This window comes from Panthera leo, chromosome D1, assembly GCF_018350215.1.
Source record: "Panthera leo isolate Ple1 chromosome D1, P.leo_Ple1_pat1.1, whole genome shotgun sequence".
NCBI classification, from domain to species: Eukaryota; Metazoa; Chordata; class Mammalia; order Carnivora; family Felidae; genus Panthera; species Panthera leo.
The window spans coordinates 96,716,038-96,857,618 of NC_056688.1; the positions used below are offsets into that span (position 1 = coordinate 96,716,038).

General features: G+C 54.3%; 1 protein-coding gene across 3 annotated transcripts; it reads left to right on the top strand.

Moving 5' to 3' along the window:
- Positions 1–54,778: 54,778 nt before the first annotated feature.
- On the top strand, positions 54,779–105,656 carry CD82 (CD82 molecule). Of its 3 annotated transcripts, none has more exons than XM_042904263.1 (10): positions 54,779–54,918; positions 75,714–75,786; positions 81,072–81,154; positions 86,794–86,866; positions 91,620–91,744; positions 91,833–91,907; positions 101,205–101,306; positions 103,358–103,561; positions 104,322–104,405; positions 104,712–105,656. In XM_042904263.1, exons 3-10 carry the CDS (start codon positions 81,092–81,094, stop codon positions 104,787–104,789), a joined length of 804 nt encoding a protein of 267 aa, XP_042760197.1. In that variant the 5' UTR covers positions 54,779–54,918; positions 75,714–75,786; positions 81,072–81,091; the 3' UTR covers positions 104,790–105,656. The 3 variants fall into 3 exon arrangements, with proteins under 3 accessions (XP_042760197.1, XP_042760196.1, XP_042760198.1); XM_042904264.1 differs by lacking the exon at positions 54,779–54,918 and adding an exon at positions 70,747–70,991; XM_042904262.1 differs by lacking the exons at positions 54,779–54,918; positions 81,072–81,154 and adding an exon at positions 70,055–70,227.
- Positions 105,657–141,581: the final 35,925 nt, after the last annotated feature.

The window sequence follows — 141,581 nt, forward strand, 5'->3', positions numbered from 1 at the left end:
AGGCAGGCAGAGGTGTGCGGGACCTGCGAGAGGAGGAAGTCACCGTACTCTGAAGGAAATAGCCGGCCAGAGTTGGTTAAGAGAAAATGGCATCGCTAGGGTTGGATAGGCCACCACCACGGTATTTCTTAATCTATACAATTAAATTAAGGAATAAATAATCAGGAGTCTGAGAAAAGCCACCTAAATAAAAAGCCATGATCCCTTGACCAATTTCTGATCCCGAGTCAGTTTTCACATCTAGAACCCATTGGCTGAAGAAGAGGCTGGGTCTCCAGAAGGAAGGAGCCTGTAATCCCAGGGCAGGTGGATACAGAAAGGATTTCCCCAGCCCTTCCACCAAAGGGACCTACAACCACGCGCTTGGGTAATTGAACATTGGAGGAAAGATTTGAAGACTAAACATTTTGAGGACAATGAAACACAAGAGCATGGCATTGACATTGATACTCAAGGACTCAGCATCATCACGGGCTTTATGTTAGAGTGGTGGGAGGCGTATGAGAGCCAGGCCCAGCTTATGGTGGGTCCGTGGGTCCATCGTGTTACTCAGACCGTTTTCCTGGTCCCCACATTTCTCACAAGAATGTCTATACTTGGAAGTTGGCAGAACACTTTGGGTCCTTGGTATATGGAGTAAGACCCAAGTGTAGACTTTGGAAACTGACCTCCTCACCCTGATTAAGATGGTCAATAATAAACAATATTGACTCCCAGGGTTGAGAGGGATGGATGAGGGATGACAGCAATGAGTGCTGCTTTTGAAGTCCTGGTCCCCTACAAAATCCAGGGAGATCCTGAAGGATGACAATGTGCTACTGCACATCGCACTGGGTGACAAGCCCCTGTCACAGCCGTGTCAGATGTGGCTTCTTTGCTAGAACCGACCAGAGGGGGCTCTAGGAAATGGTATATGACCCTTGACATGGTGAACGTATTATTTTCTATCAAATAGGAGGGTCAGGGACAGTTTGCATTCACTCAGTAGAAGCCACGGTCCACATTCACCGGGACGGCATCAATGTTAACCAGACAAGATCCAACAGTAAGTGGCAAATACCCTGGAAACCTTGGTACAACATGTGCTCCAGAGAGTGGGAGGTGGTTTTCGAAGGTTCACGAGCCACATTAGTGAAGCTTGGGGGTCCAGTCTGGCCTTGGTCTAGAGCATCCCAGGACGTTTCCTCTGAAGTAAAGGTCAGATTATTGCATCGCACGCCTGTCACCACTCAAACAGAAGTGCAGCGTCCCGTAGGCCTCTTCAGGTTCTAGAGACAGCGTATTTCACACAGATGATATGGATGGTGATCCGGATGATACGGAAAGCGGCCGGCTTTGAGCAGAGACCAGAGCAGGATGGGTCTGTAACAGATCCAGACTCTAGAGCAAGCAGCCCAGCTGCATGGGCCATACGACACATCAGACTATGTGGTGTTGGAGCTCTCCATGGTGGGGAAAAAGTGCTGTGTAGATTTTACGGCCAGCTCTGATAGGAGAATCTCAGTGTAGACTTTTGAGGGTTCTGGGGCAAGGTCATGCTACCTGCAGCGGAGAATTACACAGTTTTCAAAAACAGCCCCAGAAACGATGCTGTGTACTGATAGAGCACCTGACCATGGGACGTCAGGTCTGTCTGCAGCCACAGCTGCCCATCACTAGCAGAGTTCGGACGATATTGCAAAGCCGTGAGCTGGCGTAGGCCCCACAGGGCCAGACGATGCAAGTAAGCCGTCCAAGCTGATAAACCAGCATCATCTGCCATTGTTCCACCGGCACCTGCAGCTCTCACCCTGTGTCCATATGCAGGATCCCTTACAAACACCTGACAGAGGAGGAAAAAAAAATCACAGCTGGGGTAGCTTGATGTTGGGTGCAAGTGACAGATAGATCCCCACTGCATTCGGCCTCACTCAGGGTTAGCACTGAAAAACAGTGTGGAGGGAAATTCTCCCCTGGGCAGTTCTGGGCAGTGACCTGGCAATCCACTTAGTGCAGAAAGAGAAGTGGCCCAAGGTTGGAATAGACACGGACCCCCGGGCCGTGGCGGATGGCTTGACTGCCTATCCAGAAGCCTGGAAGGAGCACATTTGGAAGACTGGGAACAAGGAAGTCTGTGGAAGAAACATGTAGATGGATTTAAGGGCATAAAGTGTGACGATCTTTCCATCACATGCTAATACCCGCCAGAGAGCATCCGCCTCAGAAGAGGCACTAAATGATCAAGCAGAGAGAATGACTCAGCCAGACGATGTCGGCCAACGTGGTATTGGCTGCAGCCGGCACTCAAACAGAGGAATCACGGTGGCAGGGGTGGGGGCTGTGCTTGGGAGGGACCCGCTTCTCAAGGATGGCCTAGCTATTGCCACTGCTGAATAGCCAACGTGCCAGCGACGGGACTGATGTTGAGCCCCTAATGTGGCACCTTCCCTCGAGGAGACCAAACAGCCACTCGGGGCGCTGGATCCCTCTATCCAGGAATGAGCAGATCTATCTTGACTGAGATGGGCACAAACTCAGAGAACGAGCTTGTCTCTTCTGCCTGCAGGGCTTTAGCCAATACCTACTAGTTATGCAGGTTCTAGCTGTGTGTTCATGCACCCAACGGGATCCCACGGAACAGTGCATAGGACCAAGGGACCCCCTTTAGAGCAAAGGAAGTACAGCCGCCTTCCGCCATCTTCCAAGCACATCATTCCAAGCTGTTTTCATCATCACATTTTTCTGACTCTGGTCCTCCTGTCTTTCTCTTATAAGGACTCTTATGATCAAATTGAGCCCACCTCAGTCATCCGGGATTCTCTCCCCGTCTCAGAATCCTTAGGTTAACCACACCTTCAAATTCCCCTTTGCCATGTAAGGCAACATATTCATGACAGCCAAGCATGAAAGCCTACCTATAGTTCTTTGACACACTACGGTTTGAAATCTAGTGATCTGAAATCTAGTGTCTGATCTTGGCCGGGACCAAGAACAGAGCAAGGCCATGTTGATTTTGACCAGTCCAAAGGCTAATGGTTTGGTGAGAGCTGAAGGGTGGCGATGGTAGGGACCCTGGGCAGAGAGATTAGCCCGGGGTCTCTGCACAGGGTGGCGATAGAGAATGTGATACGCAGAAACTGATGGGATGACACTGTTGCCTTGGTAAGACAGCCTTCGAGCCAGAGTCCGTGAATAGACCCCCGCCTCCTTGCCATCGCAATTAGAACACAGGAGAAACTATTGCTTCTGAGAGCCAGAGCTGCATCAAGGGGTCATCCTCAGGGCCTTGTTCCACAGGTGGAAGGTGGGGTGATAAAAAGGATCCTCCCTCATGGTGCTGTCACAAGCATCCGTGAAGGGTAGATGTAAAGGGCATCAATCACGTGGTGCCAGGCACGTCGTGGGGCTCAGGGAGTATTAGCCGTTGAGACGGAGGCAGCCCTGTGTCCACCAAGATCCATGCTGCCCTTCCAGAGTGCAGGGTCATTGCTGGCAAACAGCCGTCCAGCCAGGGACCACATTTGCCAGCCCTCTGGCGTCTGCCCGCACTTGTTCTGGTCAGTGGGATCTGAGTCGAAGGGAGGAATCTCTCCCAGGCTCAACCCATGCCATCCCTCCTCCATACCAGCCCTTGCGTCCGGTGGCCGAATGTTGATGTCCAGCATGACATCTGAACCCGGAGAGTGAAGACGGCAGAACCTCCATCCACCTGAGTCCCTGAATACACAGGGCTAGCATCTTGCTGGCATCTCGCTGCCATTTAGACTTCATGTGAATGAGAAATACACTTCCGTATGTCGAGCCACTGAGATCGTGGGATTTACTCTTTGTGTATCATCAACTAACCGTACCTTAACTGGTGACAGTTGTCAGTGCTTAGTTGGCCAGCTGATCATCCTGAAAAATCCAACCCAAGAAATAAACTCGGAATGAGACTGAGAGAGAAACCTCAATAAATCTGAAAGTTGAGGGATGGGGCAATACATCAATTACGACCCTCAGGTACCAGGACTGCCCCTGCCGGACCGTTTGGGGCATACAGGCTACATGTCGGACCTGCTCATCCGACGGGGGTGATGGGCCTGCTCATCACGACGGATCCGAATCATTAAGCCCTCCCAACGTGTTGCTTCTCAGATGTTCTGTGGTTTTCTTGAGGTTGCACCATTGGAGAGCAGGGGAGCTGGGATTCAAGTCCAGGTACGTGCTCCCCGTGCCAGACCCCCTCCCTGGTCGGCTGCTGGGAGCTGGTTGCCAGACCCACAAGGAGATTGTTAGTTTCAACGATATCCAAGACATGGCTACAGCCATCGTATTAAGATGCTTAGAATCAGATCCACATAATCAACAGAAAAGTCCTCTGGAGAGGTCTTTAGTTTATGATTCCGGGGCCAAGAAGTCTAAAAAATTTGGGTTAGAAGATCTAGAAAGAGAGGATGACCTGGCCTGTTTTCTCCTCTCACTTCCTCTGTCTGGCCGACATCATTAATGTTTCTGGCATTTTTATTCTTGGCTCTTTACCTCAAACGAAACAAAACAAAACAATGAAGCTTATTTATTATATTTTAGATTTTGAGATTTATGGGTTCACAGTTAAATAATCTTATGGGGATTAGGAGCAGGGTGAACTCTCATTACAAATGTCAATATCTTTGGGCCCCAGATCCCCGAAGAGCCATCTAAAAGAGTCTGTATTTCATAAGCACGCATTAGTAATATGGCATGTTAATATTATTCATTATCTGTTGCCACAATAATGCTGAGTTATGGCCACAGAGACTCAGAGGCATACACCAATAAACGTGTATTTGGCTCAAGCGTCTGTAGGGTTCTGCTGATTGGGGGCAGGCTTGGCTGGGCTTGGCTGGTGTCGGCGGCATTCACCCGTGCCCCCGCGGCCAGCTGTGGGTTGTCTGGGCAGCTCTGCTGATCTTGGCTGGGTTTGCACACATATCTGGAGTTGGCTGGCTCTCAGCTGATCTGGGATGGCATTTTCTGAGATGCTGGACTGACTCAGCTCTGCTACACCAGTCCCATCCTCCAGCGGGATAGCCCGGACCTATTCTCAAGGGCAGGTGCAGAGGAACAAGAGGAGGAAGTGGAAACACACAGATGCTTCTCAAAGTGTATGCCTGTGTCACATTTGCTAACATCCGGTTGGTCAAAGCAAGTCACATGCCCAAGCCACAGTCAGAGAGGAAGGACACCAAACAGGTATAGAGCAGAGGGTATAGGGAGGGGTAAAGAACTTGGCAGTAGGGGGAGGGGAGGAGGCCTTAATGCCTTCCATCTACCACAAAACTGATCACTCACTGTGTATTTACTGTGAGTCAGCTCCTGAGTCACGTCCTTTGTACATAGGACCTTCAGTGCTCAGGAGTTTGATCATTCTGCCCCTGATTTAGAGCCTCAGAGAGGTGGAGTGACTCGCCCAGGGTCACACAGCTGGCAAAGAGCAGGGCCGAGACTGGAATTTCAAGCCTGATGACTACAGGGGGTGACTGTCCATATCAGCACGTGTCGTGGATAGAAGTATTTTTATTATTAATTTTGAGGATGTGTCGCACCGTAACTGTTCAGACTCTTAACTTAAGCAGAAGATCGATGTCGAGGGTTTGGGCCTTTGTTGGTTTGTTAGTGTGAACAGTTTGGATGTAAAATTTTCATATGAAATGATTACTCCCAAATAACAAGAACTTAATGAGAACTTACCATGGGACGAGCACTAGGAACCTCACATACATTACGCTTCGTTAAGGGCTTGCAATGACCTTGGAGCGTGGCATCATCTCTCCTTCACTTGACGGATGCTGGTAAGGGGCACATCTGGGCTGTAACACAGGCAGGACGACACCAGAGCGCAGGCTGCTGAGCGTCTTGCTAAATGGCTCCCTTCCTTTGTTCAGTAGAGCGTGCTGTGTTTGGGGCCGCCTTGGGGACAGTCAGCCGGGTCCCCATGAACCCCTCTGCCTTCACAGCACTCCTCTTTATCTCAGGTGATCGATTCTCGGGCAGGGATGAGCCAAACCCGGGGTGGCGGTGGGTGGAGGGGAAGGTTCCCGAGCTGCAGCCAGGAAACTGTGCCGAGGGTGGGGGACCTCTGTGCAGAGTGAACAGGCGCTGGCCATGGGGACCCGGCTTCCTGGCAGTGCAGCCTCCAAGATGGATGGCCATGGCCTTTGGGGCTGGACAACCTCTTCTCAAGCCTTTGATGCCGAAAGCAGAACGAATGTGAGCCGGCCGCCCGGCCGCAGCTGCCTCTCATTAGGGCCTGCTTCCTCCGGCCCAGGACAAGGTGGACCCGCGTGGTAAGCCGGGGCAAACACCAGATGTGTCGGCCACAGCTGGCTGCAGAACCTTGCTCTTGACTTCTCGCCCCCCGCCCCTCACCCGACGTCCCCCGGTTCTCCCAGCCAGAATCTGAAATCGGAATGGGCCCCCCCTCCCTGCTCCCACCACTTTCCCCGACACGTCCGACCCGTCAGCACATCCCGCCCGCTCTGCTTTCAAAATATGTCCCTGTCTAACCTCTCTCTCCACCCCCACCTCCACCTCCGCTGACGTGGCCCGAGCCAGGCCACGTTCTGTCCCTCCTGACGGTTGCGGTAGCCTCCCGCTACGGGTTGAAAATTCAAACGTGTTCAATTCCTATGTCCAAGTCCTAGCTCCCCCGTACCTGGGAATGTGGCCTTATTTGGGAAGAGGGTCATGGCAGAGGTAATTAGTTACGATGAGGTCACCCTGGAGGAGGAGGGCTCCTAATCCAATATGCCTGGTGTCCTTATAAAAAGGGGCAAATCTGGACACGGACAAGGACACAGGGAGAGCACCACATGAAGAAGAGGCAGAGATCAGGGTGGCCAAAGGTTGCCTGCAAACCACCGGAAGTTGGGGGGACAGGCATGGAACACATTCTCCCTCCCATTTTCCGAAGGAACCAGCCTTGGGGACACCTTGATCTCAGACTTCCAGCCTCGGGAAGAGTGAGACAATCATTTCTGCTGTCCGGGCCGCCCGGTCTGTGTTTCCTTGTTGCCACAAGCGAACCAATGCACCCCTGAACCGGATTCCCTGCTTTCTCTCCTGCGCTGCTCCCCTCCCCCACAGGCATATTACACTCCACGGAAAATGGAAATTTCAGAATTCCGATCTGGGCCACGTAACCCCTGCTTAGAATTTTGCCACAGTCTACCGTGGCCTGCGAGGCCCCAGAAGATATGGATGCCACTCACACTGGGCTCCGTGTGCTACCTGAGCATGCCAAGTCCTTCCAGCTAAGGGTCTTTGCACATGCTGAGCCCTCACCCCTGTTCCAAGTCTTTGCGTGGTCACCTTGGCTGAAGAACCAGGGAGGCATGGACATCAGATGCCATCATCATGACAAGGAGGAGGACGGCGTTAGAAAGGGAAGGGGCGCGGGGCGCCTGGGTGGCTCAGTCGGTTGAGCGTCTGACTTTGGCTCAGGTCATGATCTCACAGCTCACGAGTTCAAGCCCCGCGTCGGGCTCTGTGCTGACAGCTCAGAGCCTGGAGCCTGCTTCGGTTTCTGTGTCTCCCTCTCTCTCTCTGCCCCTCCCCTGCTCGTGCTCTGTCCCTCTCTGTCTCTTAAAAAATAAAATAAAAAGTTAAAAAAAAAAAAAAGAAAGAAAGGGAAGGGGCAAGGAAGGGCCCTGATGGAAGGCTGAGGGGAGGCTCTGCCCAGCTCACAGCCTCCAAAAGGAGAGTTTTATTTGCCAGAGATTTTCAAGTTTTGATATGATATGAAGTTCCAGACTCTTACCTCCATTCTTCTCCAGGGACTTGTGTGACCTTAGATGAGTCTCTGGTCTAGTGATAGAGCCTCACTTTACCCATCTGCAAAATGGATCTGTGCATAACCTCATTTAATCCTCCCTCAAACAGTGTAAGGTAGGGGGTGCCTCCCTCAACAATAGATGATATTGCTATATTCATTTCTTTGAGAAAAACTGAGGCGGGTATTGATAAAGTCACTTGCCCAGCACGAAGAAAGGCACAACTGGGATTTAAACCCGGATGTCCCTAGCTCCAGAGTCCGCATTCTTGGCCACCTTGCATAGTGCCTTCAAGAAGTTGGACCTGTGACTGTCCACGTCCGTAAAATGGGCCGGCGTCCGTGGAGGTGGGGTTACGAGGCATTGGGGTGCATCTCCAGTGTAATTCTACAGAGACGCTCTGAAAGGCGAAGTCCACGCAGGTAGAGCGTAACGTGAAAAAGCACCCCACAAGTACACGCACATGAGATGACATGCACACGAACCCCCTGGGTGCTGTCTGCTCTGTGGCTTAAATAGGAGAGGAATCCCAAAGACACAGGTCGCGCTCTGTGGGCTCTCCCCAAAGGCAACAGTCACTGCTCTTAGAAAGAGGGGGCAACTGCTGGGGTAACCCCTGAGATTCTTGTCAAGATGGGGATGTTCCCACTGGGACATGGGCCCCGTGTCTTTGACCTTACGCCAGCTCTGAGTTAGAAAAAAAAAAAAAAAAGAGTATAAGCAATGTCACAAAAGCTCTACGACTGGAGCAAAGTTTGAATCTACGTGAACAGACTTCTTTTGAACATCCCTAATACTGATCGCATATTATTAATGGGAAGTCCCCATATACAGCTTACCTGTCACCTGAGTAGCAGCCACTGACCAGCACCCAGCCTATGTAGGGGGCCAGGCCGTGGGCTGAGACCCTTACACACAGGCCCCCCCTTCGGCGCTCACACAAGCTTCTGAGGTAGGTGGCAAGGAAAAGGAAACTGACCTTCAGCGATGGTGGACAGGGGAGCCCACGCTCTCATCATGCTGGGATCGTGGCAGGTGAAGAAGCGACATCTTAATAAGTTTCTCTGTAACTTTCTTAACCCTTTGACACTCTCCACCTCTCACCCCAGGATATTGCGCCTTTAGCTTTAAGTAGCCCTTAGCTATTGTCCCTCCCCAGGAGGGTGTCGCAGGCAAATGAAAAAGAGCAAAGATTCCCAAATTCAACTATGATTTGATGTCATTCAGGTGAAAAGCTGGGCAATTTGGAAAGAGGGTTTTTTCGGGAACAGCAGAACTTGGGGACGTCACAGGACGCTTTGTCTCAGAACGGGGGCGCTGCCAGCCCTGGGGCAGAGTCCCCAGAAGGTGGGAATACCGTCCCCTTGACACTGGGAGCTGGGCAAGCAGAAGGAAGGGGTGCCTCGGTGCCCAGGGTAAGCCCACAGGCCTGGAGCACAGCCCTTTGTCCCAGCAAGTGTGACAATGGCCACAGGAGGGGGCCCATGTCAACATCAACCCCCCCCCCCCCCGCTTCCCCCGCCCCCAGCAATCAGGGTCTGGAGCGGGGGCACAGAGCTAGGTGTGTGGGATCTCTCCAAGCCCAGAGTATGATGTGAGGGCCTCCGGTTCGGTGTCCAGGACACCTCCCCCCTGCCTCCATGGGACTCATGTTGGCTAAGCCACAGAAAGTAGGGGGAGGTTGGGAGAGCCCCGAGCTAGGAGGAGCTGGCAGGGGGAGGCCAGAAGGAGGCGCAGCTGCCTCCAGGGTACCAGTGAGAGAGGAGCTGAAAGCTGAGAGCTGTCACAGGATGGAAGTTGGGGGAGGGGGCACAGATCCCCACCTCAGGCTCCTCCCGCCAGTAAAAGCCTGAGGGACTCATGGCTGTCAATGGGTGCGTGAGACTAAACTTTACCGCATCTGTAGAATAAGGGCTCCTGATAAATTAAAGTTTATCACAGGAAAAGATGGTTTCATGTATTTGCACACTGTGGTGTATGGCCTGTAAAACTTACACCTGCCTGATTGGGCCATCTCACGCTGTGAGGTGGTCCCTGATAGAATGTCCAGCTCTCTGCACACCGACCCACCCTACACACACACACACACACACACACACACACACACACACTCAGGAGGGTCTCTCTCTGACCCTGTGATGGCAGAAAACGGCCACCCCCACATATGTCCACGTCCCAATTCCCAGAACCTGTGCCGTGCTATGTTCCATGATGGGAGAATTGAGGCCTGTCTTAGTTCAGGCTGTAACAAAAGTACCCTAGACTGGGGAGCTTAGACAACGAGGACTTCCTTCTCACGGTTCTGGGGGCTGGGACTTGCGAGATCAGAGCCCTGGGCAGATCGGGTACGGAAGGGTCAGGTCTCTGTTGGATTGTTAGTGTGGACACTTTGAAATAAAATTTTAGCATAAAATGATTGCTCCCAAATAAAACTGGTACCAGTAATAATAACAACGACTTACCAGAACTTCCCATGTGCCTGGCACTGTGCTGAGAGCTTCCCACTTCTGGCTTAGAGACAGTTACCTTCTGGCTGTATCTCACCTGGGGGTGAGGGACAGGGCTAGCTCTCTCCCCCTTCTTATAGGAACACTACTCTCCATCCTCTTGACCTAGTGGTGTCCCAAAGACCCCACCTCCAGATGCCATCACATTAGGCTTTCAACATATGAGTTCTGGGGGACACAGACATTCAGTCGATAGCAAGGTTGCAGAAGGAATTCTCGTGTTTGTGAGTCCATAACCTTGAAGGGGAGATTACCCTGGATTACCCGGGTAGACCAACAGGAATCACCGGGAGCCTGGTAAGTGAAAGAGGGAGGGGGAGAGTCATGGTCAGAGTCACAGAGAGGTCGGCAGCCTTTGAAGATGGAGGGGGGCCCTGGGGCCAAGGACTGTGGGGCCTCCAGGGGCTGGAGAGGGCAAGGGAATGCAGCCCTGTCCAACACCTTGACCTCCGGAATCGCAAAATAATAAATCTGTGTTGTTTCAGTAACTAAGTTTGCAACAGCAGCAAAAGCCAACTAACACACGCGCTTCCTCGGGACAGCTCTTTCCCTCTGCTCCCCTCCTCCCTGCTGCCGTTCCCTCACCCCATCCGACCACCTCCCTTGATTTCCTGGCCCCCAAGACAGCTGCCCTCCATTCCTGGATGTCTAACCCAGCCCGGAGCGGGACATGTTCCTGGCCCCAGACAGCTCCCAGATTCCAGCTCCCACAGGGCAAGATGAGAGTAAGACATCTGGTGCGGGGGTCTGGACCTTCCTGGACCGGCTCAGTCTCTTCTGAGGCAGGACCAGTCGCGCCCAGCCGGGACAAGGGTGCCTGGAGTGGCTCGTGTGGGCCAGGAGCAGGAAAGGGGGCCGTAGGAGCCGCTGGAGGTGAGTGGAGGCGGGGGGACAGGAGGGGAGAAGGAGGGCTCTCGAAGGTTCCAGAGTGTACGACACCTCGTAAAACAGCGCAAACTGGAGCGTGGAAAGGTACTGGCCTCGGACTTTCATCTCCTGTCAATAAAGCCTTATCAGCACTGAGCCGGGTTTTCGGCTCTTAATTCCAGATGTGGCCCAAGGCCCATCCGCCGAAGGGCGCCTTTCCCCTCCTCTTCCCAGGAAGACCGGGCAGGGCAGTGCTGGGCCGGATGGAGAGGGACAAAGGCCTTTCGGGACTGTGCTCTGGGGTCACAGGAGGCAGGCTGGCGGAAGGTCACGGATGCCCCTGGAGGCGGCGAGGCAGCCAGGGAGCCGGTGGTGTCTCCCCCAAGGTGTGTCTGTCCCTGCTGCAATGTGGGGGCACAGTCTCAACCGGGTTCTTGGAGGATCAGGTCCTTCGCCTGAATGTGGCCTTGGGCAAGTCAATTTCCTCCTCTGGCCTCAACGGTCTTGGTATAATTAGGAACGAGCCCTAGTTCCTTGTGTTAGTCAATAATCGTATACTAAGCCTGTAGTGCATGCTGGTTTCTCTCTAGTCTCGGGAGACGCGGGAGAACCACGAGGTCTCTCTGATCTTATAAAGCACCTACTCTAGCACAACTGAGTCTCAAATAAATGTACAAAGAAGCCAATTACCCAGACCAAGAGACATGCAGGGAAGAAAGGAAATGAGATGGTGTGACAGAGGAAACTTCGCCGGAAAGACCCTCACTAGGAAGGCGGTCAGGGGCACCCTCTCTGAAGAGGGGACGTTTGATTCTCCACTGAAAGTTTTATGTGAGGGGCGCCTGGGTGGCTCAGTCAGTTGAGTGTCCGACTTTGGCTCAGGTCGTGATCTCACAGTTCATCGGTTCGAGCCCCGCGTCGGGCTCTGTGCCCACGGCTCGGGGCCTGGAGCCTGCTTCCGGAGTCTGTGTCTCCCTCGCTCTCTGCCCCTCCCCTGCTCGTGCTCTCTGTCTCTCAAAAATAAATAAATGTTAAAAAGTCGTAATAATAAAACTTTTTTTTTTTTAAAAAGGGAAGTTTTGGGGCGCCTTGGTGGCTCAGTCGGTTAAACGTCCGACTTCGGCTCAGGTCATGATCTCACGGTCTGTGGGTTCGAGCCCCGCATCGGGCTCTGTGCTGACAGCTCAGAGCCTGGAGCCTGCTTCCAATTCTGTGTCTCCCTCTCCCTCTGCCCCTCCCCTGCTCATGCTCTGTCTCTCTCTGTCGCAAAAATAAATAAAAACATTTAAAAAAAAATTTTTAAAGGGAAGTTTTATTTGATCAGAGTGGGCACGAGGGGCTGCAGAGGAGGAGACCCCAGCTTCGGACTCACCCACGCACCATGCTTTTGCAACACCGAGCGCGTGGCTTCTACTCTCCGGGCCTGCCTCAGTTTCTCCGTCCGTGGAGAGAGGGGGTGGCTGCCCTTGAAGGTCCTGAGAGGCTTTGCAATTAGCTCTCCGTTGATAAAAGTGGGAGCTCTTGAGTATCTGTGAAAAATGTGGGAGACTTATTTAAACGTGACTCTGTGAGTCAGGAGAGGCTCCGCTATGCTGGTGGCTGATAAACCCTGACATCTCGGCGGCTTAGCACATTAACAATGTATTTCTCACTCACATGGTGTCTGCTGTGTGTTAGCTGCATCACGTGGAACATGTGGCCGCCAAGGTCCAGAGCAGGGAAGAGAAAGACCCGGAGGGCACGCTGGCTCTCAGTGCCTTTGCCTGGAAGGCACAGCACAGCACGTCTTCCATTCGCGGTCCCCTGGCCGAAGGAGTCCCGTGGCCCCATCCCAGCGGCAAGGGAGTCTGGGCGAGGGGAGGAGCCCCTGGAATATTTGGCGGGTTCCAACTGTCTCCGACACACTCCTTGATGGGATGTCGGGGCACCACGCGAGCAGCGAGCCGCGAGCACCTTCCCGGCGCCCGCCCCCAAACACTGCCCGTGGCTTAATCTGCGTCTCAGTTGACATTCAGAGACCCCACCTCTCCTCTGTGCCCACCCCTCCCCCTCCGCGGAGCATCCAGCTCCTCAGAAACATCTGGGAGCCCTGTTTCCCAGTGGGAGACACAGAGCTGGCCACAGATGGTGTCTCGCCGATCCTGGGGCATCCTCGGTATGACTAAGGGGACATCTGTTCTCCCTTTGTCTGGAGCATGGTCAAAGTGAATGAAAAAGGAGAGTGGTCGTTCAACCGAAGAGAACCCATTTGACATATTTAACTTGCTCCTTCTGCCGTCCGCTCTCCTGCCGCGGCATCCACGCGCCCTTCCATTCAGTTATTCAATTTTTTTAATGTTTATTTATTTCCTTTTTGACAGAGAGAGAGAGAGAGAGCACAAGCAGGGGAGGGGCAGAGAGAGAGAGGGAGACACAGAATCGGAAGTAAGCTCCAGGCTCCGAGCCGTCCGCACAGAGCCCGACGCGGGGCTCGAGCTCACGACCCGTGAGATCGTGACCTGAGCGGAACTCGGACGCTCAATCCACTGAGCCACTCAGGAGTCACTTCATACCAGCCACCGGAAGGTCGGTCTAAGGGACGTGCCCTCAGGAGCAAGTCAAACTGGCTCGCGAGGCGAGTCATCCGAAAGTAACCACGACGATGACCACGGTGACAGCTGCCATTTCCCGAGTGCTGGTGTGCCAGGCCCCGGGGTACTGTGCTGAGTGCCTTACAGAGAGGGTTGCCTTCGAGCCTCAAAGCAGTCCCAGCAGCGCAAGAACTATGATCCCCACTTTCTCAGTAACTTGGGGTCCAAAGGCCGCCATGGCATCTTGTGACGGTGAAGTTTGCCACGCAAGATCTTCTCAGGGACCGTGGCGGTGTCTCCGTGGACCGGGTTGCACAGCATCATTGAGGGCATGGCTTCTCGTGGCATGGCCTCCGAGACTGGTTCCCCAGCCCTCCTCCGTGTAAAGTAGCCACATCTAGCTTCTGTCGCTTGCCCCCAGGAGCTCTGTGTGGTTGGCATCAGCCCGTGGGGAAAGCCCCCAGCGAATACGGGGAGAAATCCACTGGTCCCTCAGCGGTGCCACCTTTTCCTTCCCCTCTGCCGCTGCCAGGGGCCCAAGGCCACGTCAACCGTCTCTGGGTTATTAAGACCGCCGCCTACAGGGGGGCCTCCTTGGTTGCTCCTCTAGCCATCCTGCACGTTGCCAGCAGAGGGCGCTTTCTAACCTGGAACCCCCATCCTCCCACCCTGGCTTCCAAGGGCGGCGACCCATAGGACAAAGTCGCCCTCCACCGCCAGGCCTCCTGGGCCCTTCACGTCTGCCACTGCCTGCCTGTGGCCTCAGCTCCAGGCCCACCCTTCTCTTGACACCTCTGGACTGTTTTCCAGATGTGCCGCTGGCCCTCAGATCTCTGAGCCGTTATTCGCCCTGCCCTACCCTATTTACCTACTATTTACCCAGTAAATCGTTGTTGAATGTTGAGCCCCGTGTCAGTCCTGTCGGCCCCCACAGCGTCTGCACAGTACCTGCCTCGTACGAACTTCCTGCTAAACAGTCGCTGGATTGATTGAACTAAAATGAGATGGGGCCCCGGGTGGTCATCCCATCGCGAGGTTTCAGACAGGCGGTGCGCGGGCTGGGTTCAGCCAGCATCGTTTAAAGCTCAATTTTAAGGGGCACCCGGGTGGCTCAGTCGGTTAAGTGTCTGACTTTGGCTCAGTTCATGATCTCATGGGTTGTGGGTTCGAGCCCCACGTCAAGCTCTGTGCTGACAGCTCGGAGCCTGGAGCCTGCTTTGGATTCTGTGTCTCCCTCTCTCTCTGCCCCCACCCCGTGCTCTCTCTCTCTCTCTCTCAAAAACAAACATTAAAAAGTTTTTTTAGTTCAATTTTAAGGTGCGCCTGGGTGATTCAGTCGGTTAAGCATCCGACTCGGGATTTTGGCTCAGGTCACGGTCTCACAGTTTGTGAGTTTGAGCCCCAGAGCCTGCTTGGGATTCTCTCTGTCTTCCCCCTCTCTGCCCCTCCCCCTTGCTCCTGCTCTCTCTCTCTCAAAATAAATAAATAGGCTTTAAAAAATAATTAAAAATTTTCAGTTTTAAGCAGTGTCAGTATTTTAAAAGGGGAAGACTCCACGGAGGAACGAATCCCACTCCCTGACTTCCCCTCAATGAGGAGAAGAACCGCCCCCACCCTCTTCCCCTTCCCAGGACCGACTCCGACAATGGTCCCATTGGTCAAAGCTGAGCGGTGGCTGTTTCTCACAAACAGGGCAAGTGTTCTCCGTTTTTCTACAGCTCCCACCCACCTCACTTCTGTCATTTAGGCAGAACGCGTCCTGGACTTCTGCAGGCACTGACATTTTCAGTCCTTGCCCTGTTCGAAGCCTTGTTTTACACGTGGACATTGGTGCCTGCTGGGGCTAAGACCACGGTCCCCGCCTCTCGTTCTCCATGCACCGCTCCCCCCGCGGCGGCATTGGCCCTGCACACACCCACACGTGCTTGGAATCTCCGTTCTGGATTTGCCTTAAGCTCCTTTTGCTACAAGTTCGGGATGTTTTAGAGCCCTCCTAAGTCTACACCAGCTCCTCCCATTACCACCCCCAGCGAGATCCTCGGTGCCCCCGAGCCGGGCGTCCAGAGCCACATCCATCACTGACCCCGGGCTGTCAGCACGGCCACGTGCCCTTCTCAAAGGCCTGAATCCAGAATGGATTTATCCCGAGGGGTGGGGGGGAGCCCCGTATGCTTTTATGTCTTCAATTCATTAGATTTTTCTGTCAGCAGCATAAATCAGGGCTGGACCCTCTTCTCACACACTCAGGAATGGAGAAGACACGCAGGGAGCAGATAGGAAATGCCCGGAGGGCTGGACGTGGCAGATGGTGATTTTACAACCCTGATATTTATCCTTTTGTGCGTGCGTGTGCGTGTGCGTGTGCGTGTGCGTGTGTGTGTGTGTGTGTGTTTAAACCAAAAAGAGATCTTAGAGAGATCCTCGGGGGGACAAAGATGGGAGGATGGGTGAGGAGACTGACATTGGAATTGTTGCTTTCCCACAATCCTACCGGAGTGCCTCCAATTTCTTCCAATTCCATGGTCAGAAAATCTCCCCTTTTATTCTGCCCAAGCCCGCCTAAGAGGGGGTGGTCTCCAGAATACAAACAAATAAACAAAAGCCCAAATCATGCTAAGTTCTTGAGTAGCTGTTTCCCGCCATTGGTACAAAATCCAAACTCCCTGCCAGGGTCACCCAGGACCTCCGCGGTCTGGGCCTCCCCCTCGTCCCATCTCATCGTCGTGTATAACCCTGCCCTTTGCTTGATGAGTTGAGAAAATCCATTCATTCATTCATTCATTCATTCAACAAGTGTTTCATGAGTACCTGCTAGGTGTCAGATACTTTTATAAGCTCTTGGAGTACAGTAGGGAGCAGAGAAAACCTCCTGCCCTTACAGAGCTTACATTTTTAGTGGAAGAGAGATGATATTACAAATAAGCACATATAATATGTTGGATGGTGGTAAGTGCTATTAAAAAGACAGCGGAATAAGGGATAAAGCATGAAAGGGGAGCTATTTCAGACGGGGCGATCCAAGGAGATCTCTTTGAGGCAGTGCCATTTGGGCAGAGATCAGAGGGAAGTGAGGATGTGAGCCCCCAGGACAGAAGGAAGGATGACGTGGCAGCAAGTGCAAAGGCCCTGCGGTAGGAACATGCAAGTTGTTCTAGTAAGTACAAGAAGGCCCTTGTGGCAGGAGTGAAGTCAGGAGAGGTGGCCAGAAGCTAATTCATGCAGGGGCCGTCAACCACAGTAGGGACTTTGGGTGTATTCTGAGTGTCCTAGGACCTCTGGAGGTTTCATCTGGGGAGTGACTCTCATGTTTACATTTTAAAAGGACTACTCTGTGTGCTATCTTCTGATGGGATAAACAACGGGAGGGCTGAGGGGATGCAGGGAACAGCCCAGGTGGGGCCTGAACTAGGGAGGGGAGGAAGAGGAGGAGTGGGGGGGGGAGGCAGTCTTGGCATCAGAAGAATGGAGAATGGAGCCTTACGCCTTGGGTGTTTGCCTGGGGCACACCCTGGGCCAGTCTGCCTACACAACATCTTTGTGTTATTCGTGCCTGCACTCAGCCACCCTGCTGTCCTGGAACCAAGGCCTGGACTCTCAGACCATCCACACTCGGACTCAACGTCCCATATTCTCTCGCCTCTGAAAAGGTATTAGACTCGCCCCAGCATGAAGTTGGACTAGATGGGAGAAATGCCCTTCAAAGGATGGAGAAGGGAAAGGTAGGAATTTTGTTCCTCATATCCCCCAGGCTCCTTCCCGTGGCGGGGCCACCGCTTCTAGAATGAGCACCCTCACCCACAGCTTCCCCCTTCCATCTTGTAGAGCAGGGGTGTGTCCATTTCCCAGATTCATACCGTGAAGCCCTAACTGCCAACGTGATTGCGTTCAGAGTCAGGGCTTTTAGGAGGTAATTGGGGTTAAATGAGGTCATGGGGATGGGGTCCTAATCCAATAAGATGGGTGGCCTTGTAAGAAGGGGAAGAGAGAGAAACTCTCTCCTCCCTGCTCCCCTGCCCACCACGTGCACACCAGGCCACGTGAGGACGTGGGGAGGAGGCCCTGCAAGCCAGGAAGAGCTCTCACCAGGAACCGCATGGTCCGGCACCTGGATCTTGGGCTCCCCAGCCTCCAGAACCGGAAGAAATGTCTGCTGTTGAAGCCCCCGGTCTACGGCGTTTTGTTACGGCAGCCAGCGCAGACTGAGACAAGGGCTCTCCCTCATTCTTGATCACCCACCTCCCCCCACTGAGCATACCTCCACCCCCGTATGTATAGCTATTTATAAACGTCGTACATAGACCACATCTTGTACCATCAGACTATATATCAAGCAGACGGAAAAAGTCGGTTTCTCGTGTTGAAGACGGAGGAATAAAAGCAAAAAGTTTTGCTCTCTCCTTTATGTGCCCCCTCGGGTCCTCTCGTCCACTTCCCTCTGGAGATGTTAGTTTAGAGCCCAACCCTTGTTCTTTAGGAAAGCCTTTTCTGATCTACAACTCATTCATTCATTCATTCGTTCATTTGCTCGCTCACTGAACAAATATTCATGGAGGACCTACTAGGAGCGAAGTGAGTACGTGGGCGCTTCAAACGCAGAGGGTTCTGCTCTTGAAGGCGATGTGTTGGTAGGCCTTCCTCCAAGGCAGTCTTCTCTGCAATTGGCTCTAATTAATTAAGTGTTGAATTACCTGTTTCCAAGACAGCTACCTTTCCTACCGGAGGACAGAGGCCATGACCGTCCTCAGTCATGCGCTGGTGCCTTTTCCGTGCTTGGCGTATAGAGAACAGTCAATAAACAGCGGATGGATGAACGAAGGAACAAAAAGCGAATGACTGAGGTCACTCACTCTCCCTTTTTTCTCCCTTTCCTCCGGTCAGTCTTGCCATGGAAACATGTTGGAGTAGCTCAGGGGCAGGCGGGCTGGCCAGCAGAGTAGGGGTGGGGTGGGGAGAGAGATTTGCGAGCAGGGGCCAGGTTAGCAGTGGTTTTATTACATCCCATTAAGCATATGGTCATGATTATAATAAGCACATGAGTTATGGCGAGTGACATATGTTTCTTAAAAAGAAAAAAAAAAAAAAAGGAGCCAGGGGGAAGAGAAAAAGAAACACAGCAAGCCTCAGAAGCAGCCCGGCTGGCTGGGCAGGGGAGTGGCCGGGAGGGGGCCTGTTCTGCACTGAGGTTTTTAACCCCTTCCCATCCTGGGCGTGGTGTGCAGGGAAAGAAGGACTCTTGGGGGGGCCAGTCCCGCTCTAGGGGCTCCAAAGGGGATCTTACCCACTTGTCTGAGAGCCACCAGAGGACGGGGATCTGGTCAGCTTCGTGGCCCCAGTATCTGAGACAGGGCCAGGTCCAGGGCAGACGTTGGGTATGTGTATGTGTGGAGGGAGGGAAGGAAGGACAGACAAAGGAGAGGAGGAAGGAAAGGATGAAGGAAGGAAGGAGGGAGGGGAGGAGGGGGATGGAGTTTCTCGGCTTTCATTCATTCATTCAGCAGCCGGGCTCCGTATTGCACACGGCGAGGTTTAGCACAGGAGCCCTCCGAAGGGGTCGGGACACCTGGGTTCTCCCTGGGATTCACCATGCACGTCCCCTATGGCCTTGGGCGAGTCCCTTTCCTTCTCTTTGTCTCATTTGTCTAAGGAGGTGGTCACTCAAGTCTCTCCTGGCTCCGACCTCATGAGTGGGAGGGGCAGAATCGCCTGCCACCTGCCCCAGCCTCAGGAGGGAGCACCCCCAGCCCTTAGCTGGGCAGAGACCCGATCACCTGATCACCTGCCTTCTCACCCATTTTACAGGATCAGAGGCCTGGGTGTCCGTGCTGCCTGACAACGAATTTGTCAGTTTTCTCCCCACCCCCCACTCCCCTCTCCTACCTTCCCCGCGCCTCGAGGTCAAAGGGGATTATAACCAGAGAATCAAAGACCCAAGCATCTTTAGTCTTCTAAAGACTGTGACCGAGGAGAACACCACATCTGGGCCGCAGCAGAGGACAAAGCCTCCTGTTCTGGAAAGCTCCACCTCACCCTGTTATCCAGGCTCTGGGAGCGGACGTCGTCGGAGGCTGTTGACAGGGTGGGCAGGGGACTGGGGACCTTGACTAGGAAGTGCCAGGCCCCATCTCTGGAAATGTGCCCAAGAGCCACAGATCACCTACACAGCCGCTCCGTAACTCCAACGGTTTCGCACCCTTGTACCAGATGAGGAGATGCGGTTTGCTCAAACGGTCACAGCAGCAGGCGTGGGATCCAGGCTGGGATCCAGGCCCGCACTGACCTCCTCCTCCCCGAGGCCTCTACCTCTGCAGAGTAGAGAGTGGCTGCTCCTCGGCCAGCGTGACCATGAGCACATCAGGCTACCTCCACGATGCGCTGTCCTCACCTGCAGAATGGGCCCACTCTCAGAGGACAACCGGAGGGGTAATCAGGACAGCGTCAGGCACAGAGCCGGGGCGGTGGCATGGGGCTTGGGGCTGGACCAAATTAGAGCTTCCTGGCTTTTCCCCCAAGGAAGGCTGCTCTTACTATCCTGTGTTTTGAAAGATCTTATCTCTTGAACAAACTCGGTTTTAAAGTAATGATTAATTTATTTCCCCCTTCTTATCCCTCAAACGTGCCTGCGGTCGCCCTCTGAGATGACCGCCAAGTCCATACTGGGCCGTCAGAATTCCAGCCACCCCCAAGACGGGACTTTGTCTGTCCAGCCAGGCATCCCCAAGCGGGGCCTGCAAGGGCCTCGGAACTGTCGGGACCCAGTACTACCTCCGGGGACCCCAGGCTGAAAGCCCCTGAGAGGTGACGGTGATGCTAAATGAGTCTCGGGTCACCATGGAGCTCAGCTTCTGTGCCCCACGTGGTTCCAGGAGGTTACCCCAAGGGTTCTATACCTATCTTCATACTACACGGGAGGAACCAAGGTTCAAGAGATATCGGTAGCCCTCCAAGGCCATGAGCTGGGATGTGGAGAGGCGGGGCTCGAGCCTGATTCCAGAACCACCCCTCTGACCGCCTTCCCATGCCTGAAGCTAGGATTCCGTGATTGGGGTGAGGGTGGGGGTCCCGTGGCACCCTGAGCCTTGCCCGGAGGACCACCCTGTCTAACGAGGGTCACCAGACACTCGTTGATTTGCCCCAACCCACAGGGCAGCGATATGAAGGCCCCACAAGTCCTTGCATGATTTGGCCAAAGGCTGGCCCCTGGTACCTGCAGCAAAGCCAGGGGAGCCCTGAGCCTAGCGCCTTCCTGCTCTGTGCCTCAGTTTCCCCCATGGTGCAGCACAGACACTCATGCTTCAAAGGGCCCTCGTGAGGCTGTCAAGAGAGAGACGCCAAAATGCGGGGCCAGCGGGGCCTGCGGGGGGGGGGGGGGGGGGGGGGGGAGACCAGAAGCAGGCCCTCTCTGTGCTTCGCCAGGTGGGGGCAGGAAAGGAAGCCGGGGGAGGAGCGCCTTCTGGGGGCCTGTCCTGAGAACCGGGGCCGCCCCGCAGAGTGATGGCCGCAAGGGGACGGACCCGAAGATAAATAAGAACAGTCCGCGTGAGCCGGGGCTCATCTTAACACTAAGCAGAGGGCCCGAGGCTGGACTTGAAAGCCGCCGGGGGAGATGGATGGGCTGCGGCCGGGGCGGGGGCGGATGAGTGATGGGGTGTCGGCGCGCTCAGTCCCCGCCAGCCCGAGATGCCGGCCTCTGTCCGGCCGCCCGGGACTTGGGGGTGGGGGGGGGAGGACGGGGAGGGGGGCGCCCTCCCGCCGCCCCGCCCGCCGCCGGCCGGGATTTATGGCTTCGTTAAGGCCGGGAGAGGGGCCGAGGCCAGGCCTGCGGTGGGAGGGTTTGATGTCAGCCTGACTGCCCCTGCTGGATTTCCGCCCCGCGCAACAGAGGGGAAAGCAGGCCGGGCCCCGCGGGGGCCACGGTGACTCGGGTCACGGGTCACGTAGGGAGGGGCGTGAGGCCTGGCCCCCTTCCTTCTGTCCGCGGGCCCCTGAGGCCTTCAGCCTCCAGGTGACTCCCTGCATGGCCCCGGTCCCCAGCTAGTCTGCCTCTGTGCTTCCCCAGTACCCCTTGCGGTTCCAGCCTCCAGGCGTCCACTCGGGCCTCTGCCCGGAGGGCGGGTGCTCTGGACGAGCCCTGTCCAGCCTTGGCAGCCTTCCTGGGACGCCCCTGCTGCCTGCAGGCGGCGTGGGGCTTCCTCCTCAGGGTTCTGCCCCTCGTGGTCCTCGCCAACCCCTGAATTTACCCCTGAATGGCCATGAGCTTGAGGGCAGGGAGTCCATCTGTCTTCGTCTTGAGGCCTCCAGCATTTACTCAGGGACATGAACGAAACCACCATGCACTGAGGTCTCACTACGTGCCAGTGGCTGTGCTGAGGGGAGTGCTATTTCGCCGTTTACTGCGCTCATCTGCTTCATAGGCATGGAAACCGAGGCTCAGAGAATCTTTAGCCGTGATCCCAACTGAGTCTGTCCGAATCCAAAAACACAAGTGCTTGAGACGACTCAGCTAAGCACCAGCCCTGGGCGGGCGGCGGGGGGTGGGTGGGAATATCAGCCAACACGGACGGAAGTTTCTCTTCTCTGACTGCATCACCCCACGCCCACTGTTTGCATTTGCGAGACAATCTGACTTCCCGTGTAGTCTCCTCCCGTTGGTCCTCAGAGCAGTCCTGTGAGGTCAGCATTATTATGATCACCCATTTCACAGACTGAAAAATCCGACTCAGGGAAGGGGCACGTGTTGCCAGGGTCACAGCCAGCAGGTGGCTGAGCCAGGGCTGTTGGATGTTTCTCTTTCTCCCCAAGCTCAGGAAGGCCAACCTGGGGCGGGGGGGACAGGGGAGAGGTAGTGCAGGGACTCTGCGGGTGGGCTCTTGGTCCTTCCACTGGGGGAACAGAGAGGAACCTTCCAAAGCCCAGGCCCTTACTAAAACACCCCCACTCTGGAAGGGATGGTTCCCTTTAGTGGGATAAAACCCCTGGCTGGCAGCCAGCCCTGTTCTCTCCTGAGCCCGGGAGGATCCCAAGTGGCCCCGACTTCCTGCCCGCCGTCAGCCCCTCCGTGCTGGGGTGGAGGTGCTGCTGTACCCCCCTTCCGGTCCAGGCCCGCAGCTCCACAGTCAGCACAGTGGTGAGGAAGCAGCCTTCCCCCACCACCCCAGCCTCCCCGGTGGGGGTGTGGATGATGCCCCAGCGAGGCCGCCTGGGAGGGGTGAAGCCATGCAGGCTGGTTGCGTCTCCAGTCTTCTTCCCTCCTCGCCCTCCACGGCCCCACGGCCTCGCCTCTCGCTGGCTCTCGTGTATAACTCCTCTCAGCACCTGTCCCAAAGGATTTGTCAAGATCCTGTCCGCTCACTGTTTAGGAGGGAGAGGAAGGAGGCTCTGAGGAGGAAATTGACTGGTCTGCGACCTCTTTGGGACAGGAGCGTGGTTAGAATTGGGTCTCCCTCCATTCGCCCGTTCACCCATTCCCCTGCTGTGTGCAAGGCACTGTTTGCTGAGCACCTACTGGGTGTGAGGCACTGTTCTAAGCATCGGGATACCGTCATGAGCAAGACGATTTTCACAGAGCAACAGTCCGGCAGGAAAGACAGACATTAGACAGACCATGACAGAATAATTGACTCCTGCTGTGATAAATCACTTCCCTCACAGCTCTGCTCAAATGTCACCTCCTCAGAGAGACTCTCCCTGACCCCCATGGCTTAAAATCCCACCCTGTCCATCACCATCCCGTTTCTTGATTACTTAATAGCAGTGTGTGTATGTGGTGATACGTATTTCTTCCTTTCCTACCTTTCCCACCATGCGAGTGGAGATAAGGCCGTTTTGTGCTGTTTTCTTCACCACCTGGCAGGTAGAGGATGAGGGAACAATGAATGGATGAATGAATGGAGGCAGAGGAGTGGCAGCCTGTGTAGAGCCCAGGATGCCCAAGAGAACTGATAAGGCCTCTTTTGAGGTTCCCCTATGGGGGAGTCGCCACAAGCTGCCAGAAGGGCCCTTGAGGGCGGGTAGCGTTTTCCAGCCAGCCTGGGTGCCACAAGGCGCTGTAGATCTTTGGATCAAATCCTAGCTCTGCCGCCTGCTGTAGGAGTGATCTTGAGCCAGTGTTTATCCTCTCTTATTCTCAGTTTCTTCATCTGCAAAATGGGGACGAACCCAGCCTCCACCTTGTGGGGTTATGGTGAGGACACCTGGCGTGACAGCTGCGGACCGTTTAGACTAGAGCTGACCCATGGTGAGCGTTTAGCACACGCTGGCGGTTGTAGCCCAGGGCTGCCTCTCCTGTCCCGCGGAAAATTAGACCAAGGTGTTCAGGATTTGAAAGAAGTGGGTCCTGGTTGGCTTCAGTGTAGGACTGATGGGGTGAAAAGTCTAAAGTACTGAGTGCTAGGCCCTTCCCAGTCTCTCCCCAGAGCATATCATCTGCCCCTCAGCCTCAGTGTCCCCATCTGCTTGAGGAGGCGTGGAGGTGTCAGCCCGCTTCTCTCCAAGCCTGAGGCTCCTCCCCCCAGCCCATTCCCAGCCAAGCTCTCTGTTCCCTGAGGCCTTAACTTCCCGTCAGAGACCTCAGGGCCATGCACAGCCAGGCCTTCACCTCCTGCATGAATATTTTGCACCTTCCCCCAGCCCAGATGTCCTGGAGTCTTGCCTCCTTGGCTCTCTCTGGGCCTGCTCTCTGTCCCTGCTGGCTCTTAGCCAGAAAGCCCCTGACTCCTCCCCTTCCCCCTCCCCCCAGTGCCTGTTGCAGGGGCTGCTCTGCCCCAGGGCCCCCAGGACGCCCTGCACCCCACATTCCCTAACTCCCACCCACCTCCTGCAGAGGACGTCATTTCTATACTTGCAGTCATTAATTTTAGGGACTTGACTCACAGTGTGGGCTGGGGGTTCCTTAATCTCAGAAAGGGCCCTATTTGCCCTCTACTTCTTCCCCTGGGGAGACATGGCCCAGGAAAGTGCGCGCGCGCACACACACACACACACACACACACACACAGAGCCTCAGGAGGGCTACAAAAGTTTTCCCCTGAGATAGAGAGCTTACTTCTGAAGCTCGGGACAGTGGGAAGGGGTGGCAGAGGGGCAGGCTCTGGCCTTGGGCCCAGAACGGTGGTTTCTGATGCTGCCTCTGCCTGGGGCTTGCAGGGGAGCTGGGGAAGGGGGAGGAGGGGCAGAGAGGAAGCGCTGAGTCTGCAGTTGAGCAGTGATGTGGAACATTTCACAGGGTGGACGCCGGGGCCAGGTGACCTGACTTCTCCTAGCTTGGAGACCCCAGGGGATGTCACTGTCCTTCCCTGGGCCTATTCTGGCCTCTGCAGAATGTCAGTTCCAGACGTCAGGCAGCGTGTGGCCAGGCAAAGAGCAGGCAGACTCAGATCCCAGTCCTGGCCCAGGTCCCTGAGGGCTATGCTGCTGGCAGTGAAAGGCTGTCCCTTACCTTGCAGAACTGCGGCAAGGACAGGAACTCGTATGTGGGAAGCATCTAGTGGGTGCCTAGAAAACACACCCTTTCCTCGGGGTTGCCTGCCTGACCCCAGGGTGAGCTCAAGCCCCTCTATTGAGAATTTCTTCACACACTCTGTCCTTCATGGCAGTGACTGCTGTCTGTAATTATAGATGTATTTGTGGGATGATCGGTTGAACGCCCTCCTTCCTCGCTAGATTATAAGCTCCTTGAAGGCAGAGACCTGAGCGTGGCATATAGTAGGAGGTGCTATTAGATGCAGTCAGGAAACCAGAACAGGTATTTCAACAGAGGGAATCTAACACAGGGAACTCGTTCTGAAGATGTGGAGGAGCTGTAAGGCCTGAGCCCGGGGGTCAGGTACCCCAGAGACAAGCAGTGGCAGGAAGCTGCCACATCCTGGGGCCCCAGAGGACCAGGGGAGAAGTGATGACAACAGAGCCCGGGAGCCAGGATCGGCGGGGGACACTAGAAACACAGTTGTGCGGGGGCCTGCCCACGGGAGCCGGGACTTGGAGGAAGGGCCTGTCCCCAGGACCTGGGACCATGGAAGTGACCCAATTAACTGCCCAAGATGCAGTGAAAGTAGGGGGTTGGGGGTGGAAGTACCCTGGCTCCGGCCCCCGGGTCCCCAACCTGTTCTGCCCACTGGCCAAGGCTAACAGGAAGCCAATGGCAAGGGAGCCTGGGAGATGCAGTTGGGCAGGGTCAGCCCTGAGACAGTAGGATGAGGAACAGGGGACAGGTCTGGGCAGAAACAGACAAACGGCAGGCTCAAGCCTCACTTCTTGATCTACTCACAAATGCATTATGCAGTGTTTAGTAGGCACTGGGCACTGCTCTAAGCTTTCTCCAGACACGAGCTCACTTAACGAGCACTTGTGTTAAAAAGAAACAGTGGGCGCTCGGTAAACGCTGACTATCCTTGTTGGTACTGCTGCTGTTGTCAGGCTGGCTCTGAAGGGCTCAGTCGTACTGTGATTCTGGGATTTTCCTGACCCCAAGACCTCCACCCCTGCCCTAGCCTTCGCCGCCACCCAAGCCCCAGGCTCCCCCCACGGAGAGCAGGGGAGGGAGGGCAGAGGACGCAAGCCCTGGGGCCCCAGCCCCCACGGAGCCCCTCCATCTCTGCCCTGGGCTCCACGGGGAGTCAGCGCTCCCTTTCTGCGCCTGTCAGTCAAACCCAGCCTCTTGGAAGTTCAAGCGTGGCCAAAAGGAAGCAGATTTCAAAACACACCTCTGCTTCTCCCCCGCTTCCCCCTGCCCCTCATGGCTGCTGATCCCGGCTCCCCGGGGGCTCCGTTGCCCCTGGCCTGTCCCAGGCAGAGCCCAAACCATACGGATCTGGGGCAGAGGCCCAGGGTGGGCTGTGGGAAGGGAGTGAGGGGGGACCGGCCTTGGTCCCACGCCTGGCTGCGGGCCGTTCGTGGTGGGTGGGGAAGAAACCTGGGGCAGATCAAGGCTACAGCGGCCCCTTCTTTAGTGAGGAGGGACACCAGGGGTGGCAGGAGAGAGGGGCCTGACCCCTGAACATCTACAAGGATGAGGGCCGTGGTGTTTTCATTGCTCTGTCCCTGCACCAGCATAAGACTTGGCTTCTAGAAGATTCTCCATACATTTCTGTTGCATAAATGAATGAATGAGTATATTCTCCAAGGAATTTACTTCTTCTGACAAAGGAGAAGTTAGCCTAACATTAACACTGAAGGTAAACGGGGGTACCAGGCTGGAGGGCCCCCCCTCGACTACCCACCAAGAACCAGAGCCTTCGTCTCGGCAGGGAGTTTTGGGTCAGAGCACGTGGGACACCATCTTGACTCTGTTGCCTTCTAGCTTTGTGACATTGGACAAGCCAATTGCTTCTGAAAGCCTCAGCTTTCCTCACCTGTAAAATGGGGAGAGACCTTCCTCTCCCAGAGCATCCTGTGAGGCCCGAATTGAATGAGGTCCCACAAATAAGTCCTAACACAGCCCCCCTGTGTGCAATAGAAGGTTTACAGATATTGGTGACCTTCGGACGTTAGAGAATGAGCCAGAATGTCTTCCTGTGGGGTTGTAAACGGTGTTAAATCATGGCCAAGGGCTCTAGCAAACAGCCATGGCTTCTTATAGTGTCTTTGCAGAAGCAGATGCAAATAAAGCAATGCCCAGTCACAGAGGAGTTCTCAAATGAGTGCCTCGATGGTGGGGGTTCACCCTTCCAGGCTGCTTGGATCGGTTCTTAGTCGTCTTCTCCCCAGCACTCCCTCCCTGCTCAGAGCCCAACCATAAAAGCAGTGACAGCCGGAAGCACACTGTTCACTTTATTGCAGTGTTGTTTTCCATTTGGAAAGTCTCTCTCCAGAATGTGCTCGAAAATTTTAAGAAGTGAGTGAATAAATTGATGATGTCTTTATTGTCAGGACACTTCCTGAATTAGAAATAAAAGACTCTGCTGAATTCAATAAAATGACATGGGAAAAAAAATGCTTTCCCCTCCGCGCACCCCCCCCCCCCCCAATAAAAGCCCTCTTCTTGTGGCTAGCCTGAGGGGCTGGGCGGTGAAACTTTCTGAAGTTCAGAGCTTTGCCTGAAGGTTCCTCTGATAACTCAGGAACAGGTTGGACGTTTGGTGCCCAGCTTCCCCCAAAGGCCACCGAGAGATCCCTGCCCTCCTAGGAGCAAAGAGCAATGTCAATGGGTGCCCAAGATGTGGGCTCACCTCTGGCCCTTTCCTGGCCTATGCAGCCGCCCACCGGTCCCAGGTGAGCCTCCCCTAGACTCCCCCAGCCTATGAGTCACCCGAGAACATGGTGTAGACCCTCCCTTCGGCAAAACTGTGAAGAGACAAAGCCTGCCCTCAGCGTCCCCGCCCTGCCGAGTCCCCCTTCCTTCTTCAGGCCCCACCCACCTGTGCCCTCATGTCCGTGGCCCCAGTGCCCATGCCCCCACCTTATTGACCTTTTCAGTCTGAAGTCTGTCTATGATTCACTAGAAGAGGCAAACAGCAAGGTGGGCTTAAAGGACAAAGCCTTGGGCTCGCACAGATCTGGACCTGAGTCTCCTTGGCCTCTTTGTTGACGTGTGGCCTTGAGCAAGTATCGTCACCTCTCTCTGTTTCAGTTTCTGCGGCAGTGACGCAGACAGCCAGCACGGGATCTGATAGCTACGGACGCTACTTAGTCACGTCCCTAAAGTCCTGTTGTCACTAGGGAAGAAGCAAGTTGGGGGAGAAGGAGCCTATGGGATATTGGTAATGCAAAGAGCCAGGCAGCAGCAATTTCCTCTCAAGGAGAAAGAAAGGAAGGGATTGCCATTTTAATGAACACCTACTATGCGTCAGGCATACAGCAACCTTATTCTACAGACTCAGAGCGGTTAAGTTACTTGCCTAAGGTCACACACCTAAAAGAGACTCAGATTCAGACCCTCAGCTCGTGCTAAATGTAGTCCACCCTTGAGAATGTCTCCCCAGAAGCCATGCATGGGAAGGAGTCTTGAAAGGCCGACTGTGGGGGTCCATGAGCGGAGAGCAGAGGAAGCCACTTGGGTCAGAATCCTGCCGTGAGGGAGGATGGGGAGGGAGAGCAGGGTCAGGGCTGAGCCCCCCAGCAGTCGCCTTTCCTCGGCAGCCCTTGCTGTACATGATGACAGATTCTGCTCCTGCCTGTACCAGGCAGGTTCTGAGCACCGCCATTTTTCCCTGAGGGAAGACCCAAGCGTTCCGGGAATAGCTTGTGGACTCAGACGCCTGAGTGGGGTCTGTTTCCCAGGGCCTCGGGATCTCCAGTTCCAATTCTCACATCGTAGTGATGGATCCGCGGGGACGTCCTGACCTCAATCACTCTGAGTCTCTATAGTCTGGCTCCCCTGCCACCACCTTGGTCCCCATTAGGCCAAGCACATGGGGGTCTCGGACCCAGAAACAGGGAGCTGGGGAGAGCCACGTTCCATGGCCCATCTCCTTCTGCACGGGGTGGGGCTCCCACGGCTGGGGACTCCTGGCAAGAAGGAGGCGGGTTGGCTGGATAGGGTGATCCCCAGTCACCCCTGATCTGCACCATCCCCAGGGAGCCACAGGGTCAGGCTGAGAGGGGACACTTTGGCCAAAGTCGTAGCTTAGCAAAGGACGAGGGAGCCTTCAAGTCTCAGCACTCAGACCCACTTTCCTTCCCCCGAGGCACCCGGGAAGGAACCACCCAGCTGCTGTATTCCTTGAGTGAAATGCCCGCCATGCTCTGTGCCTTGCGTCCCCCAGGTGAAAAAAATAGGAGGGATGACTGCTTCCTCACACAGTCCCCACTTTGGGACTATAGGACCTTGTCTACCTTCATCACCCTAACCCTTCCCTTGAAATAAGATGACGTCCTGATTTCTCTTCCCTCTGGCAATGCAGCTTTGTTTTCCATGAAATTCCTAACCAGTCTGAGGAAGGCATCCTGCATCCCTGTGCTCACCCGTCCTCCCTGAGGCCTCCTGCCCCCGTTCTGTGGAGAAGGTCGCGCCGGTCTCATGGCGACGGCCAGCCCCGTGGTCACAGCCCGACTCTACAGTACCCGAGCCGGCGCCCTCAGGCAGGGTGTCTCACGGTCCCTGTGTGTGTGTGTGTGTGTGTGTGTGTGTGTGTGTGACAATGACCACCCCTTGCTCGCTGGGTCGTTTGGAGTATGAGCTCCCACGGTCTGAATCACCCTCTTGACCCACCTGACCAAGAGCCCGGAGAGCAGCCTTTGGTTTCGGATCTGGTCACTGAGTTGCTGTGACTGACGTGGGGCACGTAACTCCGCATTATCGTGCCTCGATTTCCCCCCATCTGAGCAGCGAAAGTGTCTGTCCCTCTTCCATCCGTCCCACCCACCTCTCCCATTGTGCCAGACTCAGAGGCACCCGAGGCCACTGCCCCAGGGAAAGACTCCGCGGCCTGGCCCGGAGGCCCAGGGGAGGCCGAAGAGGTGGGAAGGAGGCCCGGGGCTGCGGCCCCTCCCAGCGCTCAGCACAGGCACACGTGCAGGCCCTTCCGGAGCAGCGGGGCCCCACCCGCACACAGAGTCCGGCGGCTGGGTCTCCAGCACGCCCCCCACCCCGCCTGGCTGCCTTCCCTGCCACCCCCGGATTTGTCCCCGTAATCTGCATATTTAGCAGTTCACCACACTGCGGGCCAAACCATAAATCCTTTTTCAGGCGTGGCCCTGGGAAAGGGCGCCCCGAGCTTCCGCAGGGCCCTGAGGCCTGGCTTCTGAGACCCTGCTCCCCGAGTCTCCCGGGTGGGCGGAGATGTCAGCTGAGTCCTCGGGGTCCCTCCGCCTCCGGCTGCTGAGCCTGGGCAGCTAAGACACCAGATGATCCAAACAGTTGGACGAGGACTAGAAAGGAAACAGGAACAATTTCATTGTGCCTTCAGGCACCGAGTGAGACAGTCCGGGCCAAACCTTTCCGTCTTTCTGCAGACAGGGGTAAACTGAGGCGCAGGTTCACTTAAGTCACTCGGGGCCAGCTCAACTACAACGCCAGGATGACCTGTAATGTCTCAGAGGCCTGGCCAACGCAACTGAACTCCTAATTCTTGAGTCTGGAAGCAGCCAGGAACTGTGGCCCCATAGAGTAGGGGCCCCACACACTTGGTCTCCAATTCCAGCTCTACCCCCAGCCGGTCACGTAGCCACAGCAGATGGGTCTGACCCCTCTGAGACTGTTTCCACCACCCTTTTACTTCTGGGCTCTCTCCAGACTCCTTATTTAGCCTCCCAGCCTCCCGCCTCCCCAGCCCCAAACCCAGACCCAAAGGGACGGGACCTTTTAGTGTCACCGATTCTCAAAAAAATGGAAACAGCACCCTTAGAAAGTCGTTTCCAAAAAATGTGCGCACCCGACATTCTAGTGCCCTCAACCTAGCCTTGAACCTGACCCCTGTCCTAAAGGGCCAGCTATGAGCAATTTCTGAGCTCTGTCTGTGGCCCAGAGGGTAAACACACATTCTCTGGAGACTTTCGCACGTAGTCCTGACAACAGCCCCTCGGACAGGGAGGAAGATGATGGAGAACATGGTGTCGGTGATCAGCAGAGGCACCGAGAAGAGCTGTCAGTTAAGGGGTCTGAGGCTTTACTCCCTGGTGGTGGAACCAGCGGCCATGGGCGTCCCAGGGAAGAACGAACTTCCGCCTTCTGCCCTTTGTTGTTCCCTGCAGCCCCACGGGCCCCGACCTCTCCGGATCCCCAAGGGCACGCCGACCTCCCTATTTTCAGCACCGCCACCTGCACCCACCTTCCATCTCCGCCGTCCCTCTGGCCTGGGACATCCACTCACAGGGATTTACGCCAACAGGTGACCCACAGCCTGGCCCCGCTGCCGGGGGCCTGGCCCCTCTCCCCAGGAGCACTGGGGGCTTGTCAGGGCAGGACTTGGGGTTCCAGGTCTTCTGTTGTCTGTTCCATTCACGCTTCTAACAAGGGTTTGTTGAGCTCCTCCTTCGTGCCTGGCACCGTTCCGGTGATGGAAATAAAACCCTTGAAGGAAATGTCCTCTCTCTTGTTACCTTCAGCTCAGGCTGTCCCTGGGCCTCCCGTAAGCGTCCACTCATGGATGAAACAGAGAACTTACAAGAGAAATAGAACAGCCGTGCCTGAAATCCAAAGACCAGGGTGTACGCCCTCCCTTTGCCGTGAACTTACTATGTGTGTGTGCCCTTGAACAAGTCTCTTGGCCTCTGGGGCCTCAGCTTCCCTATCTGTCAAATGGGAGACCGGGACTCCAGCAGCCCCTTGAATGAGTTGTTCCCTGTTCCACTTCCTCCATTTTTGCCATGCCCACCTACCACCTGTAACTCTATCAACAGAATATCATGCTTTAAATAAGTGTACTTTTTCCAATTAAATGAACTTATTTTAAAAGGAAATTTTAAATCACTTCCGCACATGAAACACCTCCGTGTCGTTTGCCATAGGAAATAACAGCTAACCAGAAAAATAAATACAATGAGGACAAAATAATGTTATTAGCGTCGTTGGAAATTGTTCCTCACCAAAGGCTGCGGTCCCAAGGCTCTCCTCTCTGTTTTACTCATTCACTTAACAAATGTGCCTTGAGCTCCTTCCACGTGCCAGGTACTGTTCCGATGCTGGAGATACAGCGATTACAAGGAATAGACAAGGTCCCTGCTCGCTTGGAGCTTCAGTGCTGGGGGTGGTAGCAAACACATGCCATGGAAGAAAAGCAAACGGAGGAGCAGTGGCCACCCTACCCGGGAGGGTCAGGGAAGGTCTTGATGTGAATCTGAGCAATGCTCTGAAGGAAGCAAGGGCTTGAGCCGTGCAGGTCTCTAAGAAAAGAGCATTCAGGTGAGAGAAAACAGCAAGTGCAAAGGCCCTGTGGCAGGAATGTGCTGGTGTGTCTGGATAATCACGAGAAACCCAGTGTGGAGTGAGTTGTGGGAAAGAGGAGGAGCTGAGATCAGGGAAGTAACAGGGAGGCTGCTATCAGCAGGGAAGGAGGGGAGTATCCAAGGGGGGCTGAGGGTGGCGGGGACAGCAGAGTGAGACCTTCTCACTGGCTTAATGAGAAGGTGAGAAAGGAATAAAGGAACCACTCTCTGGGTTTGTGACTCCATGCTGTTGAGTGCTGGGTCTTTCCAGCCCTCTAATGTCATCCTGTGAAACTCCAGGGATGGCCCACCATGGAGCCCATCCCAACTTTCCATTGAGCTCACCTCTGGACAATATGGGTTCTTTCCCGCTCTCGAGGTTCATGATTCCTCGTGTTTCTAGGCTGGACACAAGGCCGCTCAGGGAATGATTTGACGTCTACAAATGCCCAGGAGTCTTCCCCTCCCGTTTCTGTCTGGACGTTGTATCTCCCACCTTCCCGTACGGCCAGCTTCCAGACTGTCCAGTTCCAAGCACATCACCTGAGACCCTCTCTGTTCCAGAGACCCTGTGAGCACAGGTAAGGTTGACAGCTCTTGACCAGCAAGTCCCGTCTGTGCTCTTCCTCAGTTCAGCCCCGCAGTAGCACCAGAAGGGCAGACCGTTACTCCCCCATTTTACAGAAGAGGAAACTGAAGCTTACGGGTGTTAAGGCGAGACCACTGCCAGCAAATCATGAGAAAGTTGGCCACCCAAGCTGGACTGGTGGGACCCCCAAATCTTGTCCCTTTCCTCCATCCTGCAGGCCTTGCCCTGGCGAGACTCCGCAGAGGCTTGTGGGGTGAGGGGTTTCTGAGGCCAGGTGGTAACTTCCCATATGGCTGGGCACTGGACCCTTGCTCAGAGGGGCTCCAGGGCTGGAGACGGCAAAGAAGTGAAAGTTCTGAGCTCCCCCCTCGGCTGGCCATCAGAGTAGGGAGATGACCCCCAAAGCCCTCTTTCCAGAAGGATCTGTACTGGGGGTGGGGAGGCGAGGGGTCCAGGGCTGGGAGCAGGGTGAGGCGAGGCAGGGCACAGAGTCGAAGGAGGTACTCCTTGCAAGGTGGGTCCCCATGCATGCGGCAACGAGCATCTCCTTACGTTTCGCTCCCTGTGTCTGGCTTGCTCCAGCCCAGTCCTGCCCTTGAACTAGGGCCCTGTCCCCCAGCTTCAGGCAGGGCAGAGAAACTACCGCCCCCCACCTTTCCCACGGCTCAATGCTTTAGAGCCGTAGGCACGGGGAGGTGACACCTGCTCCTGAATCCAGTTCTGCCTCTTATTCTGTACGATTTAGGTCAGCCCCTCCCCCCTCTCTGGGCCTCAGTTTCCCCAGCAGTAAGAGGGGGAAATTGAACTAGATTAAGCCACCTGAGCATCAGGACCACTTACAACCCATACAAAGGTGGGGGGGGGGGCTACAGATTTCAGGGCCCCACTCATAACCTACTAGACCAGAATCTCAGTGAGGAGGGGCCCAGAAATTAGTATTTTTAAGTCTGATGAAGCATCCGGTCCCTGAGCTACTTAGAACTTCCCAGCTCTAGAAAAAATGCCAGCTGTGTATGCAAGCATGCGTTCATCCAATAAAGCAACACATACTTCTTGAGTAGCTAGACCTGTTCTGGGTTCACAGCCAGCAGAAGGAGGCGGCCGCAGTCCTGCTCTCACAGAGTGCACACCTGATCATGAGGGGAGAGACAAGAAACAGGGTGAGATGGTTTTAGATGATAAGAGCTGTGAGGGAGAGACCCTGTGGTGTGAGGCTAGGAGGGGCGGGGCCCTGTTAACATCCTTAAAGATGCCTCTTGGAGAAGGAGACATTTGAGCTGACACCCGGATGATATGACACTCTGGAGGAGGGTTGCTGCAGGCTGTGAGGACGGTCAGTGCAAGAGTCCTGGGGCAAATACCAACCTGGTGCATGAGAGCCATGGGGAGCCAGTGCTGAGGGAACATGGTGAGGGTGTGGGAGGCATAGGTCACAGTGGGTGAGGAGAGCTGGGCCCAGGGCGAGCAGAGCGAGCCTGGGTGAGGCGTTCGGCAAGTTGTAGATGGGATCTCCTTCGACAGGTGGCTCCGGCTGCTGGCTGAGAATGGCCTGGAAGGTACACCAGGGGAAGCTGGAAGGCAGTCTCCAGGGCGAGATGGTCTGGTGGCTGGGCTGGAGGTGGGACAGATGGGCTGGAGGTGATCAGGCATCCGTTTGGAGGGAGGGTTGATAGAAGTTTTGAATGGACCTACCTGTGCTCCTGTAGATGGGTGTTCCGGGGCGGGGGGGGCGTTCTGAGTGACTCAAGGGCGGGGCTGGGTCTTGCTGGGCCTTGTGCCCCCTTCGGAGGCCAGGCCTGCTGGGTGAGTAAGAAGGTAAGGAAATAGACGACGAGCTAACCCTAATCCTAACCCTAACCCCCACACAGCACAGGAATTCCTAATGTGTCCACAAGATGGCAGAATTCCAGCCAACAAGGTGGGGGAGGCGGGGGAAGGGGACATCCGCCCCTTCAGGGCAGGGCCACTCTAAGGCTGGACCGACGGCAGTTACAATACCAAGGTGCACCCCTCATGCTGCATTCTGTGTGAATGGTGCCCCCTGGGGTGGTCCAATGGGCAACCTGTCTTGGAGTCCAGGTTCTGGTTCCCCTGGTGATACTAACCACTCAGTGGGGGCTGGGCCGGGCCTAACGTGGATCCCGGCCCCCTGGGGCTGTGGCCTGACTCTGCCGTCTACCAAACGTGCGACCCTGGCGGAGCCGCTGAGTCTCTCCATGCCTCAGTTTCCTCATCTGTAGAATGGGGCAGATGATAGCATCCACCTCAAGGGGTGCTGGGCAGATTAAATGAGCTGGCCCACAAAAAGCCCCTGAGAGAGGGCCTGGATCGTGTCAGTCCTCGATACACGTGAGCCTTTGCGATAAATAGTGTTGCCATTGATATTCCTTTCTTCGGCAATTGAATAGGGAGGGAGTTTGGTTCAGACGGGACAAGGTGCGATGAGGAAAGGCATGACTGTCCTCAGGGAGGGCAGGGGCGGGGATGGGCCACATAGGCACCGCCTTTGTGCCTGGCCCTGATATGGAGGGTACAGACAGGCCCTACTTGAAAAGCTTCATGGCTGAAATGAGCTGGGGACAGGGGGGATCACTCAGCCAGAGAGAATGTTCCGACCCAGCAGGATGAGTGCTGGCGGAGAGGGCAGCCAATGGGGAATCGGGGAGGCCCCAGAATGACCTTGGAGGGCCCTCAGAGCAGACTGGCATGGGCGAGGAGGGACCAGACAAGCTGACAGGAAGGGGGGAGGAAAGGAGGGGGTTCTTGATGTGCAGGAGACAGTGGGGGCAGGCAAAACAGCAGAGGCAGCGTAGGTATTTTCTGGAAGAGCAAAGGGGCCAGGGCCTGAGAGGGAGGCGGGGGTGGGGTGGGGTCGGTGACGGTGGTAAGAAAGGAGGGAAGTTTAGACAGCCGGCCTGGGCCAGGCCAAAGAGCATGAAATGCTGAGAAGCGAAATTTCGATTTCTCTCCCTAGGAGACCCTGGAAAAAATAGTAAAGCAATCTACGAATAGCATATAACGTGTCAGGTGCTTAGACACCGTATCATTTCGCATTCTGAACAACCCTCGTGTCATCAACAACCGTTATTATCTCTGTTAGGGATACAGACACTGAGGATCAGAGAAGGCAAGTGATTTTCTCAAGGTCACACAGCTGGGCCGTGGTAGAAGCAGGAACAGAGCCTTGACTCGCCCTCTGGGCTGCCCTTCCGAAGGTAGGAAGGGTGGCGTTCCGGGCTGAGAACTGGGGGCAGGGATCCGGTGGCCTCTGCCTTGCTGTGTGACCCTGACTCAGAGCGTCCTGCTCTTTCTGCCGCAAATGAAGGGGATGCTGAAGGCGAGGCGGTCTGGAGTGTTGAGAGATGGCCTGGAGGAGAAGCAGGTGCTGGTGGCGCTGGGCCGTGACCCGGGCAGGCGCCAGAGGCTGGGCTCCCCCCTGCTCTGGGGAGCGATGGTCCCGTCGGGGCGAGGTCCCACCTCGGGAGCGTCCAGGGAGCTGCGGCCTGGAGTTAATTAGCCCCTGGAAGGGGCGTGTGCAGTCCGTGACCTTCAGAGGCAGGCTGGCGTCCTGCTGGCCCGACACCGGGCCAGCACCCACGGCATCCGGCCCACTCTTAAGCAGGCTCAAGAGAGGCTCCAGGGTGAGGGGCAGAGGTGGGGTGCAGGTTGGTGGAGAGGGCCCAGCTCAAGCCTGGGAGTCAGGGGGCCTGGCTTCCATCCCTGGCTCTGCCCTCAGGCCCCGGAGACCTTGGAATAATCCCGGCTCACCTCTTGGCCAGTTTCCCACGTGGCTATGAAAGACAATAGATGCAGCCACGGACTCCCTTCCACGGGCCCCCTTCCAAGCCCGTGAGCGTGGGGACAAGCCAGGGAGATAGGAAGTCCCTTGGGGGTGGGGGCCGTCTGGGCTGTGGGAGGACTTGCAGAGTCATCAGACTTGCATTTGGAAGGGACTTTGAGGAACTGGCCTGTGCTTTGGCTTAAAGCAGGCTTCTACTGCTAAAGGTCAGCCTGAGAATCCCTGAGCTAGGCCTCTCCCATTTCACAGAGACAGAGGCCCAGAGAGGGGAAGGGACTTGCTTGAGTCACACAGCCAAGGAGGGGACAGAGGTGGGAAGGAGCACCAATCCCACCTCCCTTATGCCTGTAACTCTAGCATGTTTTCCCCTCAAGTAAGTTTTTTAGTCTCGCCAGGTAGGCTCACGCAGGCACAGAAGTCACCCAGAGGTATGGCCCACGTGGGCCATTGGCTCTCCTGACGTCTTTGGGCCAGGAGACCGTCTCATTCATTCTTCATTCTTTGGCCTTCCTGCCTCAGAAATCTGGGCTGGTGACTTTTTCATTTCATTTCCACTCAGAGAGCCAGAATTGGTAAGGCGGGGGGTCTGCCCTGTCCCCAGCCTTCCCCAGCAGATACGGGGGAAAGATCAGCTGAAGAACAAGCAACGAGAAAGCAAATCAAAACGCTTGCCGACCATCAGGCAGGGCCTGGTAACCTACCTAGTCCTGTCGTAGTATTACCGCTCCCATGTGGCAGATGAGGAAACTGAGGCTTCAAGAGGTAAACAGCAGCCTGGTGTTCCCTGCTGGGAGCAGAGCCCAGGCCTTGAGACTCCACAGCGCATGCCATGGCGAGGCCTTTTCTGCCCTCCCGACTGCAGGAAAACTTCACCCTGGTCCTCCATCTGCTGGGCCAGCGTCATCCTCAGGGTCACCTGCCCCTTGGTGAGCCTGGACCACAGGCTCAGGGCCCCCAGGTGCCCCATTTCAGAGACAAGGGCGACACCTGGTGGGGACGTGTGAGCCTGACATGCCGCTACCAGTTCCCAGGATAAGCCGGGAAGATGCCCGCGCCCCTCCCTCCCACTTCCTTCCTCCCTCGGTGCATATTTATTGAAGACTTACTCTGCCAGGCTCAGCCTGAGGTGTTGGGAACATAGCATTAAGTGTCTAGATGTGATGTGTTCTCTCAAAAACGTTCCAAAGTTAGAAGTTTCCTTCAAGAAACTTCCAGCATGTAATACTGTTCTGTAACCACAATGACCACACGAAGTATGAAAACCAAGCATTCGCCTTTTCCTCGGAGCAAATGAAATCCTGCATGGAAATGCAACGTGCATAGTAGCCAACACTTAGGGAGCATTCGCTACACGCCAAGCATTGTCCTCAGTGCTTTGCTTGAATTCAACAACCAATTCTCCCGACAACCCTTAGGAGGCGGGCACTATCATCAGCTTCATTTTGCAAGAGTAAACGTGTTTCTAGCTGCCCATAATGTCACGTGCATGATAATATCATTAGCTCCATTTGCAGACGAGTGATCAGAGACAGTGGGTTACGTGGCCAGGGTCACGCAGCTCAAGAGACGCAGAGTCAGGGTTTGAACTCAGGCCGACTGGCTCTAGGATCCTTGCCCTTCATCTCAGTGTTAGACCGCCTCTGCGTGCAGCTGATAGAAATGAGGCTTTAGGGCGCCTGGGTGGCTCAGTCCGTTAAGTATCCGACTCTTGGTTTCGGCTCCGGTCATGATCTCACGGTTCGTGGGTTCAAGCCCCACATCGGGCTCTAGGCTGACAGTGCAGAGCCTGCTTGGGATTCTCTCTCTCTCCCTCTCTCTCTGCTCCTCCACTCTGCATCTCTCTCACTCTCAAAATAAATAGATAAAACTTAAAAAAAGAAGAAGAAGAAGAAGAAAGAAATGAGGCTTCTCTGGCTGAAAGGGAGGGGGATGATTTAGGAGCCATGCTTGTTCAGCTCATCCCCCACCTCCTCTGGGCACCCGAAGAGCCATCGACAGCTGTTAACCTCAGTGTGGAAAGCAGTACATACCTCATGCGGAGACATTGACAGGTTTTAAGAAGAGAGGAGGAACAATTCGATTTTTGTGTTGTAATTTCTGTGTCCCTCCAGAGTGGAGCACGGGGCTCGGGACCAGAAGCCGTGATCAGTTACTGGGCTGGACTGGGACAGTCGCCACAGGAGTAGAGGGCAGGAGGGCAGAGGCGGAAAGGTGATCTGTCTTCGCCATGGAATCATGTGGACACAAGCTTAGCTTTTCATCTAGTTGGGAGGAGGGAGAGTATGTTTGTAGTTTGCTTCCTGAGCCATCAATTCATTCATAACTATTTATAGAACACCCGCTATGTGTCAGCCATTGTTCTAGATGCTGGGGATATAGTGGGGACACAAGGATACAAGGTCTTGCTCTCCTGGAGCTTACACGATAGTGGGGGGAGTCCAACAGTAATCTAAAAAGTAAGTAAGATAAATGAAGATGGTGATAAATGTTATGGGTCAGATAAAGCACGGGGCTGTGCTCAGAGAGGCAATATTTGTAGTGATTCAAAGTAGACTTCAGATCCAGACCAGCTGAATTCTTATATTGCCACGTGACTATGCAGATCTGGGAATAGAATGTTTCTAGCAGAGGGCGCAGCAAGTGCAAAGGCCCCGAGGTGGGAAGGTGCTTGGAGTATTAGAGAAACAAAAGTGTGACTGAAGCAGGGGAGGGCAGGGGGCCCGAGATGCAAGGCAAGGGTCAGATCACACACATGGGAAGAAGCTTAGAGTTGTATCCAGGGCAAAAAGATACCATAGGAAAGTTTGGGGCAGGAGCAGGACAGGCTCTGATTTGCATTTGTTAACAAGCACGCCGGCTGCCCAGCAGAAAAAGATTACAGGGTAGTAAGAGCAGGAGCAGTTAAGAGCTGATTATTTTCATGGGGGTGGGGGAGACGAATGGTGACTTGGAGGAGAGTGGACGTGGCAGAGATCAAGAGAAATGGAAGGATTCAGATATATCTGGAGGTTGAATTGGCTGGGCTTCCTGATGGGTTATTAATGAGGGGCACACAGGAAAGGGAGGAATCAAGAGTGCGTTTCAGAGGTCGGACCGTGGACGATCGGTGCTGGGATTTGCGGAGACAAGGAAGCAGGAGGAACAGGTGTGCAGCAAGAGGCTGAGGAGAACAAGAGCTCCACGTGTGGTTGTGCAAGAAGAGAAGAGACATAAACACATGGATACGTGAATCGGGGAGTGATGGACCAGATCCGATCTGGAATTATAAACTTGGGTGTCATCTCATTGAGAACAGGCAAGCCATGGGCTGGGAGAAGATGCTCACAATTCTATGTCTGGATGCAAAACGAACTCTCATCAAGATCACTATCAATACCACCAATGTCAATGCCGGACCATTATCAGTGGTAATGTGAGTATCACAGCCATCAGGGTCATCAACAGTTACAATCTCCATTACCACCATCATCACCACCACAATCATCAACATCACCACCACCGTCACCATCATCGCATCACCCTCCTCGTCGCCATCACCATGATAATTATCACCGCCATGGCCGCTGTCATCAAAATCATCACCATGGCCGCCACCACTCTCGGTTCTCTATCAACACCACCAGCAACACCACCGTCCTAACCATCCCCACCAGCATTACTATAGCCATCACTGTAATCAGCTCTGTCACCTTTGCCCCCACCTGTGCCGTCAATCACCATCACTGTCTCTATCACACTCTTATCACCAGCAGTGACAGCAATGTATCACTGTTACCACCCTCACCAGCATCACCACCATGATCCCCATTACCTCATAGCTTACCACCACCCTCCTCGTCACTATAGCTCGTGCTATTGCTTTCATCACCATTACACCATCACCCCCCATCACCGCCAGTGTCACCATGAACACGACCAATGCCATTGCCATCCTCACTGAAACCCTACAGTCATCACCTCCATCCTTATCATCACCACCATCACCACCATCATCCCCCCATCACCACCGGTGTCACCATGAACACCACCAATGCCATTGCCAGACTCACTGAAGCCCTACAGTCATCACCTCCATCCTTATCATCACCATCACCCCCCATCACCGCCAGTGTCACCGTGAACACCACCAATGCCATTGCCATCCTCACTGAAACCCTACAGTCATCACCTCCGTCCTTATCATCACCACCATCACCACCATCATCCCCCCATCACCGCCAGTGTCACCATGAACACCACCAATGCCATTGCCATCCTCACTGAAACCCTACAGTCATCCTCATTGGTTGCCAGCCTCATTGGTTGCCAGTGTCACCATGAACACCACCAATGCCATTGCCAGCCTCATTGTAACCCTACAGTCATCACCTCCATCCTTATCATCACCACCATCATCCCCCCATCACCACCGGTGTCACCATGAACACCACCAATGCCATTGCCATCCTCACTGAAACCCTACAGTCATCACCATCACCCCCCATCACCGCCAGTGTCACCATGAACACCACCAATGCCATTGCCATCCTCGTTGTAACCCTACAGTCATCACCTCCATCCTAAACATCACCATCATCCCCCATCACCACCAGTGTCACCATGAACACCACCAATGCCATTGCCATCCTCGTTGTAACCCTACAGTCATCACCTCCATCCTAAACATCACCATCACCCCCCATCACCACCGGTGTCACCATGAACACCACCAATGCCATTGCCATCCTCACTGAAACCCTACAGTCATCACCTCTGTCCTTATCATCACCATCACCCCCCATCACCGCCAGTGTCACCATGAACACCACCAATGCCATTGCCAGCCTCATTGTAACCCTACAGTCATCACCTCCGTCCTTATCATCACCATCATACCACCATTATCCCCCCATCACCACCATTGTAGCCACTACCATGACTGTTGTCCTCATCATGATTAGCTCCTGAATTTCATCCTTCCAGCAAAGCCAAAAGCCTTTCGCCTGTGATCTCACTCATCTGTAGTATTCCTCGGTGATGTTGAGCTCACACTCTTTACTTTACAAATGGGGGTGACGAGAGACTCGAGCAGGGGAAGTACCTTGTTCAGGACGAGCCATGGAATAAGAGGTTTTGGGTCTGGCAATGGGGATTTGAGTGAGGGGTCCTGGAATTTACAGATGAGTTTGGAGAAAAGGTCACTCTCAGAATCCATAGACACTGAATGAATCTTTCTAAGACAAGCTTCAAAGATACAGATAATCTGCTGCTAGCAAGACTCCAAAATCCAATGGCATCAGTAAGATGGAAACTTATCTCTGTCTCGGGCCAGCCTGGCACGCCCAAGGTTGAGGGAGACCCAGACTTTCTGTCACATTCCTTCATCACCCTCAACATGCAGCTTCCCATTCACAGCCCAAGAAAGCTGTCCCAGTTCTCACAGCTGTGTCCCCCCTCCGGGCAGTGAAAGTAGGGGTGAGAAAGGCATGCTCATATCCTGTGGGGACATGACTCAGAAGTTGTGCACATCACTTCTCTGCACACCCGGTGGCCAGAGAGAGGGGCCTCTGTCCATCCAAAGTTTGGATTCTAATAATACGAATTATTATATTAACGCTGGTGGTCAGACGTCAGCAGCCTTGTCTATTCACTCACCCATGGAATCAGGTTTAAAAGGGTCCTGGAGTTAGAATGCCTGGATTCAAATGCTAATTTGATGACCATGGTGATGATGATAAAGTTGATGAGGGGCCCCTGGGTGGCTCAATCAGGTAAACATCTCAGCTCAGGTCTCAGTCTCAAGGTTCCTGAGTCTGAGCCCTGCATCAGGCACTGACAGTGTGGGCCCTGCTTGGGATTCTTTCTCTCTCCCTCTCTCTGCCCCTCCCCCCCCCCAAATAAATAAACACACTTAAAAAAAGAAATCTAAAAAAAAATAAAGGTGAATGGTGAGGCTAGTAGTGACACTGATGATGTCGGTGGTGACACTGATGACGGTGGCCGGTGACAGTGATGGTGGGTGTTCGTGATGGTCCTAGTCATCCTGTCGCTAAAGCTGATTTCTCTTTGGTGTGAATATTCAGGTAGGTGGGCCCAGCCGAGTGCACAGTTGAAACCCTGGTGCCTTCTGTTGTGTTGCTCAGCTCCCTCAACATTTGGCCGCTAGCTTGAGGTCTAAGATGGCTGCTGCAACTCCAGCCATCACATCTGTATTCTAGCCAGTGGGAACGCAGTGAGCAGGAGCAGGGGGCAGAGGAAAGGGCACTCTTCAGGCCTTTTAAGGGTACCACCTGGAAATTTTTGAAATAGAACTCGGACAACATTCTTTTAAATACAGCAATTGTGGATAAAGTTCATTATATGGCGATATTCCTATCCATAAAGACCTGTAGGCGAATTCCTCTCAGATCCAGAAAAAAGTATTTAAAGTTTGTTTGGGGGCACCTGGGTGGCTCAGTCAGTTAAGTGTCCCACTTTGGCTCAGGTCATTATCTCACGGTTTGTGAATTCGAGCCCCACATCGGCTCTCTGCTGTCAGCCCAGAGCCCACTTGGGATCCTCTGTCCCCCTCTGTCTCTGCCCCTCCCCGCTTGTGCTCTCCCTCTGTCTCTCTCAAAATAAATAAATCAACTTTAAAAAAATTGTTTTGTTTTGTTTTTAGATTCCAGTGTACAACAGAGATCATACAGTATTTGTCTTTCTCTGACTTATTTTATTCAGCATAATGCCCTCAAGGTCCATCTATATTTTCACAAATGAAATGGCAAATTCTAATTCATTTTTATGACTGAATACTATACCATCGTATATCTATACCACAGTTTCTTTATCCATTCTTCCATCGATGGACACTTAGGTTGTTTCCACAGCATGACTATTGTAAATCACGCTGCATTGGACGTGGGGTGCACGTATGTTTTTGCATTCGTGTTTTCATGTTCTTCTGATAAATACCCAGAAGTTGAATTACTGAATTAGAGGGTAGTTCTGTTTTTAATTTTTGCGGAACCCCCATACTGCTTTCGATGGTGGCCGCACCAGTTTGCATCCCCGCCAACTGTGCACAAGGGCTCCCTTTTCTCCACATCCTCATCAGCACTCTGTTACCTTGTGTGTTTTTTTTTATTGTCGACATGCTGACAGGTGTGGGGTGCTAGCTCATTGTGGTTTTGATTTGAGTTTCCCTGATGATTAATGATGTAAGCATCTTTTCATTTACCTATTGGCCATCTGTGTGTCTTTTTGGGGAAAATGTCTATTCAGATCTGCTCATTTTTAAATCAGATTGTTAATTTTTTTTTTTTTTTTTTTTTGCTATTAAATTGTGAGCTCTATATATTTCGGATACTAGCCCCTTATAAGTTATATGATTTGCACGTACATTCTCTCATTCGGTAGGTTGTCTTTTCATTTTGTTGACTGTTTCCTTCACTGTGCAGTTTTTGTTTTGGGGGGTTCTTTTTTTGTTTTTTGTTTTTTTGTTTTGTTTTTTTTAAATCTCATTCTTTTTTTTAATATTTATTTATTTTTGAGACAGAGAGAGACAGAGCATGAACGGGGGGAGGGTCAGAGAGAGAGGGAGACACAGAATCGGAAGCAGGCTCCAGGCTCTGAGCTGTCAGCACAGAGCCCGACACGGGGCTCGAACTCATGGACCGCAAGATCACGACCTGAGCCGAAGTCGGACGCTTAACCGACTGAGCCACCCAGGCGCCCCTTTTTTTTTTTTTTTTTTTTTTTTTTTTTTTTTAACTTGACATGGTCTTATTTATGTTTGCTTTTGTTGCTTTTACTTTTGGTATTAGATTAAAAAAATCATCGCTAAGACTGATGTCAAGGAGAACTCCACCTACGTTTTCTTCTAGGAGTTTTATGGTTTCAGGTCTTACATTCAAGTCTTCACTTGATCTTAGCCAAAAGGCCGAGAAGCGATTACCTTCAAGTCTTCAATCCATTTTGAGTTAATTTTTGTGTATAATGTAAGATGGTTTCTTCCTTTTGCATGTGGCTGTCCAATTTTCCCAGCACTGTTTGTTGAAGAGACTGTCCTTCCCCCCACTTTATATTCTTGGCTCCTTTGTTGTGAATTAATTGACCATATACACATGGGTTTAATTCTGGGCTCTCTATTCTCTTCCATAGGTCTATGTGTTCTGCAGTTTTCTTTTCTTGTAATGTCTTTGTCTGGTTTTGGTATTAGGGTAATGCTGGCTTCGTAGAATGAGTTAGGAAGAAGTCCCTCTGTTTCTATTTTCTTTTACTTGTATTTATGGCGAAATTTAGGACACGCACCAATGACCACGAAAATGGGTATGTTCATTATAAGGACAATGCTAAAAACAAGTCTCTGTTCTACCCAAGCCAGGAATTGTGACCCTGGGATAATGACTCAGCCTCTCTCTTCACTTTCCTCATGTGTAACCTACCATCAATCACAATAAACAGATCTCACCTATTCTCCTGTTCCAAGTGTCAAAGTACACGTTAAAGGCTTGGCATGGTGCCGAGGACATGAGAAGTGCTCATAATATTAGATATCACTATATCCAGGTCTATAATTTTATAGAGAGAGGTACGCTTCAGTGTAAAAATCTAATCCATGCCTGAAGTGGTAGGTCATCCATGTTGCGTAGCGAGCGACTACATTCTTTTTTCTCTAAGAAGGAAAAATAATGCATTCCTAACCCACCCAGAATTCCCTACCAACTCCCCAAATGTCACGTAAACATACAAAACAGTCTACGAAGGATTTCTGTATAACATAAAACAGCGAAAACACCAATGGCCTAATCATTCCACCCCTAATGGATTCATTAGTCTGTCTGCTTGTCCCACTGGGCATGCCCGGTGCCGACCTGACGCTCAGGGGCTCCTTGGTGGACGAAGGTCGTCTGTCCACCACCCAACCGTTTTTCTAGGTTTTTCAGAAACATCATGTCGTGCTCAGGAGATGTGGTAATGCATTCCAGAACCAGCTACACTCTTATAATCGTCCGTTACTTTCTCAGACATGAGAAAAAAGTACGTGCAGTAGGGTGGAGGCACGTGAGGGGCCACAGGAATGGTCCCACCCTTTTGTTTCCTTTATTACCAGACTCTTCTATCAGTAGATTCGATTTTCTAGGTCTCTTGGCTCACCTTCTCTCTTCACAGGCATCGCCTCTTTCAGAGAAAACATTTATACCTACCAACGCGGGGACGACGATCATGGTGGCTCATGGCCCATTGGGCTGTGTAGACACTGGATGTGGTTCTCCAGGAAGAACCGCAGAGATGCAATTGTGATTCACAGTGGTCTCACTGGATCCGCCCGCAGTAGAGACGCCCTGATGGCACTTTCCTGCAGACTCCTTAGAGCTGGCTGCTTGCCGGGGTAAACATTTGTTCAAGTAGTGTGTGTGTGTGTGTGTGTGTCCCTCCCTCTCTTCAGAAAAAAATCTCATTCTGACATCTACAAAACAGCTGAGAGCCGGGCTGCCAGAGGAAGGGGGTGGTGGGCCCGAAGCCCCTCCCCACTGGACCACCACAGTGGACTCCAGGCACATCCTCAAAGACTACAAGGTGAATGTCACCATAAAGCTTGCTTTGAAAAGCACTGAACCAAATTCTTTCTATATTTCTATCATGGCAGCGGCTGCCAGAAGACCTAGTCGTCAGGTTCGGGCTCACCTGTAGGAGCTGATGTGGAATTCTGCTGTGTGACTTACTTTAACCAATGGAATTGAGCAGAAGGGATGGATGGGATGTCTGAGCAGGAGTTATGGGAGCCGTCATGGGGCTTGGCCACTGCCAAGAGCGTATCCCAGATAGGGGCTGATTTTTCCTCCTGAACCTATGAACGACAAAGACACAAGGAGCAGGGGCCACCTGACCCACAGCAATCTTCAGCCGTCATTAACATACATGAGAAACAAACCTTTGTTGTTATAAGTCAGTGCGGCTTTCAGGGTTCTTCGTTACTGTAGCATAACCTCACAAAAGCTGACTAATACAGGGCGAAGGCGGGGAGGGCCCTGGAGAAGCAGTTCGGTTAAGTTGACCCCTGAAGTCCCTTGCAGGACCTCATTCTAGACGCCCTGGGTCATTCTCGGTACATGGGACATGGGTCCTGAAAAAGAAGGCACTGGAGGGAGGCAATAGAACCCATTTATTAAGTTTTGGACTCAGGCGGTCTCTGGCTTGTTCCCAGCGTTGCCATTGACCAGCTGCGAGCTCTTATTCCAATGATTTAAACTCACCGAGCTTTAGCTTCCTTCTCTACAGAATGGAGATGGGGATGTTCCCACCCCAGAGGGGCAGGGTGAAGGTGAGATGAGCTAGTTCCCGGTGCCCGGACCGCAGTCTACCTTCCGTCAGCAAGAGCTGTGGTGGACGCCTGTTACTTTCATAGCTGCCCTGTGTCTTTTGAATAGACTTTCTGTATGTGAAAAAACTCCCCCCTGCCAAGCTCCACCTCCCAAAGTGGGCATCGAACTCTCACCCCCAGCCTCCGTGCGTCCAGAGGCTCCCTTGCAGGGCTGGGCTTCAGAGGGAACAGGCTCTCACGAGGGGCTTCTGCACTTTGCTCTTGTGATGAGGGTAGCGACCTCCCGGGCAGGGGGGGGGGGGGGGCGGTCTCCCAGGAGGGGCCGCGAAGTTGGCTTCCTAGGGCAGGGAGGCATCAGGCAGAACGTGGTGACAGGGCCAGTGGTCTTATTCGGCCAGTTCTGCGGTGGAGTTTGAGCCTGACGCTCCACTCAACAACTTAGGGGGCTTTGCAAGTGCCTTTTACTAAAGTTTTCTACGGAAACAACTAGATTCCTAGCACGTCTTGTGCTTACAGGGCCTGCTGTCGTTAATGGGATTTAGTCACCATTGTTAAATCAGAGTCACCAGGTCCTCGAGGCCTCCGGACACCAGGGGAACTGCAGGCCAGCTGGCATGGGCTCTTAAATCCTACACCCCAAGTTTCCCTTTGTGGGATGGCTGGGGAGTCAGCTGGAGCCTCTAAGAAGATCTGATTTCATGTTTACCCGAGCCTGGCCCTCAGGCCAGGGCCCCACTCTGCTCCGGGGGAACTTGACCTAACAGAGGCCAGGAGCAGGTGGGGAGCCGGTGGGAACCCTTCCCCCGCCCCCTCCCTCCACCTTTTCTCTCTCCAGGCTTCTCCGGATTGGTTGCACTGAGCAGTGTGGACACCAGAGGGCAATACACGCTCATTTTGGAGGGAAGGGTGTGGCGAGCTTTTGTTTTTTTTTTTTTCTCTCTCCATTTCTGTTGGTGACAGCAATGACTTGGAGACCACTAACATGTCCATCTTCCAGCGCTAAGGTAGCAAGCGCTGTGTGTGCACCTTACGGTCCAGGTAACAGATGCAGAGAGGTGAAGAGACGTGCCTCAGGTCGTGAAGTCAGCAGGGCGGGGACAGCAGCCTAGCCCATCTGTCACAGGGGCCTGTGCTAACCCTGCAGCTTTCATGGGGAGGGTGGTGGAGAGAAGGAGGAAAAAAGAATGTGGGGTTCTGGTCTTCCTCAAAGGTCTGCGTGGTGACGCTGCCCCTCAGAAAGCTCTCAGTATGAACACCAGTTCAACCAGTATCTGTCGGACCCGGGATTGCAAACCCAGCTCGTCTTCGGGGGGCGAGCGGGCAGCTCACAGAAATAAGGGAAACAGGCTGGGTGGACAACAGGGAGTGGTGGGGACTGCGGTCAGCTCGAGGGCGTGTATTATAACCGAAGGGGGCAGCCACGCTGGGGCCCCTCCAGTTGTTGCCCTGTGGGAAGGCGTTCTCAGGGGGTTTGGATGTTCCTTTCAACAGAAGCCAGGCATCTAGATGTTACATGAAATTTCCCAACTTGGAAATGCTGGTGACAAACTCAAAGCCTTTTCAACTCATCCCTCTTAACCTCTTCTACCTCAGCCTGATCCAGAGAAGGATCTGGCACTGATTTTGTGCAGCTCTACCCATCGGCGGGTGTAAAATGGCAGGTCCCCGGGGAACCTGGGTGGCTCAGTCCGTTGAGCATCCAGCTCCAGATTTCGGCTCAGGTCATGATCTCAGGGTTCGCGGGTTCGAGCCCTACATTGGGTTCCACGCTCACAGTAGAGCCTGCTTAGGATTCTCTCTCTCGTCCCCTCCCCTGCACTCTCTCTCTCTCTCTCTCTCTCTCAAAATAAATAAATAAGCTTTAAAAAACTAAAAAAAGAAACAGCTCCCCTTCCTGTTCCCCTTTCTGCAGCACCGCCCTGTTCACCTTAGAGACTTTTAAGTATCTGCAGATACTGACAAAGGGTTGCCCAGAGGACTTGTCTCGTTGGTTTGCTCCCACAACTCCTACGTGTTAGCATGGAGGCCGTGGTAGATGGACTCCAATGTGATCTACGGGCATTCAAGGAAACAATAACAGGACTGATTTATAATTATTTTCATTTTTGCATACATTGAAACTTTTACACAATTTTTGCCTCCTATTTTTAAATTTTGTTTTTGTGCCTCGTTCAAACGATGCAGCTTGGCTAGCAAAATAGTACGTATGTCTCAATGATAAATAAATAGACTAACATATGTTGGGGTGTGGACCCAAGACTGTTTGGGGTGTCTGGCCCCTGCCACAGGGTTGAGCTGCTGCCTGAAAGGGGGAAAGAAACAGGTGTCCAGGGAACTGTGGATGGGGAGCTGTCACTGAATCATTTCAGACAAACAAACAAACAAAGAAGCTCTGTAATATGCGAAGTGCTTCGCAAATGCTAGTCATCAAGTTAGTTAAACATATTCAAGGTCATTCTTTAAATGTCTGGCCCAGGGGCTCCTGGGTGGCTCAGTCGGTTAAGTGTCCGACTTCGGCTCAGGTCATGATCTCACGGTCCGTGAGTTCGAGCCCAACGGGGCTCTGTGCTGACAGCTCAGAGCCTGGAGCCTGTTTCAGATTCTGTGTCTCCCTCTCTCTCTGACCCTCCCCCGTTCATGCTCTGTCTCTCTCTGTCTCAAAAATAAATAAACATTAAAAAAAAAACCAATAAAAAATAAATAAATACATACATACATACATGTCTGGCCCATGGTAATAGCTTACTTTTAAAGTGAAGGCTGTTGGGGCGCCTGGGTGGCTTGGTCGGTTAAGCGTCTGACTTCGGCTCAGGTCATGATCTCACGGTCTGTGAGTTCGAGCCCCGCGTCAGGCTCTGTGCTGACAGCACAGAGCCTGGAGCCTGTTTCGGATTCTGTGTCTCCCTCTCTCTCTGCCCCTCCCCTGTTCATGCTCTGTCTCTCTCTGTCTCAAAAATAAATAAACGTTAAAAAAAAAAAAATTTTAAAGTGAAGGCTGTTAAAAAATAAATGAAGGTTGCTATTAATGCTGTCCCCTTGCTATCGGTGTTGTGACACTACCACGCATCACCCCACTGGTTTCTCTGCCAGCTTCCCCTGGGCCAAAAGTCATCAGGGCTGGGTGGCATTAACCCTCACACCCTGAGGTGTAGTAGGGGTCTAAAGGATTTTGGTCAAATGACTGAGACAGGAAGGAATCCATGGGTCAGTTTCTCAGGCAGGAAGCAGGGGCCCTGCAAGGCCCTGGGGCGTGGGATGTGGGGGGTGGTGGTGCTTGTTAACCCACTGCGGGCTTTTAGGGATAAGACTGAGTGGCTCAGTGTTGGGTGCTCAGAATCTGGATTCCCTGGGCCTACCGTTTCTGCAACAGAAAACTGGGTTGGCTGCAAACTGGTATTTCTCTTTCTTCCATCACTGACTAGTTGTATGAGCTTGGGCAAATTACTTACCTTCTCAGGGCCTCCATTTGCACATCTTGGAAATGGGCATCACAATAGATAGTATGTAGCTCATAGGGGTCATTATTAAGAGGATCAAATGAGTAGTGTTTAAATGTACAGCTTCAAAGAAACAGTATAGGTGGTGAGGAGAGAGGTCTTTATTCTGAGGACTCTCTGAAGAAGGAAAATCCTAAATAACCCAAGGGCACCAGACTCATTGTCCACCGGACTTCCTATTCGTATTCTTGTGCACAGATTGCACGGAGGGCTGTGCAAGGAACATCATATACCTTTTCCTTCTAAATCGGCTAAGTCAGACACTCAGTTCCCACCAGAGGAAATTTTTCTCCACTTATTCTGAGGACCCACTTGGTGCAGATTGTATTTTCCAGAGATGGCTGCGACGGTATCTTCCGTTCTGCAATCTCTTCTAGAACTTTGCCACCCCCTCAACGACAGAGGGAGGCTATGTCTCTCATTCCCTTGAACCATGGTGTCTTTGTGCACTGATCGAATACAAAGGAAGTGATGCTACATGACTTCCGAGGCTAGGTCATAAACTGCCACGTGCTTCTACCTTGTTCTCTGTTTGCTCTTGAAACCCAGCTGTCTTGCAGTGAGGAAGCCCCAGCAGCCTGCAGAGGGGCCTCATGCAGAGGAACTGAGGCCTTGGTCCACACAGCACCAACTGGCTAGCCATGTGAGTGCGCCATCTTGTTAAGGGTCCTCCGCTTCCAACTGAACCAGCTGATAGTGCACAGAACAGAGACAAGCCTTCCCCCCAGTGAACCCGCCCCGAATCACAGATTTGGGGGCTAAATAAATGACCACGAGGACCTTCAGGCCTCCTCCTCTGAAGCTCCTGTGCCAACTCTGGGGTGGGGGAATCTTCTGAGAGGCTGGGAACCCCATAGACATACCCTTTGAAGGTCTTGCCAAGCCACCATCTCCCCTACCTCCACGTTGGCCATTTGATACCTCCTCTTGTCTTTCTAGAGTAGTTCTTCCTGCCCCTGTTCCCACCTCCCAAACTCCTGGCTTCACCTCTGGAATGGACCGAAGAATTTCACAAAAGAAGGAAGTCGTCTCTCCCTAGAGGCTGCCTTTGCAAGATGCCCAGGATAAATCATGACAAAGTCTGACTCCTGCCAGAAGAGAGGAAACAGGGGAAGAACCAAGCCAATTTGATATTTTAGTAAATAATTCAGATACAGCTCTCCTTAATGACTATTCCTTACGCTTCTAATATGTACCAGGCAGCGTGCTAAGTGCTACGGAGGCAAGGACAAACAGCAGGGCCACTCACAGACCCAGGCAACAGGGCCACCCGTGTCTACTCAAAACCTATACCCCGCAGCCTTTCAAAATCATGCTTCAGGTATCTAAAAACCCTAGAAATCTCTGCCTAAATGGTCCAACACTTCCCAAGGCCCATCCTTCTGAGGGTACAACTTGCCCCCATGTGCACTCCTGGAGGGGTGACTAAGTGGTGGCTGTAGGCAAGAAGTGTGGGCAGAATTTGGGCATGTGGGCTGAGGTGTTTACATCCCTGGGTCCTAGGCTACTTGTATGCACAGGACAGACATGGGGCCGGGAAGAGAATCCGAGTGGATGGGCTGAGGGTTGAGGGGTCAGGACCAAACCCACCCCACACTGCCATGTTCCTGCAGAGAATTCTAAGGAGTCCAAGAATTCTAAACTTGAACGTGGCCTTCTTGGTCAGTATGAAGAATAGTTCTCAAGGTAGGAGAATAAACATATTTTATTTTATAGTCTTTTACATGTTTAGATGTAAGATAGGTGGGTCTCGATTTTTAGCATTAACATGTTGATATTTTTCGCATTTAACAAAACATTTACTTTAGCATTTAATTCAAGCATTTTTTTTAGCATTTAGGGTACTTAATAGGACAAATAGGCTCTGAGCTCCTATAGGAAGGCCCTCACCTATGGGGCTGCAGAGGTGGGTAGGGGGTATGGCAGAGATTCGAAAATCTGCCTGCCTCCATGTTGCCACAGCTGCCCCCGTCTCTAATCTGGAGTGACAGACCCAAAGGGGTAGCAGATGGGCCTCCTGTGATTGAACGTCTGTCTGGAGGCGAGGGAGGGGCTGACGTGATCCAGCTGTTTTGCCAACTGCCAATCACCATCACAAACACCCCCAGCTTGAGGGGAGGGGACGGGGAACAGGGTGGAAGAGGAGGGTGTTTTATGCCCATTTTCAAGGGTTGGCCAGGAGCCCAGTCCAAGACAGAAAAGCACAGTGGTTCTGAAGATGTGAGCCCTGGACCAGCTGTGTCGACATCATCCGGGAACCTGTGAAGCTGTTGGCCCCTCGCAGGAATGATGGTGTCCCTTTGTGGGAAAGACAACAAAGTGGGACCCTGTTGGCCTTAAAGATTCTTTCGCCCCAATCCCTTGACTTGGTGTGGAGATTCTATAAAGGAGACTTTTTACTGGAAAGAGAACATTTACTGAGCATGCACGGTGTCCGAGAGTGGGCAAACATTTCGTGAACGCAGCACGTTTAATCCCCAGCAGCCACCCTCAAGGCTGGTATTATTATCGTTATTCCCCTTGTACACGTTTCTCCCAGAGTTCAGGACCTTACCTTGCCTTGGGTCGCAAGGCTCCCAGGATGCTACCAGGCCTTTGTGACTCTCAGAGCACCCTAATTTCTTCACCAGTGTGCTCAATGGTGATTCTCCAACTTGCTTGTGATTCAAAATCACCTGGAGGCCTCGTTAAAACAAACTGCTAGGCTCCTCTCCCAGAGTTTCTCATTCAGTAGGCCTGGGATGGGGCTCCCAAACACGCATGGCTAACAAATTCCCAGACACCACTGCTGTTGCTGGAGGTCTAAGGACCATGCTTTGGGAACCACCGTGCTGGGCTGGGATCCAGCTCCCCACCCTAACTCCACCCATGCAAAACCGGCATAATCATACCTTCCCCATAATGGCGTCCTTGTGAGATGCCAATGAGATAATGGGAGTTAAAGAGCTTTGTCAGCTGCAAGGTGAATGGTCCCGGTCATAAGTAGGAAACCTGCCTAAGGCTGGCCCCTGGGGTCTGGGAGTGCAGAGGGCTGGGATGCAGGTCTGGGCACCACAGCCATCTGGAGATCTTTGCAGCCCTTCTTAATTCTGAGTCACTTCTTAAGGAAGAAAACCAGCTTCTGGGGCTCAGGCCAGCAGCCCCTCCTGCTACCCGCCTCATCAACCCACGCCTCCTCCCTCACCTCAGGCAGCCTGCTGAACACAGCCCCAACAGCTGGCTGGCCAAGGCCACTTCTCCAGGGGCCAGTCCAGGCAAGCTGGGGCAGTATCAGGCTTGTGATTCAGGGCTTGCAGCCGGATCCTGCTCACCTCCAGCGTGAGACTCGGAGGCCACGACTTCCTTTCTCTAAACCTCAGGTCGTCCGTCGGTAAAGTGGGAGCAAGGGCCAGTACTTTCAACGGGGCTTGGCATAGAGCCCGGCCCCTGGCGAGAGTCCAGTCGGTAGTAGTTGTTAGTATTTTCAAAAAGTGCCCGGGCCCAGGTCGCCTGCTGATAAAGGCTCGGACTTGGAACGCAAACCGCTCCCACGCGGTCCCCGGTCGCACCCGGACGCACCCGCCCTGGAATGCCAGCTTGGGGGCCCGAGGCCGGCCCGCCCCAGGTTTAGGTTGGCAGGGCAGAACAGGATTAGGGAGGCGCTGAGGCGGGGAAAGGCGTGCCTGGGGAGGGGGCGCCTCCCCCAAGGGGGCTGGGGAAGGCCGAGAGGAGATCATGACCCAGGCGGGGTGGCGGTAGGGTCTGGGGGGGGGGGGCGGGGACAGCTGAGGAAGGCCGAGGAGGGGCGGGACGGTTAGGCAGCGCTGTGTTGGGGCTTCCCACCAGCCGGGCTCCCGCGCTCGCCTAGCAAGGTAGGGAGGCAGGCCTCCTCCGGGCGCAGAGGACAGGGTCGAGGAGGCGGGCCCGGGGGCGGAGCTACCGGGCTGAATTAGGGAGGCCATAACGGAGAGGGGCGGGGCAAGAGACGGGCCCACCTCCCGCTGGGCGGCTGCACCGGAGGCCTGGTGGGCGGAGCCGGATCTGGCCCGGGGCCGACTACATTCCCGCGGGGCCCGGGAGCAGGGCAGGGGGCGTGTCCGGGGCGTGTCCTCCAGGAGGGCGGGGCCTGGCCCCGCCGCAGCCATCCCCGACGGCTGCCGGGAGGGGGACCGCAGAGAGACTGAGTCCAGGGCTGCGCAGTCGGACGGCGAGGGGCTTGCGGCTTGCAGCGCCGAGCAGAAAGCAAAGCCAGCCGGTGAGAAGGGGCAGGGGGGAGGCCGGCCGGACAAACAATAGCAAAGTTAGTTTTCGTTCCCACTTCCAGAGCCCGCTCGGGCAGCTTTCTCGGAACAAGTGACAGATAGGGCTACGGAGGCAGCTGGTGGGTGAAAGGGAGCATAAAGTCTCCGAGTCCTGACTCCCCAGTACTCCAGCTCCGCCACGTACCCGCAGTGTGGCCCCGGGCCCGACCCCCCACCCGGGTCGGGACTTAACGGGCTCAGTAAACCGAGGAGGTTGAACCAGGTGCTCCTTGTTGCCCTTTCTCACAAAAACCCTGGTAGGTGCGGGCTGGCAGATGAGAGCAGCCTGCAGTTCGGCGAAGGGTGTTCACAACGCTGCCCAACTGCGGTTTCTCTCCCTGCCGAGCAGCACGGAGCCAGGTGAACTCTCCTGGAGCGTTAAGCGAATTACTTTAGAGATCACACGAGTTCTTCGCATGGCCCTTGAGCCCACAAGCCCTGGGAAGCAGCCTAAATCAGGGAAATTTCAGTCTCCCCTTCCCCCCAGCGCTGAGATCCCAGTAAGCTTCAGACCAGAACCTCGGTGGGGCTTTTGTCACCCTCCTGGGGCATTTCCAGGTGAGCTGGCCTGGGAGGCCCTGGTTGGAAACCAGGGACAAGTTCTTACCAGGGTGAGTGGGGAAAAGAAGGGAAAGCCCCACCAAACTGTGGGCCCAGAGTCAAGCCCCCGGCCCAGGGCTCTTGCTGCTGCATGCTCAAGGTTAGCTCTTGGATTTCTGTTCCTGGCAGTAGTAGATCTGTGCCATGGCTGTGGTAGCTGGACAGTCTAGTTCAGTGGTCAAGATCTTAGGCCCTGGGACCAAACTGGCTAGGATTCCATTCTCCTCCAAGCTTCAGTTTCCTCATCTGTAAAATGTGAGTAACGACAGTACCCAACGGCAGCAGCAAAGACTAAATAGAATAATGTATACACAGTGTTTAGCAAGGCACCAGGCACCCAGCGAGGCCTCACTATATGACAGCTGCCCTGATGCAGATGGGCAGGTGATGATGGGCTGGCTTCCTGCCTAGGAACGAGCCTGGTTTTGGAGGGCCGGATCCTGGCTGCAGCCCCTCCTGACCTTGTGAGAGCCAGAAATTGCCACCCTTTCATGCGGATGAAAGGGTCCGCATCACTTTGTCCATTTCAGGTTTGGGGAGTGTGTCATCTGGACCAAAGAGTGGCTGAGTTTTCTGCAATAGTGCTTGAGGTTGGTGGTTGTCCAATTCAATAAAGCCCAAAATGTTTACTGAGCACCTACTATATATTAGATGGAGCTAGGAGATACAGAGGTGACCTAGCCAGACCTGGGCTCTGCCCTCATTTTGAGTTGCTGACAATGAGGGCTTCCCCACCCCCACCATGCTCCTGCTGGGGAAGATAACTCACATCCAGGGCTTGGTGCCAGATGAGATTTCATGAGTCTGTTGCTCTAGTGTTTGGAATCCAGCTGTTCCATTGCATACTTGGCTTGGGGTGAGAGTGAGGGTTAGTGTGTTACCTGTTGCTTTTTTTTTTTTTTTTAAGATTTTTTTGAAGTTTATTTTATTCATTTTGAGAGAGAGCAGGGGAGGGACAGAGAGGGAGAATCCCAAGCAGGCTCCGCGCTGTTAGGCGGAGCCCAGAGCGGGGCTCCAACTCACAAACCTCGAGATCATGACCTGAGCTGAAATCAAAGAGTCAGATGCTTAACCCACTGAGCCACCCGGGCGTCCCATAAACTGTTTGATCAAGGCTGGGCACCGAAGGAGACTGGGGGTGCTGCATGTCGACTCCCTGAATGTCCTGGGGAGATGAGCCCTACACTTTGGAACCAGCTAGAAAGTAGTATGGGACGGAGGCTGATTGAAGGCTGCACTGCATGGAGGAGACAGTGTCTGTGTCTATGGGAGGGGAGGGTGCTTAGAAGCAGCGAGACAATGGAGAAACCAGAGCAGAGGGAGAGGGGCTTCCTGGAGTTGCTGACACTTGAGCAACATTTTTCTGCCTGGGCTCCCAAGTCCTGGGTTGGATCGACTTGGGGCCACAGACTCCCCTGTCCAAGCATGTGAATGGCATAAGATTAGAGTGTGGTGTGGTGGGAGGAAGAGGGTCAGTAGGTGGAGCCCATGGGGGAGGAGAAGACATTCGTCTCAAACAGAACTTAGTAAGCAAATACTGGAAAGCCTTCCCCACTACCCCACCAGCTCACATGACGAATGATGAAGGATGACACATTGCCCCCATCCTTAGTTGTTTACGGTCTGGGAAGAGACACCAGTGACTCTGATAAGAGATAAATGAAGAAAGTATTACTGGGAACTTTCATGGAGGAGGTGGAGTTTTGGGTGGGTCTTCAGGATTGGGAAGGTTTCAGCAGCGCCAGTGAAAGTTTTGGGCAGAGGAAAATACCTTGGCAAAGTCCAGGAGGTCAGTGGGTTGAGGGAATTTTTAAGAAATCGCTGCGTTGATCAGTCTGGCTGAAGAATTGGAATCGTGCGGGGATGTGAAGGGGGGGGTGGTAGGTTGGGTCAACTCACGGAAGGCCTTCAATGCCAAGGTGAAATGTTTAGATCTGATTTGTAGAAGGTGAGAGCCACTGAAGGTTTTTGAGCCAGGGAGTGACATAATCAGAGGGGCTCTTCAGGAAAGGCAGCCTTGCTTGATGTGCTGGGGTGAGGGACCCCAGGAGTCAAGGGAGAATGAGCTGATGGCTGTGGTGATGGGGAAGGAGCCGGGCGTGAAAGAAGGGGCACCGTCAAAGGGGTGGGAGGGGAGCCAGGGTCACGTGGGAAGAGGAGAAAGGGTCCCTATGGATGCCCTGTTTTGCTTGGTTTCCCCGTCCAGCCTAGACCCTGGTGCACAGCAGGGGCTCAGAGGTGCTGGGGAGGGTGATAACATGCTACAGAGTGATAGGGAGGGAGCCGCCCAGGGAGGCCCTGTGCTTGCCCACGGGGGAGGCATCTGGGCCAAGTGGTAGGAGCTTGCACCCATCAGCGGTGGGTGTGAGAGCAAGGTCGATGGGAAGAAGTGCCCGTGGCTCTCCCCCTCCTAGCTGCAGTCCAGGAGGGCTGGGGTGAGAGGTTAGCCAGTGGGGACACATTTTCCGTGTGTGGGGGGGGGGGGGGGGCGCTGAATTTTGGTTGGCTCTTGTGAAGTTTCTGCAATATGAGGCAGTCCCCTCTCTCGAAGTTTCAGACAGACGTGTGAGCCACTGCCTGGAAGCTCCCCCACCTCCTCCTCACTCTTCCCCACCCTGGGGACCCAACCCCAGTCCACCTGAAGACTGGAGCCAAGCCCTGAGCATTCTTTTGGATTTGGAGCATCTGGGCCCAGCTGGCACCCCCGGGTTTTGGCTTGGCCTTGACCCCTGGCTCCAAACCGTTATACCCACTTCCTCCACCGCATGAGAAGCTCCGAGGGGGCGGTTATGACTTAATCAAGAGCATCAAACAGTCAGGAGTTGGCTCCGTGAAAGGTGGGAGGGAGGGAAGAGCCTGGGCCCCTCCGTGGGACAGGATGGGGCCAGGGCTGGGGCGGGGGGCGGGGGGGGGGGGGTTCTGTTTAATCTCAGCAGGAACTGCCCTGCCCACCAGCTTCCCCTCCTCTAAGCCTGGATGTGAGGAGCCAGGAGGGAAGCCCAGAGGTAAACACGGCCTGCAGTGTGGTGTGCGTTGCTTTCCTCCCGCCCTCGTCCCCCGATGCTGCCTGCGAGGTGGCCAACCACAGGCTCGGGGCCTATGTCACAGGCCCAGTTGCCGTCTGGGGGCTGGCGGGTTCCTGACTCACACCTGGGGTTCCCCCTACACTATGGTTTTCCTGTCAGTGCTGATTCACTCTGTGCTGACTTGGAGACACAGCTGAGGAGAGGGAAGAGGCCCGTATTCTGGTTCTTAGATTTTGTGCCAGCTCCTTTGGTTACCGGCTGCGTGACCTCTGATAAGTTCTTTCTCTCTCTGGGCTTCCTTCCCTTCTGTGCTGGTGACCCATCCTTTACTTGGCTTTTAGGAAGTTCTGTAGCCTGGGATCTGTGTTTGTAAAGTAGGGCACATGTGAGCACATGCACACACGCACCCCCCCCCCCCCCGCCCCTGTCTCCATATAGCGTGGAACTGGGAGACGGCTCTCACACATGCAAGAGTTGGGCCCACCTCTCTCCCTTGCTTCCCCCACCGGAAGCAACTTTCCTACCTTCTGTCTGTCTGCAGATTAGGGAGATAGTATAACAGGGTGGCCAAAAGCTGGACTTTGGAGCTAGAGTCTTGGCTCTGCCCCTTGCTGGCTTTGTGACCCTTTCTGAGTCTCAGTTTCTGAATCTATGAATTGGGTAATGGTAATGACCTCATAGCATGAAATGAGGCCAAAAGCATGCGCCTCCCCAGTGGCACTCTAAGCTTTCTGAGGGTAAACAGGTCCGAAGATGGGGGGCAGATTTTCTCCAAGCCCTTCCTTTCCCTACACCCCCGCCCCCCACCACCCCGTGCTTGTCTACACTGAGTACTTTCCTCTTCATGTTATTTTGTGGCATGTGGAGTGTCTCTGTGAACCCTCCCAGGAAGGGACCGCCCTGTCCATCTCTGTATCCTTGACTCCTGGCACAAGGCCTGGCACACAGCAGGCTGTCAGGAAGTGATGGTTGAATGAATAAGTAAGTGATTCTCCTTGGGGTGGCCCAGCAGGACCCAGCTCGGTGCCAGATCCTTGGTGGCTGCCTGGCAAAGGTGGAGCCGGGAAGCAGGGTTTGGATGCCTGCGCAGCCGCCCCCCTGCCCCCGCCCCTCTCGATCCTGGAGCCCGGGTCCAGGGAGGCGAGATCGGCTTGGCTGGCATGGGATGGCTTCAGTCAGGGCTTCAGCTTCCCTTGTGAGGCCTGGCCTTTCCCCTCCTGAGAGGGGAACAGCCCGACTTCCTCCAGCTCCAGTAGTGAAGGGGCCACTTTGGCCCTTAGTGAACCCTGACTCAGCCAGAAAAGGTGCCTTCAAGTCAGCAGTTATTGGGGTAAAATGCTGTTCCCCTGTGAGGGCACGGACTCGGGGCTGGGGGAGGAGAGGGGCCCTCTGGGAGGCCATCCGTGACAGCATCTTTGCAGGCCATGAGCTGTGCAATTCTGGGAGGCACCTCACTCTGGCTTCTTTCCCCACAGGAGGGCTTCTGGCTCTTCTTTGGGTCCTGTGCCTGACTTTCCTTGCTGGGTTGAGGGGTGATCTGTTTCTGGACCTAGGCTTATAGAGCCAATGCAGGAACGTGGACAAAGTGTCAGAGTCTGGGGGTTAGGGAGTCTGGGCTCAGATCCTGGCTTCTCTGTGGAGTTGCAGAACGACTTTGTCCAGGGAGGTGAACTTCCGGGTAGGTTTCCTAATTCTTCAGGCAGTAAGTGCTCCAGAAGCCTGCCTGGGGTAGAGCTGGGCTTGGCGCAAGTTGGGAAGGAACCATAAGCAATGTCACAAACCAAAGTGCCTGAGGATGATTCCTGGCCCTGCCGCTTACCTGCTGGCCATGACCTTGGGCAAGTGTTTAGCCCCTCTGTGCATCGGTTTAAGCATCTACAGTGGGGATCATGATAGTACTCACTTCATAGGGTTGTTGAGAATGATCTGAATTAATGTATGTGAAGCGCTTATGATGTGTGCCCGGCACATAGTAGGTGCTGTATATATATCAGCTCGTTTTGGTAGTGGTGCTATTATCAATAGGAAGCAGGATTTCAATCTTGGGGCGGGGGCAGGAAAGCTTGGCGAATAGCCTGAGTCTGGGGATCAGGAGACCCAGGTTCTGATCCCAGCCCGTCCTCTACCTGCCACGTGACCCTGGGCGAGTTACAGCCCGTCATGGGGTTAACTGTTAACTATTACCCTGCATTTGCTGCATTTGGCTTTCGCGAGTGAGGCACATGCAGAGTCATGGTGGGTGCTTGTAGGGTTTTATTCAGAAAGAGGACTCTGGGTGCCCAGCCCATTCTCCTGCACCGGGACAGCCACTGTGGGTGGGTGAGTCCCGGATGCCATCAAGGAGGCACTGCAGACACACAATGCTAGGGCTACACCCCCCACCCCCCGCCCCATCCCATGACTGTACTCAAGGCTGAAAAGTGGATGGAAAAGTACGTTTGAATACTCACATAACAATGGGATTATACAGATCAGGTTACAGACCTTTATTTATTTATTTTTTTTACTTTTCCCCATTTTCTGAATCGTCTGCAACGACTTCCATGTTTTTATGCTCCGGAAAGAAGGAACACTCTTATACAATACAGCTATCAAAGAACTTGCTATACATAGTTAAACAAAAATGTATCCGTGAACTTGGGGTCCAATTCAGGTCTTTGTTGTTAATAAATTATATATATGTCATTTTTTTCCCCCCAAAGGGGGTGGGTTTGGTCTGAAGTTGAGTATCAATTTGTCAGGCCTCAGAAGACAGATGGAGTGTTTGTGGTGGGCCCCAGAGCCTGGGAGAGAAGAGTCTGCTCTGCATGGGCATGTCCTCCGACTTCCATCGTGGGCGATACGCTCTGAGTGATGCTTGTTTAGAAAACTTTTCAACAGCCGACACCAGAGGGCTTAATTTCCTCATGTGTAAACTAGGGATGAGAGTAGTAATAGCTAATCAGGGCAGGAGCTTAACACATGTTGAGGTTTTAGAGCGAACCCCGCTTCTCCTGAATTTGGAACCAAATGAAAACAGATGGCAAAGATGGGAGCTCCACACGGAAGTGTCATTACTCAGAAGGCTGGCCGGAAAACGTGGCTTTCGATCTGGGGCCCAGAGGGCCTGCTAACCGTCTGCCCTCAAGCTGGCAGAGTTACCTGTCTGGTCACAGGCAACGCTGGACAGGGGCCAACCTCCCTGCAAGGAGCAGGTGGTAGTACAGAGAGCAACCCAGATGGAAGGCTTCATGCAGGCAGCCTGGCTCTGGGGGAGGCGGGACCCCACAGAGAGCACACCCAGCGCATCTCCTAGATGAGCCAATCACATAAGCCACTGTTGGGGTCTGGAAGTAAAGGAGGGCGCAGAGCCAGACCAGAGGTGTTCTCCCGGTAGAGGTCCCTCCACGGAGAAACAAGTGGAGAGGGGAATGTTCGTTCCCCTGATAAGCATAAGGCTCTTTGAATGATGCTGGGTATTCAGTAAGCGCTCACGAAGTGTTCATTTGTCGTTGCTTATAATAATGGTAACAATGAATAATTCTGCTACAGTTGGAAAATCATTTTCCCGCTGTTTTAGGAGAGACGGTTTATCAGAATGTTTTTGCGGTGGGACCTGATGAGATGTCCTGGTGTATAGAGAAAATAGAAACTCCGTGGGGGTGGGGGGGGATTGATTTGTCTGAGGTCCTTGCAGACGTGAGTGGGTGGCTAGTCCTTGGGTCACTGTGGTTTTGCATAGACAACTCACCTCCCCGACCTCTCTTGAACACATAACGGAGGAGCAGCTGGGGCAGGGAGGGTGTGTCGTCTACTCGCGCTGGGCATTTAGAGGCTCTCGGAAAGATCCTCTGATCTCCTTTGTCTCTGCCTCACACCCGCTCCTGGCACGGTTAAGCAGCAGGCTCCTCGTTTGCCGGGAGACTGTGTAGCTGGTTTTGCAAACCTTGCATCAAATCCCTTGGGGACGAGCTGCAAGCAGGGGGCTTAGGTACAGGGCCAGCTCTTCTTCCCACCATCTGCTCACCTTTGGGCAAGTGTCTCAACCGCTCAGAACCATGGTTTCCTTATCTGTGAGCTGGGTAACGATAGTGGTGCGTCTACCACGGCTTGCCCTTGGGAGGATTAAATGAGGTAATGGATATGGGTGAAATGCTTAGCGGTGGGCACAGTGCAGAATGCACCCTCAGTAAAAGCCAGAGACTGATGAAGGTGGTTATGAATGAAGGCTGCTCCTGCCACTCCTATTGAGAAATGACAGAGTCCTCCTCCCCGGAGACTGAGATCTCCGATCTGACGTAAAGGAGCTTTCCAGGACTGTTTGGAGCTCTGAGGGCCAAGAGGGCCTCCGGCTTCCATGTGCTTAGTCCTCGATCGGACTGTCTGAGCCCAGCTTTGACTTGAGGGTTCCTGGCTTAGAGTGGAGCACACAGTTAGGGGCTTGTGCCTGCATTAATGGGATTGTGGTCTTGTGGGCATGTCTGTGGTTCATCGAGTCAATCTACCTGCCCAGTCTAGTGGACAGCATCCAGTCTTTGTTTGCATACCTCAAGGCTGGGAGAACCCACTAACTGTCATCTCTGCACAGATGTGACTTTTAAAACATATGGTATAGAATTTGAACAAACCCAGCCTCCCTTAGATTCCACTCATGGTCCTGATCATGCTCATTGGGATGATGTCCGCCTGGAATGTGGACACTCCCTAGGGGAGACCAAGTCCCCCTTGCAGCAGAAGTGGCCCCAGGCCAGTGGTTCTGGTGTAGGAAGGAGATATTTCTGTCAACTGTTCAAAAAACATCTGTCTCCATCTGAACCAAATGGGCACACACACACACACACACACACACAGAGGCTTTATAATTATTGAAGACATAATTTTTGTGGAAAAACTTGGAAGTTAGAGAATAGATGCAAAGGAGGCAATAACAACTCAGAAAGCAGCACTGGGGGTATTTCGGTGTCTACACACACACAATCGGGATTATACCATAGGAACCACGTCCTGTGCCACCACTTTAGGTTAGCAGAGTAGAGGGAGGATTTTTCCATGTTATTCAATATTCTTCCGCAGCCTGTTTCCCCGCTCCATAGCAACACACCCCGTGGATCTACCACGACCCAGTTGAGCATTCTCCTGCTGTTGCACATTTAGGCCATTTTGAATTTTTCATTAGCTTCCACATTGCTATAGTGGCCACTTTGTCCCTCTGTATATCTTGCGCTCAAATCTAATGCTTTCCGCGGAGTGAATTCCTGTGGGTGCTAGGGAGCAAGTGCATGGAAGGAAGGAGGCTGGTTCTGTGTGTGTGTGTGTGTGTGTGTGTGTGTGTGTGTGTGTGTGTGTGTAAGAAACAGAAAGAGAAAGACAGATATGGGGGAGCTTTTCCTCTTCAATCGTAGTCTGACTTTTGACCCTCTTCCTGTCTCCTTTCCAGGAGCCTGTGGTGTCATTAACTAATTATGAGATCTCTTTACTATTTAATGACCTTTCTCCATGGTGACTCGTTCCTTCCCAACAGCCTTCGGGGAGCCAGGGAATGGGAAGAGGAATCTGTGGGAGGATGCTTGTCTGGGGTAGGAGTTGGGTCAGGGAGGGGTCCAGTGGTTCTAAAACTCTGACATGTGGCAGAATCTCCTGGAAGGTTTGTTAAAGCACAGATCATACCCACAAGGTTTTCTGATTCCATTGGTCTGAGTTGCAGCCCGGGAATGTTGCATTGCTAATATGTTGCTAGGAGATACTGGTCTGGGAATTAGAATTTAAGAATCCATGGAGTAGGGGAGGCTGTGTGGTGAGTCCAGCTCCTGGTCCTGCTGACAGTAGGAACCTTGTCCTGTTTAGTAAAGGCTTGTGTGAGGCCTGAACTCACATTCTGCCTGCCGTCACCCCAGTCACCTTTTCCAGCATGTGCTATTTATATATTTATGTGCAGGAGGATAAGATGTTTATCGCCATCCCCGTTTCACAGAAAGGAAAACTGAGGCTCTGACAGGCAACCTAATATGTCCAAGGGTGCCCTGAAAGTCAGCAGGGGCACCAATACAGGAACCCTGTCCTTGTCACCTCTCCCTGCTCCCCTACAACACCCCTCCCCACCCCCTACACTATATCACACACTCTGGGCTTCTCTCCTGCCGATCTGGGGCAGAGCAAGAGGTGCCTTCCCTGAACACTGTGCCTGCCCCAGGGGACCCCAGGTGAGGGGGCTTGGAGGGCAGTTTTCTCCACACTGTCTCTGAGCCAGGGTCTTGCTCTATTTTTTATCCCCCCCCCCCCCCCCCCCCCCGCAAGTCCCTACCCACTAGCCATTCAGTAACATGATCTTCTTCTAAGATCTAGTGTTCTCCAACCAGTTTATATTCCCAGTTATTGTTCTGGACATTTTTCTGGGAAGCCACGGAAACGTGTGCCCGACCACCCCCTGGCAGGCACAGCAGAGGACGAGGAGAGAACCCTCCTCTGTCGAGCATCTAATATGTGCCGGGCCTGCCCTGGACACTGTGTAGCCATGTATCAGTCACCTCCCTGCCAGCCCCCATTGTACAGATGGGGAAATGGAGGGTCGTAGCAACTTGGCCAAAGTCACAGCTGAAAGGCACAGAGTTGGGCTTTCGATCCCGAACTCCAAGGCTGGGCCCCCTCGTCTAGAGTAGTGGTGGGTCCTGGACCAGTACAGCTGGGGGGCAGCCTATGCCCTACCCTCGACTCCTGCAAAGAGGGTCGGCCCAAGGGGCACAGCTGCCCTGGAATTCGGCGTCTCGCCCTGGGAGGGCCCTGGCCTCACCATCGGGAGACCCAGTTCAAATGGCACTTTGCAACCGTCTGGCTGTGTGACCCTGGGGAAGTCACTCCCCTCCTCAGGGGGTTCTCATTTCTGCTAATGATACCTTACGCTTTATAGCTTTTAGCAGTGGACATTTTCTCACGTACTTACTCCTGTAGACCTCGCAACACCCTGTAAAGTGTGCAGGGAGGGTATTATTTCTGAGCCCATTTTATAGATAATGACAGGCTGCAAGTGAGATGCCCGGGGATCCTACAGCGACAGAGCGCTGGGGCCAGGACTTAAAGCTGTGTTGCCTTGCTCCCCATCCTGAGCCTGGTCTGTCACCCTGAGCTGTCCTCCTTAGTAAGGAGAGAGAACTCTGGCCTCCTCTCTATTCGGTGCCTCAGCATTGGGCATCCCAGGACTCTTCCCCGGGCTGGTGGCTCTTGCGTACAAGGGGCTCTAGGAAAGGACTGGACTGGGATCCTCGCTCTGGGCCAGGAGCCTGCGGAGGGAAGATGGAGTGGTTCGGGCCGTCCCTGTTACCGTCTCCTGCCTGGCCATTTGGGGCCCCTGCTGATGGAGGGAGGTGGGGTCCGGCCCGGCTGTCCCTCCTACCTCAGCTCCTGACTTCCCCTGGGGATTGTGCCTGCCCTCCTGTACTTCTGCACAGTACAGAATTTTCCAGACTCCCAGACAATGGTGTCTGGGCCCTGCAGTTCTGCCCGGATGCCCTCACCTCTTCCCCTGTCCCCCGACTCAAGTCTTCCTCATCCTTCTAGGCCCAGCTCCAGCCACCTACCTCTCGGGGGCCAGCCATGTGCTCTGGCCAAGCCAACTCGGCTGTCTTGGGTTCTGCCCAGCGGGTGAGCTAATTAACCGGGTTAGTTAACTCCTCCCTGAGGCCATGAGACCAGGGGCTGTGGCTGCTGTAGGTCTGAGCCCCTGAAGGGTCCACCAGGCTGGCAGGGCTCAGGGTGCTGGGTCTGGGTGGGCCGGGCATGGCCGACCCCCTCAGGGTCAGCCTCACACTTGTGGCTCTCACACTTGGTGACCTTGAGCAAGTGCCCTATCTCCTCTGACCTCTGGCTCCCTTCTCTTAAAAATGAAGCTACTTTTCTCACTGACATTTGTGAAGCTTGCATGAGATAAAGCGTGCAAAGTACCTACCACCACTGATGTCTGTTGGGGTTGAGGTGCTCAGGAAATGCCTCTGCTTCCCCTCCCCTCCCCTCCCCTCCCCTCCCCTCCCCTCCCCTCCCCTGCAGTCAGCTCGGGCTTCATTCTGCCTCCACCCACCCACCTAACACGTTTGAGCCAATATCTGGTTGGGCCTTGGTCTAAGGCCTGCGCTGTATCTGCTCTAGCTAGGGGCTGTTCTAGGCTGATAACCGAGGAAGGATTGGGCAGAGGGACAGAATCAGCTGCACACATAAATGTGGGTTTTTTTAAAAAAAGGTGGTTTTTTTTGACGTTTATTTTTGAGAGACAGAGCACGAGCAGGGCAGGGGCAGAGAGAGGGGGACACAGAATCCGAAGCAGGCTCCAGGCCCTGAGCTGTGAGCACAGAGCCTGACGCGGGGCTCGAACTCACCAACTGCGAGAACATGAGCTGAGCCCAAGCTGGATGTTTAACCAACTGAGCCACCCAGGTGCCCCCAAACAGAAATGTGTTTAATCAGGCTCTGCCGGTTCTAAGTTGTGACCCTGGGCATAATCCCTCCTAGAGCCTGTTTCCTGATCTTCAGAAGGGGGTTACTCCTACCTTCTACATTCTCAGGATCACCCTGGAGCCTTCCCGGTAGGGTAGGGGTGGGAATCCAGGTGACCCGAAGCCCTGAGGGCTGCCTCTCATGAGCCCAGCATGGTTCATTTACCTGTCTGTTTTCCTGGTGCAGCATGAACGGTCCCCTTCCCCTCTGGACACCCGGAGGCTCACCAGGCCGTTGAGTTCTTGGCTCCTGGCCTGGTGTGCTGGGTTGCCCGGGGGCAGTAGCCTGTCTAGGGGAGCGGGCCAGAGGCCCCACCTGACTGTCTGAGACCGAGGTGGTGCCCCCCACCCCCAGCAGGTCCCTATGCTCACAATTCTTGGAATGCCAAGCCTGGCCCTGGGGCCCACTGGGGACACAGATCCCTTTCTACAGTGCTACACACCTTTCCTTTCCATGCCTATCTGTCTGCACATGGGACCTTCTCACGGTGATAGTAATCACACGCTTCCCTTTATTGTGCGAGAGCATTTTTATTCCTCAAACCCCCCACCTCCCTGTAAGGCAGGAATGAACTGTTATTATCCTAGAGAAGGAAGGGGGCTTGCCCAGGCCCGCTGCTGGGACTCACGACCTCTCCACCCAGCCCCGTTCCCCCATCCACCGTGTTTGCAGTCTTGGCTACATTTTGCCTTGCAGAGACATGCCCACCGGGAATGGGGAGCCCGGTTGAGAGGAGGTAGAGGTCTCCAGGGTGAAGGGTCCTAGATTCCTGCCCCAGGAGATCCGGGAGCCGGCATAGGGCCTACCCCACTGCACAGATAGGGAAACTAAAGTTTAGGGAAGATTAGAAGGTAGAGGGTAGCCCAGGTTGAGCTCTGTTCCTTTCTTCTTCCCCTTCCCCAGGGCCCTGAGGGCTCAAGTTGGGGAACTCCGTGGGGCTGTTTGGGACCTGGGTGCTCATTTTGGATTAGCCACTGCAGGCTGAGGTCATGTCCTCTGCCTGCTTCAGCAATCTTCGGGGTCTGTGAGTGCCTCTAGTATCCCCTCTGGTGATACAGACCCAGACTTCTCAGAAGGGGAATCTCAGAGGGGGCAGTTTCCGGCCATGGCTCTGCCTGGTGCTCCCAGAATCTGGGGGAGGCCAAGGCTGAGGAGAATGTTCTGGGGAGGGGATGGGCCATTGTTAATGGCTGGTGGGGGAAGGACAGTGCGGGTAAGAACTGGAGGGCACCAGTCTCAGGAAGGGCACAGGGGGGGCAGGCTGTTGGCTAGAGGAGATGGTGGGTAGGGGGAGGCCGAGCTGGGCTGGCTCCTGGGGTGGGATCCTGCTTGGGTAAGCAGGGACTTCATTCCTGGCCAGGTTTTGCCTTAGGCTTCCCTGGGGACTTCCTGTGCAGACCAGAGAGGGCTGGAGTCCTGGATGCACAGAAGGCTCCCTTCACCTAGGATCTGTGTCCCTCCCTCTCTCCCTGTCATTCTCTGTCTCTCTTTCCTTACCTCTCCCCTGTCCCGCCCAGCAACACCCCCTACCAGTCTACCTCTGCCTACCCACCAAGTACCTCTGAAGCCAGAAGGTCTCTGGAGGTACCGAGACCCAAAGCCACCCTGGCTGGCTCTGCCCAGGCCTGGGGCTCTCTGTCCCTGGGAATAGAGCCATAACAGGCTGTGCCCCGGCTGTCGGGTGTCTGGGCTGCCTAAATGGCCACCACCCTGCCCGGGAACCTGGGGCTTGGGTTCTACCCACCACATGGGAAGTACAGCCCTTCATCCCAGGCTCGGAGGTCCCAGATGCCTACAGCTGACTGTGGAAATGGATTTCCCCAGGCTGCTCCTTGCTGGAACTGGGACCTGCTATAGGGAAGGCTGGCTAGGCTGGAGCCGGGGGCCTGTATGCTGGTGAGGTTGCCCTGGACATTCCGGACTTCAGAGGCTCTAAGGAGGAAGGATGCGCGAGAAGGAGGCTTGAGAGCTGGTCTTGAACACAGGGAGAGACAGGGGCCAGGGCAAAGCTCAGAGGAAGCCACGGGGGGAAATAGGGACAGATACACGGGGGAAGAGGCAGGGGAGGGGAAGGACTGAAGGAAAAAGCAGAGAGCCCCGCTCTTCCCTTCTCTCCTGGCCTGAGCCACTTTAGTTGGGTCCCAGCCAGGAAGACCCCCATGCCCCCAGAGCTCATGGGGTTCGAGACCTGCTCCTGCCCTCCACCCTTGGCCCCATCTTTTCTGTGTCTCCCTCCAAGGACCCATGAGAGAGACAGTCCCCATACCCGTGTGCGCAGCACTTTTCCTGGACTGCGTCTCATTCACCCCGCCCCCGTGTCTGTCCCTGGCTCTTCCCATCAAATATCCCTGGAGCCAGAATGCCTCTCAGGCCTAGAGGCGCTGAGAACTGTAGCCTTAGGAGGTGGGAGGTATTAGTCCATTTTACAGATGAGGGAACTGAAGCTCAGAAAAGTTTAGTGGCAGTTAGGAGTAGACAGAGCTAGGGTTTGACCCCACGGCTGTCTGATGCCCACCCTAACTCCTCATGCCGAGATAATTAGGGCTGCCAGACAGCCCCTGAAAGAGTCTGTGCAGGAGAATGTTCTGGGAAGGCTGCCTGGAGGAGGTAGCATCTCTGCTGCCTTTTTTCTTTCTTCCTGAACCCAGTGCCTAGGGACAGGATGCTGTGACCAAAGAGCTTGCCTGATGCCATGTGGGGTCCCTTCCTTCTCCCTGATTGCCTCCCTAGGGCACACTTAGCACCCAGCCTCAGAGTCTTAGGAACCCCAGCCCTGACGCAGAGGTTAACCCTTTGCTAACCGCCTGCCTCCAGGCTCTGTGATGGGTGTGCGAGCTGGTCCCTGGCTCTCGAGTGTGGTTCCAGAATGTCTTCAGTTGGTTGGGAGGCCAGACTGTAAAACCCAGTGAACTTGGGTTAGGCCTTGGCGAAACTATTTTAGTTGGCTATCATTTGTAACTTTGTTTCTGCAGGCAGTGTAGATGACAGCAAAGGGTCGGACTGGTGGGGTTCAACTCCCAGCTTTACGGTCTGTGTCACCTTGGGCAAGTCCCTTTCCCACCCCGAGCCTCAGTTTCTCCCTCCGTAAAATGGAGATAAAAGCAGAAGCCACCTCGTCGGGTCATCGCAAGGGTGAACTGAGCCGTGTGACGCGCTTGGCATGATTGCTGGTGACAGGTAACTGCAAAAATGTCAGCTTTGGTTAGTATTGGCTGGGTGCCGCTTTAAGATGATGTTGGTGTGTGATTGCTCCCGTTCACATCCAGGTCCCTCCAAACGGGGCACTCCCTGAGGGCAGGGGGGTCTCCTCCTTCCTCCCCGTGTCCGGCTCAGGGCCTGCCTGGAGTTGGAGATTCAATGGCCTGCGGTGGGCTCAGCACAGGACGCAAACTCTGAGCAGAGACAGCCACTTGGGAGCCCCCGGGCGGGCCGGGCCGCCCCTCGGGCCACAAAGTAGGCAGGACCCTGGACTCCAGGGTTAGGGGGTCTGGAACGCGAAGCTCATGTGACAAGGGCAAGGGCCACCACCTTCCTGGGCCCCCGCTGATAACCCAGGATGACGAAGCCATGCTTTCCGCCTCACCGAGCGGCATGGGGTTGATTGGCTGAAGTTAGCGAAACACCGCTGCCTCGGAGATGCTTCCGTAAACGCTCATGCCATCCATCGGTCTTCCCTCTGCCCGATGTCTGTTTCAGGTTTGCGGGGACAGGAACCTTCCTGGGGCAGTTTGCGGGAAGCCGTGTGTGTCCTACGTCTCAAGGGACAGTCTTCGTGCACACCCTCCTCCTGCCGTGTGAGGAGGGGAGTCATTTCGCCTGACTCTTCCCACAGCCCCCCGTCTCTGTGTGCTTGCATCCGAGCATTTGGCAAGCTGATCCCACCATTTCCCCGGCCAAGGCTTGATAGCCCCATTTTACAGATGAGGACACTGAGGCTCAAGGTGGGTAGGCAACTTGCCAAAAGTCACACAGCTCTGTGAAGTGGGATTGGAATTTAAGTCTCTCTCAATTCAAAGGCCATACTATGACCTGGTTCATTGTTCTGTCCTCTGCCACGGGCATGGGGAGGGGTCCTCGGAAGGTGGCTAAATTCTGAGGGCCCATCCGGGTCTTCCTGTTAGGGGCCCTCGAATCTGAGGCTCCTGGATAGCCTCTCAGAGAGTTCTAAATATTCCTCCAAGTTAGCGCTTCCCAGCCGATGTGGTGAGTGTCCCCAATGTGTTGAGATGGTTGGTTATCTTCTCAGCCCATGGGGACAGAGCCCTGGGCTGGCCAACTCAGACCAGGAGCATTCCTCTCTATCCACCCCAGGGACCAAACAGATACTTCTCTACATGTATCGTTATGTGAAACAGGTTGGGAAGGAGATGGCTCTAACCAATCCCCTCCCTTCCCCCACCATACATACTGAGCACACACATTCCCCAGAAGGGTGGGGATTCATAGTCCTCTCTGGGCCTCAGTCTCTTCATCTGAGAAATGGGGACAAAGTAGGTGATGTCAAAGGCATCCTTCTGGCACTGTGAGTCAAAATATATAAGCCCTAGGACCAGCATTGGGAGGGGGCAGGGTCTGCATGGGGCCCAAGTAGCCTGCTAAGAAGGCCAAAAACAGTCCAGAAAGGGAGCCATGGAGAGGGAGAGGTCAGAGGCTATGGTTCAGCCTCAGTTTGAGCCTTTGGCTGCATGGTGCCAGGTGGAGAGGCTGGAAGGCTCAAGGTGTCTGCGCTTCTTGGTGTCGTACCGTCTGTAAAGTGGCCTCGTCCTCCTCATGCTAATGGCCTGCCGGTCTCATTGCTTGGGTTTCAGAGCAGAGCCTCGTAGGAAGGGCCACATCTGTCAGCCTCATCAGCCACGCTGAAAGAACACTCTGGCCAGGATTGGTGGGGCTGATCTTTTCCTTCCTGACAGGAAGCCAAGAAGCAGCCTTGGAGCCATGGCGGGATGAGGGGCAGGCAGGCAGGGGTGCGGAAGGGTGGGCTGAGCTGGCTCCACCATCTACTTCATTCACTTCGGCAGCAGGTGAGGAGGAGGGAGCTTAGCCACTTACTTGTGTGGCCTTGGGCGGGTCACTGAACGCCTGAGACTCAGTTTCCTTATCTATTAAATGGGTATGACAGTATCTCTGTGGGGTTCGTTACAGAGATTAAATAAGAGACAGTGGGAATGGTATGATACAAACTATAAGGTGCTGTTACTCCTGTGCCACAGTCCGGCCAGGCATGGTGGCTGCCTGCGTTCCTGGGGTGTCCCTGGCCTTCTTCCTCCAAATGCCAGGAGTCAGTCCCAGCTCCAGGTGTTAAGGTCCTTAGGAGAGGACCCGTCACCTGGGCTCATGGGATGGTGCGGCAGAAGCGGGTTCCGTATCTGTAAGACAAACAGGAGGGCCTGGGGCTCTAAGATCCTGTGATTCCTGGGAGGGTCTGGTCTGAGTGTCTTCTGACCCGGGATGGCGGAGGTGGTGGCATTCGTACCCCCGTGTGAGAGATGAGATGGGAAGGCTCGGAGAGGTTCTGTGATCCCCTTGCTCAAGGTCACACAGCTAGTTGGAAGCAGAGCTGGGATTCAGACTCAGGTCTTAAAGGAAACATGAGCCTAATCACGTTCTATGGCCTTGTGATTTTCCTGTTGCCCAGAGAAACGGCCTATTATACTTTTTCTTTTCTCTTTTAACAACAACAACAACAAAAGGGAAGATTGGGGAATGAAAAATAAGATCATGCAGAGGTCAAAAAGCCAGCCCCCGGAGCCAGCCGAGGTTTCAGGAAACACATCACCTGCCCCACATGAAAACAAACACAGCCACCTGTGACCAGCCTCTTTTCATGGATGACCAGGACAAAGTCCAGAGAACTGGGGAGCTGAGTGGCTGAGGACTAGTTTGCAGGTGGAGAGCCCGCAGGATAGGCCGGTTTCCAGAAACCAACAGCCAGGCCAGGCTTTTTCTGAGTTCCTGGTGAGATCAGGTGAGATCAGTTGTCAACTCACCAAACTGGCTGGACCTCCAGGCCTCAGGCAGGCCTCTGAGACACAGCCAGAGGCTTAGAGACAGAGGCACCGCCCATGCTCAGGTCAGAGGCCCTGTTCCTTGGCCGGCCCAGCCCTGCCCTGCCCTGCCCTGTTTAACCCCTATCCTCTTGCCCAGGAGCAGCAGCGGTCACACTCTGGCACGGAGGCCCCCAGGCCAGGCATACATTTGGAGGCTGGATCCAGCCCCCTCGCGCCCCCCCCACCCCCCCACCCCCGGCGAGAGCGCTTTGGACTGTTGGTCAGGAAATCAATGACTCTGGGTAGTAATCATCATTGTTGTAATTTGATAGCATTTATTTGACACTTCCTGGGGGCCAGGCACTTTACAGATATTAGCTCCTGGAAGCCTTGCCATAATCCATTAGTCCATTTTACAAGTGGGAAAGCTGAGGCACCGTGGTGAAGTGATTGCTCAAGGGCACATAGCTGGCTACGATGCGCAGATTTGGTATCTTCAGGCAGGGAGGGTGGGAGGGATGGCCAGGGTGCCCAGCACAGACTGAGCCCTACTATGCATAAACCTGACTGTGGTTCATCTTCACACCTGTGTGGGGCAGGTACGTTTACTATGCCCATCTGCTGACAGAGGCAGCTCTGTAGTGTTTCCCAAGGCGATGTGGCTGAGCTGAGGCATATGAGGCAGCTCGGGGGTGGGAACGAAGGGCTGCCGTGTGACTGTCCTATACCTGTCTATGCAGAAGGCCCGGGGAGCCAGGACAGGCAGCAGGTGGCCTGGGGATGTCCAAGTCCTCCCTGTGCGTCAGCCCTGATCTTGCTGTGTGACTTGTGAGCTCTTGCTGTCTCCATCCCCTCTGGGAAATGCGGGGATCTGGAAGGTCTTCTGCAGAACAGATATTCCTCCTGGGATAAATCACCCCGGTGTTGTGTGGGGGAGGGGTGGCGTGAGCCTCTAGCAAGAGGAGCAGAGGTACAGGGAACTTCGTGTGAGATTCTCCCCAGCCAGGCCCTGCTGCCCCAGGGCCCGCAGGCCTGCCTGCGTCGCACTGGAAGCAGAGGGACCGGGCCACGCTGGGGACCAGGCCGATGGAAGTGGGTCTCAACACATTAGCATCCCCTGGAAACTTAAAAGACCCTGTAGTCTGGACTGTAACCCAGGCCAATTTAATCAGGATCTCGGGGGGGGGGGGGGGGGGGGCAGGCACGAGCAAGCTGTACAGCTTCCAGGGTGATTCTACGCACAGCCGAGATTGGGGATCACTGTCCTAAGCCAGTTGGGAGATGGGCGAAGTACGAACCTCTTGGCTTTCCAGGGTGAGTGACCCAGGGAAAGCACGCGCCTGCCCATCTGCATCTAGGGATAGGGCTCCCAGCTTTTCTGACCTAGAGGAGATTAAAATCCATTCTTGGGAGTAAGCAGCCTCCCCTTCCCATAAACCAACAACGTCATTCTTAAGGACCAGAAACCTCCAGGTGCAGGATCAAAGTTGGTTTGTCTCATCTCCTCTGAGAAATCTTTCCTGAGCTCCCCAGACACCCCCTTCCCCTTCCTTCTTCCTGCAAATACATACCGAGCGCTTAGCACGTACTAGGCACAGCTCCAGGCTCTGGGATCCGGGGTGAGCGAGACAGACACAGCCCTCCCCTGAAGGAGCCATGTTCTAATGGGGGCTCTAGACGCACTAAGTGAACCAATAAGCTAACTGCGGTGAGCAGGCCATGTGATAGGCCCCAGTGTCCGGGGTGCTGTTCCTTACAGTCAACAGGGGAGACCCCCTCACCCCAACCTGAGATTTGGACAACTTGGTTGGGGCAGGGACGGGGGCTGGATGTTGGCATGTTTGGATTCTGCTGTGCAGATGAGGTGTTCAGGGAAGGCCTCAGGGAGGAGGGAACTTGACCTATAGGAAGTGGAGGAACCAGCTGGGAGCTTTGGGGGAACCACTAGGACAAAGGCTCTGAAGCAGGCAAGGACCTAGTGTACCAAGGCACAGAAAAGAGTGGCCTTAGGAATGAGCGTGTGTATGGGGAGGGCCAAGGCATGCGATGCTGAGGACAGGGGAGGGGCAGGGCAAACCAGACGGGGCCCCGCCTGCTGCCTAAGAGGCTGGATTTTATAGGGGACATGTTGGCTACGTCAAGGTTACAGGGCTGCAGGCAGGGGAGTGACAAGGTCTGGTTTACGGTTTTCAAACCCCTTCCTGCAGCGTGGATGAGGGATGGGGGAGGACAGGAGTGGAGCCTGTGACCAGCAGGGAGCTGCACTGGTCCAGGCAGGAGGTGAGATTTGGGCTGGGTGAGGTGTGGGACTAGAGGAGACACCTTCAGGCTGCGGGATGAGGGGGAGGAGGGAGAGGGAGTGTGGGTGGGTGTGGCTTTTGGGTGTTTGGTCTGGGACAGTTGTTGGGTGGAAAGGCCATCCCCACCCCATCCCTGGCCCCCGAACCCTGCAGCACGTAGAATCCTTAGCGCCGGCCCCCGAGCAGGCGCCTCTGGTCTGGCATTTCCTAAGACGTGCTCCGTGTGGCCTTGAGGGCTATTAAGTGAAAAGTGGTTTCAGTTCAGTGTTTGCCGCGGCGATCTTGAGGATGTTAACAGCCTAGTGTGTGGTGGCTCTCGGGGAGAAGAAGTGGCACTTTACACACCCGGTGACAGCAAACCTTCTGTTCTTAACAGCGCGTCTTCGAGGACTCATTGTGAGGCGCCACTCCAGGAAACGCTGATCTGGTTCCAGCCCGGCATCGCACAGGTGAGGAGGCGGGCCCAGGGAGGGCGGTCACCGCGCTGGGTCCGGTACCCCGTGTCCCACCAGAGTGGGCACTGAACCCGCACCTCCCCACTCTGGGCCTGCCGGTGCCGCTCCGTCACGTAACTGTTTTCCACGAGGCCGTTTGGGGACATGCGTGTTCCAGGGTCAGGCTGGAGGGCCCCTGCCAGACCGAGCCTCCTACCCTACGAGTGCAAATTCTCAGGTGCCCCACACGGACAGCGGTGCTCACGAAGACACCAGGTCTTTCCCAGTCCTGCTTCCTGTACCCAGGGGGCTTCGGGGAAAGTGAAGGAGCCTTGGCGGTGGGTCCTGGCACCCAGAGCTGGCTCAGGGAGCTCGCCCCACAAAACCCCCACCCCACCCCTTGGATGAGGACAGAGGAGGTCTAAAAACAGTCTCCGCTGACTCAGGGGCCGTGGGTATCAGACCCCTTTCAGGTGGCTGGGCGCTTGAAAGTCCACGTGTTTTATCTGGAAGTCCCTCCTCACTTCACCATCCCTCCATTCTCCCCTCCACCCATCCCTCCATCCGTCTGTCCATCATCCTTCCATCCATCCAGCCCGCCAGTTATCCCTGCATCCTCCCACCGCCAACCCCCATCCGTGGCTCTGTCCAGCCACCCGTTCCATCTTTGATTCTGCAACATTTGCCGGGAGCCTACTTTGGTCTCATAAATAATACATAGTCTTTCCCCTCAAAGTATCACGGTCCACAGGGGAGATGGACAATGAAGTAGACAATTACCATACAGCATCATGAATTCTAGTGGTAACCTCCATTTATTGAAAGCCTACCATATGCCAGGCATTTGATCCACATTATCTAATTTAATCTCTGGACAAAGCTTCCAAATGGGTTTCATTTTCCTCCTTTCAAAAATGAGTAAGGTGACGCTCAGAGAGGTTAAGTCAGCTGTTCAAGATCACACAGCTGGGAGATGAGAGAATTACATTCAAACCCAGGCAGGCCCTCTAACGCCGGAACCTGTTCTTGGAACAACGAATCCAGTATCCGAAGCTATTGGAAGGAAGCGGAGAGGGGGCGTGGCTAAGCAGCAATCTGTGTTGACAGGGACTAGGTGACTATGGTGGTAGAGACAAGGCTGGCTGGAGTAGAGGCGTCTTCCTGGAGGTGGTTTCTGAAGTCAGTCTTGAAGGATGAGCAGGCGTTGGTAAAATATCAGCGCAGTAATCTCTCAGTACAAATTGATTAGGCGTAAAATGGTGTATTTGGTCAATTTAAATTGTGGTTGCTTAGAAATGGTCAATTTACCTGCTATAAAGTATAACATAAAACAGTCCCTCCTACCTACTGCTCAGACAGCTGTCAGAGACTGCTCTGGAATTTTCCAATAAAACGCGCATTCATGTCATTCCCTTGTGTCGTCGGCCATCCGTACACGCTTGCCAGGAGGCGTGGGCAGACCCTCCAGTGTTTATGGAAAGTATACACAAGGAAGCATAACATTCTCTTCAACTTCATCTGCAAATGAAACCCTCACCCCTTACTTCTTCCACAAGTACCGATCGACACAGGCCCAGGGAGCCCTGACCGTACGAGGTACTGACTTACCCGTTTACAGCAGTGGGTTCAGTCAGGCCCCTCACTCTGTAGGTGAGGAGAACAAGGACCTAGAAGTCCCTTCCCTGTGGCCACGTGTTGGCAGAGCCAGAACTCTTATCCGGGGTCCTTTGTCTCCTCCCTGACTGCAGTTCTTACATTCAACTTTTGCCACCTCTATGTGCTACAAAATCTTTTTATGTTTTTTCCCCAACTATTTAAAAATGTGCAATCTGTTCTTAGGTCGCAAGTTGTACAAAAAAATAGGTGGTGGGTTGGATTTGCTCCACAGACCCAGTTGGCCAACTCTCGCCCCACACCAGCCCTTCCTCCTGTCTCGTGGATGAGAAGACTGAGGCTCAGATCCCCAGGCCTTCTGACCCCAACTCTGGGAGCTCCCTGATGTTGCTGCCACACCCTGTCTCAGAGCCACCGGGGCACTTTCTCAGCCTGGGCTGTGACCCCGGACCTTCTTGGGGCTACCCGTCTTCTCCGTGTTGCTTTGAGGGGGAAATGTCTATACCTTACAGGGAAGAGAGACTTTGCACCCTTGGATGTTGGCCAGTGTGCCACTGGTTCTGGGCACCTTCTCCTCCCTCAGGAGATCCCCAGGGAGCCTCTGGGGCTTCCCAGATTGGCCAAACTGCCTGCCAGTCATGGGGCTGCTGGCTCCTGTTCTAACATCTGAGCCCCACCCCCCCTCCCCAGCTGCCTCCCGGAGAAGATGGGGTGGCCTAAGGGGTTAGGTGGCCTGAATTCTGCCCTTGCTGGTCAACATACCAGTGACTGGGGACAAGCTCCTTCACCCTTCTGTGCCTTTCTTTGCTTATAGGACACGGAAGGGCTTTGCCCGATGTCTAGTACAATTCATGTGAGTGCCCGAGACCAGCGAGGTTGCTCAGAGTCTGGAGCATCCGTGAATACCAGTTTAGCAGGTTCTGTCTCCTTCTTGCCTGCTTGGGAATCCCAGCCGTCCCCAGAGATCCCTTTATATAGTCGAGGCCACTCAGACAGGACGCACTTCACAGGGGAAGGGTCTTGGGCTCTGGAGCCCACCCCTGCTTGGGCACTGTGCGGCTTGGATGAGTTACTTCACCTCTCTGAGCCACGGCCTCCAGGGATAGGAACACCTCCCTCGCTTTCTGGGCGCGTGAGACGCGGGTGGCCTCCTGGAGTCGGTGCCACTCATTGGCGGCCACTCTTCCTCACTCAGCGGGCCCAGACTTTACTCTCGTCCGCCAACTGCCCTTTCTTTCCTGAGCACCCACAACCCTGTGAGGCTGCCCTGGCGCCCCAGCCTGAGCAGAGGATGTGGAAGTGGAATGTGTAGAAACTCCCTTCCCGTACTGCCTAGAAACAGACAGACAACGGTTGCCAAAGACCGTTTGCGTGTGTCTCCGGTTGCACAAGATCCCAGCGCACGCTGCTCGGGCCCTTGGCCGCTGCCAGAGCTCCGCGAGGCTCTTCCAGTGAATCGTGACCTGTCTGTAGACTGCTTGGGGCTCAGCCTGGGTCAGCCCCCCGGGGCGTCCCGCGTCACTTACAGGGAGGAGACCTAGCCAGGCAAGCATGAGAAACACGCCCCCTTCCCCTCCAAGAGAGACTCTTTCCTCTGCTGTTTCTTGTTCCGCACAAGTTCATGAAGAACCTGTGGTCTTCTGTGCTGGAGGGGGGAGAAGAGAACAGTCACGCTCCTTCATGGGGACCGTCCCCTGCAGGTCTCCCTCAGGCCAGGCCTCGTTTCAAGATCTCAGATCTCTAGACCTCCTGACACAGGGAGCCCCTGTTCTCCCCGCTCCGGATCTGGGATAGGCCCCGGGGGGAGTTGCTATGGCCGGGGTTTCCCTGGCTCCTAACTCCCCGTTGTTGTCCCTGCGTTTCTCAGACCCCAGCCTTGGACCCTGGTAGACTGGAAGAGCCGTTCAGGCCCCTCTCCTCACGTTGCACTTGAATCCCCGCAAGCCTTTGTTCAGGCTTTGCTTCCATGCCACTTGTAACAGGGCGCTCATTACCACTCAGATAGCCTTTTCCTTCTTTGGACGGCTTTGCTTCATGTTGTGCCCAAATGCGACGCACAGAAAGGCAGCTAAGGAAAATGTTCTCTAATTGAGACGTGAGAAAACTGAACTGGGTCCCTTGGGAGGTGGTGGGTCCTCCCCCTTAAGCCCTCTCCCCCATTACTGGAGGTGCGGAAAGTCAAAGCGGAGCTCCCACTGGCAAGGATGATAGAAGATTATTACATGCAGAAAAGGCAGAGGGGACCTCCATATGGACAGGATGTATTCACAAGGCTTAGGGCTGCCTTTTACCCTTGCAAGAGGAGGAAGGGGTAAAGCCCACCCCTTGGCCCTCCTCCCCTCTGCTCTGTGGCCTGCCCCTCCACCTCCCGTCCGCAGGCCAGTGGGAACAGCACTGGGCCCAGTGCCTGCTTCCCCACCCCCAAGCCCAGCTCTGCCCATGCAGCTGCCCCATGCAGCTGTCCCGGCCCCAGCTGCCCGGCCCTGGCTCCTTTCGCCCCACGGAGCCCAAGAGCTGGGCTGTTGTCATTCCTGGATTGTGTGTCTTCAGGGAGGGGGCGAGGGCAGCCAGCTTCCAGCTTCCCTCTTCCGGCCTGAGGTCCATCAGTGTGGGGAGGTACAGCCAGTGTGCTCAAGCACAGTTTGTGTCTCAGAAGCACGAGTGTATTGCCCAGGAAAACAGTGAAAAATTGGGAACAACCATGGGTCTAATCATAGAGTATTGATTACATGCTTTGTGATATATCTGTATCCGGGACTTTAACCCTAGGATCCTTGGGGGTTCCTGAGCGAGCTTTGTGGGGCCTATAAACCTCCGGAAATTATTTGCAAAATGCTGCCTATACATGAGTTTTCTGGAGGAATCTCGCCCTCCAAAGTGTCAAATGATCAGCAGTATGGAATCCTACACAACATGTAAAGTTGTGTCATAGAACATTTTATCAGCATGCAGAGATAGTATATTGTAGAATGAAAAAGGCGGGTTACAAACCACTCTATACAGTATGAGCCCGGTTTTGTTTAAAACCATCTGTTAAACACACATGCTGGAAGTATAGCTCCTAAAATGATGACAGTTTTTATCTTTGGGGTAAGATAAAAGTTTTTGTTCCCTTTGTGTTATTCTGTATTCGTTGGATATTCTACCGTGCATATTTGTTCCTTCTTTGAGGAAAAGGTGGAGGGCGCACTCGGTCCATTTTCTAAGAAGCCAGAACTCTCCTTCTCTCCCAGCAGCCCCCTGGCCCCAGACGGGGCTGCAAATCTGTGCCATAAGCTGTGGTCTCACCTCTGAGTCTCCAGCAACCACCTGCCAACTTCCTTGCCTCCTCCCTTTGACCAGCATCCATCTGGGCATTTCCAAAGCCCAAGAGGGTCCTACGTGACTTCCCTCCAGGCCCTGCCCAGTTGAGTGGCCAACCCAGACTAACTGTCAAACATCAGGCAACCGAGATGGCCTGTAGGCCCGCACTTCCTGGCTGTGTGGCTTTGGGCCAGTCATCGAACCTCTCTGGGCCTCCGGGTACCATAAAACAAGACCTCGTGTTAGTTCCTCCCTCTGGGATTGCCGTGAGGATGAGCTGGGATGATTTGGGGGCCGCTGGGTCACTGATAGCGGTCAGCATTGTTCCCTTTCCGCCTGGCCCAGCCTGGCCCTGACCTACCTGCCTTCTCTCCCCTCCCCAGGGAGCTCCAGGACCAGCAGGATGGGGTCAGCCTGTGTCAAAGTCACCAAATACTTTCTCTTCCTCTTCAACTTGCTCTTCTTTGTAAGTACGACCAGCACCAGACGATTGCCTCCAACAGAGACTCTCCTCCTGGGGGCAGCCCAGCCTGAGGACCCTCCAGACGCTCCAGGCCAGCGATGGCAGTGGGACGTGGTCAGCGAGGGCCGAGGACAGACCACTGCAAACGGAACTGGGTGGGGCAGCCGGGAGATAGCCTCCCCTCCAGCTGGTTCTGTGGTGGAGCACTGGATGCCTCTCCCAGCTGTCCCCTCTCCTGTCCCCAGCACCGCGGTCCTGGGCAGTCAGGGTTGGAAGTAGGCACGGGTGTGGAAGAGCCCCCTGGGTGTCCCCTAACTCATCAGCAGGGAGTTCTCTGAAATCTTTCTCGTCCTGTCCTGTCCTGGCCCTCCCCCTACCTGTGTCCCCTCTGAAGAACTCCTGTTACGGTTCGAGATTTCAGCTGCCCCCCTCCTCCCTCACGCCCGTTGTGGGGGGCACACCCAAGCTCCCAGAGGGTGTGCAGGAGAGACCAGGCTTGGGGCCAGCGTGGGGACCCAGTCCCCCTTCACCAGACCCACCCTGGCAGGCCTCACCAGGTCCCCAAGCCATGGGGCCGCCCAGATGTAAGCCCAGTGCACATCTGGAGCTGGTTTTCCTGGGGCCTCAATTTTCCTCTCTGGCCTGGCACTGACTGATTCTTCCTGCTTGGAGTCGCAAGGATGATGTTGGGGTGTGCGTGTGTGTGTGTGTGTGACAGAGAGAGAGACAGGGTGTGTGTGAGTGTGTATGAGTGTATGTGTGTGAGTGTGTATGAGGATGGACGTGTGTATGAGTGTAGGAGCAATGGGTGTGAGTGTTCATGCATGTGTGATGCGGTGGGGGGGGAGTGTGACGCATGTGTGTAACTGTACTTGTGTGTATGTATTAATGTGTGTGATGGGCAAGGGAAGAGTGATACGTGTTCATGTGCATGTGAGTGCACGTGTGTGAATGTACACGTATGTGCACGAGTGTGTGACTATACACGTATGCATGAGTTGTGAATGTACACGCGTGTGTGAGCGTGTGTGTGAATGTATGCGTGCGCACGCGCGCGCGCGCGTGTGTGTGTGTGTGTGTGTGTGTGTGTGTGTGTGTGTGTGTGATGGGGTGGGGGAGTGGCCTGAGAGGCCCTCCTGGGCCCAGGGTGGTGCTAGGGGCTATGTCTCCTCTGTGTTGCTGGTTTACCCTATACTGTTAAAAATCAGGCTGAAAAAGAAGATATTTATTATGATCCGACTTAATTTTTAAAAGTTACGCACACACACACGAATATTTCTGAGAGGGGAAGAAAATGCCTCTCCGTGTTAGTGTTGGGATTCCTCAGAACTTGGATTTTATTCTGGGTGCTTCTCTGCGTTTTCCAAATCTTCCTACAATACACATGAATTACTTGTGGGGAAAAGACGTTTTATGTCAAGTTACACAGGATTGTAGACAGTTTGGAAAGTGAAGAGTCATTCTAAATCCCCCCTCATAACCGTAACCCAACAGATATTTATGAGTGTGTTGGCACACGCAAACACACACACACCCTTATGTGCATGCACGTGCACGCACAGCTGTGGTGCTGCCTGTTGGGCCGTTTGTCCACCCAGCCCCCTCCTCTGAGACTTTGCTGTGGCTCTTGTCCTCCCCGGATGGCAGCCGGGTCTAGAAGCTACCGCAGCCAGGGCCTGGGCACCTGGGCTTCCCCAGCTTGGCGGTCAGGTCCCTCCTGGCTGGGCCAGGCCTCTGGAAAACAGTTGCCGATGCAGCAGGAGCCAAGCCTTCCCTGGCAGGTGCTTGGTTCCTGGGCCTCCACCTGGCTTCAAGTCCGGCCAGGACTGGGGGGACAGGAGGGTGGGAGTGCTGTGGTTCTACCCGTGGGGACTCTAGGGACTGAAGACAGGGGTCTGGGCTACAGCCTGGGGAGCGCCGGGGTTTGGAGTCCAGGGACACAGACAGCCCGTCTCACCCCGTGCAGTGGGAGGGAGGGGGTAGAGACTGGAGAAAGGAAGCAGGCTTGATGGTTTTGGCCGAGGGGTCCCTTCCCATCCTGCTCCTAGCCTGCCCCGTGGAGCCAGAGGCTGGAAAAGCTTGTCTCCGGCCAGAGTTTTGGGGGCTGGCAGGAGTCAGGTGTTAACTCCCCGCGTGCTGGGGTCCAGGATGGCCGATCAGGATGTGAGAGGGGGTGGGCAGGGAGAAGGGGAGCTTTCATCAGAGGAGGGAGAGGGGAAAGGAGAGACTCAGAGGGACAGTGCACGTTTGTTCGTTCACTCACTCCTCCCTCGTTCGCCATGTGTGTCCTAGACACCTGTGCATATTCAGACCCTGTCATGGGTCCCGGGTAGTCGCTCACCAACAGAAGGGCCATGGTTTCTGTCCTACGTTCTTGGTGGAGCTGGGGGGGCTCCAGTCAAGTATTTCTTCAAATGGATGATAAGACGGCATTTGTCCCGTGTGCTGGGCATGAAGGATACGGCCCCCAGGAGAGGTGGTAATAGGGCACTTGACCTTGTCAGGATGGCCAGCTGCAGCTCCCTGGAGTTACGTGTGGGGGGTGGGGAGAGAGGAGTCCGGGCTTCTGCATGAGTCCCGTATGGGGGCAGGGGGCAGAGTGGGGCTTTCCGGGGTGCGGGCCTTGCAAGCCTTCCAGGAAGGATTCTGGTTTTATTTGGTGCATGGTGGGAAGTAGTTACGTGATCAGACTTGTGGTTTGGAAGAGTCGCTCTGGCTGCTGTGTGTGTTCGCATATGCATACGTGTACACGTGTTCATCCTTGCCAGGCTCCCTGCTGACCCCGGGCTTCCCAGAAAATTGCCCAGTCAGCTTTTCTTAGGTTCACAGAAACCCAGAAGCCGCTTGCTGATGCCGTACTGTTCTGGGGGAAGCCGTTGCTATAAGGGTCCTGGCTCCCGGCTGAGCCCTGAGGGGAGATTCTGGTGGACCTGGGGGGCTGGGCGTTGTCGGTTAAGGTGGGGGTGCCCCATGGTCTCAGCCTTGGTTCACAGAGAAAGAGAGTGCCAGGGTGCCTCTGCCATTCTGGTTGGCTGCCTGGCTGGGGCTGTTCCTGGCTGACTCACAGCCTGGCGGCTGGTCCAGCCACACAGATGTCAGTCTTTGGACATCAGACCCACATGGGGCTGAATGGATGAGTGCCGGGGACTTCCTTTTTGGGTGTCTTGAGGCGAGCCGAGGAAGTTAGCTGGGAAGTCCTGGATTTTGACCTACTTGGGATTATGTTTGCCCACAGGGAGTTTTCTGCCCTGCCCTGTGAGTGTAGGGAGTGAGCAAGTCAGGGGCTATGCCATACGGGTCAGAGGTGCACAGGAGCAGACTGTGGGCCTGACGCCTGGCCATCGGCCAGCTGTGCTGTGAGGGGCAGAGTTGGGGTGGGCAGGGCCTCAGGAGTCTTTGGGAATCAAACTCCCAAGTTCTGTAAAGTCCTGCTTCCTCCCAGCAAGCTATATAGTCCGAGGCACCCCCACCTGACTCGAACCCTCCGGCTCAGCAGGGTCCCAGTAGCCTCACTGTCCCCAGAGGCTGGCTTTCCAGGTGAAGACCCAGGACAGACCCCGGGTATCCCTGCTGAGGCCACCATCTGGCCTAGAGTAATAGACCTGGCTTTCAGCCCCTGATGGGAGGAATGGGCGACCTCCGGCAAATCGGGGCGTCAGTTTCCCCATCTGCAAAATGACAGTAACAGGGCCCATCTGGCAAGGAGGGAGGAGGGGACTCATGACCTGCTGGGAGACAGTGGGGGAAAAATGTAGGGTTGCCATCAGCTGCTATTGTCTCTAAGGGGGTCAAGACTAGGGCAAGGTGCGTGAGGCACTCACTTGGGGATGAGAAATAGCCCCGCGCTGTGCCCTCTCAGGGCTCTGCTCTTTTCAGAAGGAAAAACATCACTGGTACCGATCCTGCCTTTATTTAAAAGTTTGATATTTTGTTCATCATAGATTTTTTTTTTTTTAATTTTTTTTTTAACGTTTTTTTTTGAGACAGAGACAGAGCATGAACGGGGGGAGGGTCAGAGAGAGAGGGAGACACAGAATCTGAAACAGGCTCCAGGCTCCGAGCTGTCAGCACAGAGCCCGACGCGAGGCTCGAACCCCCGGACCGCGAGATCATGACCTGAGCCGAAGTCGACCGCCCAACCGACTGAGCCACCCAGGCGCCCCATTCATTCATCATAGATTTTTAAAATGAATTTTGGTTTTTAAAAAGTAATTGCTGCAAATTCTTATCTTGGGCTGTGTGTGTGTGTGTGTGTGTGTGTCCTCTTAATTTTTATGCCCAAGGCAAGCACCCCGTTTTCCTTACTGTGGTCCTGGCTCCAGCTTTAATGACAGCACAGCAAGGCTGTTCAAGCCCCGTGGGCTGGGGTGCTCACCCCACGCTGAGGCTCAATCAGCAGCTGCTGGCCTCGCAGCTTAGGACCTGATGGCTGAGCGGGGAGCCCAGGGCCTGTGATGGAGGCGGGAGGTGGCATGCTAGGACCCTCAGGTGGGCTCAGGCCAGACCCCAGGTGAAGGCCAGCATTGTGGGGTGATGCAGGGTCCTCTGCTCCCAAAGGGAACCTGTGCTCTTGCCCCGGCTACAGGCACTTCCCCAGCCTTTGCTGGCTTGGGGGGATGTGAGCCTCTGCTGGGGTCCCACCTGGGGAGTAGGCTCAGGTTGGGGGCCACCCTGGTGTGAGGCAGGGAATCCCTGGGCCTATGCCACCCATTCTCCCCAGGTTTACCTTTCTACTCCTGCCTTTACAGTGGGTTCCGGATCTCGTTCATTTCCTGAGCACTCAGCACCTGGTGAGATAGGTGCCCTGGGGATACAGAGCTGCATACAGCCCAGCCCTGCCCTCAGGGAGCTCACCATGTAGCCTGAGGACACACACAGCTGGTGAAAGCCAGTAGGAGGGGCGCCTGGGTGGCTCAGTCCGCTGGTTTGAACTTCCATCTAGAGATTTCCGCTCAGGTCATGATCTCATGGGTTTGTGGGATTCAGCTGGGAGTCTGCTGACAGTGTGGAGCCTGTCTGAGATTCTCTCTCTCCCTCTCTCTCTGCCCCTCCCCACTCTCGTGTGTAGGCACGCTTTCTGTCTCTCAAAATAAGTAAGTTAACATTGAAAAAATAAAAGAAAATAAAGCCAGCGGGAATGGCTGTTCAGAAGGTTGCAGGAGTGGTTGCCACAGAGTAGGGGCCCCTTGGCCGGCCTGGGGGAGTCAGGGGGGCTCCTGTGGAAGCCGAGCTCTGAGGGGCAAGTGGCAAGTGGGCCTTGATGTTCAAGTCCGTGCAGGGTTTTCCCCAGAGGTGGTTTGGGATGTTTGTGGCCCCTGAGATGGGCTGGGGGTGAGGGGGGATGGCCCTGGGGAAGAGCCAGGAGGTAAAGCAGGAGGGCATCCCTGGGGGGAGGCTGATTGACTTGGTTTAACCACCCATGGGCCTACGGTGGGGGAGACTGGAGGCAGGCCCTGCTGTCTGGATGGCTGGGGTGCACCGGGACTTGGGGTGCAGGGCCTGAGGCCACCCTGACATCCCTGGGCTGGGGCGGGGATGGAGGTGGTGCTCCCCCTTCCCCCCGCCGTGTCCTCCTGGCCTGGCTGCAGGGGCAGCCCGCGGGGCCCTCAGAGGCCCCCATTGACTGCACCCTCTCTTTCCAGATCCTGGGCGCGGTGATCCTGGGTTTCGGGGTGTGGATCCTGGCCGACAGGAGCAGTTTCATCTCTGTGCTGCGTAAGGACCCCTCTGATCCCCCTGCCCGGCTTGCTCTGGAGTGGCGGTCCGGGGCAGCAGGCAGGGCCACCACACGAGGGCTTGAGCCTCAAAGCCAGTCCCTCTTCCAGCTGCCCTCAGGGCCTGGCCCAAGTCCTATGCTGAGCACTCTGCCCTGGGCCCCCTCTGCAGGGGTTTTCAGAAGGAATTTTCTCTCCCTCCCTAAACAAAGCTGCTGTTGTCTGGAGAACAGTGGGGGGTTGAGGGAGGCTTGCTCTCCCATTCCCGGCCCTTCCCTCAGCCCTGACCTTGAGAAAGCCTCTTATATTCTCCTTCCCTCCATTTGCCGGCTCAGCAAAATGTGGGCAACAGTCCCTCCCCAGTCAGTTTAGGTAGATGGAGGAAAGGCCGGGAAAGACGGATTGTCAGGAGTTGGTGACGTGCCTACTATGTGCCTGGTGCCAGACAGACTCATGGGGCCTGTGGGCTGAGGAGGAAACCACCGGGCACAGCAACCATTGTTTGTGTTCTTTATGCGCCAGGCATGGGGCCAAACATTTTACACATGACAATTGCCTTAGTCCCTCAAGAGCCCCGTGAGGTAGGGACGCTTCTGTTCCTGCCTTACAAATGAAGAAAGGAGGCTCAGAGGAGTGATGTCCCTGGCTCAAGTTCATTTAGCTTCGAGTGACAGGCGTGAGATTCGAACCCCGAGAGCTTTGGTCCTGAACGCTGCCCATGATAGGGAAACCACAGCAGGGAGGCCCCTTCTCTCACTCTTGAAGCAGGAGGAAAGAAGCCCAAGGCACTCTTGCACCGCTGACAAGAGCCCTTCCAGGTCTACACACACACACACACACACACACACACACACACACACACACACAGCCTCCTCCAGGAAGCCTGCCAGGCTTGCTGCACTGATCTCATGGCTGCCCTGAGGTGGAAGGGAGGCACGGCCGAGGGCCCCCGAGTAGCACAGGGATGCCACTCCCATCAGTGAGTGCATCCTTGGCTCGCTTCCCTCCCAGCTGCTGCTGAGGCAGCAGGTTTGGACTCAGGCCCATGACAGCTGCTTGATTTGAATAAAGCGGAACCAGGCTAGGATGGGTGATGGAGAGGCCACACCTGTCACTGTGCCCCCAGGGGGCTAGGCTGCCCCTCAGACCTGAAAGGAAGCAAGGACGGTCCACCCTCCAGCCACATCCGATGTGGCCTGGGGCTGGTAGTCTGGCCTCTTCCTGAGGGGCTGCAGACTGTACCCCCATTCTGGGGCTAGGGTCTGCATTTCCCACCCCAGCGGGGTGCCCACGCTCCCCGTGCCCACTCTCCATGAGCCCTGATGAGGCCCAGGCTCCCCACTTCCTGGCCGTGGCCTACACCCAGCAGGCACTACTCCATGGGGCAGAGTCTAAGGTCCGGCTTGCCCACTGCATCCCTGCCCTCTGCACCTTGCCCCAGGCTCCAGGAACCTCCTGCCGCTTCTCCCGCCTCCTCCCATATCAGTTCTCAGACTCTGGAGCTGCCAGAATTTAGAGGTCCCCTAGGGGCACCTGGAATGTTTTCACAAATACAAGGGCCCCCAGGGATCTGACTCCATTGATGTGTGGGTGGGGGCCTGGAGTACTATAGTTTTGAAAAAGCTCCCCAGGTGCTTCCCCAGCCAGGGCTTGTAAACACTAACCTACCAGAGGAAAAAGACTTACTAAGAATCACACACAAAGTGAGGCTCAGAGCTGGGACCTGTGTCCCTGGCCTGCATGACATAGCTCTTCCCTTACCTAACCGTGGGTCCACGGAGCGAGGCGTTACATCTTACAGTGGGGGAAACTGAGGCACGGGAAGGGGAAGTAACTTGTCCAAGGACACACAGCTAGGAGGCAGAGCTGGGACATGAACCAGGTGGCATGGGTCCTGAGCTCCCGGAGCCCCAAGCCCCTGTCCTGCAGGGTCCCACACATTCATGCCTTAACGAGAGGAAGCAAGTGCAGTGGTTAGGGGCACAGACTCTGGAGCTGGGCTGCCATGGTTTGAATCCTGTCTCTGCTGCTTACTTACTAGCTGGGTAATCCTGGGCAAGTTACCTCACCTCTCTGTGCCTCTTTATCTGGAAAATGGGGATAATAGAATATACTTCAAGGTTATTGTGAGAAATGCAGTGAGTTCATACATGAAAAGCGTTTAGAACAGCTCCTGGTGAAAAGTAAGCCCTACACAAGTGATTACATTTATAACAACATCTTTAAGAAGTAGGATTTCGTTCCATTTCACAGAGCAAGAAATAGAGGCCAGAGAATGGCTTGCCCAGGCTGAGCCCGTTACCAGCAGAGCTGGGATTTGAGCCCCAGTCCCTTTCGGTCTGGGTCCCTTCCTACCTCACTGGTAGCTGCCAGGCCTGGTGAGACCAAGATGTTTCTGCTGTGCACAGTGGAGGGCCACCCCAGAATGTCCACTTGTCCCCTTCCTAAGTCAAGATGCTGAGACCAGGGCCAGCCTGAGACCGTGGGTGAGGTCAGGGACTGGTGTCCACTAACTGTTCTGAGAAACTGCGACCCCACATCTGGGCTGGCCTCCTGGGGGAGAACCCGAATTGGGGTCTCAGCCCTGGGTACCTGGGTCTCCTGTTAGCCTCGCTGGGCTTCAAGGCTCGTAGGGACAAATCGGGATGTAAATCTACCCTCATCGGGCTGTTGTGGAAATTAAGCAGATGATTCGGATAAAGGGCCTTGTTCTGGCTGGCACACAGTGGATTCTAGGCAGTGCCAGTGTCTTTTCTCTGGGAGGTGTCCCTGGGAGGAACCCAAACCCGGGAAGCTTAGAGAAAGTGACCCTTGACGGCCTCCCCCCTGCCTGTGCCGATTGCCGAGAGCCTGGAATGAAAACTGGTTCAGTGCCCGGAGCCCCCCACACTCACCACAGCAGGGGCACTGCCCGCCTGCCTGGGGGCTCCTGTGAGGAACTGGGCGGAGGCAGCCCAGCCCTGGCACCCCGAGAATGGGGTGGGCTGTCCAGGGCTTTTCCGGAGCTCCAGAACACTCTGTCTGTGACCAGGAAGTGGAACTGAATCAGGCCCTCCTATCCACCCACATTTCGGCTTTGTAGTTTTTTCTTAAGGGCACTAACACCCCCTCGGTGGCCAGGGTGGGGATCTCAGCTTCTCCGAGGTCCCCCAGAGAGCCGGCCAGTGTTCTCCCTGCTGACGGTCACTTGTGTCAGCCCTGGCCAAGGCTGAGTCATTAGGAGAGCAGGTTAAACTTCCAGATTCCAGGTGGTCCCCAGGGAAGTCTGTTAGTTGTGACAGACCCAGGAATCCACACCAATACACTCCAGGCTGCCCACCAGGTTTCTGGAAACATCCTGTCCCGGCTGTCTCCCTGAGAGTGCAGGGGCTGTCGTGGGAGGAGTCCGCAGCCCCTGCCAATGGGAGGCGCGTGACGGCCTCCGGGTAGAGCGCATCCCAGGCCGGCAGGCTGGAGGCGGGCAGGAACTGTGCCCTGTTGTCGCGAGTGATGTGATGGGCTTGGGAAATGTTGGTCACGTGCTCTGTTGGAACCCCGACCTGCACCCGCTGGGGTGGACTCGGCCCGCCCGAGGCCCTGAAGAGGGTCTCGTGCCATCAGGCCCCTCTCGCTCTGCTTCACGCATATTTCTGCCAGACTCACACCCTCGCCTTCTGTCTCTCCTTCTTCAAATACGTCAGGCCCACTGCTTCCTCCTTGCTGTTCCCACGGCCTGGACTGCCTTCCCCTCAGGTCTTCACCAGGTCACTTCTCCGTCCTGGTCTCAGTTCACATGTCAGCTGCTCAGACCGGCCTCCCCGACCCAGCCAACCCACTCCCTGCCCCGTGGTTCTCTACCTGAGCCAGCCTCCGTGGCTTCTTGGCCTGCCCCCAAACCAGAGATCTGTACTGTTTACGTATGGCCCCCCACGCCCCAGCCCACTGGAGGTCAGCTCCTCGGTGTTGGGACCTCATCAGTCTGTACCCCCAGCAGCCCAGCACGACGTCTGGCATGCAGCGGGCACCTGATAGGTTTGTTGGCTGAGTGAATGAACGAGCATCACGCCTATGTCGGCACGCGTGCCCCATGCGTCAGGGGAAAGAGCGTGGAATTGGGGGCGTTCAGCTTTCCACACCCCAGCTCGGCGCTTGCCCCTGGGCCTCTCTGAGCCTCTGTGAGGTGGCTGTGCCCCAGCCTACCAGGCAGGATGACGTCAGAGCTAGAGACGGTGTGCATGAGGCTCTGGAGGGCAGAGTGGGCCGGAGAGGCTGGGGTTTGTTATGACAGGGATAAGGAGGAAAGCAGGCCTTCAGTGTCTGTGGCCCCAGCAGAACCTGCCTGTCCGCAGTCCATTAACTCAGCAGATATTCATTCAGGTAGCTCTTTGCTGCACTAGACAGTATTCAGGGAGCTGGGGGTTCAGCGGGGACCAAAGTCCCCGCCCTCATCCGGCTCACCCCTTCTCGGAGCCAGTAGGCCAGGAGCAGGATACATCAGTAAAACATAGTCTTTGCAATCCTAAGTGCCCAGGAGAGCATCAAAGCAGGGCTGGGGATTAGGACCGATGAGGGGGCGTGGACATCCAAGGGAGGCAGCTCCCAAAGCGGGGAGGGAGCGGGTCCTTGGGTGGGGGCTGACCCCAGCACTCTGACTCCAGGGTGGGGCGGTTAGGAGCGGGCCCAGACCGGCGGGCTTTGCTCCGGACTGACGGTGGTGCGCTTCAAGAGGGTGAGCCGCCCCGGGCTGCACTCAACGCCCCTCTTTCCATCCCCAGAGACCTCCTCCAGCTCGCTCAAGGTGGGGGCCTCCGTCTTCATCGGCGTGGGGGCTGTCACCATGTTCATGGGCTTCCTGGGCTGCATCGGTGCCATCAAGGAGGTCCGCTGCCTGCTGGGGCTGGTGAGTGCGGCTGGCCCGCCGAGGGGGGCAGGGTGGGGGCGCCTGGTAGGGGTGCCCGGCTGACTCCGTGCTGCTCTGTGTCCCCCAGTACTTTGCCTTCCTCCTCCTGATCCTCATCGCTCAGGTGACCGCTGGAGCCCTCTTCTACTTCAACATGGGCCAGGTAAGCAGCCTCCCGGGTCCCCGCTGGGCAGGGATGGGCCCCGGGGGTGGGCGAGAGACAGGGGCCCTCTGAGTTGTCCCAGACTAACCCAGGAGGTGCCTGGCAGCCTCTCAGGCCTGTGGTCCCTGCGATCTCCCGTCTCGCGCAGAGTTGCTGCAGGGCCTGAACGCGGTAGCTGTGCCCCAGCACTTTGTAGCTGCGGGGCGGTGGGCGAGCCGCTTGCCCCTGTGCCCGTCTCGCCTTCCGCAAACTGGGGAACTAGGGATGATAATACATTCAACTCCCAAGGTTCTGGTGAGCATTCAGTGAGATTACTCTGGTAAAACCCAGCACAGCGCTTGGCATGGTTGTCCTTGTTCTTAGTCAGGCACCTCAGCAGGTACTAGATCATGCCATGAGGCCCAGGCAGGGGACTGTCAGCAAAAACATTTGTGTCACAGGGAAGGCACTCAGCTTTAAGGAATAGAAAAGCAGACTTACTGTGGCTTAAACCCGAAAGACGTCTGCCATCGACGTAACCAGAAGCTGGGTTTGGAGTCTCAAAGACCGTGCGTGCCACTCACTATGTGACAGCACTCACCTCACGGTCACAAGACGGCTGCCACAGCACCAGGCACAACATCTGTGTTGCTGCAGCCAGAAGAAAGGGAAAGGGACAAAGGCAAAGTAAGTCCTCCCACAGCCTTCCCCAGACGGGGTCACAAAGGCACCCCTGGCTTTAAGGGGTCTCCAAAGACAGGCACAAAGGAGAAGGGAGCCGGGAATAGCTGTGGGGTGGGTCAGTCGATTGTGACCGTCAAAGTTACCGTTTATGGAGCGCCTATTATGTGCACATGGTATGTTCTAGAAGCTTCTCCCACACGGTCTTGTTCTGTGGCAGCTGTGCACTGTGTTATGTTGACAGACGGGGAGGCAGGTGTTGAGAGGGGTGGGTGTGGCCAGAACAACAATAATAGTAGGCCACTTGACTTTCATTCTTTGACTGATCCTCACCATGCCTTCCCTCTCAGGGTAGCGTGTGAATCCCCGTCCTACGGGCACAGGGCGAGGGCACCCAGCCAGCCGGTGGCTGGGCCAGGCGAGGGCACAGACTCCTGGACTCTCGGCCAGAGCTCGCCCCAGACCCACTGCACGTGGCCTGTGACCCAGCTGACCCTGGGGGCCCTGCCGTCCTCCAGCATTACAGTTCTTGTCCACCAATGGGGGAGGCAGAGCTGGTGGCTAGCGGGCCCCTGCCTGTTAGCACTTGAAGGTCAAGTTGCCTCAAATCACTCTTACAAGGAAGGTGAGAGAGCATTCAACCATCATCAGCCACTGACACCGAACAGAGCCTGGAACAGGCCCGGTACTGGCTGCTGCACGCACACGACAGTCACTGTGCTTTCCCCACCAAAAGGCCTAGGAGATCGTGGGCATGGTGCCCTCGTTTTGAGACATGGGAGCACAGAAATTAAGCAGCGTGACCAAAGGTCACACAGCTAGTAAGTGGCAGAGCCAGGATTTGAACCCAGGCAGCTCGCTTTCTGGGTTCACATTGGTGAAATTTGCTTTGCAGTGGTCCCTACCTGAGTCTGCCTTATTTATTTATAAATCACACCCAGCCTGTTTCTCTGGAGAATTAGAGCTGAATTCCAACACAGGCACAGGGTCGCTAAAATCAAAAAGAGAGATGGGAAGAGGAAAACCAGTGTCCCTGAAGCCAGGGGACGAGATGCTCATGGTAGCTGAGGGCTAACTTGAATGCTGAGCTTCCTGGCAGCCAAGGCAAAAGGGGAAATAGTGGTTTCGGTAAATGAAAGGAAGTTCGCTCGGCGATCAGACAGGAAGGCAGTGTTTAAGGGAGGGAAACTCTTCCCAGTGAAAGCTCGTGAGATCCGGTCTTCATTTCAGCCCTCTTGGCACCCAGGGCTTCTCTGAGACCCAGTCCGTGGTACCTTATAATCAGGGTGAATAAAAACAGGGCCCCAGTGAGTTCCTGTGATTCAGAAGCTGGTCGACTCTATAAGGGTTTTGAGTGGTCCCCTTCTCATCCTCTGTGTGTTTCCCCATCTACCGTCATCTATCGGATGACAAGCACGTGCCAGGAGCTGAGTAGTAACTTGGTACTTGGTTCAGTTGTACAAGCATTTTCCAATTGAAGAAACTGAGGCCGAGAAAAGCAAAATGACTTTTAGACACAGCCACACATAACTCGGATGCGTCAGAGTGGAGAATTCCATCCCGATCCCTCTGACCCAAGGCCCATGCCTCCCGATACGGTATGCTGCCTCCCTGTGGGCTGGTATAATCTCTGCTTGGCCAGTGACCAGGAGCTATGCCTCAGAGGCGTCCCACAGCCCCAGAGCAAGGCCTGTTTGGAGAATCAGGACTCCCGACTCCAGTCCAGACTGTCACACCCCACTGTTCCCTCCTCTGCCTCCTGCTTACCGCACCCCACCCCCCTCGGGCTCCACATCTCATGCCTCTGGGTCCCAGCCTGCCTCAGGTTGGCCCCCCTCTTCTCCTGGAAGGCAGAGGGATGTTTCCTGGCTCTGCTGGGGAAGTTCTGGCACCACTCTATCACCCCGAGTTGGAATGAATGATTTATTTTTTCTTTCCCAGCACATTGTAAATCCCGGTGGAAGACTAAACATGCCCTTGATGATGTTTATTCCTGCAGATGAGGTCCAGCTGGGGAGGTGAGCCTTGCTGAGCCTGAAGGGAAGAGGCCTTTTAAAAGCAAGGGCCCATCCTTCCCCTCACTCTCCAGGCCCCCCGGGCAGGTGGGAAGGACGAGCCACCGGGCCCCCCCTGAAGAGGTCTCCGGGGATGCCATTGGTTCTTCCTGCCCCAAGTTCTCAGCAGCCACTGTCCCCAGGGGAGCGACAGGGGAGGCTGGGAGCCTTGGGCAAGACACGTGGCCTCTCAGGCCCTGGGTTACGGCATCTGTAAATCGAGGGGAAGCCTGCTGGGCCCCCACTCCCAGGGCTGAAGCTAGCACACGCTGCAACACGTGTATAAAATAGGGTGGGGGCCAAGGCCTCAAGTCCACAACCTAACTGCCTGGGTGGCGATGCCTGCTGTGAGGCCCCCTGGCAAGTGACTCCGCCCACCTCTCTGTGCCGCACGCGCCTCGCGCGCCTCGCAGGTCAACCAGCGGTAACCGTGCGTGTCCACCCCCCCTTATCTGCAATCCTAAAACCCAAGAACCACTTTGAAAGGCAAAAAATGCCATTTGCAGCTCATTTGGTGGCAAAACCAAACCTAAGCAGAAGCAAGGCTATTTGTGGCCTCTGTTTACCCCCATTTAGGAGTCCCTCGGGAATTATGAATGGGAGGGACCGCGGGGTGTGGCACAAACCCCAGTCCCTTTCTAAAAGTGGAACCTCCCTCGGTGCCAGGGCACGCTGGTGGCCCTTGGGGCCACCTCAGAGCGCTCTGCTGAGGGTGAAGACTGTCGCCGCGTGGGAAGGGCATAGCGTCGTGCCCGCCCAGGGCGGACATCTGCTGGCTCCGTGGCAAGGGTCTACCGCGATTGTCACCATCATTAACTTCACTGATGCTTAGTAAGGGCTCAGTAAATGGCAGCCGTACCTGTTGCCATTGGTGGAACCTGAGTATTAGCAAGAGCTGTGGGCACCGGGATTTGGGAGTGAAGATTCCCTCTGGCTGTTTCCTCATCTGACTCTTTATCCAGCCTATTTAGTGGACACAGCCCAGGTCTGGGCTCCAGAGGCCCTGTGTTCTGGGGTGGGCTCGGATGATTTACCCGGCCTCTCTGAGTCTCAGCTGTGGTCTGGGGCCATTCCCAGCTCTGACACTCTGGGATCCTGACTTGTTCTCTGCAGGCAGTGGAGAGTGGGAGAGGGTCAGGAGGAAGCACGTGAACATACTGTTTGCCAGGATGTCGGGCACTGGCCTTGGCATGCTTAAGGAGGCCATACTGCTGATCCGCCCACAACCCGCACGGGGGAGGCCACCGGGGCTTCGGTGGGTTCCACCGGGGGCTTGAACAGAAGGCCTAGGGGCTGAGGGCTTGCGTGGGCTGGGTGGGAGCTGCGGGGTAGAGGTGGTGACAGTGGCCGGGCCACACTGCTGGATGCTCCCCCGGGAGGCTGGTCAGGAGAACTGTGATGCCCTTCCCCCACCTCCTCTTTCCCACCTAGGAAGCTCAGAAGAGCCAGTGTGCCCACACCCTAACGTACAGGTGGTAAGACGGGTTCCTTGAGGACAATGCAGTTCTGTGAGATGCCTGCTCACTGTGCTGGAAACTTCCTGGTCCACCGGCCTGGATTTCTACCAGCCTTGGGTGTGGGCAGCTGGAGCCAGGACAGAGAGAGGTGGCCTTTCCCTTCCCCCTTGGGAAAGGGAAGAAGGCGTCCAAGCTGCCCTTCTGGAAGGGAATCATGGAGAGAGTGGGATGGAGACTGGCGTACCTGTCAGGTGCTGGGGCCTGTGTGGTTCCATGGCAGTGGAGGGCAGTGCCTGACTCAGACTCTGCCCGAAGGAACTACGGGAGCCTGGGGAGTTCTGGGCTAGCTGCTTGTGTAGACTGTGGCTGGCTTTCAGGAAAGACGTAGGCGGTGGGGACTAGGAATAAACAGGCTTCCCCCTCTGAGTTCACCATTGCAAAGGGCCCGCGTTTCCTATCGGGATCCCAGGATGATGCCTCAGATCTGCTGTATCTGCATGCCTTTTTGTTTTTTCATTTTCTTTCGTTTTTATTTTTGAGAGAGAGAGAGAGAGAGGTAGACACAGAATCCAAAGCAGGCTCCAGGCTCTGAGCTCTCTGCACAGAGCCCGATGCGGGCCTCGAGCTCAAGGAACATGAGATCGTGATCTGAGCCGAAGTCGGATGCTCAACCGACTGAGCCACCCAGGCGCCCCTGTATCTTCATTCTGTCAAAGCCCTTGGTAATGTATCCTGTGAGAACCCCAGGAGAGGACAGGAAGACGTGGGTCCATTACATTGCATGGCCGGGGTGGGGGGGGGGGCACCCTGTTCCTAGGGGGCAATTGACTGCATTAAAGAGCGTGGAGAGAGGTCTGGACACCATCCCAAGGAGTGGTCAGAGGATCCAGAGAGGAGGGGGTAAAGGGAGACACAGTCTGGACTTGAGTATCTGAATGGTTTGTCCTGGGAGAGAGTGATTTGATTTGTTCCCGTATGCTCCCATCTGGGACTTGGGAGGAAGGGGGAACATGAGAACTAACAGGAATGGGTAGAAGTCATTTGAGCTCAACTTAAAGTGCATTGCTTGTATCAAAAGCCTCCCTGCTCCTGCGATGTGCTATTCTGTGAAGTACTGAGTTCCCCATCACAGGGAGCATTTAAGCAGAACCTGGACAAGTGTAGGAAGGACTGTTACATTTGGATGACGTGCGGGACTCCAAGGTCTCTTCTCATTCTACCTTTCTGTGAAAAGCCACTGCAAGGTGAAATAAAAGCCCAGCATTGTGGTAACAGGGAGTGCTGTGGTTGAGATCTCAGGCTTCTGGGGCTGCATGTATCAAGGTTACAGTTGTGTCTCTGCTGCTCGCTCACTGCGTGACCTTGGGAAGTTGTTCTGACTCTCTGGCCTGTTTTCTGGGAAATGGGGAAGGTGGTAGTATTGGGCGGGACCGGGGCTGGCCTCTTGGGTGTGTGACACAGGGTCCTACACTTACAAGAGTCCATGCTTGGTTTATACTCTGATGGCTGTGTTGAAATTCTTAATCATTTTTCTTTAAAAAAAAAAAATTTTTTTTTAACGTTTATTTCTTGAGACAGAGCATGAACGGGGGAGGGTCAGAGAGAGAGAGGGAGACACAGAATCGTTTTGAAACAGGCTCCAGGCTCCGAGCTATCGGCACAGAGCCCGACGCCGGGCTCGAACTCACGGACCACGAGATCATGACCTGAGCCGAAGTCGGACGCTCAACCGACTGAGCCACCCAGGCGCCCCAAAATTCTTACTCATTTTGAAGCAAGGGGCCCCGCATTTTCGTTTTGCACTGGGCTCTGATTACACGGCCGGTCCTGGGCAGGACCCTTCATCACACAGATAGTGCCACAACCCAAACTGGCCGGAGCTGGCCGGAGGCTTGGCTGGATCCCAGGACTCTGTCCCTCTCCATCCCTCGCTCCTGTTCTCCTCCATTGGCTCCCTTCTCAGGCAGGCCGTCCCCTGGAGAGCCTGAGGTGGCCGTCAGCAACATAGGCCCTCATTCCGCCAGACTCGTGGAAAGAGAAGGTCCCCCCGGGTAACGAGCCCGTTCTTGAACCACTCACTCTACTCAGGGTGTGGAAAGCGCCAAGTGGCTGCTTGGGACTTGCCCGCGTCAGCGGGGGGAGGGACAGAGCTTCCCACCCCCGTGGACGTATTGAGGGGTGGTTACCCCTGAGGAAAGCAAGTACCGTTTCGAGAAGGGAGAATCCAGTGCAGAGCGGACAAGTTGCGGAGGCAGGGGTGCGGTGAGATAGTGGGCATCTTCCCGCTCCCCCTCCCTGTTCCTTCGCGTCCCAGGAGAACTACCTGGTTGCCAAGGTGACCTCCCTGAGCTCCCAACATGGCTTCCTGGGCCTCAGGATCCCCAGACATCCGCTCTGGGCTGAACCAGCCCCACGCCCTGGCCCCTATGGCCCTGGCCCCTATGGCCCGGCTATGTCCTTCAGCTACCTTCTGGGCTGCAGGACGGTGTGGTGTTTCCATGGAAACCACCCAGCCTCGAAGGAAACCACCCAGCTTCCATCACTTTCTCATTTCAGGGGGACTGAAATAGGGAAGTCCGGGCTGCTGTGGCAACCACGCTGGGGAATAAATAGAGTCTAGGTCGCTTGGGCGGGCAGGTGGGACAGCCGTGGGAGAGGCAGCCCGCCATGCAAATGCCTCTGGGGAACCCCCTGCTTGCCGTGCCTTGGGGATCCTCTGCCCACTGGGGAGAAGAGGTGGAGAACAGACGGTCAGGGCCCAAAGGCCCGAGACCCGCAGGCAGCCGGCCCCAGCTGTGTGACAGGGGCTGGCCACTCAGCTTCTCTGGGCCCTCCTTGACACGGCCCTGACCTACTGCAAGGTCTGGCCATGCGTTTTAAGTGCTGGCAGGGCTTAATGGGTGAACACTTAGGCCGGGAATCAGACAAGTCTGGGTCTAAATCCCAGCTCTTCATGTGTTGACTGCGTGAGCCCGGCCAAGTTATTTAATCTTTCTGGGCCTCGCCTTGCGCATCTCTGAAAACGAGGGACCGGTCTGCCCTGAGGCTTAAAATGAATCAGTGCCCTCAAAGTGCTTAGCACGGTGCTGGTGCAGATCACCCACTTGATAAAAGCTAGCCACTGTTGTTGTGATTAATACCAACAGGAAAGCTTTACAAATCGTGAAGCTCGCGGGGGTGGGGGTGGGGGGGGAGTAAAACAGAAAGTACCATGCTGGGAGTTGTGTCAAGAGGGAGAGGGGCAGGGAGCCCTCCTGGGGAGGGGGCTAGTCTCCCAGGGTTAGTGGGGGGGGGGGCGGGGGGGGAGGGCTAGTGTCCCAGGGTTGTAAGGGGGGGTGCAGAGAGCCATCCTGGGGAGGGGGCTAGTGTCTCAGGGTTAGTGAGGGGGGGCAGAGAGCCGTCCTGGGGAGGGGCTAGTGTCCTAGGGTTAGTGAGGGGGGGCAGAGAGCCATCCTGGGGAGGGGCTAGGGTCCCAGGGTTGCGGGGGGGGTGGGCAGAGATCTGTCCTGGGGAGGAGGCTAGTCTCCCAGGGTTGTAGGGGGGGTGGGCAGGAAACAGGGAGCCAGGGCTGTGGGTCCATCCGGAGGATGTGGGTTCTCTGAGCGCTATGTGAGAGCCGCCTGTGGGGTTCTCGCGGAAACCCACTCACTGCACTATGAGCTTGGCTCTGAAAACCCCTGCCTGGAAGTACCTGTCCCATATCCTAATCCTTTCCCCAGAACCCAGGGGCAGGTTTGCGGCTGTCCCCTTGGCCCCCTGGCCCCTCGCCCTGGGGTTCTGTGGTGACAGCAGGAGGCTGTGACCAGCCTCTTCATGCTGATGTGCCAGGAAGGCCCCAGAACAAAGTCCACAGGAGGGCCAGGCGGGGCCAGGCTGGGGCTGGCTCTTGCCCCCTCCCCCCCCCCCCCCACTCCTACCTGGAGCCTGGGGCCCTCCCTGTTCTCAGTTCTCAAAGCCGGTTTCGGGTTTGCCTCCCTTTGCACAGCTGACTTGTTCCTCAAAAGCTGCCACATTGCGAGCCTCTGTTTGGAGCTCTGCTGAAGGGCCTTTGGGGTTGAACCGTTTGTCCCCTGCACCCCTTCTCTGCCTTCTCTGCGAACCGCCATTTTCTTGGTGGGGTTCAGGTGCCTCGCTCCGTCACCGAGGGACCCCGAATTCCCAAGCACGGAGGGGGATCAGGACGGTCAGGATCTGGATTTTGTGGGGCCTTGGCAGGCATGAAGATTAGTTACTTGGGAGAGTGTGAGTACCAGCCTTGTGTGAGGCGTGTCACAGAGTACACACCCATTCGCTATTCAGGCACACCACTCCTACTCCGGCCAGGCTTCAGCAGGTACAGCCCTTGCTCCCATGGAGCTGACATCCCAGTGAAGGGGAGAGATAATAAATCCTGAAAACAAATGAGCACGGGAAGACAGCACTAGGAAGGAAAACACAGTCTGCCTGCCCTTGCAGGTCGAGGAGGGCCTGGGAGGGGTGGGGGGAGGGGATAGAGAAGGGATGTGTTCTATAGGGTGATCTAGGAACACCTTTCTGAAGAGGTGGCATTGAAGCAGAGCCCTGGAGGAGGTGGAGGAGTGAGCCTTGTCAATATTTGGGAGAAGGGGAAAAACAGCTGGTGGGAATAATAAGTGCAAAGGCCCTGGGGCAGGAGTGCGCCTGGCAGGAAGACAGCAAGGAGACCTGTGTAATCTAAGCAGAAGCAGCCAGAGCAGAGGAAAGGGGGTTTGGGAGGAGCAGGGGCCAAAAAACGTAGGGCCTTGTGGGCCACTGAGGGGATGATGCTGGAGTTCTCCCCGAGAGGGACAGGGGGCCACTGGAGGGTTTGCAGCAGTGACATGGAAAGATGCACATTTAAAGGGTCCTGCAGCCAATGACTGCTGAATAGAGCATAGGGCGGGAGTGGCTGGCCCTGACCGCTCCGGGCTTAGTGTGGCGGCCAGCAGGCGGCTGGCACCCTGGAAGTACCAGGAAAGTAGTTGGAATGGACAGTGAAATGCCTTCAAGCCAAGAGCATGTCCCTAGAGTTGGGGTGGGTGAGGAGAGAGGCCTTCTGAGTAGATGTGACCACAGGTGGCGCACGGGTTTCAGGAAATCTGCCCTTGATCTTGTTCTCCGCTCTGCAGCTAAAGGAGGAGATGGGCAACGTCGTGACCAAGCTCATTCAGAACTACAAGGATGGTCACGAGGACAGGCTGCAGGAGGCCTGGGACTACGTGCAGGCTCAGGTGAGGCGGGGGTGGCAGGGACAGGGAGGCGTGAGGGTCCCGGCCTGTGTGGGTCTGGGTCTGGGTGTCCGTGTCCCTGACAGAACGTGCCAGTGACCGTGTCTGTGCATGCGTATCTGTTGGGGCCAAGGGGGCCCCTGAGTCGTCCCCTTCCCTGGCGCCCCAGCCACCACAGTCCCTCGCTCAGGGGGCCCAGGGTCCTGGGGGCTGCCCGAGGCTCGCAGCGCTCCGGTCTGGGGTCACGAAGAAGGCCGTCGTGTCACGCCAGGCTGGGGAGTGTCGGGAGTCCGTCCTGGGGGCTGAGGAACCGTGTGCCAAGGCTGATATGCTCACACGAGTCTGAGTGGAGGCTACCTCTGGGAGGGTATTGACAGGACAGGTGCCGTGGGAACCTTCTGGGGTGAGAGGAAGGTTCTATCCAAATCCTGATGCAACTGGCAGTTAATGCCAGTATGTGTGTGTGAACATCAAGCTGTTTGTGCCAGTGTTTGTGTATTCTGCCTCAGTTACAGTGAGAGAGATGGACTGACTGAATGAATGAATGGCTGAGTGAATGAATGAATGGCTGAATGAATGAATGGCTGGATGAATGAATGAATGGCTGGATGAATGAATGAATGGCTGATGAATGAATGGCTGAATGAATGAATAAATGGCTGAATGAATGAATGAATGGCTGAATGAATGAATGAATGAATGGCTGAATGAATGAATGAATGAGTGAGTGAGTGACTTGCATTCTGTGTTCCCAGCCTGCCCTGGTGGTGAACCATTCACCACACCCACAAATGGACCCCAGTGATGGTGAGGATCAGATGGGGCGAGTTCAGGGCGTGGGGGGGGCTGTGTCAGCTGGAAGGCTCGGTGCGCGCAGGAAGATGTTTTCGTCACATGCTCTGTGTGACCCGCCATTGCTGAGATTAGAAGGAGGCTGCTGTCCCAAGATGAGCACGTACACCTTCAAGGAGTCTGGGGGAGAGCTGGGTCCCTCGAGGGATGGCGTGCACCCTACCGTGGGAGGTAGCTGACTGGTTGGGGGGTTCCCGAGGCAGACAAGGCCTCCAGATCATTCTGTCAGACGCTGCTTGGAACTGGGGCTAAGAAAGCTGACTGAGTCAGGCTCCCGGGGGCTGGAATACCAACTGTGACACTTCCTGAGCCTCAGTTTCCTCGTCTGTAAAATGGGGCTGTTGATCCATGCCCGCGTGAGATGTTTCTGAAGCCCACGGCCCTTACGCACCACGTGAGTGGGGAGGTTTTATTGTTCCTGCACAACCACTGAGACGTGGGCCAGTGGTGGCTGGAGACAGATCCTGGCACCAGTCAGGGTAGGAGGCTCTGCCTGGGGTGGTGGAAGGGCCCAGGAGACCTGTCTGCTTTTGCTGAGCATGTGAGGGCCTGGGGGTGCCCCTCAGAGGCGTCAGCCTCCCTGCCAGAGGAGGCAGCCAAGTACCGGAGCAGATGAAGCTGGGAGGAACTGCTGCCTGCAGCCCGGGGAGCTGAGCGTGCTTGGCTCGCCCCCTGCTGGCCACCGGGCTGCTCGTCAGGCACCTGCCACCCTGAGATGGGAGGGAAGCAGGCGAGGGGCACAGACCACACGCCTAAGCCACAAAGACCACAAAGTTGAGCCGCTGGTCAGTGGCAGAGCTGGGATTTGAACCCCGTAGCCCGACTCTAGACGCCCCCCCACCCCCCGCTCTTCAACTATGTGCCGTTCACCTTTCTTGTGTCCTATACGACTACGTTCTGTCTTTCAACTTGAACGTCCCTCCTGTTCTCCTTTATTATTTTTACTGCTCCCAATTTATTTTTCCTCCTGTTTTAATATTTATGGTATGTGTTTCCTGAAAGCCCCTTTAAATTCCCCGTGGCTCACAGAAGCCAAAGTGAAACCTGAACTCTGATCCTGGCGATTTGGGCAGGACCGGGGGGGTGGGGGGGGCGGTACCTGAAAGCGGCAGATCCGAGCCTCCGTCCTGGGAGACCCCACCCTGGCCAGGAGGGCGGCCTGCCTGAGGGCCGTGGCCACAAGCGGCTGGTCTCCCCGGCAGGTGAAGTGCTGCGGCTGGGTCAGCTTCTACAACTGGACGGACAACGCTGAGCTCATGAACCACACCAGTGTCACCTACCCCTGTTCCTGTGAGGACCAGGAGGGGGATGACAGCTTCCCTGTGAAGACGGGCTTCTGCGAGGCCCCTGATGGCAACAGGACTGAGAGCGGGAACAACCCTGAGCTCTGGCCCGTGTACCGTGAGGTGCGTGCAAGGTGGAGCTGGGGCTGGGCCTGGGGCACTCGTGGGTTCGGGCACAGGCCAGTCAGGCTTGCCTGGGCTACTCCTTCCTGCCTTCCCTCCTTCCTTCCTTCTTCCCTCCCTCCCTTCCTCCCTCCCTCCCTCCCTCCTTTCCTCCTTTCTTCGTCCCTCTCTCCCTCCTTTCCTCCTCCCTCCTTCCCTCCCTCCCACCTAACCTTCTTCTTTCCTTCTCTTTTCCTCCTAACCTTCCTCCCTTCCTCCCTTCCCTTCCCTCCCCTCCCTCCTTTCCTCCTTCCTTCCTCCCTCTCTCCTTTCCTCCTTCTTTCCTTCCTCCCTCTCTCCCTCCTTTCCTCCTCCCTCCCTTCTTCCCTCCCTCCCTCTTCCTCCTTCCCTCCCTCCCACCTAACCTTCTTCTTTCCTTCTCCTTTCCTCCTAACCTTCCTCCCTTCCTCCCTTCCCTTCCCTTCCTTCTTCCCTCTTCCCTTCCCTTCCTCCCTCCCTTCTTTTCTCCCTTCCTTCCTTCCTCCTCCCTCCCTCCTTCCCCCCTTCCTTCCCTTAGCTGTTCCTGCCCTTGATTCATCTGTTTGCTTGTCATTTGTACCTGCCTCTACATATTTGTTAATTTATCCATTCAAGGAGCATACTCCCCTCTCTGCAGGCCCTCTGCGCTGGGGGCGGGCCCTCCTGGTGATTGGGCATGGAGAGGTGAGCATGGGAGAGGAGAGCTGGGCATGGGTGACATGGCTGTGTTCTCCCCTTGCAGGGCTGCATGAAGAAGGTGCAGGTGTGGCTGCAGGAGAACATGGGCATCATCCTAGGCGTGTGTGTGGGCGTGGCTGTCACTGAGGTCGGAATCCTTTCCCCCCCCCCCTCCCCCCCCCCCCAGCCATATCCCATTGTCCTTGCCCTGCTGAGGCCCCCTGGAGGCTGAGGCCCATCAGCTTCTAGAGGCCCTGCAGCAGGCCTGGCCTGACCACTGCCCCTCCCCGGGCCCCTCTGCCGCTGGAATCACAGGCTGGGCATGAGGCTTTAGTTGTGGGTCTGCTTAATCCTGCGCAAACCCCGTGACCCTCGCTGACCCGGACAGTGAGATGCCGCTCCGGGGGCCTGGGTGGCCCTGCCTCCCTCTGACTCTTGCCCTCTCCCCCAACAGCTCCTGGGGATGCTCCTGTCCATCTGCCTGTGCCGGCACATCCATTCCGAAGACTACAGCAAGGTCCCCAAGTACTGAGGCAGCTGCCGCCCCCACCTCCCTGCCCGTCCCCCAGCCTCATGGCTTCTCGGGGTCTCCCTGGCTCTCCTCCAGGCTCACCTCCCACCTCCCTCCCCCACACCCATCCTGTGCCGGCTGGAAGCAGGGGGCTTTCTGGGGCCTGGACCCCTCTCCCTACCTTTTTGCCTCCAGACTTGAGCCCCGGGTGCTCTGTGGATCCTCTGCTTACCTACAGGGTTCTCTTAGCAATCCAGAGAAAACGCTCCCCGCAGCGTCCCTGCACAGGTGGACTGGGTTTCTACCTGCCTTGGGAGCTGTATATATTGGATGGCAAAGTGTATTGAAAATTGAGGGTCGGGGTGGGGGTGGGGGGTGGATAAGGCACCTGGGCTGTCAGGGGATGCCCACTACGTGGGTAAACTTTTTTTCCACGATAACGCTTCTGTCTTTGGTTTTCACATTTTCATTGAAGGCAGTGGGAGAGGGCGGGCTTCGCCTGACCGTAGGAGCAGCAACCCTTCCCCGGGCGGCCCCAGCCCCGCCCTGGCAGCTCAGCTCAGCCTAGGCCCTGCCGTGAGCTGGCAGAAGAGCCCCCTAGACAAGGGAGTCTGGACTGGCCCCGGGCTGCTTAGGGAATCCGAAGGGCGAACCCTTGGGGCATGACACAGAGCTGACCCTGCATTCGCCAGGATCCCGCGCTATCCAGGGATGGGGGGAAGGATGCTTTCCCCCGGGAGAAGCTAGGCTGGCCTGTCGTCTGCCCCCTAGGGAATGGGTGGGTGAGGCTGTGCCTTGTGAGGGGGTGGGGAGAGGCTCTGTGCATAGCTCTGTAAAACATGTTCGAGGTTTGACAACTAACTATTAAAGAGGATTTGTAACAATCCAGTTTGCTGCGTGGAGATACGGTTTCTGAGGTCTGAGGTCGGGAGGACCAACAGAGAAGAGGCCGGCGGCCCCTGAAGCGGGGCCCCAAGGGCCGTGGCTGGGAGGTGTTTCCGCTGGGCCCACCAGGTGGCGCTGCTGTCCCAGCCAAGGAGCCCGGCGGAGCCCGAAGTTGTTCTTCTTCCATGGCTACTTCCAGGCACCCCATCAGCCCCGGGCTGGTGAGCCTTTCATACCAGCGGGAGCACTGGTGAAAATGCAGATTCCAGGGCCCCGGGGGTTCTGATGCAGCAGATCTGGGTTGGAAAAGAATCTGCATTTTTAGCAGCCCGCCAGTGATTCCTGATTCATGAGGCCCTGATAAGATGTAGCCACAGATGCTCCCCAAAGGGGGGGGGGGGGGCAGGCCAGACAGCCTTGTCTCCAGCCGGGAGGTAGGAGCACACACTTTAGGGACAGTGTGTCTGTTGACCTGAACCTAATTAATTTCTTGCAAAAGACTTTCTGTGGCTGCTCCACAGGCTCAAGCCCGCGGAAGGCACGGGGACAGCCCCAGGGGCCGAGGAACCCTGCAGCTCCATGGAGGCCGCTCTCCGCTGCAGTCAGAGGCTCTCCCTGGAGCTCTTACAGTGTGCGGAGGTCTGAGCGCTCTGAGTGAAGCCATTCCAGCTTATTTATGACCTGCTTCATTCCACGGGGAAGTACGGGTAATAAAATATAAAACATAACAGGGAAAATACAAAATTATGAGGAAATAGAGGCATGGGTGAGATAAGTGCTGCTGAGTTGCCCCACCTGGTGGTGGCACATTTGTGCTGTGCACCTCACGTGTTCTCCATGGCTGTACTCAGAGCAGACATCACTAGTCGATCGCCATTCTCATCGCCTTAGCCCAGATGCCAAGGCCATGCTCAAAGCAAATGTTACTCATTGCAGCCTCGGAATCCTTCCCTAGTCGGTACTATCCATAAATCAAGTTGGCATGCAAAATGAAAGCAGTTGCCGTCTTTGAGCTCTGGTTGTTTGGTTGAGCCATATCTAATTTTGCCTCCGAGCTTCCTGGTGGTCAAAGCAAAAAGGGAAACTCTGTCAGCTTTATAGCTCTCATTTCCCAAGGTTTCCTTAGCTTAGCTACTAGGAAGAGTGTGGCTGGCTGGAATCTAGAATTCAAGACCACCCTCAAACACACAGACTTTGATATCCCTTCGTGACTGGAGCAAAAAGGATAAGTGAGCCTACCGGGCCCGACCTTACGCTGGTTATTGGCAGCAAGAACAGAAGCTGTGCGTCTGTCAAGGAGTAGACAGGAAGACCCAGTGAATGCATGCAAAGCAATTGGGTGACCATTTCACATAGTAATCGGTGCTTAAATAGCTTGTGCCCTGTCCTGGCCTCCCTGACATAGGTTAGCGGATTTACTCACTATAATCCTATGAGGGGCCTATCCCTCATTCTCCCCAGTTTACGGATCAGGATGATGAACAAGTGATCAAATGATTTCAACATCCTGCTGTCGCCGACAGGAGCCAGAGTCACACCCCGGCCCTCTGGTGGCACGGTCCACAGGCTGAGGTAGATCCGGGAGCTGTCCCACACCGGCTGTCTGCCCGCTCTGGCCCATGGAGGGACCCACATGCCACCCCTGGCCTGATGATGGCCTCCTAGGGGAAGAGAGGCTGAGTCCCCACCTGTGGGTCGGATAAGGAGACTCGGAGCCATGTGGGGTGGGGACGCAGTCGGATTCAGCTCAGAGGTGCCTCGGTGCCCACTCAACAGTCCCACATCCCCAGGTCTCAGGGAGGGCTTCTCTGAGGAGGGGCTTGGGCCGTGGGAAGAGCAGTCCCGTGTTCCAGCGGAGGCTCTGGTGCTTTGCGGCCACATGACCCCTGGCAAACCCGTTCACCCCTGGGGACCTCCCTTTCCCCATCTGAACGCTGGGATGGAGACAGGGTCGTGCGAGGCTCAGGTGAAGGGATGTAGAGGCCTCAGCAAGGTGCCTGGTTCCCTGGGAGCCCCGAACCAGAGTGAGTTAGCGGCCATGGTGCCTGTCTCACAGCATTGCCGGCTGAGCAGACTTTCCGGTCTCTGGCCCGGTCCGCGGCAGTAGGCGTCAAGGGGGTCCTACAGGGGGTGAGGGTCTGCAGGAGGTGGGGAGCGAGGAGCACGGGGTCCTAGGGGGCAACATAGAGTCTAGGCCACCGGATGGAGCCACTTTCCTGCCCTTCAGGGATGCCCATGTGGGGAACTCCGGGCATGAGACCCGGGGAGTAGAGGCCGCGGAGGGGGTTAAGAGTCCCAAACCAGGTCTCTGCCCCCGTGATCTCTCAGGGTTCCATCAGGCCCCTGGAGACAATACCCGGGGTGGGGCCAGCAATCAGAAGAACGCAGAGAAACTGGGGGCCCGTTTCTTCCCCCATTTGTGTCTCCCCTCCTCACCCCCTTTAGGCCAGGGTAGTGGGGAGAATGGGATGCTGGGATGGCCCAGGAAGCCAAGTCCGCCCAAAGAGCAGCAGCGGATGTCAGCTGGCCAAGAACAGAGCACCAAGATGTGGGTGACCCCGGTGCCTGGGTGTTTGGGGCTGAGGCTGGGAGTTTTGTGGGGGGTGCAGGGGAGACACAAGAGAGGTCCGAGGTAAGCACTCTCCCAGGCCGTCTCCTGACCCCCAGCCTAAATGGAACCAGCTGAGGGGTGTCGGCTGCAGGTGCCCTCTCTGGCCTTGGTTGCCTCCCTCTTGGGTGGGCAGAGTGCAGGGGAAGCTGGAAGATTCTGTCTGGCCTATTCTCCAGGGCCCTGTCATCCTAATGGGCCCTCACAACCTCACCCTTAGGGAGGGTACAGGGAGCCTCTCAGGATGGCTCTTCAGAAATTCCTTGTCATCGGGGGCCCGGGACCTGGGTTTGGGTCTAGCTGAACCTCTGTCTGTGTGACCCTGGGTCACATAAAGCAGGGGTGAGCTCAAAATTGTGTCTGCAAAATAAGGCTGAGACGATGTCAGAAGTTACCAAGAGGGTGGGCTGAACCCCCAGCCTGCTTCCTCCGGAGGCTTGTCCCTGTGCCAGGGCCAGGACTGGAACCGCACAGATGGGACTCTAAGATGTCCCCCTGCCTCCACTGCCTCCCAGGTTCCTGGACACGCCCCCAGGCTGGGATGTGTTGTCAGAGCTTGGCCTAACTTCTGTGACGCCTGGGCTGGGCGCTGTGAGCACCGAGCCTGTGGGGCCCTCACTCCCACCTCCTGGGGAGGGCCCAGGTTCCACTGCCCTCCTTACCAACACCCCAGCCCCACCCCCCGGGCTCATGACGTTCCTTCCGGAGGGAGGGAGCACAGTCCGGCTTCTCTCATTCCTGGGTGTGGAAGCCAGACTTGAACTGGAATAAGGTCCCGTGCAGACTGGCAGGCAGTCCGGAGGCGATTGTTGTCAACCGGGAGAGAAGAATGGCAATTTTGCAGTAACTGCCATGGCACACACACACACACACACACAGGCCCCACCACCCCTGAAGGCTCGGTCCATTCTCATCTGTGAGGGAACCTGGAGCCTGTCCTCAGACTAAGCTGTGGGTGGCCAGTGTTGGGCAGGCAGAAAAGGCCAAACGTCTGCCAGCCTGGAATGTTCCGGACCGGCCCTGGCAGACCCCAAACCTGCCTGTTCCCTAGCAGAGCCTTCTCCAGCCCCCTCCCTGGGGTCTTACAAGTGAACAGGTTTCCCAGGCTGAGGAGGGACATGGTGCAGGAGGCTAATGTCACCAATGACCCTGGAGTGTCCCGTCACCGGGGCCCCTCCCAAAGGACTGCCGCCGCATCCTTCCCCTGCAGGGGGACGGGGACCCAACTTGCCGCACCGCCTCGGGGCAAATTATCTGGCTGCTCTCTGGCGGTTTTGGGCTAAGCTTCCTTTGTTCATTGGTTGTCCATTTACGTATCCATTCCTTCGTTCGTTCGTTCATTCTATGAATACTTAAGTGGGCACCTATAGGCCAGGCACTGTTCGAGGCTCTTGAGGACACAGCAGTGAAGAAAATCCGCGACCGCATGGCACCTGCATTCCGGTGAAAACAAGGGCTCTGGCACACTCACCTGGACACCCCCTCCCACCCCCAGACACGTGTGCACACGCCGCCCCGCTGACACCACAGTCCTTGCAGAATGTTGCCGTGGGATCCCGGGGGGCCCCTCCAAGGCCTCTGGCATCCTGTGGAAGGAAGCAGAATAATGAACAGCCAGCGGACAAACAGGAAAGCGTGCGGAAGCACTCCTACTCGGCCCCCTTCCCCCCTGCAGCCACACGCCACAGGAATCGGACCCCCTGGCAGCCCCCTCCCGATGGAAACAAGTCAAACCAAGGCAGCTCCCGCGCTCAGGAGCCACGGCCGCAAACCTCTCCCTCTGCTGGGACACGGAGGCTATAATCCCAAACTCCCGGTGTTAACATTGGGAGTTGCGTGAGGCAACAGACACAACGAGCTGGTTCCAATGCAGCCTCTCCCCCTGCCTGGTCCTCCGCTTCAGTGGGAGCCCCCATCCGCCGGCGGGATGGACAGGAACAGGCCAGCCGAGAACTCGGGTGCCTCCAGGGCAGGAGCTGTGGACGGGTCCGAGAGGCTGGGAGGGGCCAGGAAGGGATCTGTGCCCAGTCCCCGCCCCGTGGGGTGGGGTCCCCTTGCTTCCGGGGAAGGTGCAGCAAGCAGGTAGGAGGAACTCTGAGCTGTGAGCACCCCCACCCCCACCCCCGGCACCTGCTTTGGGCTGGGGGAGGGCAGTCCGGACAGAAGCCAGTCCCTCCCCGCCCACTATGTCACCTCACATGCCTCAAGTAGGCCCCCTGGGAGCAGGAAAGGGCTTCCTGCGGGATGCTGGGGGTGTGGAGTGGCAGAAACAGTGGGGGGCTGGAGTGCAGAGGGGCTGGAGGGGAGGGACGGATGGAAGGTGGGGTCTAGAGAGGCCCCAGCAGCCTCTTGGGGGGCTGTGGGGGGGTGGGGGGTGCTGGTGGCAGCTGACAGAAGTGAAGAGGTGTAGCCTCTGCCCCTGCAGCACGCACATGGCTGAGCCCAGCTTGGGACTGGCCAGGGTGACAGCGACCCTGTGTTCCCAGCAGCCAGTCCTCTTGGTGCTGCTTTATGGAGGACGCCGGGCCTTGGGGCCGGGAGGTATCCTGTGTCCGGTAGGATGGGAGGAGAGAGGCCTTTCCTCCGAGGGGCCGGCTCCACACCTGAGGGGGGAGGGAGTGCAGGCGTGAGAAGGATGCTGTGAACAGGACCCCAGCCCGAGGTGGAGCCTGGAGGAAGAGCTCTGCAGGGGGAGGCGTGCCCTGGGCAGCAAAGGGGCGGGCAGGGCAGCTGGAGGAGAGAGGGCGGGAGGCAGGGTCCAGGGAGATGCACCTTCCCCGGGCCTGCTGGCCTCCTGCCCAGACAGCAGCAGCGACAATCTCAGCAGCCACCTTGTACATAGTGCTGATGTCCAACCCCCCCACCACCACCCCCTCAGCCAGCACGGCAGACACGAGTGCTCCCCCCACCCCCTGTCGGTTGTGGAAACCGAGACTTGGAAAAGCTACATTGTGTGCCGCAGGCTGCCCCTCTGCACGAATCTGGGAGGAGTCATTCACACTGTAGTCTAAATAAGTGGTTTCCCCTAGTGTTGGCTTGCTAGAAAACCGCCCGTGACTGCCGTGTGTCTCTGGTCACGCAAGTGGGGATGCTGGGATTGGTCCCTGGAGCTTGTGGCTCAGCGTCCAGTGCCTTCTCCACTGGGGATGCCAATGGGCATAAAGACCCCCCCCCCCACCAACCCGTTTCAGAAAAGGAGCTGAGGAGGTGGTCCCTTTTCGAAGAGGCTCAGCTCAATGAAATCTGACGTTCCAGCCACAATCTGTGCAGTAACGGTCGGGCACCCACTGAATGCCAGGCACTGGGGAGCGAATCAGGGCGCAGCCAGGTGACCGAAGTCCCTGTGTCACAGAGCTTGCAGTCTAGAGACGGGGCACAGGCAAGAAACACAAGCCAGAAGATGGGCCCCGTGTCGGGGACAGATGATCAGGACTGTCTCTGCCCATCAGTACGTGCACAGAAGCTGGCGGAAGAAGCCTGTCCCCGGACCGGCTGGCGTCACCTGATGTCCTCGTTGCCTGGGGTTACGTGGGGACGGCCACTCCACCAGGAGGCTGGCCGGCCCGGAGTTCAGGAGGAGGCACAGGAGCCAATCAAAATGTGGATATAAATGTCACGGCCTCCCGGGGGTTCCACGTGGGCAGGGAAACCTTTCCCAGGCAGCCGAGGGAAACTATCTGGAGCTTGGGATGGTCGACCGCCTCGTCGGGAGAGTTTGAGTTTGCTTGGGGGACGGCTGGGGCTGCCCTGTGGGGAAGGGTGTCCAGGTGCGCTGGGGGTACATCCTGCCTCTGAGGACGGAGGGGGTGCAGGTCATTAGGTCCCCACGACCCCACGTGTGGCATGCGTGCGGCGGGCCCTGTTTGGACTCTGGTCTCCATCCCCTGAGGGTAAAGGAGTTTGAAGGTGGTAACCTGCTTCTGAGGCTAAAAATGGAGCGGTGAAGCCATCTGGGAGAGCCACGGACCTTGCTGCTGGTGTCACAGGGCAGAGAGGGCAGCCGAGGGGGGATCACTGCACTGAGAATCCAGAGACCCAGTTCTGACCCCAGTGGCGGGCAGAAATGATCACTCTGTCCCCCTTCTTGTACAAACGCCCCCCGCAACGTGACCGTGCAGCCAGAACTTCCCCGGACCCTGCCGTGAGATCCTGCCGTGGCCAATAGGAGACGGGGAGCGGCCAGGGGGCCAATTCTGAGCCCAAGCCTCGAGAGGTTTCGTAAACCTCTCCCTTTCTCAAAACTCTCCCTTTCTCCCACTCTCTCCCTTTCTCAAAACTCTGCCACCGCACGTGAAGGAGCCCGGGTTAGCTTGCCGGGGGCTGAGGGCAGGTGGCCTCGTCACCTCTTTACCCCACTTGGCAGCCAACCGGCCCTCGCAGGGCCACCCAGCCCACCCACGGCCAGCCACAGATGCAAGAGGAGGCCCGAAGGACCACCCAGCCGCGCCCAACCTACGTTTTTGACAGGCAGCGCGTCAGGAGGTAAACAAACGGTGGTCACTTTCCGCCCCTAAATCTGGGGGCAGTTATTACAATATTACAATAGCTGGCTGATACGGTGATGACCTCAGAGGATAACGATGACGGCTACCATTTGCAGAGGGCTTGCTGTCCGCCAGGCCCAGCTCCCAGCCCTGGATGGAGATCACCTCCTGGGATCCTCCCATTGGCTCCCACACTTGGTACTTCGATCCCCACTTTACAGACAAGAAAACAGAGGGGTGGAGAAGGCCCTCGTCCGTGCCCACCTGAACAGTGAGAGGCAGGGGCGGGATTGAAACCTAAGTCCAGACTCGGCTCTGAATCACCTTCTCAGACGAGCCTCAATGTCACGGCAAGCCAGCGGCGCTGAGAGGGAGTAATGTATTCTGCACACAGGGGCTGACGTCACTTAGAATGTTCTCAGCCTTCCGTCCCCCAAGAATCATGCCGCGTCTCGCCCGGCTCTTCTCTCACCCCCAGCCGATGCCTCTAATCCCAGTGCGCTTTTAGAAAGAAAGACAAAAGCACAGATGTTGGGATCATCTGTCTTTCTTTTCTACTCTACCTCCTATTTAATCAGCAAATATTTATTGAGGGCCTGTCACGAGCCCATTTCCATCATGTTCTTTCCTTCGTGACATTTCCCGGACGCTCGCTGGGTGCCAGGCCCTCACTCAGCACATAGAGTCCTTACAGACGGCACCGCGGTAGTTAGGGCCACCCCCCACTTTACAGACGGGAAAACTGAGGTTGCAGAGAAGTGAAGTGGCCACCCAGAGGCCACCGAACTGGTAAGTGGCCAGGACGGGATCCCATTCCAGGTCTGGCCGAATTCAGGCCAAGCCTCTTCTTTTTCTATCGCCATAGCTGTGGCTTTTGAAGAAGGGGTTTTGGAATTTCCCCTGGGCTCTGTGTATGGCAGGCAGGCGGCTGGGAGGCTGGGAGGAGAAAGGGTAGTGGGGTATTAGAAACTGTGCCCTGACTCCCGGAGCTGGCCGGCTCCCTGCACGACGTCCGGGCCCTGGGAGCTGCCGGCGGGGGGGGGTGCGCATCAGGCCCGTCAGGAGGTGGCGTTGCCGGGGCTGGAGAGATAACCTCAGCCTCCATCCTGCTCCCCTTGTGTCTGGCCCACAAGTCCCGGGCAACCTTCCCCGCCACCCGCCTGCCCCGCCCCTCTGCTTTGCTGCTGGACCGAAGCCACCTGCCGGCCCCGGGTGCTGGGCACAGTGCCCTTCCCCTCCCGGCTGACCTATTTACAAATGGGGTATTCAGGGACAGTCTGAGCCGTCTCTGCCTTCCAGGGTGATCCCTGGGGTAGGCACTTAGCCATCGGCCTCCCAAGTTTCTCAGAGCCCAGCTCCTACAGAGGCTGCCTCCTCCAGGCTGTCCCCACCCAGGTGTCCCGGTTGATCAGAATCCAGCTACAAAGAGTCTTCTTGTGGCCCAGGAACTTCAGCAGATGTGTGTGTGTGTGTGTGTGGGAGCAGGAGACGTATAGACGTGAGAGGCTAGGAGGCTGGACGGTCTTCTAGGCAATGGGGGAATCTTATCCCACAACCGCGCCTGACTGCCCTCCCCTGGGGCGACTTGGGTGCTGGAAAGACCCCTGCGCTGGGGACCCCCATCGGCTGAGAAACCTTCGACAGGTCACCTGAGACAAGTCTACCTCTCTGGACCTCCATCTCCTCGTCAAATCAGAGAACGCTGAGAGCCACTTACCACACAGACACGAAGTAGCCCGGGTTGAGCGAGGGCTCCCGCTTTGCACACGTTATCTCAGCTGTTCCCCCCCAACAACGCTAAGGCCTAAGAGTTCTCAGCTTCATCCCCATTTTGCGGATGAGAAAACCGAGGGGGCTCAGAGCAGTTAAGTAGCTTGCCCAGGGTCACACAGCTGGTGAGTGGATGGCCAGAGGGTGTTTGAACTCAGCCACCCTGACTCCCAGCCCCGGGGGCTCGGCCTCATGGCTGCTGGCCTCCCTTCTCCGGGGAGGGAGCCTTTACAAATGCCTCGACGTCCTGCCAGGACACCGGCTGCGGGTCGGGTCCTGCTTCCACACCTGCTTGCCTGATGTGAAGCGCGTTGCCAGCCCCAAACTCCCTTCATGCCCTGCGCTCCTCTGCTGTGCTAACCTGCTCACACAGGAGTCCTGCTCCTCCGGCCTCTGTTCTCCTGGCTCCCCACCGTCTTCTCCCCAGACTCTGGGTTCCTCGGGGCAGAGAGAGCTTCTGGCTCGTTCCTCACCCTGCCCCAGCTTGAGCACATAAAGGACATTTAAGACATATTTACTGGGGCGCCTGGGTGGCTCAGTCGGTTGAGCGCCTGACTTCAGGTCATGATCTCGCGGTTTTGTGGGTTCGAGTCCCGCGTCGGGCTCTATGCTGACAGCTCCGAGCCTGGAGCCTGCTTTGGATTCTGTATCTCCTTCTCTCTCTGCCCTTCCCCCTGCTTGTGCTCTCTCTCTCTCTCTCTCTCTCTCTCAAAAATAAATAAACATTAAAAAAAAAAATTAACTCAGGCAACGGTGAGTGCCCCATATCTGCCTAACAACCACTTAAGCCTTCTCTTATCTAAATTCCTGGGCCCCACCCTTGGAGATTCTCATTCCTTGATTGTGAGGGGCTCTGGGAACCTGTGCTTTTAACAAGCACCTCTGACTCACAGATGCAGGCATTTTGAGAAATGCTGGCTTAGGACAAAGCTCAGAGAGATCCACAGAAGAGGGAGGGGCAGATACACCATTAACATGGCCCAGAGGCTTGGGGCCAGGGTGCCCTCCTGAGAGAATGGGCAAAGGAGACAAACCTGGTGGGCTTCCTGAAGGAGGCAGCGCTGGGGCCAACCTTGAGGACTGGGAATGAAGACACGGGGGCCAGGGGCGTCCAGCTCCTTTACCACAATGACCACATCCAGAAGACAGAGGGAGGTGGCAGTAACCCCCCTGCGGGCCAAGTCCAGGGCTCCATGAATCGGGTTGTCCCAGGGGAGCATAGGAATGTGATGTCCTGTCTGTCCTGTTTGGGAGGGAATGGGGTCAGGGCAGCACTTTCTAAAGGAATCCCAGTCGGGAAAAAGCCTCAGGCCTATGACTAGGCCAACTGGCCTCACCTGGAGGAGGTTCCCCTGGTTCTGGGAGGGCTGGGGGCGAGGGGGTTCGTGGTTGACATTCCCCGTTTCTGTCATGGCCCATCTAGAGCCGCAGAGCAGTCATTAAGGCTAGAATTGGTTGCAGGATGTGCTCAGTGAATGCGTAGAGGAGTTCCAAGGTGTCCACATAGACGTCAGCACCGTGGTCCAGGGATCCGGGTCTCTAGGACCCACCGACAGCCTTCTGAGAGCTCCAGGCAAGACAGGACCGCTCGTATCTTTAAGGTTTAGCTGTCTGGGGAGACAGGAAGGAGGCACCTGCAGGAGACAGAGAGCCTTGACAGCCAAGGGTTTCATGGAAATGGGCAACGTCCACCAGGCCATGGGGGACAGAGGGCAGGGGCACAGCGTGTGCTGGGGTGTGAGATGTTCCTCTAGGCACTGGGGCCCGGGCTGAACGAGAGGAGACGTGTCTGAGGCGGGATGGGCCAGGATGCCCACAGCTCGTCAGAGTACAGGACACGTGTTTTCTGAGGACCAAACACGGGCCTGGTCTTCCAATGTGTTTCACAAGACACAGAACATGCCCCTCCTCGTCCTCCTCTTCCTCCTCCTCCTCCTCCTCATCATCATCAAGGTTATGTGGTCTAGCAAATTTGGGGAACAAAACACAGAGAGCATGTATGGACCTAGAAAGCCAGAGAAGACTGGGGAGCAGCCCGGTGAAGGAGGTACATGGTCCACGTCTGGGAGGCACAGGTGAATGTTCTCGGTCGGGAAGGGGCCCGAAGACCCTCGAGTCAGTCCCACCCTCTTCAAGGCCCCGTGAGCAGAGCCAGCTCACAACAGGACGAGCGAAGTAAACTTTTCCTTCCCTCCGCCTCTCCTTCTCTCTCTCCCTCTCTAAGCAGCCTCTGACACTGCAAAGAGCAGGACGAGGAAGAGGGGCGGAGGAGGGAGGACGCATGCAGTGGGGGCAGGAAGGCCAAACCCCCTTCAGGGCTCACTGCCCGTGGAGGGGAGGGGAGCACGGGTAGATGTGTAAACTCTAACCTAAGCTCAAGGCTGTGAGTATTACCTGGGCCCAGATGCTTTTCATTGTTCACCGGACCCTGTGTTTGCAACCTAAAGGGACCTAAGAGTTTTTTGTCACCTAACAGAGCTCAGAAACCTTGTGGCACTACCAGAAGTTTCCATCCAGGAACAGAGGAAGAACTTCCTCCCAAGAATGAATCATAAAGGGACATCGGGAGCCCAGAAAACAGTTGCTCTCCACTTCCAGCCCGTGAGTCCAGATCAGGCAAGGCTCTGGTTTCAGTCACTGTGAGCGTGAATCTGTCTCCCCTCCTAGAATGGGAGCTCTTCGAGGGCAGGCCTTGTCAGATTTAGCTGCATCCCTCCAGCACCTGGCCACCTGGACAGGTTAATTCTCCCCTTCCTTCTGCCTGACCCTGGGTGTTGAGAAGGGGTGACGTCAGGTACTGGTGAGAGGGTAGCCCGAGTTCTCGTAGAAGCGGACAGAGATTTGGTGCATCCCCGTTGGTATCTCCCAGTGTCAGTCACGTAAATCAGACAGTCCATCAACCAGTGAGGAAATAAACAGGCCATCAGACAGCCGGGCATCCAGCGGGGGAAGGCTGGACACCAGCCTTGCCCATCGGACACACAGACCATCCGATGATCACTTTGCACTCAAGCTCCTGTGGACCCCGCTTTCCAGGGTCCCCTCCCAGGACTCTGAGAATGTCTCTCCTCTCCCCGTTCAGGAGGCCTGATGCCGGGTGCTCCTGGCACGGTGCCCGTTCCTAATCAGGAACTTGGCAGCTTCCTCGCTCCCGGCTCCCGTGCTGCCCCTCCTCCTTCCTCTCCTTCCCAAGGTGGGAGCTTTGGGCTCTGCTAAAGCATTACTAAGAACAGGGGTGACGTCACCCTCTTGGGCCCACCCCATCCCCGGCCCCCCCTCACCCTTCACCCTTGGCTGCCGCTGAGAATATGACACATCCTGGGTGGGGGCGGGGGCCATCCCCTGGGACAGACACCCGAAGGTCCCCAGCCCGAGGCTCAGCGCACTCAGACTGCCTTGTCTGCCCCCAGTTGGAGGCCGTTCTGTCTTGCTGCAACGATCTCGGTCCCGGAGACCAAGCCGGACGGATCCAAGCGTGCACTCAGTCTCCTCCAGCTGGGTGGCCCTGGACGAGATAAATCTCTTTGGGCCTCATCTCTAAACAAGGATGATAATTAGACCTACCTCAGAGCAGAGAGCGAATGGGAGGCTTAAATGAGCTCATGTCCATCAGGGTCGTGTCTCAGAGCAAGGAACACAACTACGCACATCGCCACCACCACCAAAAGTAAAATACCAGTAGTGAAGGTATGAGGTGAGTAAGTTTGGGAAACAATGCAAAAACTCTCCCCTGCGTACCCCCCCTTCTGCCCAACGTGACCCCGGTTTTTCACAAGGAGCACAAGTTTTTATTGGTGTTCTTATTACAAAAATGCATGATCACTGCAAAAAGTCACAATGGAAGCAAATTAAAAGCTGAAGATGAAGTTCCTTGGCTCACTTAAACATATGAACAAGTAGGGCGCATGGGTGGTTTAATCAGTTAAGCATCTGACTCTTGATTTCGGCTCAGGTCATGATCTCATGGTTGGGATTTTCTCTCCATCTTTCTCTGTCCCTCTCCTGCTCACATTCTCTCTCTCCCTCTGTCTCTCTCTCTCTCTCTCTCTCTCTCAAAGTAAATAAATAAACTGGAAAAAAAAAAACACGAACAAGCAGCAAGAGCCCACACATATGTAAATACATTTGGAAAGAAATCAAACGCAACTTCTAGAAATGAAACATCCTCTGTAATCCTTGAGATTGCAGAATTTAAGGGATGGGTCAAATAGATTATGTAAAGCTGAAGGCAGAATTAGTAAAATATAAAATAGAGATCATCCTGAGTGCAGCTCAAAGGCGAAAAGAGTTGAAGACTATAAAGGAGAAGGAAGGAACAAGGCATGGAGGGTAGAGTATGAAGATCTAACATGTGTAATTAGAATATTAGACAGAAAGGAGAGAGTATACGGAAGAGGCAGCACTTGAAGAGATCATAAAAAAAGTTTTCAAGAACTGTAGAAAGACAACAAACCTTTCACCCAGAAAACCCAATAATTCCTAAGCACCAAATAAGCACTAAAAGTTAAAAGAAATCCACAGCTATACACATTAAAATAAATCAGCAGAGTTAAAAGACAGAGAAAGACGGAGATAATGTGAAAGCAGACAGACAAAAAATCACTTCTAATGGAACGGCATTTCAACAGATGGGGCTGACTTCTCAACAAAAACAATTCAATCCAGGAGATAGCAGAATGGTATTTCTAGCATATTTGAAATTTATATTGCTGAAATAAAATAGTTGTTTACCTAGTCTTCTCCATGTAGCAAATCTACTTTTCAAGAACAAAGATGTAATAAAACAGAGAGCATTTACCAACAGACTTCCAGAGACCCTCCTAAAATCAAGAACAAGAAGAGAATATCTGCTCTCATCGCTTCTATTTAACATTATCCTGGAGGCTCTCGCCAGAGCAATTAGGCAAGAAAAAGAAATTCAAGGCATCTAGATTGGAAAGGAAGAAGGAAAACCTTATTTATTTGTAGATGACATATTCTTGAATGTAAAAATCCCTAAAGAATCAGCTCAAAAACTGTTAGAACTAATAGACAAATTCAGCAAGGTTGCAGGATGCAAGATCTATGTACAAGAATTCATTGTATGTCTATATATTAGCAATGAATAACCTAAAAACGGATGTAGAAAATAATTCCCTTTGCAATAGCATAAAAAAAATACTTAGGAATACACTTAACAAAAGAAAGGCAAAAGTTGGACTCTGAAAAACAACAATATATGTTGAGATAAAGTAAGGAAAATGGAAATAAATGGGAAGGTTTCTAAGGTCCATGGATTAGTAGCCCTATCATTGTTTTTTTTTTTTTTAATGTTTATTTATTTTTGAGACAGAGAGAGACAGAGCATGAATGGGGGAGGGTCAGAGAGGAAGGGAGACACAGAATCCGAAGCAGGCTCCAGGCTCTGAGCTGTCAGCACAGAGCCCGACACGGGGCTCGAACTCACGGACCATGAGATCATGACCTGAGCCAAAGTCAGACTCTTAACTGACTGAGCCACCCAGGCGCCCCAAGAAGCCCTAGCATTGTTAACATGGCAACACGCTCCAACTTGGTTTACAAATTCAGTGCAACCTTTATCCAAAGCACAGTTATAAAAATTGACAAACTGATCCTAAAATTTATATAGAAATTTAAGGGACTAAAGTAGCCAAAACAAATTTGAAAAAGAACAAAGTTGGGGAGCTCACGATCCCGATGACAAAACTTACTATAAAGCTATAGCAATCAAGACAGTGTGGTATTGGTATAAGGATAGACATAGAGACCAATGGAAGAGTCGACAATTCCAGAAACAGACCAGTACATTCATGGAAAATAGCAACTAGACAACTTAATGGAGAAAGAATAGTCTTTTCAACAAATGGTGTTGGACAACTGGATATCCACATGCAAAAGAAGGAAGGTGGACCACTTCCTTATACCCTACGTGAAAATGAACTTAAAATAGATCACGAAGCTACACGTAAAAACGAAAACCGTAAAACTCTTAGAAGAAAACATTGGTATAAATCTTAGTGACTTAGAGTTAGGCAGAACTTTCTCTGATACGACAGCAGTAGCACGAGCAACAAGGAAAAATAGATAAATTAGATTTCATTAAAATTTAAAACTTTTGGGGGCACCTGGGTGGCTCACTCAGTTAAACGTCTGACTTTTGATCTCCGCCCAGGTCGTGATCTCACAATTTGTGAGTTTGAACGCTGAGTCAGGCTCCATGCTGTCAGCTCTGCTTGGGATTCTCTGTTTCCCTCACTCTCTCTCTCCTACATAAATAAACATTAAAAAAAATGTTTTTTTAACTTTTGGGCTTGAAAAGACACCATCAAGAAAGTGAAAAGACAAGTACAGAATGGAACAATATATTTGCAAATCATACACGAAACAAAGAACTCGTGTCCAAAATATATAAAGACACAACCCGGTTGCAAAACAAGGCTTAAAGTAGACATTTCTCCAAAAAATATATACAAGTGGCCAATGAGTACATGGAAACATAAGTACATGCTCAACATAATTAACCATCGAGGAAATGCAAATCAAAATGACAATGAATACCACTTCACACACACGGAGACGGCTATAATAACGTTTTTAAAAAGAAGAAAGAAAGTGTCGAATATTGGCGAGAACCGTGGAAATTAGAACCCTCATTCATTGCCCAGGAGAATGTAAAACAGTGTAGTCACTTTGGAAAACAGTTTGGCAGTTTCTCAAAATATTATATGTGGAGTTACCATAAAACCCAGCAATTCCACTCCTAGTTACATGCCCAAGAGAAATGAAAACACACATCCGTACAAGAATTATACATACATGTTTATAGCGGCATTATTCGTAAGAGCTAAAACTGGAAACAAACCAAATGTCCTTTGGCTAATAAATGGATAAATGAAGTGTAGTCTATTCACACCATGGAACATTATTTGGCAATAAAAAACAATGAAGTACTAATATGTGCTATAATACAATGCCCCCTGAAAACATTATGCTAAGGGGAAGAAGCCAGTCACCCAAAAAACCCACATACAACATTTCGCATAGTCCGTTTGTGTGAAATGTTCAGAATGGGCTCATCTCCAGACACGGAATAGAGATCAGCGGTTGCCTATGGCTGGAGGATTTGGGGGGAGATGTGGATTGACTGCTAATGGTTACGAGGTTTCTTACCCAGGTGATAAAAATGCTCAAAAGCTGGTTGGGGTGACGGTTGCACGATTCTGGGAAGGTACTAAAAACATTGAAATATACACTTTCAGTGGATGGATTCTATGGCATACAAATCACAGCTCAATAAAGCAGGGTTTTTTTCATATACTCTAAGCAGAAAGGAAAATATCTGAGTTGAAAGGCCCGAGACGCATGAAAGAATGGTGAACAAAGATGGGGGTAGATATGGGGTTACATTCAAAACACAATGACTGCGTAACATGGAGCTAATGATGTCTAATTTGGGAGAGTCCAACGTGACAAGGTAGAACTTACGGAGTTTTGTTACCCTGAGGAAGAACGTGGGAATATTAAGCGTAACAACCAAAAAAGTTAAGAAAACTGTGTAACTAGTAGAGAGGGAAATGGAACCCGGTACACATGGAAATCTGAACATCTTACCCGTGGCCATTTAAGCAGATCACACAGCAGCTGTACCTATAGGCAGAGTTTCATAAAGAAGGCACAGCTTGCCACAAACCAGATAAGACCATCGAGGGCGGGATATTGGGGTATAGGCAGGAACAGTGCTTTTTGTTCCTATTATTTGTTTTTTCCCCATTAGTATGTTTTTCAGGGGTGCCTGGGTAACTCAGTCAGCTGAGCGTCCCCCTCTTGATTTCAGCTGAGGCCATGATCTCACGGTTGGGAGATCAAGCCCCGAGCTGGGCTCCGTGATGAACGGGGAGCCTACTGGGGATTCTCTCTCTTCCTCTCTCTCTCTCTCTCTCTCTCTCTCTCTCTCTGCTTCTCCCCCGTCAAAATAAATAAATAAACTTAAAAAGATATGTTTTTCAGTGAGGGTCAAATCCATTCAAACCATTTAAGTGAGGGAAAGAAAGAAAGAGAGAGACAGAGATGGGGGGAGGAAGGAAGGAAGGAAGGAAGGAAGGAAGGAAGGAAGGAAGGAAGGAAGGAAGGAAGAAATAAATAAAATAAAAGAAACAAACAGAAAAGCTGTACAAATAGCATAATACGATGGTGGGAGAAACCCAATTATATCAGTAATCACAATCAATATGCATGAACTGAATGTTCTGGTTAAAAGGCAAAGTTTTCAGACTAAATTCAAAATTAAATGACAGCTTTAAGCTAATTATCTTAATCTCAGAGCTTACATTTGCTTGCACGTTTGTTTCTTTTTAAAAATTGCTCTTTTGGGCACCTCGGTGGCTCAGTCAGTTAAGCATCTGACTTGGCTCAGGTCGTGATCTCACAGTTTGTGAATTTGAGTCTCACATTGGGCTCTGTGCTGACAGCTCTCTCTGCCCCTCCTCTAGTCATGCTCTGTCTCTGTCTCTCTCAAAAATAAATAAACGTTTAAAAAATTTAAAAATTGCACTTTTATTGAAATATTGTTCATACTTGACAATTCACCAATTTAAAGTGTATAGTTCTGGGGCACCTGGGTGGCTCTGTTGGTTGAGCATCCAACTTCGGCTCAGGTCATGATCTGTCAGGTTCATGAGTTTGAGCCCCCCACTGGGCTCGATGCTGTCAGCACAGAGCCCGCTTCAGATCCTCTGTCCCCACCTCTCTCTGCCTCTCCCCGACTTGTGCGCGTGCACTCTCTCTCTCTCTCAAAAGTAAATAAACGTGAAAAAAATAAAGTGCACAGGTTAATGGTTTTTAGCATATTCACAGAGTGTGCAACCATCAATTTCACAACCTCTCCATCACTCCAAGAAGTTACCCCCTGCGCACAACAGTCACTCCCTGTTTCCCTCAAAACTTTTCAGCCCTAGGCAGTCATTACTTTCTAATTTTTTTCTGTCAATTTCCCTATTCTGGACACTTCACTTCAATGGAATCACATAGTATGTGGTGTTTTGTGACTGGTTTATCTCACTCAGCATTATCTCTTCTAGGTTTGCCCATGTTGAGGCATGTTTAGTACTCCATTCCTGTTTATTGCCAAATAATATCCCACTGGATGGATATACATCTTATCTGTCCATTCATCAGCCAAAGTACATTTGGGTTGTTTCCACCTTTTGGCTATTATGAATAATGCTGCTGTGAACATTCATGTGCAAGCTTTTGTGTGCACGTACTTTATTTTTTGTTTTGTGTGGATATACGTTTTCTAGGGCTGGAATTGTTGGGTTATATGAGGAACTGACAGATTTTCCCAAAGTGGCTGCAACATTGTAGCTTCCCATTAGCAATATGTGAGGGTTCCAATTTTTTTTTTAATGTTTATTTCTGAGACAGAGAGAGACAGAGCATGAGTTGGGGAGGGGCAGAGAGAGAGGGAGACACAGAATCCGAAGCAGGCTCCAGGCTCTGAGCTGTCAACACAGAGCCCGACGCAGGGCTCAAACCCACAAACCGTGAGATCATGATCTGAGCCGAAGTCGGAGGCTTATCCAACTGAGCCAACCAGGCGCCCCAATCGGATTTTTTAATTATAACCATTAGACTGATAATGCATCATGGTCAAGTGGGATTTTATTATAGGAATGTAAGATTGACTTAACATTCAAAAACCAATCAAAATAATTCACCATATTGACAAACAAAAAAGAAAACTCATTTGATCATCTGAATAGAAGCAATAAAAGGATTTGTCAAATCCAATATCCATTCTTTATAAAAACTCTCAGAAATAGAATAGAATAGAATAGAATAGAATAGAATAGAACTTTCTCAACATGATAAATGGTAGCTATAAAAAAACCCTGTACAACTGGGGTGTCTGGGCGGCTGAGTCAGTTAAGCTTCTGACTTCAGCTCAGGTCATGATCGCATACCTTGTGGGTTCAAGCCCCACATCAGGCTCTGTGCTGACAGCTCAGAGCCTGGAACCTGCTTCAGATTCTGTGTCTCCCTCACTCTTTGCCCCTCCCCCACTCATGCTCCGTTTCACTCTCTCAAAAGAAACAAAACAAAACAAAAAACAAACCTCTACAACTAACATCATAGTTTATGATCATAAAACTGAATATTTTTCCTCCAAGATCAGGAACAAGTCAAAGATGTCTACTCTCACCATTTCAATTCAACATGCTACTGGAGGTTCTGGCTGGTGCATTCAGGAAGGAAAAAAAAAAAGGCTTCATCATTAGAAATAAAGAAGTAAAGCTGTCTTTAGTTTGCAGATGGCATTATGATCTCTGCAACAAATCCTCTGGAATTTACAAAAACACTGCTATAATTAAATGAATTAAGAAAAGTGGCAGGATATAAGATTAATATACAAAAACCAATTCTAGTTTTAGATTCTAGTCACAATAGGCAATTGAAACAAAATGCCATTTACAATCATATCAAAAGATATGAAATACTTAGGGATCAATCTGAGAAAAGATGTGAAAAACCTGTATACTGAAAACTATAAAATATTGCTTAGAGATGGTAAAGAAGATCTAAATAAATGGAGAGATATACTCTGTTTATGGATTGGAAGTCTCCATATTATTGAGATGTCAGTCCTCCCCGTATCGATCTGTAGATTCAACAGAATCCCAATCAAAATCCTGGCAAGCTGTCTTTGTAGAAATTATCAAGCTGATTCTAACATTCACTTGGACATACAAACAAGCTAGAATAACTGAAAACAATTTTGAAAAAGAACAAAGTTGGGGGAATTATACCACGTGGCCTCAAGTCTTAGTATAAAGCTATGATGATCAAAACAGTGTGGTGTTAGCATCAGAATGAACAAATGGATCAATGGAACAAATGGTCTTGAACTAGACCCACATATAAATGGTTTGTTGATTTTGGACAAAGGTACAAGGCAATTCAGTGGAGAAGGGAGAGTTGCTGAGAGTTTAACTGCCCTACTCCATGCTATTGCTGCCTCATCATCGATGTCGTTTGGCCTGCAGAGACCTTGAACTGACATTAGCCCCCTAGGGCAAGTATGTGCTCTAGATGACAGCCCACAGAGTCGCATGCAAATCCTGATATGACTTTTGCCACTGTCCTTGTGATGGTCAGTATGGTTGGTCTCTCTTGCCTCCCAGGGCCTTTCCCTTGCATGCCCCCAGATGAACTAAGACCCCCATGGAATTCAACAACACCCCACTCTTTTGATTTGAATTGACCATTCTATCTTAGCCTCCAATGCCTCCAATGCACTCCACCCGCTTCAAGAAAGGCAAGTGCCCCAGGTTTTACCTTTCTCGCTCCGTCTACACCCTGCTTGGACCTCCTCTTGGGGCATGCCAGGTACCTCCTCCAGGACCTGTGAATAATAAATTGTCTCTATTTCTTTTTTTAAACTTTTTTTTTTTTTAACATTTATTTATTTTTGAGACAGAGAGAGACAGAGCATGAACGGGGGAGGGTCAGAGAGAGAGAGGGAGACAGAGAATCTGAAACAGGCTCCAGGCTCTGAGCTGTCAGCACAGAGCCCGACGTGGGGCTTGAACTCACAGACCGTGAGATCATGACCTGAGCCGAAGTTGGACATTTAACCGACTGAGCCACCCAGGTGCCCCAAATTTCTTCTGTGGTTTGTTGTTGAATCTTGGCTCATCATCTGGCACCCTGTGCTCCACTTAAATGTTTATTTAACAAAGTCCTAACAGAAGTCTTGTCAACACATGGGGCTGGAACAATTGAATGTCCATATTTTAAAAACTAACTTTGATCCAAACCCCACACTGTATATAAAAACTTGCTCAAAATGGATAACAGACCTAAATGTAAAATATATAGAATTTTACCATTTCTGGAAAAAAAACAACAGAAGATATGTGTGGCCTTGGGCTATTAAAGAAAAAACTGGAAAACTGGACTTCATCAAAATTAAGAACTTTTGGGGCACCTGGGTGACTCAGTTGGTTAAGCACCCGACTCTTGGTTTCGGCTCAGGTCATGATCTCACAGTTCATGAGTCTGAGCCCCATGCTGGGCTCTATGCTGGGCACAGAGCCTGCTTGAGATTCTCTCTCTCTCCCCCTCTCTCTTTGCCCCTCCCCTGCTCGCTTGTGCTCTCTCTCAAAATAAATAAATAAACTTTAAAAAACTTTAAAAATTAAAGAACTTTGCTCTTTAGAAGGCATTGTTAAGAGAATGAAAAGATAATTCACCAACAGGAAGAAAATGTTGGCTAATCACATATGTGAAAAAGGACGTCTATCTAGACTACATAGAGAATTCTTAAAACTCTACAAGTAAAAATTAGAAATGGGCAAAACATTTGAACAGATACTTCCCCAAGGGAAATATACAATACAGATGTCAAGTAACAAATGAAAAGATGCCCAATGTCATTAGCCAAACAGGGAAATGTTAACCACAAGGGGATACCATTTTACACCTGTAAAATGTACAAGACTGACCATACGAAGTGTTGGGGAGAATAGGTTAGAACTCTCATACGCTCCTGGCGGGAATGTAGAATGGGCCAACCACTCTGGAAAACAGTGTGACAGTTTACTTAAAAAGTTAACTACATACCAGCTCTACGACCCACCCAGCCTACTTCTATTTACCAGAAGTAAAGGCGTATGTGTCATTCAAAAATGTATACATCAATGTTCATGGCTGCTTTGTTTATAGTAGCCCAAACTGGTAACAACCTAAATGTCCACTGAGAACTGAAAAGATAAACAAATTCTGGTATGTTCATGCACTGGACTCAGCAATAAGAAAGAATAAATATTGATATGATAGCAAATTAGATGAACCTCCAAATAATTACGCTGAGTAAAAAAGTATGTATTGTGCGATCCCATTTCATAAAATTCTAGAAAATGCAAACGAACATATAGGGACATAAAGCAGGTCATTCGTTACCTGGAGGGAAGGTTGGGGAGGGGCAGGAAGCAATTATCAAAAGGTATGAGGAAACTTCTGGAAAATGAGAGATACATTCACTGTCCTGAAAGCAGTGATGGTTTCACAGATGTATATGTATTTCAAAACTCATCAAATCGTGTGTGTTGTATATGTAAAGTTAATTTAAGTCCATTATATATCAATTAAGCAGCTAAAATCATCAGAAGATACTATCAACTTTCTCCAAATACATGAATGCTTAGAAAAATAAAACTTAAAATTTGACACCAGAAGAAATATGATGTAAAGTGGTGTCCTCTAAAGTTCACATGGGATCCCTAATTTTTTTTCTTAATGTTTATTTATTCTTGAGAGAGAGAGACAGAGAGACAGAGCATGAGCAGGGGAGGAACAGAGAGGGAGACACAGAATCTGAAGCAGGCTCCAGGCCCTGAGCTATCAGCACAGAGCCCGATGCGGGGCTCTAACCCACAGACTGCAAGATCATGGCCCGAGCCGAAGTCGGACGCTTAATGACTGAGCCAGCCAGGCGCCTCGACCCCTAATTTGAATAGTCCTAGAACCACAAAAGAAATCAAACCCAAAGTCTCAGATTCTCCACCGTGGAAAATACCAGGCTCAGTTACAGGCAAGTTCCACCAAACAGTCAAGTTTCAGATAATTCCAGTCTTACACAAAATATTCCAGGGGTCGGAAAAATGAAGATAATCCCCAGCTCATTTTTGTGAGAGGCGGAAAACCTGGAAATGCGAGCCGGATACAGCACAATGACAAAGGAAAGTACCTCACTCATGAACATAGAGGCCAAACTCCGGATAAAGTGCTAGCAAACCGAATCTTCTAAGGAACAAAAATGTCAACACATCAGGTCATGTTCAGTGTATCCCAGGAATGCAAAGTTGGTTTGACTTTGGAAACAAGATTAATGTAACGTAGCACATTACACGACAAGCTCCACGGATACAGAGACAGAACTCGATAACTTTCAACGTCTGTTTTTGAAAGAACTCTCAGAACACTAGGAAGAGAAGAAATTTTTCTTTGGCCTATCACAAACCCTATCACCAATAAGAAGAATGATTGAAGGGGGCGCCTGGGTGTCTCGGTCGGTTAAGCGTCCGACTCTTGGTTTCTCGGCTCAGGTCATGACCTCGTGGTCCGTGAGTTTGAGCCCCGCGCCGGGCTCTGTGCTGGCAGCATGGAGCCTGCTTGGGATGCTCTCTCTCCCTCTCTCTCTCTCTCTCTCTGCCTCGCTCCTGCTCGTGCTGTCTCTGTGTGTCTCAAAATAAACAAATGAACTTCAGAACAAAAAAAAAAGAATGATTGGAAACATTTGCTTTAAAATCGGGCAGAAGACAAAGATGCTTTCTCCTCTCGCTTTTAGTTACTGCTACATCGGAGGTCCCAGCGAGCGCAGCAAGACAGAAAAGAAGGTAAAGGAAAAAATGTTTCGAGATGAAAGGATATAAACATTGGAAGGAAAGAAAAATAAGTATTTGCAAATGATGTGGCTGTTTCATGGACAGCCCCAAAGTATTCACAGACACGGTGCAGTTGGGTTTTGTACCACACAGGGGCTCTGAGTCCCGGCCGCCCCTGCGGTCAAAAATCTGCATATAATTTTTGACTCCTCCCCCCCCCCCCCCAAACTGAACTACTTACAGCTTACTGTTGACTGGAAGCCTTCCTGAGACCATAAACGGTCGACTCGCACATGTATTTTGTCTGGGATGTGTATTAAACACTGTATTTCTACAATAAAGTAAGCTGGAGGACAGATTATTTAGAAAATCGTAAGGAAGAGAAAATACGCTTCAGTCCTGCACTGTACTGATGGAAAAGAAAACAATCCGCGCCTAAGTGGACCCACGCAGTGCAAACCCGTGTTGTTCAAAGGTCAACTGATTTAGGATTAAGAGATGTGAGCACATAAGATCAACATAGAAAGATCCATGACGTTTCCGTGTCCCAGGACTATTAGAAAATGTAAATCATAAGCACGGCGGTGTTTGCGGTGGCCGCCCCGTCCGGAAAAGGTGGACAGCAAGCCCTGGAGTCACTGTGTTTGTGTCAGGATTAAGGGGTAAGCCCAGTACGAGCAAGCTCAATAGTAAATTAGTAAACGTCGGTTCTCCTTGCTCCTCCCCAAGCCGCTGACGTGGGTACCCTCTGGGGACCACACGGCAGGACTCGGCTCACATCTGGGCCTCGAGAGTTGCAGGAAGACAGGTGTGGCCCTCATCCAAACATCCATAAGGCAGAACCTGAGTGGGGCCGCAGGAGACAAGGTGCCACGGGGCCAGAGAGGCGGGGAGAGAAGCTTTCCATCTGGAAGCACTTTATGGGCGAACTTGCAGGGGGCAGAACCGAGGAGAGACAGGAGGGGTCAGCGTGGATGAGGGCTGGAGGCGGGAGCATGGAGAGAGTGACAGGGGCCGGTGTGGGCTGCGGCCGGCATGTGGCCTCTCACCGCCTCCCACGCTCCTTCCTGTGCTGGCCTCTGAGCTCAGCAGGGTCATCCACTCCGTTCCCTGCCCCACCCAGCCCTGGTGGCTCCCCTAGAGCCGGTGGCCTCCCGGCCCGTGAGGGTTAGAGAGAAGCCTCCTGTCCGCTGGAGGAAACCTCTGCAAGGTGTTTACTGCGGGGACCCAGGCGGCTGCGATCCGGGGCTAAGTGCTGACCAGGGACTTTGGAAGGAAGAGGGAGGGGGCTTGGATGTTTGAACAGCTGGGGTGGATCGGGGGTGGGGGTGCAGGGGCGCTACCATCCTCTTTTCCCCTCTCCCCTCCCCTCCTTCCGGGCTCAGATGCCCCTTCCTACCTGGGCTTCTGGCTGTCAAACAGTCCATGGAGCTTCATGGCTGGAGGACATTTTCTGCCCTCAGACAGATTGGGGGCCGGGGGACGGGGGCAGGGGACTCGGGACTCAGCAGGAGCGTCCCGGCACGATTGTGCTATGGGTGCCACAGAGAGCTGGGTTGGAGGCTCAGCCCAAACCAAACACAGTTACACGTGAGCCCATCAGAAATCACAGCTCACCTACAAGGGATGAAGTACAAAGGATACCTTCTCAACAGGGGATACCCGGCCTCCCATCCCCCCGTTCCCCGTGGAGACAGGCCCGGGACTCGTGGGGAGCCCCCGGGGAGGGCTTTCTTAGCCCCGAGCTCCAATCACATCTGCCCCCAAAGCCAGCCTGAATCCCTTACAGGGCTGCAATAAACGGCCTTTCGGAAGCCATGGCTCCCGAACGCGGCACCCACTGAAACCTGTCACATGTATTGGGACCGCCAGCATCATCTCGGTCATCCTGCATGGATGTATTATAAGGACTGGGCACCTCCATAGGTGGTCACTCTGCAGCCGCCTGCCAGTGACCGTGGGCCTGAGTTCTCTCGCACGTTGCGAAGCCTGGGAGGGGCTGACCTGGTGAAGTTCCACGTTGTCCACACAAAACTGTGTGCTCAGAGAATCCCCTGCAGCGACCAGAGGGGCTTTCAGCGAGGGCCCCGGGTTGGCACGAAATGGGATTCTCCAGGAAATCTCAGAGATGGTCCAGTAGAATCAGCCAGACCTCCTGGGCAGAGGGCTTTCATCGTAGGTGGCCGGGAACAAACAACAGAATCACTTTGAGGGACCTTGACAGAGCAACTTGCACCTGCCCCCCACCCCTGCCGCTGGGCGGGAGGCTCTGAAGGAGCACGCTCAGGTCCCAGCCGCACAGCTCCCCAGCTGTGCAATCTTGCCGGGCCTCGGTCTTCCCATCGGTCCAGTGGGGGGCAGTGACTCCTGCTCACAGGGTTGTCGTGAGACCAGACGAGACCTTCCGGGTCTGCTGACAGCCTCCCGGCCCTGGCCTGAGAGCTGGGGTTTCCTGCCTCCCAGCGGATGGCATCCCTGCCATTATTTTTCCAGGGCTTTCCTGCCCGGTGACTGCAGGCAGCCCGTGGGGAGGGGGAGGGGGTGGCTGTGGGGCTGGGGCGGGTGAGCCCGTGGATTTGCTGACTTTGCCTCCCTTCTGGGTCAGCGTGGGAGGAGAGACTCCAAAGGCAGGGAAACGGCCTCCGGCCTCCAGGTCTTGCCAGCCTTGTTCCCTTTCTTTTTCCCTGCCAGACGCTGCAGGGTCTAAGGGGGCAGAAAAGTATCTGGAGGTTGTGGAATAGAAGAAGCCATGAAAGCGAAGTCTCTGGGTCCCTCAGAAGAAACATAAATGCTGGGTCTCCGTTCTGTTTCTCCCTGGCTGCTTCCCTCCACTCTCACCCTCTCCCCCCAAAACTTCTCTCCTCTCCCCGTTCACGTCTGCAGACAGGCATGACGGCAATACTTTCTTGGGCCCACTCTGGGCAGGCCCTGGGCATGTGTCAGTGCCTAAGCTGGGATTTCCTGATTCCTTCCAGTCCTCCTGGGGAAGGTGGCCACGGAAGCACGTTACTCTGATCAAGGACCTTGGGCCCCAAAGCCTGGCAGGGACAGTGGCTCCCGCTTGCCACGGCAGGGCCTCCTGATGAATCTCGGGCCTTTAAGGACCGGGAGTCCCCCGGAAAGCCTGCATTTCTCTTCCATGCTGACCGAGGACTGCCCTCCTGGCCAGGGCCCTGGTGCCAGAACCTGTCCTGAGATCACCGGGCTGTGCCCGTGTGGTCGGGGGCACAATCGTTCACGAGAAACAGCAAAGGTAATGGAGGGAGCCAACACCACTGGAGTCAGGCCTCAGTTTGGCCGCTGCCCAGCTGTGCAACATGGCACAAGTCAGCCTCTCTGAGCCTCAACTGTTTCATCTGTCAAATGGCCGTGACAATACTCAGTTTGGGAAACGAGAGCTAGAGTATGCAGGGCATCTGGCACAGAACAGTACTAAGGAAGTGGACCCCACTGCCGTTGTCTCTGCTCTTATCCTAGGTATCGAGGTCCCCAGAGGGCCAAACTTTCTTCTGTTGAAGAAGGTTTGACCAGAGGGCCAACCTTTCACCTATGCCCCGTTTCCCTCTTGGCCCACTCCAGAGCCACGGGCAGAAGAGTGGGCTATCTTGAGAACGCTGGGTCCCAGGAACCCCACTGCTGTATGCTCACTGGCTGGGAAGTCATGGGGGGAAATTGTCACGTCTTCCGGGGCCTCATTTTCCTGTCTGCAAAATGGTATGTGTGGTTTGGGTTGAACGAGATAGGGCAGGTCAAGTCCCAGCCCCTGAAGCACGTGGACCCCTCATCACACATTGGCTCTTATTTGACTCCCAGATCCTCCTTCTCCCTTACACATGCCTCTATGGCCTGGACAGGACTGGTCCAGGCCAGGGAAGGCCAGGGAAGGAGGCGTCAGGTATGATCTGATCAGACCCGGGCTTCTCCAAGTTCACAGCCGGTGTCCTTCCCTCCAGCCTCCCCAGAGACTCAACACATCTCAGCCTCTTTTCCACGCTGAGGCAGAGATCAGGTCAGGAGGTGCTGGGAGAAAGGAATTTGCAGACAGGGATGATGCTCTGTGGGTTCTTACCTTTCTGACTGTTCATTTCCCTGCTCTGCTGGCTGGTAAATTTACATACTATCACCCCTAGTCATCAATCTGATTCAACGATATTGCTTGCCCACTGTACACGCTCTGGTATTAGATTATATGTGTATGTTGGGGGGGGGGGGCGGGTGGCAAGGCCACTCGGATGGCAGGTCCCCCACCCACTTAAGGAGCTCAGAGGGATAAAACAGACACACAGTCCCCTCACTCAACACATCTTCAGACAAGGAAGACAATGCAGTGTGTGTGAAAGGGGGTAGCAAATAAAGTTTTGTGGGAAGAAAGGACATGGTTAATTCTTTGCCGAAGGGGGTAGAGCTAGGCGCGGTCTTGGAAGATCTCCTGAGGGAGGCATCCTTGGAGATGAATATTGGAGAGTGGGTAGGATTTCTTCTGGGAGAAGGAGACTAGAGTATTCCAGGGGAAGAAGTAGGGGCAAACACGTCAAGCCTTGTGGTGTGGTATTTGGTGGAGCACAGGATTTGCTGGAGGAGGGATTTCCAGTGAAACCAGAAAGGGCGCCACACGTTGGATCCCCAAAGTGGAACTGATGGTAGGGCCAAGGTGCACTCAGATTTCCTTCCCGAGCCAGAGCCTCTGGGCTCAGTTTCTCAGTTGATAGTATGGGGATAAATCCTATCTTCCTCCCAGGACTGCAAAGAGGGAAAAAAGAGAGTGGGTATGTAAGGCTCCTGGCTCACCGTAAGGACTCATGAAAGCTGGTCCTTCAGATGCTTCTCTTCTGTCCACCGGCTTCCCAAGCACAGACCACTCCCACCTGCAGAACTGGAGTTAGTTGTGGACTTCACTGTCACGGTAGGGTAAGCCCCAGAAGGCGGGGGCACCATTAGGCTCAGTCAGCAAACGCTTATTGGGATATCAAGTATGCAGCCTGCAGTGGTAGGGCCTGGCTCACGGAGAGCGCTCAATAAGTGGAGGGAGGGATGGAGAGGTGGACAGATGAGAGAAGGGGTGGAGGGGGAAAAGTGGATGGAGGGATAAGAGATGCAGAGATTGAGGGAGGCACAGAGAGGGGGTGGGTGGTTGGAGGATAGCAGATGGATGGTTGATTGGATGGCAGATGGATGGATGGTTGATTGGATGGCAGATGGATGGATGGATGAATGGATGGATGGATGGTTGATTGGATGGCAGATGGATGGATGGATGGATGGATGGTTGATTGGATGGTGGACGGATGGATGGATGGTTGATTGGATGGCAGATGGATGGATGGATGGATGGTTGATTGGATGGTGGACGGATGGATGGATGGTTGATTGGATGGCAGATGGATGGATGGCTGGATGGTTGATTGGATGAATGGACGGATGGCTGGATGGTTGATTGGATGGTGGATGGATGGATGGATGGTTGATTGGATGGTGGATGGACGGATGGATGGATGGATGGTTGATTGGATGGCAGATGGACGGATGGATGGATGGTTGATTGGATGGCAGATGGACGGATGGATGGATGGATGGATGGATGGTAAGACAGATGAGTAATGGCATGGAGGGAGAGAGGGAAAGACGCCTGATTGGCTGGATGAAGGGATAATGGGGTGGAATGATGAATGGAAGGACTGAGGAGAGAAGGATGGATGAAGAGATGGAAAGATAGGGAAGGGAGGAATGGAGGGATAGAGAGATTGAGGAGGGATGCAGAGGTGGAGAGGGAGAGAGGGAGAGATGAATATAGAGAAGGATGGGTAAAGGGAAGGGAGAGGGATGCAAAAATGGAGAGATGGACGGATGGTGTGTGATGGGGTGGAGAAATGGATGGGGAGACGGACGTCTGGTCATTCTCTGAGGAGCTCACCTTTACCTGGCCCTGCAGGTACTGGCGAAGGATATGTGCCTGTCTTATTTCTGTTTGATTTTAGAGCGTGCGTGTTTGCTTAATCGAAACCAGTGCATGTGGACAAGCATTAGAAAGTCAGGCGGCCCTGCAAAGGCTAAAACATGCCATTTTATCTCCTTCTTGGTCAGGAGCGGGAGGTCCCCCGAGGAAGACAAAGAGAGGCAGGGAAGTCTGCTGAGGGAAGAAGGAGAAGCCAGCTCAGCTGTTCAGTGTAAACTTCCCACCCCGGTGGCATATGGGGACCATGTGGCCCTTTTCCTCCCGGCACCAGAGAAACGTCATGCCAGGAACGCGGGCAGCCCAGGGCACAGAGCATTCCCAGAGGGAACAGTTGGCAGTTGGGCAGGAGGCAAGAGTTTGAAGCCACAGCCTAGAGCCTGGCTCTGGGGTGGGGCCCGAGAGACTGCAGGAAGCTGAGGAGACGGGGGCCCCAGGCCCCCCGTCCTCCAGGGCTCTCTGCAGTCACCCCTTGGCCTCCAACAGGCACCAGGGCCCCCCTCCCCAGGTCCTTGGAGCTCACCTAGCTTTAAGACATCAGCATTGTGGGGGCATCTGGGTGGCTCAGTGTCCAGCTTTGGCTCAGGTCATGATCTCATAGTTCACGAGTTCAAGCCCCGCATCAGGCTCTCTGCTGTGAGCACAGAGACCACTTCGACTCCTCTGTCCCCTCTCTCACTGCACCTCCCCCATTCACACACACATGCATGCACTCTCTCTCTCTCTCTCTCTGTCTCTCTGTCTCTCTCAAAAACAAATACACATTAAAAAAGAAGAAGTCAGCCTTGTGGAAACAGCCCCAGATTTGGGGTCACTCTGCCATCCACTTACCATAGAACCTCGAACTCATCACTTCTTTCTGGGCCTCAGGTGGCACAATTTCCACAGCATTCCAAACACCACCTTGCCTACCGGAGCTGTTCTCCTACCGGAGCGACGAGGTCTTTGTCGCTGAGAAAGGAAAACTAGCCCTGTGGATGGAGCTTTCCCGAGAGCGCAGTGCTTTCCATGGAGAGAACCCTCCATTATCTTGAGATCGGGCCCACCTTCCCTTTACATTTTCGACACTGAAGAGTGCCGTTTCTTTTATGAAATAAGGCCTAATAATGGTAATCTTGTCAGACAACCTCCCTTTTATTGTAGGATACATTACTGGGTGTATGAAACCCTAGACTGTGAGCCGCTACACGAGGTAATTGCTAAAGGGCCTGCCAGAGGTGGGCACAGCTCTCAGGCGTACCTCCCCACCCGGGCTCTGATTTGGAACCTTGATGCCTACAACTTCCCTCTTGAACCTTCCACCTGTGCCCCAGGAGGAAGCAGTGGCCGTGGGGTTCAGGTGCAGTGGGGGGGTGCTCTGAGCCAGGACTGAGCCTTGCTTTCAATAAGCCATCTGAGCCCCAACATTTGAGGGCTCAGCACAGCCTCCCTCCAACCCTCAACCCCTCAACCCAACTCGAGGGAGGGAGGGAGCCCTTCCCTTCTCCAGTGAGTGTGTGACCAGACTCCCAAGAGGCGACTGACGACTCCAGACTGCACGAGTGTGGGCTGCCGGCTCCTCCCTGCGAACCATGCTGCATCTGGAAAGAGCCAAGTTCAAGTTGAGCCAGGGAGCAGCCCAGCTGGGCTGGGTGGGCCAGACCACAGAGGACAGGGCTGCAGGCTCGCTGGCCTCCGTATGTGTGGACCGGCCGGTTTGGACCCAGAGTGCGCGCGGGCCCGCCAGACGGAGGGTGGGGGGGTCCATTAGAGGCAGCGGGGCACCCCCACTCTGCGTGGTCTCTCCCTCTGGCAGACTGCAGGCAGCTTGGGGGCCAGGGAGGCTGCAGACGGGCAGGGCCCAGCCGTGCTCTGGCTTCCTGGATCTGAGAGTTTGCACTCATTTATTATTTAGTAAATGTGTCTTAATCACTGACTAAGGGATGTGTAAAGCACCCCAGCGGGCGGGGCGGGAGTTATGTGTATGCGTCTGCGTGCGTATCTGTGTCTGTGGTTCGTGTGGGCTCTGCGCGTGTGTCTGTATATGCGTGTGTGCATGTATGTGCAGGTCTCATGCATGTGCGTCCATGTGTGTGGGAGCACATGCATGTCGTTGGGCGGGGAGGGGGCTGCTGAGACGCATCGAGTGGGGTCTCTGTGCTCCCAGGGGCCTGACTCCAGCAGGTCCGGGGTGGGGAGGCCGGCAAATCCACGTTCCCGGGAGCGAATGCAGAGGGTGTCAGTGGAAACTCTTGCCATGTGCCAGGTCCTGAGTCATCATCACCCGCAAGGCAGGCTCCAGGAGAGTCATGAGCAGAATCACAGTCCCTAGAAGAAGGGACCATGTGGAAAGGCTTAAGTTGAATTTTTTTTTAATTTAGGTTTTAATTGCTAGTATACACAGACACAGAAATGTGGGTAATCTGGAAGGATGCCAGTGAGAAGTCAGCCTCCCACCCCCCCATTCCCCAGTTTCACCCTCCAAAGTCCCAGGCTCCCCTGAATCCTCACTCATGGGAAAGGCCATCCTATCTCGTCCCAGGGGTACATTTAGTACTAAGGCACCCCATCCCGTCCAGATGGGGAAACTGAGCCACAGACCCCGCAGGGCCTCAGGATTCTCTGGGTCAAACTCTTTCCTTCCACAGATGCGAGAGAGACGGAGGTGATGGGGCTTTGAACTGACCAAGCAGGTGGGGCTGGGGGGCGGGGGCCGAGTCTGGGACCCTTGACTCCTGACTCCCACCCGGCATTCTTTCTCCTGAGCGCGCTGCTCCTCTAGCTGCTGAACAGGGGCAGATGGGACCCCCCTAAGAGGGCCTGGGACACGGGCAGTGCCAGCGCCCCCCCCCCCCCCCGCCCCGGGCCACGGCCGCACACTCAGCAAGACTTCTGATCAGTGGAGGCTCTGGGTCTGGGCTGCGGCAGGGGCCCGTGGCTGGGGCCCCCAGGCTGAGCGGCACCGGATGGTTGGGGGAGGCCTATCTCGTCACCTGCCTCCCGCTCACACCAGCCTCCTTGAGAGTGGGGAGGGACCGAAGGGGGGGCCCCCCGCTCCAGCTGACTTGGCATTGCTGGCGGGTGGGGGTGCCCCGTCTGGGTGTTCCCTGTGTAGTCACTCACAAAGCTGGGACTCACAGGCCAGCGGTGAGGAGGGAGTGACAGAGAGCCTGTACGTCACCCGCTGGCACAGGTGCACCCCTCCGTCTTCGAAGGAAGAGAAAAGTCGGAAGCAATTAGAGTATTCGAACATTGCGGTGATTACCCCCACCTGTGCACCCAGACCAGTGCCTGATGCTCTGCATCCTGGGCAGAGAAGCCGAGGGAAGGGCTCCCAGTGTCTACTGTTTCCAGATGCTGGGAATGTGGCCGCCCTCCAGACCATGGCCTGGAGGTAAGGGTGGGCCCCAGAGCACCCTTTCCCCAGGACCCTGGGTCCCAAAGGCTGGGACAGCCGTGGGAAGGCTCTCTGCCCTGTGTCCCTGGGCCCACTCACGGTCCTGTATTCTCTGTCTTCTGGCTGTCCCAGCCCCTGCCCCACCCCCTTAGCACAGACTGCTAGTTGTGGGTCTCCCCCGTTGCCTAAGGGCATGGGCAGGGGCTGATTGGTTTGCCTGGCCCTAACCCTAGCAGGGAGGGTCACGGGGATTCAGGGGATGTTGGAGGTGTGGGTGAAGGAACGAAGGTAGGAATGCCCCGCCTCCCCGAGAAGGCAGCCTCAGCACCGGCCACCTCAGGGCTTGCCATCTGCCTCCTGCACCTTGGCCACTCAAGGGCAGTCCCCCGGAAGCTCACGAAGGCCCATCTGTGGGCACAGACCCTGCATCTTCGTCCCTCTCTTAACCCTCCCCACCCCCAGGATCGGTCCAGGCCCCTCTCCCTTCACCTCCCATTAGAATAAGCATCCATTTAAGGCGGGATTTCCTCAGGGTGCCTCCCCCTCCCAGGGCGGGGGGGGGGGGGGGGCCCAACCTGGGCTTTGGAAAACTGCCTTCCCACCCCTGGGTTTTCTTTTAATTGTCCTTTCCCTTTGACTTGCAGGGGGGCGGGGGAGAGGGGGAAATACAGCTGGGCCGGCCCAGCTGTTTCCCCAGCAGCCTGTAGCTCCTTCGGAAATGAGGTGACAGCCAGCCCCCCACCCCTGCCCCCAGCTGGGCGAGGATTAAGTTAACAGGCTGCCAAATGTTCTGGGGCAGCCACCCGGGCCCTGGGCTGCTCCCTGCAGCCTGAGGGAGGGGGGAAGATGGCAGAAGAGGGGCCTCTGCCCGGGTCCAGCGAGGTCCTGGCCCATCGGAGAGCTGAGATTCTTGGGCTTCTTTCCAACTGGCCCCCCACCCACCTCGCCCTCGATCTCGTTTCTGCTACAGCCTCAGCCACCAGAGCTGCTCTGCTGTGTGACCCCGGCAGGCCTCTCAACCTCTCTGGCTTCCCATTTTTACCATCTGGGAAGTGGGATGGAAATGACAAGGCAGAGGGTGTGGTTCGACCAGCACCATCACCACCCGTCCGGACGCCGGTCCATCCGTTCCCCGTGTCCACACGCAAAGGTTTTCTGGGCCTCAGGATGTGTCAGACTAAGTGCTGGGGACGGAGGGGGGGTGGGTTACAAAGCACCGAGCCAGCCCTCAGGGAGCCAGATGGTGTGGTGGAGGGGGTGGGCTGGGAGAGACAGAGAAAATTGAGGTGAGCAGAGGGGAGGCAGAGCAAACAGAGGAGGGTACTGAGAGAGGTCAGGGCAGGCGGCAGTCCGGAAGATACTCAGCGGTGGCCCGCTCAGTGGATTGGATGATTCCCACCCTCACTGGGGAGGGCATTGCTCTACTGACCGCACCGGTTCAAATGCTAACTCTATCCAGAAATACCTGTATAGACTCACGCAGAAATAATGGTAACCAAATATTTGGGCAACCCGCTACCAGCCAAACTGACTCCTAAAATTAACCATCACACCCCTCCATTTGCTTCCTTTCCGGTAACCGCCTTCTACCTCCCTTTCCTTCGGGATCCAACTTGGAATCTAATCTACCATGACCCACCATGTCAAAGACACTCTTGCCAATTCCTGAATTCCCCTCTTTCATCTATCTTTGGCATTTGCCTACAAAATTCCAGTCTTGGATGAGTTAGTTCCCGGCTTTCTCTTTACCTGCACCAGGAGAGCAGGAGGAGATCACCTCGCCTGGGGGGGGACTGGTCCCACTGGAAATTCAGGAGCCTCAGTGGGCCGTCAAAGTACTCACAATGCCCTTGTATACGTTGGGAGCTCCCAAGCCCCACAATGTCTATTCCAGTTCACGCTGCTGTGTAACAAAACGCTCAAGACTCACTGGCATAAAACAATATTTAACTCACCAATCTATAATCTAGGCTCATCTTTGCTCCATCTGGGTGCTCGGGCAGCAAATTCTAAACGTTGGAAATTCTGTGGCTATTGTCATAACGGGTGTCATGGTGGTCAAAGAGCAGACTGGACTCTGTGTTCAATCTGTGGAAATATGCTGAAACTTATTTTATGGCCCAAAAGAATCCTTCTGGAAAATTCCACGTGCCCTTGAAAATAATTCTGTCATTATTTGATGTATTTTTCTGTACGTCAGGCATTGCTTATTAATCGTGTTATTCGTATCACCTACATAATTACTGGCCCGGGGTTTTTTGTTTGTTTTTTTTTCTTTTTTGCCACCGTGTTCTAAAAGCTACTGGAGAAGGTGTGTTAAAATGTCCCACCAAGGGACACCTGGGTGGCTCAGTCGGTTGAGGGTTGGACTCTTGATTTCAGCACAGGTCATGATCCCAGGGTTGTGAGATCGAGCCCCGCATTGGGCTCTGCACTGAGCATGGAGCCTGCTTGGGATCCTCTCTCTCTCTCTCTCTCTCTCTCTCTCTCTCTCTCTCCCCACCTCCCCTCTGTCCCTTTCTCCCTCTAAAATACATTTTAAAAATATCTCTCACCAAGGTTGTTGACTTGTCTATTTCTTTTTATAATTCTCTACCTTTTTGTTTACGTATTACTAGGTGGGTATAAAAACCAGACGTCGTCAGCGAAATAGTCCACACAAAGCAACTTTCCTCCACTGTCCTCTCCTGCCTCCTTCCAGGCCAATCGTGCTTCTCAAAACACTTGTCTACATCTGGGCAGCTCAGTGTAGCCTGAGGACCAGCAGCCTGAGCAGCAGCTGTGAGCTTGGGGGAAAAGCAAGTTCTCTGCTTTACCCCAGGCCTTCTGAATTAAACCCCTGGGCTCAGGAATATGTTCTAACAAGACAGTTCCTAAAAATGCTACACATTGGAGAAGCACTGACCTTCATTGCTTGCCTCGTCCGTGCCTTTGATCTATTCCTCTACCCATCCGGTCTGGCTCCTGCCCCTCGCTCTTCCCAAGCGATGGCTCTCATCGGGCTCAAAAATGATTTTCTAGCTACTAAGTCAAATAGGAATTTTACCCCTTAGCAGTGTTCCACCTGTGGACCATTTTCTCCCTGGTCTTAGAGAACAACTTTTCATTTTCTGTAAAAATTCTATACGTGCTGATGTAAAAGTTAATTACAGAACAATGGACCCAAATAATGCAAAACAAAAGCATCCCAAATTCTATCACTCAGAGGCAACTGTTATTAACATTTGGTTAATACAATTCCAGACATGCTTTTATGCATATACATGGATAAAAGAGTGGATAGATAGTAGAAAAATAAAGAGCTGTACTGTAATAATATGGGATAACAGATATTCTATTTTTAAGTAAAAAATATG

What these genes read in the sequence shown, in the direction of transcription:
- CD82 (XM_042904262.1), top strand. An exon ending in TCCGCTGCCTGCTGGGGCTG is followed by an intron (nt 91,745 to 91,832) that starts GTGAGTGCGGCT and finishes TGTGTCCCCCAG; the next exon opens with TACTTTGCCTTCCTCCTCCT. An exon ending in GGGACTACGTGCAGGCTCAG is followed by an intron (nt 101,307 to 103,357) that starts GTGAGGCGGGGG and finishes TCTCCCCGGCAG; the next exon opens with GTGAAGTGCTGCGGCTGGGT.